General features: G+C 40.0%; 2 protein-coding genes across 4 annotated transcripts; both read left to right on the top strand.

The window, feature by feature from the left end:
* Positions 1-25,038: 25,038 nt before the first annotated feature.
* MRLN (myoregulin) lies at positions 25,039-36,276 on the top strand. Of its 3 annotated transcripts, XM_043596387.1 has the most exons (4): positions 25,040-25,147; positions 29,996-30,049; positions 34,390-34,501; positions 36,039-36,276. In XM_043596387.1, exons 3-4 carry the CDS (start codon positions 34,423-34,425, stop codon positions 36,197-36,199), a joined length of 240 nt encoding a protein of 79 aa, XP_043452322.1. In that variant the 5' UTR covers positions 25,040-25,147; positions 29,996-30,049; positions 34,390-34,422; the 3' UTR covers positions 36,200-36,276. The 3 variants fall into 3 exon arrangements, with proteins under 3 accessions (XP_043452323.1, XP_043452322.1, XP_043452324.1); XM_043596388.1 differs by lacking the exon at positions 29,996-30,049 and having other exon boundaries at positions 25,039-25,147; XM_043596389.1 differs by lacking the exons at positions 25,040-25,147; positions 29,996-30,049 and adding an exon at positions 34,810-34,861 and having other exon boundaries at positions 32,852-34,501.
* A 20,536-nt stretch (positions 36,277-56,812) lies between these two features.
* SLC16A9 (solute carrier family 16 member 9) lies at positions 56,813-112,742 on the top strand. Its single transcript, XM_043596386.1, is given in 7 exon segments — positions 56,813-56,960; positions 83,211-83,443; positions 94,623-94,766; positions 106,650-106,745; positions 109,279-109,671; positions 109,674-110,192; positions 110,617-112,742. Coding segments are annotated over 6 exon segments (1,527 nt in total). The 5' UTR covers positions 56,813-56,960; positions 83,211-83,247; the 3' UTR covers positions 110,796-112,742.
* The last annotated feature ends 31,437 nt before the right edge of the window (positions 112,743-144,179 follow it).

Here is a 144,179-nt window from a genome sequence, read left to right as displayed (position 1 = left end):
TTGGGCTGAGCATTAGCTGTACCAGAAAGCAGGGAATGCCAGTCCCTCTTCAGAGCCTTGGGGATCCCTCTGCCCATCATACAAGTTATTACTGTGGGGTCCCCACAGTCTTCTGAGTTTGTACACCCCTGGCGTAAGGTATTTAAGGAATTGAAGTTTGATGTGGCTAAAGGCTATGTCTGTGCAGAAGAAAGAAGGGCAAGGAGTGGGTGAGTGGGAGGTGGACACGGAAGCCCAGTTTGGAAGGAGGCCCACACTGGAAGTTCCTGGCACAAGTCCAACGGATAATGATAAAGTGGTCTAAGGACACCCAGTGGGCTGTGGTGAATCAATCCTTGTGAGGCCCATCGGGAAGTCTGTCCAAGATTGGAGCTAGGATTAAAGTGTTCCTGGATTCTCTTAGCTGTGATACTATCTGAATTGTCCTTTGCTCTCTCTAAATTCAGTACACAGCATGGTCTTAGCAGGCTGAGAAGAGGGTGTGCCCAGGGGTCTAGAATTCTAGCAATGAGTCAGACAGGGCTGTATTGATAAGTGTTTAACATTCTGCTGTCTCAAAACTAAGCCCTTCTTTATATTGCTTGCCAATTTTTGCGGTGTAAATACTCCCCACCAATGTGCTTTCATGCCACCAAGGGGAAAATCACTGAACTTGGAGAGAAGCATGCAGTAGCACACCATTTATGTGGTATTTTCACCACAGAGACATGTTAGTTGTAAATAACCTTAAAAGCATACTAATAGTGAAATGTAGCAAAAAAATTAGGATATAAGATATTTTCAGTGTTTATTAACTGCTTCAATACAGTCTTTTAAGTTATAAATTTGTATACTTTAATTTTTAATAGTGTCTATGTTTAACAGCCAGCTGACAGAATTCCTGGAAATGTGACAGTCGGCTCTTGTGAGCCTGTTGAGGCAGTTGTAGGGCACCCCTGGCTGGGAGCATGGAGGGATGGGGATAGGGGGCAATCAGAGGAGGCTCCAGCTCTGCTGTGTGTGTGTCCTATTGCAAAGGCAGTGGTGACAGTGGGGAAAGTCATTTATTTGGGGGACCCCAAATGCCAAACCCAGCTGCAGGCTTGAGAACAGGCTGGGGTCTGGACTCAGCAGAGGACAAAAGATGGGTGAGAGTCCCTCAGGAGTCTCAAGGCTGTGAGGCATCTGCTCTTGTGGGAAGCATCCCACGTGTCAAGTACAAGACTGTTGCTTAGACCCAGCATACTCACCTCAGGAGCCTGAGCACACGGGTTCTAAGGCACCAAGGGTCTTTTCCACTCAACTCTGCCTTTACCTTCCCTCCCCACCACCCTATCCTGCAGCCAAGACAGGAGGCCAGGACTTTATTCCGCAGAAGCAGACGCATCATGAGGGGGGCTGAGGAGCCCTGCAGGGTGCTCATTTTCCCCTGACTTGTTGGAAGCCAGTCTAGATTAGACAGGCTGCCCTGTATAGTGTTCCCTTTTGTTGGACTATAAACTAAGACACATGTTTAATGAACTTGGGGTGAATCAAGCTGTTAAGTGGCAAGGCCAAGTCATCTGGCTCTAAGACATGTGATCTCTTGATGGAAAAGAAATGTGGGGACAAAGTGGACATATGATTGTGAGGCAGGCCTCACAGACAAGGGATTCTAGAGCCATGGTCATTGGCAGCTGCTACAAAATTTTTGGGAAGTTGTCTAGAGTATAGTAGCAAAACAGGTTGGGGGTGGTTCAGACTGGAAAGAAGGAAAACCTGTGAACTTTATTTACCAAGGCCCCTGACCTATGTGTATGCATATGTGCAAGAGACCAAGGTGCCTGAATCAAAGGGGAAATGAACACTCCCTGGTTAGTTGGTATGAAAGATGTGCTGTTAATTTCTTTTCCAGCTATGATAATGGTATTGTGGCTATTGCCTTTTTTTTTTCTTTCAGGTTTTTATCCTTGTCAGTGGCTATTTCCCTGAGAACTTGGGCCCCAGATCCCTGAGAAATGTCAGGACTCTGGAAGGAAGGTGCCGGGGAAGGCCACAGAAACAGAAATCCATCTGGGGAAGATTCTCCAGGGCTTTAGGCAGATTATGCACCTGGCAGAGCTTTCCACTTAAATATGAGTCCAAAGGCTGACTCGGCAGAGCCATCAGGGCGGTGACAGGGTTGCCAGCGGGGCCCCAGAGTATGGCTGGAAAAGGGAAGACCTTGAAGCAGCAGAAGATGTGGGTTTGAGGTGGGCTAACTCTTACCTGAATCCTGAATTATGGGGTTTCTAAATCCCTCTACTTTTCCTTTGCTATTTTTTTCCTTCTTCTTATTGATGTATATAATATATTTGGCCTATTTCTTTTCTGTAAATAAAAGTAGCATTTCTAAAAGGTCTGCATCTTTTAGATGCATCTTTTAGAGCAGACCTTTTAGAAATACATAAATAAAATATTTACAAATGCAATGATAGGGTATTTGAGGTTTGCTTTAAAATAATTTATGGGGGAGGGTGAGGAAGTGGGTGTGAGTGTAGAGAAAACAAGATGGGCAGTATGTTGATTGCCTAAATTACGAGATAATTATTCCATTATCCACTTTTGTATGTTTAAGATCTTTACAGTAAAATTTTCAGAAATAGAGGCAAGGGGATCAAGAGATTGTAAGGATGGAAAGGAAGAAGGGAGTTTTGAGAAAGTGCTAGAGATGCTACCATAGGAAATTCTAATTTTTGCAATCAAGTGAAAGTATTTCATACACCCCCCCCCCAAAATAAGGAACATGGTGATCCTGGGTTCCTCAGGTGGCCTCCCCAGTGGGCACACACCCAGATGCCACTCCTGCCCTGCACTCCCTCCCTCTGCCTTTCACTTCCTAGCTGCCAAGATCTTAGAAGCTTTGAAGCTCAGCAGAGAAGGAAAATCCATTGAGAACAGTCTGTAAAGCTGCTGTATAAATGCAACTGATGTCTATTGTGTCATGGCTAAAAATGATAAGTGGAGGATGTGCACCTGAGAAGGAAACAGAGGGCTACTTCAATGAACAAATCAAAACACACCTGGTGGAGAGTCCAAAACAAACTATGAGTAGGGAGATAAAGCAACCAGAGTCACAAAAACAGAGAGCAAGTAACACACTCCAAAAAACACCTCCTGAAGGGCCAGGCCCTGGACAGTGTATGACCACTCTTTAATACAGCAGAGCTCTCAGGTGCAGGACATATAACAAACTTTTAAAACACATAAGAGACAGAAAACTAGTGAAAATGACAAAGCGGAAGAATTCTCCTCAAAAGAAATTCCAAGAAGAAATGACAGCTAGAGAATTGCTCAAAACAGATTTAAACAATATATCTGAGTAAGAATTTAGAATAATAGTCATAATATTAATCACTGGGCTTGAAAAAAGCATAGAAGACAGCAAAGAATCTGTTGCTGCAGAGATCAAGGAACAAAAAATAGTCATGATGAATTAAAAAATGTTGTAAATGAGGTGCAAAATAAACTAGAGGTGGTGACAGTGAGGATTGACAGAGGATTGTCACTGGTGACAGTGAGGATTGAAGACGCAGAGGGGAGAATAAGTGAAAAAGAAGATAGAATTATGGAAAAAGATGAAGCTGAGAAAAAGAGAAAAAAATTCTGGACTACGAGGGGAGAATTAGAGAACTAAGTGGTTCCATGAAACATAATAATATTTGTATCATGGGAGTTCCAGAAGAAGAAGAAGAGAGAAAGGGGCAGAAGGTGTACTTAACAAATCATAGCTGAGAACTTCCCCAATCTGGGGAAAGAAACAGACATTGAAATCCAGGAGGCACAGAGAACTCCCTTCAGACGTAACAGGAATCGATCTTCTGCATGACACATCATAGTGAAACTGGAAAAATACAAAGATAAAGAGAACATTCTGAAAGCAGCTAGGGACAAATGGGTCTTAACCTACAAGGGTAGACACATAAGGGTAGTAGAAGACCTATCTACTGAAACTTGGCAGGCCAGAAGAGAGTAGCATGAAATATTCAATGTGCTGAATAGGAAAAATATGCAGCCAAGAATCCTTTATCCAACAAGCCTGTCATTCAGAATAGAAGGAGAGAGAAAGGTTTTCCCAGACAAAAACTGAAGGAGTTCATCACCACTAAAACAGCCCTACAAGAGATCCTAAGGGGAACTCTGTAAGTGGAATGATGCAAAGACCACAAATTACCAGAGACATAACTACAAACATGAAACCTACAGATAACACAATGACTCTAAATCCATATCTTTCAATAATAACACTGAATGTAAATGGACTAAAATGCTCCAATCAAAAGACAAAGCGTATCATAATGGATTAAAAAAACCAAGACCTATCTATTTTCTGTCTTCAAGAGACCCACTTTAGACATGAGAATACCTTCAGATTGAAAGTGAGGGGATGGAGAACCATCTACCATGCTACTGGAAGTCAAAAGAAACCTGGAGTAGCCATACTTAAACTAGATTTTAAACTAAAGGCTGTAACAAGAGATAAAGAAGGGCATTATATCATAATTACAGGGTGTATCCATCAAGAAGAGCTAACAATTATAAATGTCTATGCATCGAATTCGGGAGCACCCAAATATATAAAACAATAAACATAAGCAATCTTATTAGTAAGAATGTGGTAATTGCAGGGGACTTTAATACTCCACTTACAACAATGAACAGATCATCTAGACAGAAAATGAATAAAGAAACAATGGCCTTGAGGGGTGCCTGGGTGGCTCAGTCAGTTGAGCGTCTGACTTCAGCTCAGGTCATGATCTCACAGTTTGTGAGTTCGAGCTCCGCATTGGGCTCTGTGCTGATAGCTCAGGGCCTGGAGCCTGCTTCGGATTCTGTGTCTCCCTCTCTCTCTGCTCCTCCCCTGCTCACACTCTGTCTGTCTCTCAAAAATAAATGAAGATTAAAAAAGAAAGAAAGAAAGAAACAATGGCCCCAAATAATACACTCGACCAGATGGGCTTGATGGATATATTCAGAGCTTTTCATCCTAAAGCAGCAGAATTCTTCTTGAGTGAATGTGGAACATTCTCCAAGATAGATCACATTCTGGGTCACAAAACTGCCCTCAATAGATATAAAAGAATTGAGATCATATCATTCACATTTCCAGATCACCATGCTATGAAACTTGAAATCAACCACAGGAAAAAGTTTGGAAAACCTCCAAATGCATGGAGGTTAAAGAACATCTTACTAAAGAATGAATGGGTCAACAAGGCAATTAAGGAAGAATTAAAAAAATATGCAGAAACAAATGAAAGCAAAACAGTCCAACAGTCCAAACCCTTTGGAAGGCAGAAAAGGCAGTCCTAAGAGGAAAATGCATTGCAATCCAGGCCTATCTCAAGAAACAAGAAAAATCTCAAATACAAAATCTAACAGCACACCTAAAGGAACTCCAAGCAGAACAACAAAGAAACTGCAAGGCCACCAGAAGAAGAGAAACAATAAAGATCAGAGCAGAAATAAACAATATAGTATCCAAAAAAACAGTAGAACAGATCAATGAAACTCAGAGTTGGTTTTTGGAAAAAGTAAACAAAATTGATAACCCCCTAGCCAGATTTCTCAAAAAGAAAAGAGGACCCAAATAGATAAAAATCACAAATGAAAATGGACTTACTATAACCAATCCCTCAGAAATACAAGCAATTATCAGAGAATACTATGAAAACTTATATGCCAACAAACTGGACAACTTGGAAGAAATGGAAAAATTCCTAGACACCCACATACTACAAAAATTCAAATGGGAAGAAATAGAAAATTTGAACAGACCCATAACTAGTGAAGAAATTGAATCAGTTATCAAAAATCTCCCAACAAATAAGAGTCCTGGGTCATATGGCTTTCCAGAAGAATTCTACCATTTAAAACAGAGTTAATAACTATCCTTCTCAAGCTGTTCTAAAAAATAAAAACAGAAGGAAAACTTTCTGACTCATTCTATGAAGCCAGCATTACCTTGATTCCCAAACCAGACAGAGACCCCACAAAGAAGGAGACTTCAGCCCAATATCCCTGATGAACAATTCTCAAATAAGATACAAAAATTCTCAACAAGATACTAGCAAATCAAATTAAGCAGCATATAAAAAGAATTATTCACTATGGTCAAGTGGAATTCATTCCTGGGCTGCAGGGCTGGTTCAATAGTCACAAATCAATCAATGTGATACATCACATTAATAAAAGAAAAAATAAGAACCATATGCTCCTCAATAGATGCAGAAGAAGCATTTGACAAAATACAGCATAGTTTCTTAATAAAAACCCTCAAGAAAATCGGGATAGAAGAAATATACCTAAACGTCATAAAAGCCATATATACAAAGCTCAGTGCTAATATCATCCTTAATAGGGAAGAACTGAGAGCTTTCCCCCTGAGATTAGGAAAACGACAGGGGTGTCCACTCTCACCACTATTGTTTAACATAGTGTTGGAAGTCCTAGCATCAGCAACCAGACAACAAAATAATAAAAGGCATAAAAATTGGCAAGGATGAAGTCAAACTTTCACTTTTCACAGACATGATATTCTACATGGAAAACCTGAAAGATGCCCCCCAAATGCTGCTAGAACTGATGCATGAATTCAGCAAAGTTGCAGGATGCAAAATCAATGAACAGAAATTGGTTGCATTTCTATACACCAATAATGAAGCAACAGAAAGAGAAATCAAGAAATTGATCCCATTTACAACTGCACCAAGAGCCATAAAATACCTAGGAATACACCTAACCAAAGAGGTAACAGATCTGAATGCTGAAAATTATAGAAAGCTTGTGAAGAAAATTGAAGAAGACACAAAGAAATGGAAAAACAGGAGCGCCTGGGTGGCGCAGTCGGTTAAGCGTCCAACTTCAGCCAGGTCACGATCTCGCGGTCCGGGAGTTCGAGCCCCGCGTCAGGCTCTGGGCTGATGGTTCAGAGCCTGGAGCCTGTTTCCGATTCTGTGTCTCCCTCTCTCTCTGCCCCTCCCCCGTTCGTGCTCTGTCTCTCTCTGTCCCAAAAATAAATAAACGTTGAAAAAAAAAATTAAAAAAAAAAAAAAGAAATGGAAAAACATTCCATGTTTATGGATTAGAAGAATAAATATTGTTAAAATGTCAATACTACCCAAAGCAGTCTACACATTCAACGCAATCCCAATCAAAATTGCACTGGCATTCTTCTCAAAGCTAGAACAAATAATCCTAAAATGTGTATGGAACCACAAAAGACCCCAAATACCAAAGTAATATTGAAAAAGAAAACCAAAGCATGATGCATCACAATCCCAGACTTTAGCCTGTACTACAAACCTGTAATCAAGACAGCATGTGTCACAAAAACAGACACATAGACCAATGGAATAGAGAACCCAGAAATGGACCCACAAATGTATGGCCAACTAATCTGACAAAACAGGAAAGAGTATCCTATGGAAAAAAGTCTCTTTAGCAAGTGGTGCTGAGAGAACTGGACAGAACATACAGAGGAATGAAATTAGACCACTTTTTTACACCATACACAAAAAATAAACTCAAAATGAATGAGAGACCTAAATGTGAGACAGGAAACTATCAAAACCCTAGAGGAGAAAACAGGCAACAACCTCTTTGACCTCAGCCACAGCAATTTCTTGCTCAACACATCTTCAAAGGCAAGAGAATTAAAAGCAAAAATGAACTACTGGGACCCCATCAAGATAAAAAGCTTTTGCACTGCAAAGGAAACATCAAGAAAACCAAAAGGAAACCGATGGAATAGGAAAAGATATTTGCAAATGACATATCGGATAAAGGATTAGTATCCAAAATCTATTAAAAACTTACCAAACTCAACATCCAAAAAACAAATAATCCAGTAAAGAAATGGGCGGAAGACATAAATAGATACTTTTCCAAAGAAGACATCCAGATGGCCAAGAGACACATGAAAAGATGCTCAACGTCACTCATCATCAGGGAAATACAAATCAAAAGCCACCATGGTCAGAGAGGCTAAAAGTATTAGTCAGGAAACAACAGATGCTGGTGAGGATGTGGAGAAACAGGAATCCTCTTGCACTGTTGGTGGGAATGCAAACTGGTGCAGCCACTCTAGAGAACCATATGGAGGTTCCTCAAGAAATTAAAAATAGAACTACCCTACAACTCAGCAATAGCACTATTAGGAATTTACTCAAGGGATACAGGAGTGCTGATTCATAGGGGCACATGTTTATAGCAGTGCTTTCAACAATAGCCAAATTATGGAAAGAGCCTAAACATCTATCAACTGATGATAAAAGGATAAAGATGTGGTTTATATATACAATGGAATATTACTTGGCAATGAGAAAGAATGAAATCATGACATTTGCAGCATTATTATGCTAAGTGAGATAAGTCAGGCAGAGAAAGACAGATATCATATGTTTTCACTCATATGTGGAACTGGAGAAACTTAAAAGACCATGGAGAAAGGGAAGGGGAAAAAATAGTTTACAAACAGAGAGGGAGGGAGGCAAACCATGAGAGATTCTTAAATACAGAGAGCAAACTGAAGGTTGATGAGGGGGTGAAGGAGAGGGAAAATGGGTGATAGGCATTGAGGAGGGCACTTGGTGACCACTGGGTGTTGTATGTAAGTGATGAACCACAGGAATCCACCCCAAAAACCAAGAGTACACTTTACACAGTGTACGTTAGCCAATTTGACAATAAATTATATTAAAAAAAAAAGAAAGAAAGAAACATGTTGAGAAGTTGCTCTGCACCGAAAACAAGTTTATGGGTTTGTGAATGTTGGACTCTGAGCAAATGAACTGATATCCTGGTAACGTTAAACACAAGGAAATGTTCTCCCCTTTATTCCTTTCTTGTCCCCATGTACACATTTCCACAGATAATAGGGCTCACATGGTGGGGGCTTCCCTTTTACTTGGGAAAGGCCACTCCTTGCATTTGTCCCAGGGTATTCTAATTTTGTACTAAAGATGTGCTGCTGTTGTCATGTTTCAGGATGACCTTATGTAACTTTTGGACTGTGAGAGGCCTGGGAGTCCTGAATAAGGGACATCAGTAATAAGGCTTCTGAAGAATTAGTCTACTTAGCCAACTATCGAGTGAGACCCCCTTTGGTATGTCTAAGTTTAAGAATGAGATGAAAGAGAAGAAATCACTGGGCTTTATTTCACTTTGGCTTTTCAATCTCTTTGTGGAAATATGAGGCCCTACTTTTTGGTGCTTTAAAAATTCCTTGCCCTTTTCTGTGGTGGGTGTTTGTGACTTATTGGATAGCCTTTAACATTATGCAATGTATAACCCCAGTTTGAGTAGCATGACTGGGCACAAATCAAGGTGGCAAGCAGAATTAAGGGGTCAGTCCTCTGAGGGTCTGACTTCATACCCAGTGGGTTTCATACCCAGTTTAACAATTTCAGACCTTTGCAGAAGCTTCTAAGGTGCTTGTCTCACTAGCCCTAGGTCAGGATTTAAAAGTAGCAATTTAAAAGAATTTTAAATGGCTACATGGATGTGGGCAGCACATTTCTGATACTTTGAGCTCCTTCTGTAAAGGGATCATCACCTATTTAGCCTTGGTTAAACCAAATGGTTTAATAAAACTAAATGTAAAGAGATGTGATGGAACACCTGGGTGGCTCAGTCACTTAAGCGTCTGATTTCAGCTCACATCACGATCTCACACTTGAGTTCAAGCCCTGTGTTGGGCTCTGTGCTGACACTCAGAGCCTGGAGGCTGCTTCAGATTCTGTGTCTCCCTCTCTCTCTGCCCCTCCCCTGCTCATGCCCTGTCTCTCTCTGTCTCAAAAACAAAAATAAAAACATTTAAAAAAATTAAAAAAAAAATAAATGTGAAGTGAAGGAAAACTCTAATTTTCTCTCCTCTCCTAACTTCTCCAGAAAGGTAGACTTTATTAATTTGACTGGATTAGAGTCTAGGACAATGACAACTGAGACATAAACCAGCAAAAGTTGGATTAGACTCTACTGGTACCCAGATTTCCAGTCATTTTCCTAATCTGAGGAACCTTGTCTCCAAACTCCATCCTTTCATTTGAAGAGGTCCTAGATTTCCTTGGTCCTAAAGAAAATACTTGAGAGACCAGTTTGGCTCAGTTATCTAGAGTTGCTTTGCTGAGATGTGAACCATAGCAGCTTGGAGCACAAAAGGAGCGGTTGTATTTGTAAATCACTTAAAAGCCAAGTTCTTTTTTTATTTTACTTACTCTCCGTGTACTTTAGGAAAACAAGTACCTTAAATTGGCATCAAGATGTTCAATTGTTAAGTAAACTTTACCACCATTTAGAAGACAAAGTACAGGTTAGTCATGTTATTGGCCTTTTTTAGGCATTGAGAATCCCTCCAAAGGGGGAAAAATCCTACATTTTAAACCTTGAGCCATGTTGACCTGAGGTATCTATGAGCCCCTACTGAGTTGCATTTTTGTTTGTTTTTGCATGATGCATGGAATTATCTATAAGCTTGGATGAGTCCTTTTAGGTTTCTGAAGGAAAGTTTAGACTACATCTAAAGAGGGTACTAGCAACTCATCCATTTTGACCTCTCCAGGTTAATCAGTTTCTGAGAATTTTCCTTCCCTAGGATTTACTGGCTTGTCAAATCTGGCAACAAGGAGTCCTAAGTAAACAATTCAGTTGATATGAGGTGTGGCTCCTTTCTTTTTTTTTTCATCAGAACATACTTTTGTTTTAGCTACTCATATACATCTTGAGAGCATAAGCAAGAGCATAGATGCGCACCGGGACCTGATCGCCTGAGGTCACACCCTGGCTCTGACACTTCGACCTTGGATGAATTGTGTAACCACTAGGCATCCATTTCCTCACACTTCCCCACGGATTGTGTAGAACAGATGTGTTCCCATAGATGATGCTCTAAAAACAGGGACTTAGAACTTAGGAAAAGGCAAGCCCTCGACATCCGAGAACTGTTATAATATATTCCTCTGTTCCACGGCATTACCACACCAGGATGGCCAGGATACTGAATTCTGGCGATAGATGTCAATTTAGCTTGACATATGTCTAAGTTTTTCTTTTCTGAACCTGCAATTAAAAGAAGACAATTGCTTTCCTCCACATCCACTTATTTTCTGTTGGCAGTAGTGTTTTGTGAATGCTGTAAGATTCCTTTCAGGATTCTTCTGAGTAATTTATAAATTCTCTTAATGAATTGCTTAGATGCTTGGTTCTTATTAAGTTCCCACCTTCAAAATGTGATGATGTATCAGTCCTGAAAACTGAGAACTCTCTACCTCTTGCTGCTGTATCAGCCATGTAACTTTCCCCCAATGTGTCCAGAAAGTGAAACTGGGCCACATGGAGCTGGATGGGAATGAGACAACAGGCAAGGGCTTTTGATTACTGTTCTTTGTCACTTCCTCCCCACCGCTCACCACCATGCCCAGGCCATTCGTATCTCTTTAAAAAAATACTGGGCAGATGAAGTTCAGGAAGTTAGCTTCCTGACAAATATTATCAAGGACCGAAGGGCAGTCCTTCAGTTGCATATTGCCAGTGACCTTCACTCTGGAGGAACCTTCCTGCAAGAAGCCAGTCCCTTCCCCGAACAAAGCTGCCCTCACGTGGGACCAATGTGGGTCCACAGACTCATGTGCGTTCTGCTGCGTAGGGACATGAACAGGCTCTATCTGACTCAAGTGGCATCGTCGAGGGGTGTTTGGAGCCCAGAGTTTGAAGAACACTTCCTTCTGCTGTTCTGTGGGTCCTTGGAGGGGCCATGGACTTGTGAGAATGGAACATTTTGGTTCTTAAATGTTACTGTTTAAGGATTTGCTTAGTTTTCTTACTAACTTCACTGACTCCTTCATTCAACACACATTTATAAAGCCAGGTTCTCCTTAATAAAAAAAATGCAAACCAACTTCTTGAGGTAAAATTGGGGAAAAATACTTGAAAAACAGCTTGAATACATAATTCCAATAGGATTTTTCTTCGCTATTTAACCTCAATGGCAGTTTTAAACTACTCTTTTTGAAATTTAGAAAATAAACAAGAGAGCTCTGTCTGCAAGGATATAAATAGAAATTAGAGGTAAAGTTTCTGTAACATCTTTTGCATCAAAATGAATGGAATGAGGGAAATATGCCAGTAGGGGGTGGCTTGAGGTAAGACACTATTATTATTTTGGTGTGGACCGCCTGAGAAATTCTATGCCTCTCCCACCCCGCACCTCCCTCAGTGCCCGAATTTCCCAGGGTTAAGAACTGTGATGTGTGGGTCAGAAATCTTATCCCTGGGAAGGACCCATTGTTGGATTGCATAGGGATGTGTTGGAAAGTGCATAAACTGGGAGACAGAGTTTCAAGTCTCCTTTGGCCACTGGCTGGCTCACTGTGTCCCAGGACCAATTCCTCAGCATCTCTTGCATCAAAGTCTAGCTCTGGATCTGACACATAGGAAGTGCTCATAGACTCCTTCAATTTCTGTGTCTCCATCACTTCTCAGCCTTTTGGCTAAGATCAAGTGGAATTTCTGTGTCTCATTCACCTAGCTGCCTAAACCAGGAATCTGGGGGGTCCTGGACTTCTTGCAGTCTCTCCCTGCCCAGGCCTAGCCAGGCAGTACATCTTGCCAACTGCACCTGCTGAATGCTATGCAATCCTGTAGGTTCTTTCCACTCCCGCCCAGTCCAGTTCTGTCCTCATCACTGCTTTTCTGGCCTCCAGTCCTGATCCACCACCCCTTCCTCCTCTTTTGTCTTTCTGGACAAAAGTTGACCATGTCTTACCCCTGCTGAGAATAGAAGTGTTAACCTTCTCTTGCCTATGGGATGAAGTCTTTAACACACTATAAAACTAGCAGGCATGTTCATAGTTCTTCTAAGTGTTCCATGCATATTAACTCACTCCTCACAACAACTTTACGTGAGGATGACTGTTATGACCTTCAGTTTATGAGGGGGAAAATTGAGACATGGAGAGGGTAAATCACTTACTTGGAGTTAAACTGCTAGTATGTGATGAAGCAGAACATCAAAGTTTTTACAGACCCCTGATTCAGTCTCAATTTTTAAAAATTTGAGTATAATTTGCACATAATGTTGGTTTAATCTCAGGTGTACAACATTCGACATCTCTGTATGTTATGCTATACTCACTGCAAGTGTCACTACCATCTGTCAGCATACAATGCTATTAAAACACCACAGACTATATTCCCTATGCTGTGCCTTTTATCCCTGTGAATTATTTGTTCCACAACTGGAAGCCTGTCCCTCCCCCTCCCCTTCACCCATTGTGCCAATCCAACCCCTCAAGTCTCAGTTTTATGTCTGGCAGCCTCTGACTTGTTCTTTATCCTCCAGTGATGCAAGCTGCCAGCCATTCTCATCCTACCCATACACACTCCCTGTCCTCCCCAACCTTCGTCTCCTCTTGACAGCTCTGCCCGGAATGCCTTTCCCCATTGACTCCTTGGCAAGTTCCTATTTCTCCTTTAGGACTTGGTCCTGCCCCCGCTCCTCCATCAGTCAAGTCTTTCCACCTCACACCCCTTCTGTGTTGCACAACTCCAAATGTCTGACGGGCTGCTTTGCGTTAGGAAGGAGACAGACAACAGAAACTACATGTAGGGGTGGTCTTCAGGTTCTTATGATTATTTGGGGAAAAGAGGCAAAATACCCTGGAGCAGAGCAGCATGAGCAGTCCAGGAAAGGTAAGCACAGGGCACTTTGTGGGGACATATGTGGGTTGAGGAGTATGGGGTGTGCAGAATTTATTCCTAGAGGTAATGTTGTAACTAGGAACTGAGCAGTGAAAGCTAAGGAATTAAGGAAGGGCAAGGTTTTTAGACAGAAGGAACAGCATTTACAAGATCAGAGCTGAGACAGCGCATGGCAGGTCTGGGGACATGTTTAGTATGTTTACATACTCATCTCACCCACAGGCGGAGGTCCTTGGGGGTGTCTAGTCCCCTCACTTGTCTCAAGGAGGTTTGACTAGAGCCCAAACACTGTAATCTCTGGACCTCTCTCTCCCTTTCTGTTAAATCTAAGGGCCATGCAAGGAGACTGATGAAGTCCTTTGGATTTTCTGAGCTTCTGTGAACCACATAAAGAAGAGAAACCAAGTAGGAGGACCTTAGTCTCTGAATTGTCTGAGAGCCCTGGAAATCCAGAGATGATGCTCAGGCCCTGATTTTCACCTTTTAGAAAAAAAAAATGATTAGTGGAAGGTAGTTGAGGCAAACAGCCGCTACATACTTTCTCTCCTACAGAAGGGAAAAACATCTTGCTGCCATCCCTGGTCTGAATGAGGGGTCATCTGTGGGGCTGGTCAGATGTCTGAAGGCCTCTTATAAGTGAGATTCCTGACAGAATGAATATACAATGGCCAGACTATCTGTAAAAATAGGACTCAGACCTACAACCTGCTCTGGCCAGCAGCCTTGGAAGCCAGCCGGCTAACAACAGTAAGCAGTCCAAGAAGCCAAACCGTAAGCCCTGGGGGGTTCTGTAGAGCTGCCCCATGCCTGCATCTTCCAATCAGGTCCGACTTGAAGCCTTTTTTTCCACTATAAGACTTTCCCAGTCTTCTGCTTGCCTCTGAGTCTCTGCCAAATGTAAGTGATGTTGCTAGAGCAACCTCTGAATAATAGTATGTTTATTGTTTTTATTTGACAGGGATTAGTGAGAAACTGCTGAGAGGTGTACCATTAGATGCGAACTTTGAGGACCATGGGTGTGGTCCCAGCATTTATGCAGACAACAATTTCTGAGTCCCATTTTACAGGTAAAACAAGGGAGATATAAGAAGGCCAAAGGACATGCTGACAGTCACAGAACCAATGACAGAGTGGGAATCCAGTGCTATCTTTGATCTCATACAAAATAGTGCTCTTTCCAGCACAAACATGCCCAATCCTGGTCAATGTTTGTAGATGAAGAAGACATTCTCCAATATTCTAAGAAAAGGAAAATGGATCAAAAGTGAAAAAAAATAAACAGAATACCCAGAGCTTAAAGGAACCTCTTTCAGTCTGTGGAAATGAGGTTAAGTCATGTTAGACAGTAATAATAGACATAATACTAATAATGTTAGACAGTATTTTGTCCAGATTGGTTTGTGGGGACAAACAATTCATATAATCATTTTATGACACAAGGAAGGGGGACTTGGACAGTCTGTGTCTGGTCTGGTCTTAGGTAACCAAGGGGCATCCATGGGTCTTATCTAAGTCACATGAACTGTGGTTCTTCACAGAAAGCCATTTTGAACCCCAAAGGGTAGGCAGATTTCTTGACTACTGTTTTCTAGGAGCATAGGGCTCAGTTAAATTTCAACATTATCATCCACTGATGGGTGAATGGATAAACAACATGTGGTATATGCATTTAATAGAATATTATTCAGCCTTAAAAAGGAAGGAGAAACTCTTGATGTGCTACAATACCCACCCATCAATCTTGAGGACATTGTGGTAAGTAAAATAAGCCAGTTGCAAAAAGACAAATACTTTATGATTCCACTTACATGAGATATCTAGAATAGTCAAAATCATAGGAACAGAAAGTAGCATGGTGGTTACCAGAGTTTGGGAGGAGAGGAGAGTGGGGAATTATTTTTGAATGGGTATGAATTTTCAGTTTTTCAAGATGAAAAGAATTCTGGAGATTGGTTGTACAACAATGTGAATGTACTTAGCATTAACTGTACACTTAACAATGATTAAGATGGTATATTTAATGTTGTGTGTATTTTACTATAATACAAAAAAAGCCTTAAAATTCAACATTGTCAGTTCCTTCTTTTGTTCAAGATAAACAAATATCATTCATCACTGAACAGCTCAGAGATGATCTTAAATCTCCTGAGTGGAAAAATCATCTAAAAAATAATCTCCTGAGACCTCTTGTTGGTGTTGTTTCTGCAAAATCAGTTAAATCATCTATTGACAGGTAGTGGCTATGATCAGTTGATTTAGGATCCTACTGCTCAGACACCTTAAAAGAGGGATGACCAGAATTAAATAGAGAAATATTAATATGAATAGTTATTTTAGGCAGAGAGTCAGGAGTTGCACCCTGGAAGTGTCTAGTCCAGTGGATTCCAAGAGGCAGGTGGTAATACAGCATCGTTCATTGAATTTGTTGAGGCTAAGATGTCAGTGCTCTTGAAAATACTGTTTGTGGCCTTGGTTGTCCCATATATAGGGGCACACCTGACCTGAGCATTTTACCATACTTCTTTGGTAGTCCAGACAGTGCCTTTTCCAGGGGAAATCTGGCCTCTGCTGCTGTGAGGATGAGTCCTTTGAGGTCTACAGAGGCTTTAGATTGCAATACTTTCTTAGATGCTGGGGGGCAGGAAGCCAACTACAGGGCAACCTAAAGTCCCCGGAAGGATCTGGTCAGTCATATTTTAGATCTTGGTGATGCCAAGGCAAGAGAGAAGGAGAAGAATTGGAAATGTTAGTTTGGATGGTTGTAGACAGATACTGAAGGAAGATAAAAGAATAAAAAATTTAATAAAGTTTGACAGTATGTGCAGGATGATAGGCTCTAGTCCAGTTTATAGGTGTTCATATCCATCAGTTACCTGAAGTTTGCAAAGAGGCTCAAACTAGCTCAGGAACAATGAACAGGGCCAGAGGCTGATAGCTCACAGGTTGTGCTACTGTTTTCCACCGTAACACAAAAATTGTCTCAACAGTTATCCCTTTTTTGATCAAAGATAATCACAAAAAAGATGATTCTTGATCATAAAATAAAACTAGTCTTATTAGATGACCTGATTATTTACACAGGAGCAGTAAGAATGATGATTTAACGTATAGGCCTTTTTAAATTTGCTTGGCTGGAAGTTTTCATAAGAAATCTCAGAATGGACTTTTAAAAGCTTCTTAAGTTTAGGAAGTCTAGCCCAGAACTTATCATCAGATTTCACCTTCATTATTCATAGGTTTGGGTGAATTCCTCTCTTCTTGAGGTCCTTCAAATAGCCCTTATCCTGGGCCTGCCAGGAAAAGAACATTTTACTCCCTTGTAAGTCTGGGAACCCTGTAAGCTACATACCATGCTGGTTTTCTCAAGAAAGCATTGGCTCAAGAAACTCAACCTTATTTCCTTAAAAACTAACTGGCCACACCTAATTCATTCTCAAATAGAACATTCTGGACAAAGCCTTTGTTGTATAATCCATATTTTCTATTATAGCCTATTAAAAAGGAGGTCATATTCTTGTTGAACTTATATTGCTATGAAAATACGAATATTCAATATGAATTTCCAAAGTCTGGAGGAATCAGGGAAGGTAAAAAAGATAAATGTTTTATTTCTATTTTTTCAAAAACATAGCTTTCAAAAATGGTTATAGATAGCTTAAGAGAAAAGGGAAAGGAGTTGCTTACATCCAGAGAACAGACTATTAAGGGATTAGTAAAATTCCCCCCCAAACCTCAAATCATCCCTCAACAGCTCACTCGGTTCTATGTAATTCCTATTCTGCTCCATCTTGGGATAGCAGTCCCATGAACCCATTAGCTTCTTCATTAGTGCTGAAAATGCTGACTCAGTCCAGTGGTATTGTCTCAAAATTGTTTAAGGCATGACCTTAGAAGCCTGTGCTCAAGGGTACTTGGCTGAGCCTTTTCCTGTGTGGCTCTGAGACCATCTGTTGTCAGAGCCAAAGCACTCTAGGAGTGCTCAGTCATTTAAGTGTCAGACTCTTGATTCTGGCTCTGGTAATGATCTCATGGTTCATGAAATCAAAACTGTGTGAGGCTCTGAGCAGACGATGTGGACCCTGCTTGGGATTCTCTCTCTCCCTCTCTCTCTCTCTCTCTCTCTTTCTGCCCCTTCCCTACTCATGGGTATGCTACCTCTCTCTCTGTCTCAAAATAAAGAGATAAACTTAAAAAAAAAAAAGAAAAAGAAAAGGCACTCTGGCCTGTAGATGATTTGCAACTTGCAAACATGTTCAGAGAAGCATCAGAGTAAAACAACGAACTATCTGTAGATCACAAGACTTAAAATGGTTGTGGTTAGCTTATTGATAACTTTCAAAAGCAGAACATCTGATAAGAGTTCATTAAAAAAAAGTAATGCAAATTGACAAGGAAATTTGGTAGTTCCAGTGACAGGCAAAACAAGACAAAATCAGTCTAAAATCAAAGTGATAAAAAAAGGATTAAAAAATAATAAAGGGAGGTAATATGATCATAAAGAAACTTGGCTATTCCTAAAATAGGAAGACCTTGTTCATTTAACAGAGACAAAATAAAAGTTCAGTTTTGCATCAGTATAATATTTTTAAAAATGCTTATTTATTTACTTTGAGAAAGAGCATGCAGTGTGTGAGTTGGGAGGTGTGCAGAGAGAGAGAGGGAGAGACAAAACCTCAAGCAGGCTCCATGCTGTCAGCGCAGAGCCTGATGCAGGGCTCAATCTCACAAGCAGTGAGATCATGACCTGAGTCAAAATCAAGAGTCAGAGGCTTAACTGACTGAGCCACTCAGGCACCCCATCAACAGTATAAATAATTGATGCTAAATCTCTTTTAAAGAAAAACTTATAAATAAACCCATTAAACTTTAGCCAACATTTACCATGACAAATAAAATTCCCTTTCCGTGAAACTTCTACAACATTCTGTATTCATTCAGATTTTGTCCTACACATTCTTCTTCCTCATTCTTAAACGACCAGTCATTACTTTAGGACAAATCTCCTTTCCCTTAACAAATGCACATCCTGAATACCTTGCATATAAATTTATTTCTCTCTGCAATTGTTCCTCCCAGAGACTCACTCACATATATTGACCCAAACTCTCAACCACAGGTACTCCTATTTCACAGAGATAACTGTGAGGTAGATAATTGTGAACTGTCTGTCATTCACTAACATTTACATTTTTTTTTCTTTTTTAAATAATTTATTGTGAAGTTAGCTAACATAAAGTGTATAGAGTGTAGTCTTGGCTTCAGGAATCGATCCCCAAGATTCATCATTTACATGTAAGACCTAGTGCTGATCCCAACAAGTGCCCTCCTCAATGCCCATCACCCATTTTCCCTGCCCCCCCCCACCCCCATCAACCCTCAGTTTTTTCTCTGTATTTAAGAGTCTCTTATGGTTTGCCTCCCTCCCTCTCTGTTTGTAACTATTTTTTCCCCTTCCCTTTCCCCATGGTCTTCTGTTAAGTTTCTCAAGATCCACATATGATTGAAAACATATGATATCTGTCTTTCTCTGACTGACTTATTTCACTTAGCATAATACCCTCCAGTTCTATCCATGTTGTTGCAAATGACAAGATTTTATTGTTTTTCATCACTGAATAGTATTCTATCATATATATATATATACACATATGTATACATATATATATATATATATACACCACATCTTCTGTATCCATTCATCAGTTGATGGACATTTGGGACCTTTCCATAATTTGGCTATTGTTGATAGTGCTGCTATAAACATTGGGTTACATGTGTCCCTATGAATCAGCATTCTATACACCAACATTTTGTAGCAAAGCTTATGAACATATACCTCATAACCTTTTATAGCCATATACAACCTTACAGTACAACTTCTCAATGTGGGCAAAAATTAACATATTCATTAACAGACCAAAATATAGAGAACCTTAAAATTATGCTTAATAATGAAGATCTTAGAGATTCTCTTCAAGCTAACCCATACTAGAAAACATAGTTACTGTTGAAATCAAGTTTGTCTGAATGATGTAATTTGGTTAAACATAAATCTATAGTTTTTATAATCCTGAACATCTAGTAGATATAATGCAATTTATTTGATCAGTAAACCTGTATATGTTCAGGAAGAATATGCCCAAATAGAATAAGATGTGTGCTTGTATTATACTTAGCTCTAATAACTCAGAGGATGGCTCTTTTTTATTAAACCAACATTATTAAACTAGTCTTATTTTCCAAATATTTACCTAAATTTTGTAAACTTGAATTCTTAAAACATTTTGTCTTGTTTTTATTAGAATACTTTTTAAAGTATTAGAAATACAAGGGACAGGATCCTGGATGGCTCAGTCAGTTAAGCATCCAATTTTGGCTCAGGTCATGATCTCACAGTATGAGTTTGAGCTCCACATTGGGCTCTGTGCTGTCAGCATGGAGCCTGCTTCGCATTCTCTGTTCCCCTCTCTCTGCTCTTCCCCTACTCTCTCTCAAAAATAAATAAACATGAAAAAAACAAAGTATCATAAATACAATTTTCTTAATTTCTGGAAATTTTAGGAATATTTACTTTATGTAAGGGCTTATTTAGTTTTAAACCAATCAAAATAAAGCTCCTTTAAAGGATTTTAGAATCTAATTTGATAATATCATCTGGAAGTAGGAAAACATTACACCTACATAACATACATACATATATACAGATAGGTACAAAAATAGAAGGCTTAGAGCTTCAATTATAAAATTTCAACTCACTGGTTCACATAAGAGAGCTGGCTTTTATCTTTATCCCACTGTTACATTTTTATGGGGATTGAGTTTCTGGCAGATGTGGCAAGTTGAGATTATCTGCTCAACATGAAGGAGGAAGCGTACCCACCAATATTTGTGGAGGAGATCTTTTAAGATTTCCTTTACCCTGATAAGTGATCTTCTGTGCTGTGGACTAAATTTGGGCAAAGGGCATCCAAGTGGCCCTCTGGATGTCTTCAAAGCCCATTAAAGTGGATTAAATATCTAATCGGTTTCCAATTAGTTTTTTTCAGACTCAGGTGTTGCTTTTGGGGTTGTTGAGTCCCTTGAGAACCCTGACAAGGGGAGACCCACCTAAGGCTCCAGTGACTACAGGGGTTAAGGGGCCAGAGTGGGAAGGGGGAGGTGAGGCAGGGTAGACAGAGGGGTGGAGGAGGGAAAGGTTTTGAAGGGGAATGGGTCAAACAACTCAAGGGAGTTTAAGGGAAGGTCAGACTTAGTAAAAAGGTGAAAGAAGGAGCTGTGAGGGACAGGAAATGATAGGAAGGAAGAATCTAGGTGAGAGCCAGACTGAGGACTTGTCTCATTTCCCCAACAGGCTACTGAAGTTCCAAGTGGTCTTTAGGAGAATGTGGCCATTACTGAAGAAATTGAACTGAATTATTTCCATAGTGGCAAAGCATATAGAGAGAGGGAGAAGAGGAGGGGAGTGCCAGATAGAGAATTGTTGTTCTGGATCAAATTGTGTCCCCTCTAAAGGTATGTTGATGTCCTGACCCCAGGACCTGTGAATGTGGCCTTATGTAGATTACAGGAACAGGTGTAATCAAGTTAAGATGAGGTCATTGGGGTGGGCCCTAATCCAATGACTGGGGTCCTTATAAGAGGAGAAGATAGAGACACACAGGCAGAAGGTGACCATGTGGTGACAGAGGCAGAGATTGATGTGTTGCAGCTACAAGCCAGGAAATGCCAAGGATCACCAGCAATCACGCCATGCCAGGATGGGACAAGGAGGAATCTTCTTTTAGAGCCACAGACAGCTTGATTTCAGACTTCCAGCCTCCATGTCTGAGACAAAGAAGGCAGAAAAGACACTACTCCTTGTGTTATTCCTCCAATTCTCCTTGTGCAATCCCAATCCTCCCTCATTCAATTTTCAGTGGAAGAACAGAGGGAACTGCCTTGCAAAATAAACCACCAGAGAAACAGGAAAAACAGAAGCCGTGAAGAAAAGCCAGAAAGCTCTCTTTGCCTGAAATAATCAGTGTGATGCCTTAACGTGTTACAACAGACACGGATCTAGAGCACAGGATCCACTCACTATCGTGGATCCCATATCCCCAGCACACAAAGGGTCTGAGAAGTCAGCACAAGTAGTGGGGTGAAGACAGTTGGTCCAAGAGGGATTGTCAGCACTCCATATGAGATATGGCACCAGAAAACTATCAAAGAAGAACAAATCCAGATTCAGGTAAGGAGAGACTATATTTGAAAAGACTGTTGTAAGTGGTTGCCAGAGGCTGGGGCTGGGGGAAAGGGAGAGTGGAGAGTTGCTGTTTAAGGGGTATGGAGTTTCAGTTTTACAAGATGAAAACTTTCTGGATGTCTGTTGCCCAATAATGTAAATATACTTAACATTGCTGAACTGCACACTTAAAATAATTAAGATGGTGAAGTTTATGATGTACAGATTTGACCACAATTTTAAAAATTCTGAAAATTGTTAAAAAGAAGAGGAAAGGCGTAAATGGGGAGGGGCCCTGTTGCAATTCAGAAAACACTCTGACCACAAGATCTACAAGCATCTCAAAGGTCAGGCGGAAAATGGCGTTCTTTTATAAAGAGGAGTAAACAAAGCTAAAAGGACTGCATGTCCACAATTGGGTGAGAGGGTGTGTCATTGGACAATTGATCAGAGAAAGTCTGTGGTCAGCTCATTTTCGGAAGAATTCATGAAGGAAGGGCTTGTGTTCTCATTCAGATGGGTCAAAGTTCAGGGGCTTGTCTGGAGAGGAGAAGCCTGAATAGAGTTTGGTTAAGACACATTGGTATTTTCTCCAGATTAATCAGTGGTAACAAACAGTTCAGCTGACCATTTATGAGACACGGAATGGGAATTTAGATGGTCTGCGTCTGGCCCTGTTGTAGGTGAACAAGGGAGTTACCCAACAGTCTCATCTAAGTCTTGTTTGAACAAGCTGGTTTTTTTGCAGTAAACCTTTTCCTGGAGCACAGAATGGTGAGGAATTTCTGTTTTCCAGGAGCACAGGATTCAGGTGGAACTCAACATTATCACGCCCTGCACCTGCTCTCGCTCCTCCACCTGACACAAGTTTCTGAGTTGTGAGTGTTTAAAGAAGTGCTCCACCAAAGCTGGCTAGCCCCATCGTCATTCATAAAGCTTCGATAAGTGTGAGCTATTGTTTGCATGTTCCTGGCACCACGCTGAGGACACGATATGCCTTATGTCACTTATTTCTCAAAATAACTTGATTGCGTGAGCAGAGGTTTTAGTTACCATTTCAAAGATGAAGAAACTGAGGCACAAGAAGAGTAAATGACACTACTAATGTCACATTGCTAATAGCACATAATTAATATATTTGTTTCCTAGGGCTGCAGAGCAAATGACCACAAACTTGGGGGCTTAAAACAACAGAAATTTATGTCTCAGTTTTGTCCAAAATCCAGGTGTCTGCAAGGCTATCCTTTCTCTGAAGTCGCTAGGGGAGGATCCTTCCTTGTTTTTTCATAGTTTCTAGTGGTCATCAGCCATTCCTGGTGTTCTGCTGCTTGCAAACAGATCATTCCAGTGCCTGCTTCCTTTGTCACACGGTGTTATCACTGTGTGTCTGTGTCTGAATTTCCCTTTCTGCCTAGGACACCAGTCATTGGGTTAGGGCCCAGTATTATCAACCTTAATCCAGTACGACCTCATCTTAAATTGATTATATGAGGGGCGCCTGGGTGGCTCAGTCGGTTAAGCGCCCGACTTCGGCTCAGTCATGATCTCATGGCTCATAAGTTCGAGCCCTACATCAGGCTCTGTGCTGACAGCTCAGAACCTGGATCCTGCTTCAGATTCTGTGTCTCTGTCTCTCTCTGCACCTCCCCCACTCACTCTCTGTCTCTCTCTCAAAAATAAACATTAGAAAAAACTTAAAAAAATAAATTGATTATATGAGCAAGGTCCTATTTCTGAATAAGGCCACATTCACAGATGCTGAGAGTTAGGACTTGAACGTATCTTTTTGAGGGACACAATTCAACCCACACCAGTTAATAAGCAGTGAAGTTGGGGCTCTGTACCACTCCCTAGTCATCTGCAGAGGGGGATCTTCATGCCCCAGGGATCAGTAAAAGTGACCCTTTAGGTGTGTTAAGGGAATATTAGAATGTCTATTTCAAAATTTCATCTTTTAAAGATTGCCATTTGTGTTTTATGATGTGCATAACGTATTTACAATAGTACATGAATGTGTTCTATAAAGATACATATATTCAGTGGGCACTCCAGAATTGTAACTGATCAGTACAGGAAAAAAAATTAAGGCCCTGTACTTGCTGTACTCCCTTTACCCATATACTACTTCTTCTCTCAGCAATTACCTCAGCAAAATAACACTCCACTAATTGTAGTGAGGTATTTTGATTTCCCATCCCCAGAATTTAGTTGAGAAAGGTTTAGTTTGAAAAAAGAACAGTTACCAGGCTTGAGCCAAGATGACAGGCCCCTAGAACACTTATAAGGCAATTTGACAAGATTTTTTCCCTTTAATTTGTATTCTTCAATATTTCAATAACTTTGTCCAATGATGAGTTTTCTTTTAAAACTTCAGACAGGCAGAGCCAGTGTTTAATATATTTTAGGTCTGAAGGCATGCTGTTAATGATCCCGAGAATTTAACACCATTGCTAGGGGTGGGGGAGACATATCTTTTTTGGCCTTTTTTGAAATACAGTTTTTCAAGAGGAGAACCCCTACAAACCAGTGACCAGGTTGTGACTGTGCTTTCATTCTTCAGACTCTCAATCTATGAGTTCACTTTTATGATACTATTCCAAGATCCATTTCGCCCCTCCCCCACAAGGCACACACATACATACACTTTTCCAGGAATTGTTTTGGGTTCCTAAGGGGGAGAGACTGATATGCTTACAGGTAAGCAAATCTCATAATGATAATGTGCACTTGAAAATCCATTTGTTTATGTATTTTCAAAACAGGGGGAAGTCAAAGTAAACAAGGCAAAATGTAGAAATTTAAAAGGGCATTCAGATATCCATGGAAAAGAATAGCTCAGAAGAACAAAGGACAGCGTAACATTAAATGAGTCATTGTGCTTTCCAAGAGAGTAAGATGTTATTTTTGTTAGTTATTGTTTAATTCTTAGAACATTTGACATAAGGGTCTATTGATTGCTGGGGTCGGGGAGCCGCTGCCCTCTCATGGTTTGTTCCGGCTCTTATGTGGGCCTAAGTGTATTTTTGTTATAAGTTATCCACCTGTGCCTGTCAGTTCCTTCCCATTTGCCTCCTCCCGTGACAGTTTGGCTCATGTTTCTTCATAAAGCTCTAAGCCAGTTATTAATAACAGCCCAGTGAGCCTTCTGATCCACCTAAGAGCATATGGTGTTTTTCACAAAAGAGAGATCATCTCCTTGACTTTGGACTTCACCTATTGAGACCCTGTACAGTAAGTTTTACGGCATTGGAAAATGTTGATGTAGGAGGGAAGTTTAGTGTAACCCCTGTTTGCTTCTCATAGGGGGACAATACAGAAAGCTAAAACTGGGACTCCTAAAGACCATTTCCCCTCACTATGTTTCAACAGCTCTCCAATTTTTGGACAGCTTGTTGTAGATTAATGAATTAGAATTGTATTCCTCTCATTTCCTTCTGGCTAAAAAAAGGCAGGGCGAGAAGCAAGGGATTAATAATTCCTAAATTATTCGACCACACCTTGTGATATGTTTGGTATTCCTATAGCTCCAGTGGTTTTGAAGAGGAACCTCACATATGGGAAGTGTGTGCAAGGGAGAGCTGGACCGGAGACATGGGTCTTGTCATTTTCCCATGTTTCAGATTTGGTTCAGACACGGCACCTGTCTTGTTCCAGCGATTCATTGCCTTCTTGTTTTAGCCAAATGCTTTGTCTTTGCAGCCTCCTTTATAATGGTTGCTTCTGAGAGTCCTGAAAATTAGGTCACGGTGTTTTCTGTCTGGAAAAGGAGGACCTTGAAGCTCAGAAAGGCCAATGCCCTTCTCAGTCCTTGTGTGCTGACCTGAAACCGGACAATCCAGTCATTCTTCAGGACCACGGACTAATATAGTTTCTTGTTTTGGTTACATATTTTCAGTGTCCTTGAACATGTGTATCAGGCTTCTAAATAAAATGTGTAAAGAAGACATAAGAGTGAATTGGAAGGAGGCAGATGATGGCCTGGTGTTGAACCCTGGCTTGGATCGCTGACAAATTGTGTGAGCTTAAGCAAGTACTCAACCTCTCTGAGCCTCAGTTTCCTCATTCATAAAATGAGAGTCATAACTTCTTTTATAAGGGAGTGGGGTTTACTCATAATGTATATAAATGGCCGAGTATTATAACATTATTTATGAAATCCCTCATTTGAATTTGTCCTGAGTCTTCTTTATATCTCTTGTTTGTTTCAAATTCAGGTCTAGGGCCCCCAGTGTGGTCTTTGGTGGGAAATACTAATCTAAATGGTAGAGACAATAATTTGTTTTTACTGCTTTTAAGAACTTCATCTTTAGGATGGATAAGCCATGTGAATGTTGAAGATGGCATATGGTTAGCTGTTAGGGACATTAGGCTCTAGCTAAGATCAATGATGGCAACAAACCTCCCCAAACAACCTCACAGTGTAGGCTATTATTTCCATAAACTTACCTGCTCTACGTTAACCAGCATTCTAAAATTTTTCCTTTGGTGATGTACTTCTGTGGTCTGAAGGGACCAGTCCTTCCCCATTGCTAGATCGATTCTGTGACTAGATGAGACAGAAAGAAAGGTTGTCTCAAAGAGTACCTGCTTCCCAAAGTGTTCCCCTGTAACTCAGGATATGAGGTTTCTTCTTTCCTCTATGGACTTTCATTATGCACAAGTTTATTTCATTCCTATTGTGTGCAAGACATAGAGCCAGGTTACAATGCTTCAATGACCTCTGACGGTACTAGAAGAAAGAAGTCATTTCACGAGTGATTCTGCTACCAGTCAGAATGGGCTTGTTTCATGGGACATGAGAAGTACAGGCAGAATACAGACAGGGCCCAGACTCCACAGGGCCTTCACATGCAAAACTGATTCACCAAAAACAGGCATTATTGGTTGTACATCCCCTTGGAAGGCTGTATATTCTTGGAAAGCGATTCAGAGGCTTTCAGGGCTCCTCCTTGGGTTCAACTTCTAAGTAATGAGCTGGAAAGGCATAGAAGAGTCGCACCTTAAAGTTGCATTTCATCCTCACCCCTCTACCCCCCACCTCCCTGATCATTTCTTAACTCAGCACCTATTTTGCTCTCAGGTCTGTGCTAAATGCTGGAAATATAATTCTGCCTTAAAAAAGGCCACAGACTTTCATTTAACTTGAAATTCTGTTCTCCAACTTAGCCATCTACCTTCTCAGCTAAACTGGACTCTGAAAAGCACTTAGCTGGTTTCTGAAATCAAATCTGTACCTTAATGAATAAAAAATTGCCACCAGTGAATTTATGCAGAGTGTGTGTTGCAGGCCAAGAAAGTAGTTTGAAAGGTTTTGCCAGATGCTTTTTAGAACTCCCACAGGCGCAGACATTCTCCACTCTCCTCCACTTGCCAGCCCCCGACTTGGAGCGGCACTGCTTTGGCTCTATGAATTCTGCAGGTGAAAAACACAGACCTAACAAACAGACATCCCCGGTCTCACTCCTGCTTCCTCACATCATGGCAGGACACACATTGGATGCACTGCTGTGCTGGGGCTTCCTGCTGAAACGGTGCAGGGCTGACCCCCAGCCAGGCTCTGAGCAGTTCATCGGGCCTGGTAAGTGTGCTCTACAGCAGTGATTAATGCAGAGGGTTGGGGAACTTGGCAGGGAGAAGGTTGATAACATTTTGATTATTTTGGTTCCAGAAGATTTCTTCATATTAAATGCCTGTAACTGGGCAATTTATGTCTTCTTAGGGGCCATGCACAATCTCCTATTTGGGGCAGGAATGTGGCAGTGGGAAATCTCAACCTTCAGAAGTCTTGTAATGGATGATTAGCAAGAGATGTTGGTTCGTGTGTAGAAAAATAACTCATTTTAGGGCCAAGATACGTACTTAAAACATTTGACGAATGGTCATGGATTGCCCAGGAAGGCCCAAACCTCACAGATCTGGGAATCCCACCTGCCCCCACCCCACTGGGGATCAGGTGGACCATCGTGAGTGCTGCCAGGCAAGCCAGCACCCTGCTGCCCACATGTCTGCACACCTGCCTCAACTTCCTGGGCCTTTCCTGTCTAGGTCCTTTGGTTTCCTCTCATTCATCTGAGTCACTCTTCTCTGTTCCCTGTAGTTGGGCTGCGGGGAAGTGGCCATTTTTCTGATTCTGCTGCTTCACTGTAATAACCTCTACTGTATCAAGTGCGAGGTGGCATGCTGGGCTCTTGGCTTACCTTTTTACCAGTCCTGAGATACTGCAGTGGCTAAAGCTTTGGAGCCAGACAAACCTTTATCCAAATATCTGGTTGTCCCTGGTGTGTGATCTTGAGTAGTTTATTTAACCTCTCTGCTCTTCAGTTTCCCTAAGGTAATAGGAGTGCTAATTACTCACGATATAAGGTTTTATGAGATTTAAATCAAAGCATTTGCAGGCCCTTCCTAACAATAGTTAGATAGTTACAAATAAAATCCTTTCAACTCCCTGCAAGACAGATGTTATCTCTGCTCTCCAGATAAGGTAGCAGATGAGGTTAATGCCACGTCCAAGGCTACAGGGTAATACTAGCCTGAACCAGGATCTAAAACCAGTTCCGTCTGGCTCTAAAACCTATGCTCTCTCTTCGCTCTCCTCTGTTGACTGACCATCTGTGACAAAATGTACTTTTTTTTTTTTCAATCGAAGTCCACTTTGTCAAGTTCTGGCCTCATGAGTCTGACCTGCAAGTGTTCCAGTTTTCACTTGTGACTTACTTTGTTTTAGACTCTCTGGTCTTACCTTGGCCTGTATCAAAGAATTTTGGAGGTAATGAAGGTAGAACCTCTCTAAGTGGCCAAGTCTGGTGAAATGCAGAATCCAATTTATCTCAAATGTCAGAAAACTGCTGAGACAATTATGATAGTACTTCTTAACAAAAGTATCTGTGGAGCCACAGGCAAGCTGCTGTACTCCCTGTACTTCTCTGGGCCTCGTTTGTCCGAGGGGAAGTTTACGAAATTTCAGAAATCTCTTCCAATGCCAACATTTCCACGCATATTTCAGGCCTTTATCTACTATTGTTTTTCTTAGCTGGAAAGAGAAAAATCTGTCGGAAATCCTGTCTTAATCAGGAAACAAGGAACAACAATCGTGTCTGCAAACATTTAAGTGTAAATCCATATGCCGCTTATTATGATTCTCATTCAACAAGCTTTGTCACATACAAGACTCATCATTGCTGAATTAATTTTTCAGATTTGTGTTCAATTTCCTTTCTTACATGATTCAGCTTTGGGCAGAATCTAATTGAGCCTTACCTAGTTCAGAAAATGCAACTTGAACACAAATTTTAGAAACTTACCTAACACACAAAATCCATTTGACTAGGCCTGAGTTTTTAGTTAACTTCTGAATGACTCAAATTTGAAGAGTTGCTTGCCACACCAGCATCCATTTCTGGAGTCTTAAAGGGGCAAATCTCCATTATGCTGTAGAAACGGTAGCCATCCCAACAAGTCATTCCTATCCTAAAATCCCATATTGCTGGTGCCACATTTTTGTTGCCTTCCAACAACTTGACTTGGTTCCCTAATTACAAGCAAAAAACAAATACAGAAGCAAAAACACTAGCAAGACATAGCTCCCATATGACTTATCAAGTTTCTAAAAGATAATTTTATTGAACATAAGTTTTATGAGAAAGATATTTTCCATTTAGAGACAAACAGAAGGCACCCAACTTTGAGATTTTATTTTTAAAATATTTTCTGGAAAGGTACACTTAATATATGTGTTTTTCTTATTGTAATTGTCATTTAAACAAAGTGAATTTTCAGTCTTCTGAAAAAGCCTCTACTTTACGTGCAGTTATTAAATCGTTATTTGTTGAAAATGAATTGGTGTCATATCCTACAAGGCACTGGGATCCAGGGTGGGTAACGTCATCTTCACTTGCTAGGAAGCCAGCAACAGCCTATGGGGTGGTCTATGCAAACAAATGAATATAATACGGGGTAGTGAAGTGCAATGTCATAGACGACCTGTCTTAAATTCTGCTTGAGGAAGTCAGGATGGATCACAGAGGGCGTTATGCTGGGTTTCAAAGGATGAGTAAACGTGTCATGGTTTTGTGTGTTTAGGTGTTTAAGGAGAACCTGAGAAGAATGATTCATTCAAGGGATACCATCTAGGAGGTAATATGCTAGAATATAATTAGTAATAGTTATCGCTGCTTGTTATGTGTACTTGCCAGGCATAAGTATCATCTCATTTCATTCTCATACTGCCCTAAGAAATAGGTACTATTATTTTCATCCTCTTTTTATAGAAGGGCTAACTAAAGCACAGAGTTCATATAATTTGTCCAAGGTCTCATGGTAAGTAACAGATTTGAGTGAAACCCCATCAGTCTGATTTCAGACCCATCTCTCAACCACTATGGCCTGAAAACATTCTTGTTATTTCTTTGTATAGCTAATGTTAAGAAGGTCATGGGGAAATGCTTGTCAGTCACAAGTTGATCAGTGTGTAGATATAGCAAAGTAATAATAAATAAGAATAAAATTGCAAATAAGAGAGCTAATAAAATAGGTTTAAAAACCTCTGCTTTCAGCAAACCTGGTTGCTAGACAGTAAGCTCACATTGGTAGTCTGTGAGTGTCCCGCTTACAAAGACCAGATTATTTTGATGTGAATAAATGAACAACTGTCTGTTGTATAGATATCCTGGCAAGTTCAGGGTTCTCATTCTCAGAATTGCAAGACTGTCCAGCCCATTATTCGACCAGCAGTTCACATACACAGAAAGGAGCCAGGACCAAAGAGGAAGAGTAGTCATTAATAATTACGTGTGCGTATTTCCGTTTCAGTATGGTCAATTTCCATTGTAATACATATCTTTTCGAAAGTAACTGTTCTTTCTTTTTTATTTTTTAGTGTTTATTTATTTATTTATTTATTTTGAAAGAGAGAGACAAAGAGAGTATGAGCAGGAGGGGGGCAGGGAGAGAGAGGGGGAGAGAGAGAATCCCAGGCAGGCTCCAAGCTGTCAGCACAGAGCCTGGATGCAGGGCTCAAACCCACGATCTGTGAGATTGTGACCTGAGCTGAAATGAAAAGTTGGCTGCTCAACTGACTGAGCCACCTTGTGCCCCTCAAAAGAAACTTTTCATTTGAAAACACTAACAAATCTATGTAGTTGAAAGATAGTGCCATCTGGGGACTAGAGTCCTGGCTTAGTAGAATCTAGGATCCAGCACAGAATACTGCGTGGCCTTGGATAGTCGCTACATCTCCTAATAGCACATAATCACAGCCTGGCACATGCTAGACCCTCAATAAATAGTAATTATTGTATTTTACTTAAGTGACCTTTTAAATAAAAATGGACAGATTTCCATTATTTGTCATTTTTCAACATGTATCTCCAGGGAACTTTGGTCAATATTGACCATTAGATACTGATGGAAACATGAGTAGGATTAGCAAATTCTTGTCAAAAAAGGAAATATTTTTGAAACATGACTCAAGAGTTTAAGACTATAAACTTTAATCCAATGAAAAGTGTTTTTCTTTTGATTGAAAATGAGACTTTCCAAAGTATGTTCTGTTCTTTGTCTTAACCAAGAATCCATGCCTAATAAGGGGAAATAGTAGAGGTTGAAAGAAGTTGAAAAAATGGTGAGCCTTACTGGAGGGCCAAGCCATTTAGCAAATGCATTCTTCTTGTGGTCATAGAAGTCAGAGTTGATTTGGGAAGCCCCATTTTATTTAAAAACAAGACTATAAAGGTTTTAAAGGCAAGAGCGTACAAGCTGATGGCAGGGTGAAGAACAAGGAATACAGTGAAATTCAACTTCCAGAGACCAAAGTTTGTTGTTACTCTTCATTTGTCTAACTTACTTTGTGGGATACCACTTTTCAACCATTCAGTAAACAATGAACAGGCCAATTTGAATTAGATTATTTGAACTATTAGTGGGGTCAGAAGATAAAATAAATACAATTTTAAAAAACTAGATAACAGAGTATTTTCAGTACAACATTCTATAAAATAATAAATTGATTCCCACTTCCTTCTGGAAATAGGGAAAAGAAAGGTAGGTAGAGGCATTCAAATGGGACGATAAATAATTTGGAGTCATCTGAAATTTCAACATGAAATATATTTGGCCCAGAATAATCTTGGATGTCTTACATCAGAAATTGGAGGTGATATTATTTTAATTATGATTTTTAAATATCACGTTCAAGATAAGACCATGGTCTTGAGATAGTCACATTCAATATGTTATAGCATACTTCTAGAAGTGTCCTAATTTGTTTGAAATTTGTATTTTGGGTGCATGTTATAGCCAATAAAAAACACTAGCAATCACTTTTTTCCTCCTGAAAGTTGCTGCTGTTAAATAGTTTTTCCCCCAGAAGGAATGTCCCTCCAATCCTGGAGAAAAAAACATCTGATTATGAAGCTTCTAGGTAAGTAAGAACCAATTAGGCAAAATGTAAATCAAAGAGTAGTTACACTCATAGTTTTAATCCACAGTAAAATCTGAGTGCATCAGTAAACTTGCGATGTTACAAATCTGCATCCTTCCTCTGATTTAGATCTTGAAACAGATCTATCATCAAGCAGAAGAACCAAACAGGAAATGCCCATATTCCTGTTTATCATGAGCACTTTGAGACAAGAACATGTTCTTTAGCCACAGACTTAGAATGAACTCAAGGAAAATTAAATTTGTCAGTGAAGCATTTTAATTAAAAATATGTTATTTGTACTTTTTCACATAAGTTGCATATTGTCATTAAAATATGCACTGATCTAATTTTCCCAAGTTCATACTTGTTTAAGTGATTGTTTTGACAAAAAATCAGTATACATTACTTTTCATTATATAGACAAGGAAGAAGACTGGCAGTTTTGAAACTACTTTCCTTATTTTCTAAGGGAAGCAACATCCTTGTAAAGGAAAATGTGAGAAATGGAAAAAGCACGGATAAAAAATCAGAGTCCTTCCTTCCAAACTCAGGCTCTGTGATCATTTATAGATCTTTCTCGGTTTTCTTTTCTTTTCTTTTTAAATATTTCACTTGTGAAGTCTAACATACATATAGAAAAGCACATAAAACTTACATGTACTGTTTGTCAAGTGGTTAAAAAGTGATTGCCAGTGTAACCGCCACACAGGGCAAGAAATGAAATGGTGCTGGATGTGTCTCATCCGGCCACAACTCCCCCCCCCCCCTCCCCCGTCACTGACCACTATCCTGATTTATGCTAGCCAATCCCTTGCTTTTCTTGATAAATTTACCTCCAACACTGTTGCCATCTGCATATGCACCCCTAAACTGTGAACTTTTAGCTGTTTCTTTGCTTTATGTAAGTATCTGTACACTGTGTATTTCTTTGGTGCCTTGCTTTTTAAAACTTCAATATTGTGATTGTAAAATTACCCCTGCTGTTGTATTAGTTGTAGCTTAATTTTCATTATTGAATAATATTCCATTATATGAATTTATCTATTTATGTACTAATGGGCGTTTGGGTTATTTCTAAGTGGAGAATATTATGAACAATATTTGGATCTGTGTCCCGGTGCAGGATATCCATGTCTAGGGTATATGTCTAGGAGTGTCATGGGTGGTCATAAGGTATGGCTTTTAATGTTATTTAAATATTTAAACATAATCTTCTAAGTAGCATTTTTATTATCTCATAGTTGCAATAACCATCATTTCATTGGATACATAATCTTTCATTTGTGCCTAAATTTTACAGCCTGGTCTTTTGTAATAAATGTACTCCTCCACTTTCTAACTTGTTCATAAAAGTAATACAAAGTCTGAAAACTTATAGAATTTATAGCAGACACACAAGTGCATGGGTTATGGTCTTACATAAACAGTTGTCATAGAAGATACTGAAACAAATATATTTAAAATAATTTTTAGGGAAGTTTTTAATTGAGTGGTGTTTGACTTATAACACTGCATAAGTTTGAGGTGTACAACATATTGATTCGATACATTTAAATTGCAGTATGATTGCCGTAGTAGTAATAGCTAACACCTTTATCACATCACATAATTATCATTTCTTCTAGTATTGAAAACAATTAAAACCTGGTCTCTTAGCAAGTTTAATGTTTATAATATAGTTTTATTGTCCATAATCACTGTACTGTGTTTTAGGTTTCCGAACTTACTTAGTAGTTCCAAGTATGTATCTTTAAACATCTCTCCCATTCTGCCACCCCCTGAGAATTGTTGTTTAAAAAGTATGGTGAATGTTTGCCCTTCCAGGAAAATCCTAGAATTCGCTTAACCTTTTTGTTAAAGGTTCAGTTGTTAGCTGTACAATTCTGTGATAAATTAGATTTTAACTGTCATATTTTCCAAAGTCCACTCTTTGAGCTCTCCTTCCTGACTTCTTTGAGAGTAATTTTAGAGTTTCTCCAAGTAGGCTCCCTGGTCCTCCACTTCATACACAACCTCACTATCCAATAAAACCTTTTAATGTGCTTTGACACAGGAACCAAGGTTGCTAAGAGACCACCTGTGCTGAATGCACTTTGTTCTAGCAAAAGCTTACGGAGAGAAAACCAAGGAGCCGTGTTATCTACCACTACCCGGGATTAAGTCAGGTGAGAAAGGGTTTCTACTCACTCTTCAGTCCCCACCAGCTGTCTGGTCTTTCTCTCACTTCCTATTTTGGTCTCTTGCTGTTGTTGAAGGAAATTCAAGGTGCCCCTAAGAACACAGATTAAAGAAATACAAGCTTGGGGCCATGGCTGTAGGAGGGAAGGAAAGGCATTTTGTAAATCCATATATTATTCTCACCCTTTGTTTCTGAAACATAGGCAAAAGGAATTGTTGAATGTCAGGGAAATTCTAGGTGTTTACTTTGCTAGTGACTGCTGTGTAATTTGGAGCATGCCATTCCCTCCTCCAGGAATGGGGCTGGTTACTACAGAAACTAACCAAGACTGCTACGATGGAAGAAGGTAACACTGCACAAACCTCATTTATCCACCGTCCCCTCTCATTCTCTCTTGCAACTCAACCTGCCTTTTGTTTTTTTAGTAAAAATAGCAAAAAATATTTTCCTACCCCAATATTGCCACTTTAAAAAATTTTTTTAAAGTTTATTTATTTATTTTGAGAGAGACAGAGACAGCATGAGTTAGGGAGGAGAGAAGAGAGAGGGAGAGAGAAGTCCCAAGCAGGCTCCACGCTTTCAGCATAGAGCCGGATGCAGGGCTTGAACTCACGAACAGTGAGAACATGACCTGAGCAGATACCAAGAGTGGGATGCTTAACCAACTGAACCACCCAGGCGCCTCCCCAATATTGCCACTTTTAAAAAGTACTGATGCTCATTTTAAGTTGAGTATATAAAAGGAACTTTGATGCAAGGCTTTGAAAATTACTTCATTTATTTGACCTTGCATTCCTGAGAAAGGAGTTCAGAATGGTTCTAAACTCCCTACCTGACAGGCATTTGGTAAGATGTTCCAACAGTGTGCTAAGCAGAGAGCATGTTAATACCTTTTAAAATTCCATAATACTTTTTGGAAAGCATTTTAAAGTAAAATACTTTATTTTTAAAAATTATTTGGTTAACACAGAAATGTAGAGGAAATTAAATGTTTGATGTTTTATTAAGTGACCAAAATAATGAGAGAGAGGAAAGATCAAGAAAATTAAAAAGACCTTTTGCTGTTTAATTAAAAAAAATTTTATCATCTACCTTTTTGCATGTGTCCAAATTCTCATTTCCCTTTAATACTGTCCATACAAGTTGGAAGAATGGTAATTTCACCAATGCCAGTATAAATGATTGTAAATAACTTTGCAGAGAAGATTTCATGACTAGACTACTGATAACATGACAAGAGAGTGGTCATTCTGATAGCTCCTTGAGCTGTTTCTTTTTAGAAAGAAAGGCATGTTTGCCATGTAGAAAAATGTATGAATATGATATAAAATGGCCAAAATGAGTGGATGGAAAATATTTTAATTCATTAGGGAGCAAAGTATTTTAATTTATTAGTGGGTTACAGATGTGTATGGATGTTTCCTCATTACTATTTTTTTACAGTGCAAATATTCAATTGACTTTAAAGGATCAAGATTATAAATATATTTATTGGAGGATATTTTTCTCTTTCTTTCCCCTAGGGAGCAAGAGCAGCCTGGATATGATGTGTAAAAACTGGATATTAATGTCTACTACTCCTCCCACAAGTCTGGAGGATGAAATTGTTGGAAGACTCCTAAAAATTTTATTTGTTATCTTTGTTGACTTTATGTCTATTATATATGTTGTTATAACTTCCTAGAGAGTCTACTTTCCTTACTTTACACGTAAATTTCACATTAATTTTGGTGAATAAAAATTTGGAGTTTAATATGTTGAGTGATTTTGATCTCCAATTGTTTTAGAAGCCAATAGGACATTACAATAAAAATAATACTGTGTATTTTTTACTACCTTAAGGTTTATAAAACATCATAAAAATTGACATGGAGGTATTTTTTTTCTAAAAACCTATATTACTGAGTCATAAAACTTCTTGATTTTTTTAAATATGAAATTTATTGTCAAATTGGTTTCCATACAACACCCAGTGCTCATCCCAAAAGGTGACCTCCTCAATACCCATCACCTACCCTCCTCTCCCTCCCACCCCCCATCAACCCTCAGATTGTCCTCAGTTTTTAATAGTCTCTTATGGTTTGGCTCCCTCCCTCTCTAACCTTTTTTTTTTCCTTCCCCTCCCACATGGTCTTCTGTTAAGTTTCTCAGGATCCACGTAAGAGTGAAAACATATGGTATCTGTCTTTCTCTGTATGCCTTATTTCACTTAGTATAACACCTTCCAGTTCCATCCATGTTGCTACAAAAGGCCATATTTCATTCTTTCTCATTGCCACGTAGTACTCCATTGTGTATATAAACCACAATTTCCTCATTCATCAGTTGATGGACATTTAGGCTCTTTCCATAATTTGACTATTGTTGAAAGCGCTGCTATAAACATTGGAGTACAAGTGCCCCTATGCATCAGCACTCCTGTATCCCTTGGGTAAATTCCTAGCAGTGCTATTGCTGGGTCATAGAGTAGGTCTATTTTTAATTTTTTGAGGAACCTCCATACTGTTTTCCAGAGCGGCTGCAACAGTTTGCATTCCCACCAACAGTGCAAGAGGGTTCCCGTTTCTCCACATCCTCACCAGCATCTATAGTCTCCTGATTTGTTCATTTTAGCCACTCTGACTGGAGTGAGGTGTGGTATCTCAGTGTGGTTTTGATTTGTATTTCCCTGATGAGGAGCGACGTTGAGCATCTTTTCATGTGCCTGTTGGCCATCTGGATGACTTCTTTAGAGAAGTGTTTATTCATGTCTTCTGCCATTTCTTTACTGAATTATTTGTTTTTAGGGTGTGCAGTTTGGTGAGCTCTTTATAGATTTTGAATATTAGCCCTTTGTCCAATATGTCATTTGCAAATATCTTTTCCCATTCCATTGGTTGCCTTTTAGTTTTGTTGATTGTTTCCTTTGCAGTGCAGAAGATTTTATTTTGATGAGGTCCCAATAGTTCATTTTTGCTTTTAATTCCCTTGCCTTTGGAGATGTGTCAAGTAAGAAATTGCTGCAGCTGAGGTCAGAGAGGTTTTTGTCCTGCTTTCTCCTCTAGGGTTTTTTTGTTTTTTTTTGTTTTTTTGTTTTTTTTTTTTAGCTTCATTATCTTTTTTCTCCTTTAATTTTTTTTTAATGAAATTTATTGACAAATTGGTTTCCATACAACACCCAGTGCTCATCCCAAAAGGTGCCCTCCTCAATACCCATCACCCACCCTCTCCTCCCTCCCACCCCCCATCAACCCTCAGTTTGTTCTCAGTTTTTAACAGTCTCTTATGCTTTGGCTCTCTCCCATTCTAACCTCTTTTTTTTTTTTTCCTTCCCCTCCCCCATGGGTTCCTGTTAAGTTTCTCAGGATCCACATAAGAGTGAAACCATATGGTATCTGTCTTTCTCTGTATGGCTTATTTTACTTAGCATCACACTCTCCAGTTCCATCCACGTTGCTACAAAAGGCCATATTTCATTCTTTCTCATTGCCACGTAGCACTCCATTGTGTATATAAACCACAATTTCTTTATCCACTCATCAGTTGATGGACATTTAGGCTCTTTCCATAATTTGGCTATTGTTGAGAGTGCTGCTATGAACATTGGGGTACAAGTGGCCCTATGCATCAGTACTCCTGTATCCCTTGGATAAATTCCTAGCAGTGCTATTGCTGGGTCATAGGGTAGGTCTATTTTTAATTTTCTGAGAAACCTCCACACTGCTTTCCAGAGCGGCTGCACCAATTTGCATTCCCACCAACAGTGCAAGAGGGTTCCCGTTTCTCCACATCCTCTCCAGCATCTATAGTCTCCTGATTTGTTCATTTTGGCCACTCTGACTGGCGTGAGGTGATACCTGAGTGTGGTTTTGATTTGTATTTCCCTGATAAGGAGCGACGCTGAACATCTTTTCATGTGCCTGTTGGCCATCCGGATGTCTTCTTTAGAGAAGTGTCTATTCATGTTTTCTGCCCATTTCTTCACTGGGTTATTTGTTTTTCTGGTGTGGAGTTTGGTGAGCTCTTTATAGATTTTGGATACTAGCCCTTTGTCCGATATGTCATTTGCGAATATCTTTTCCCATTGCGTTGGTTGCCTTTTAGTTTTGTTGGTTGTTTCCTTGGCTGTGCAGAAGCTTTTTATCTTCATAAGGTCCCAGTAATTCACTTTTGCTTTTAATTCCCTTGCCTTTGGGGATGTGTCGAGTAAGAGATTGCTACGGCTGAGGTCAGAGAGGTCTTTTCCTGCTTTCTCCTCTAAGGTTTTGATGGTTTCCTGTCTCACATTTAGGTCCTTTATCCATTTTGAGTTTATTTTTGTGAATGGTGTGAGAAAGTGGTCTAGTTTCAACCTTCTGCATGTTGCTGTCCAGTTCTCCCAGCACCATTTGTTAAAGAGGCTGTCTTTTTTCCATTGGATGTTCTTTCCTGCTTTGTCAAAGATGAGTTGGCCATACGTTTGTGGGTCTAGTTCTGGGGTTTCTATTCTATTCCATTGGTCTATGTGTCTGTTTTTGTGCCATCCTCTAGGGTTTTGATGGTTTCCTGTCTCACAGTCAGGTCCTTTATCCATTTTGAGTTTATTTTTGTGAATGGTGTAAGAAAGAGGTCAGTTTCATTCTTCTGTATGTTGCTGTCCTGTTCTCCCAGCACCATTTGTTAAAAAGACTGTCTTTATTCCATTGGATATTCTTTTCTGCTTTGTCAAAGATTAGTTGGCCATACTTTTGTGGGTCTAATTCTGGGGCTTCTATTCTATTCCATTGGTCTATGTGTCTGTTTTTGTGCCAATACCATGCTGTCTTGATGATTACAGCTTTGTAGTAGAGGCTAAAGTCTGGGGTTGTGATGCCTCCTGCTTTGGTCTTCTTCTTCAAAATTACTTCGGCTATTGGGGGTCTTTTGCGGTTCCATACAAGTTAAAACTTCTTGATTTTTTAACATGTATAATCATGTTAAAGATTGACCAAAATTTGTAGGTGTAATTACAAGTGATCTTTTTCAGGATGCATGCCTATGTGGAATTTTATATGGTCCTATTTTTAACACACCAAGCTTAACATATGATAAGCTTTCCATACGATATCCCAACACTTTATACTCATTTTCTTATACACATATTCCATCTGCGTGGAGGTGTAGATATGGTATTATTAACCCTGGACAATTTTATGTTTCTATAAACAAAAACTTAGGAATAAAAATATTTAAAGGAGATTGTTTTAAGAAAATAGAACTCATAAGGGAGGAGAGAAAACAGGTGCAATGTACGTTGATTTTCTATTTGGGTCTAAACTCTCCCAGTGTGTCATTCAACATAAGCTCACAACAATCCTAGGAGGCAGGTTGGTTGCCCTTATTTTACAGAAGAGAAAAGAGAATCTTGGGAGAAATATGCTGGCTTGAGGCCAAAACCAGGAAGCAGCAGAACCAGGTCTTGGACCTTGGCAATCCATGTCATGTTGCCATCCCAAGGTCAATAAGACAAGTGTGGTTAAAAAGCAATCTGTAAGGCTCCACTTTTTTTCATGGTAATGTTTTATTCAAGACCCTAGGGCTGTATTTTAGCGTTGCCCCTGTTTGTTTTCTTATTCCACATTTAAAAATCTTTGATGAAAAAAGAGACAGCTCATTTAGCCTGTTTGACAATGCATTCTCTTCACTTGTTTCTTTGATTTCCTCATTTTCTGACAGTGTTAAAATATAACTGTTGGATTTCTGCTTCCTAAGCTTCTGAAACGCAAAGGTCACTCTGTCCTTTAGACTTTCTGACTTTTTACATTGGACACAGATGCTTCACAAAATTCTGATTTCTTTCATGTGATGACAATTTTCTCAGATTTGGCCCCATCATTAATGCAAGATTTCATAAGAGGCCTAATGAAGTGTGAAAGGAATCTGGGACCTCTGAGACTTATTACTTAACTGACTCTTACTTAACCTTTCAGTGGAGTTGTATATTTAACCATAAGCCAAATAGAGTCAAACTATTTGAACATTTGCTGTAACAGAAAATCCTGGGTTTTTTTTGTTTCTACATTATATTCACACCCTTCCTTTTGGATATAAGGGTCACGTCCTGTTGATGTGATGTGTTTCTCCCCATTTCTACTTGGGATTTGTTGGGGTCTATTATCAGGTTTCTGGCAGGAAAGTAAAGTCACTCCATCTTCTGAAAATTGGTCCCCGCCTCCTGCCGTTTGGTTCCAGCCAGTAGAGGACATGGTTGGAAGCACTGACTCTGAAGCCAGACTGACTTGGTCCAAATCTTGGCTTCACCTCTTACAGTTCAATAATCCTATGTGTCCCCTTCCTTACCTACAAAGTAAGTGCCTATGTCATAGGTTTGTAGAGAGGATGAAAGATGACTGCTACAAAGTGCTAAGCACAGTGCTTGCCATATGGAAAACCTGCAACCGTAAATTGGTGTTATCAGCATCCTTAGTTGGGATCACAGATGACATGGCTTCCTCAAGCTGAAGGCTAGCGGATCTCAGTCACCTGCCTGTACTACACTTCCCCCTCGCCCTTGGAATGACCTGACATGGACCCATTCCCTTAGCCAGAAACTGTGATGGTTTTCCACTGGACTCTAGCATAGTTCTGCCCGAGGTGTAGGTCTAACTGGTAGACACTGCAGGGCTCCTTCTGGTTATGTTATTTGGGACCTGGCAAATACAGTTAGATATAATACAACTGGAGACAATGAAGGAAATTGATAAGTATCTTTTTGCAATAAGTAATCACAGCCTTAATATGCAAGTGTTGGGGCTTTTTAATTGGAAATACAACACATTCTTTTTCACTCTTCAAAAATATTCATTCATTTCCTTTTTGCCAGGCGTGGTCCTGAACAGTCATGTCAAAATAACGCCCAAAACATAGTTCCTGCTCTGAGGGAGTTCATAGTCCAGTGGTGGTGGTGGAGGGGGGAATGAGTAGATACCCAGATGATGGGACTCCAAATTGGAGGAAGCAGGAGGACATGCCTGGGGTGTTATGAAAGGTGTGGCAGAGGATGTTCTGGGGGACTGCCAGGAACAGCAAGTCCTGGGGTCCTGTTAGACATGCAGAACCCTAGCTTCCCCCAGACCTACTGAATTCAGAAGCTGCATTGTAATCAGATCCCCAGTGATTCACATGCACACTACAGGTTGACAAGCACTTATGTGGAGGGAGGCCCACTGGACTAAGTGTTCCTACTGTTTGGCTACTGGAAAGACATGTGACCTCTGGGCAAGTTGCTTAAACTCTCTGGGTCTCATACTCCTCCTGCATTAAAATAGAACAGAATGAAGAAAACCCAAAAATGGCATTAACACTACGGCTTTACATATCACATAGAAATTTTGTGAACTTTAAGTGAGCTGAACTGAAACACGTAGAAATGCATAACTGAAAATAGTTATATAAATCTAAGATGTTGTTATAAGCACCCAGAAGACAGGAGGCGCTCTGTGAGGTAAGGGATCTGTAACTGCCTTCAGGAAAACTGGAAAAGGATGGTTCTCATCAATGGCAACAGTATCCACAGCATGGATGTGTTCTGTAGCCTGGATTAGGTAACATGCTTTTTTCTGGATGCATTTCTGTGGAGTTTCATAGAACTTAAGGTCCACAAGCACTGTTATAATCAACCCTCCAGCTGAACTGGATTTTTTTTTTAACTTGCCATTAACACATACGAATTTTCTGGCCATATGTGAACTCAGGTGCCTCCATGCTGTTAATTTTATAATCTCTCTTGATATCAATGCAAATGGCCTTGCATCCTTCCCAGTTTTGTGGCCCTTGAAGAATTTGAGTGGAGAGTTCAGAAGTTGCCTGCTGGGGTCCTCATAATTTATAAATGCCAGTACCTGGAGTTGGAATGCACTGTGCTGAGTGTTTTGCATACATTACATAATTTTGTCTGCACTAACAGATCAATGAGGTATTTCCATTTTGCAGATGAGGAGATACATACTCAGAGGAATTAAAGGCCCAAGTTCGCATAGGATATCATGATTGTGGTGATAGAGCTAAAAGTGAAAGAAACACGACCCTCCACTGAAAACTATCTGCCTCTAGAACCCTGTTTTGACCATTTGGTTATATGCCTCAGGTCAAACAAAAGAATTTAATTACCTCACTGGCACTTCATTTGGAAGGGCAAGAGGTGTGCACTAAATGAAGCGTCCCAATCCTACAAGTAAAATATGACCTGTTGCATGTAAGCTATTGTGTTGCAATGACTATCCATCTTACAGGTAACTCTCTTTCCTAAGGCTTCTGTAGTAAAATGGCACACGTGCTCACTCTCCAGTGGTTGAGCTCCACTGTTTGATGGTACCAAATATGAAGTCAGCCTTTATAAAAGGGAGTCTCGGATCATTGTTCTGCATTCAACATACAAAGAAATTTAAGTTGTGTCCATAAAATCACTTAATGTGAATTTTGTAATGACTGACAAGTCTCAAATACCATTTTGAGCAATTTGCTCCCAAAGAACTCACAAAAGTGACATCTTGATAAATGTGCCATTTTCTGGGGCTTAATAATAGCATCTTTTGAGTAACAAGCAGTCTACAGTGTATGCAGCACTTAAATGTTCACTTGAATGATGGCTCACACACACACACAAAATAAGCCACATGGCCATTCTGAATTTGAGTGGACAGTTGCTAACTCTGAGGTAGGATTGGGCTGATCTGCTTCTGTAGAGCCTGGAGTGAAGATTTGAGAAATGTGTGGTGTTTGTGGGGCGTCTGGGTTGCTCAGTCGATTAGTTGTCTGACTTTGGCTCAGGTCACGATCTCACGGTTTGCGGGTTCAGGCCCCACATCAGGCTCTATGCTGACAGCTTGTAGCCTGGAGCCTGCTTTAGATTCTGTGTATCCCTCTCTCTCTCTTCCCTCCCTCACTCATGCTCTGTCTCTTTCTCTCTGTCAAAAATAAACATTAAAAATTTTTTTTCTAACTGTGTGGTGTTTGTGTGACCACATAGACCAGGTTTTTGTTCTGGGCTGCTCTCTGCATGACTGTTATTTGCTAAGCTTCCTGGGAGCAGTCCTACTAACTGAGCTGAGCAGGCGGAAGGCAAGTTGCCATGTAGGTCAGTCTAGGATCAGCAACGAGCCCAGACTTATTTATAAACCCACAGGAAAGGCCCTTTGAGTGTGCTCCTGTCTTCTGACCTGGGACCATGGCGAGAGAAGATTAGTGAAAGAGCACGGGAAGTCCTTGATGGCCAACTGGGTTTCCAGCCTGAACCATTTGCTGTTTCAGCCAAGAGCTTGTTACAGACTGTTTTCTGGATGGTCAGTGTCCCTGGACTCGTATGACCTCAAGGTACAGGGACTGACCTTTTGGGTGTTGTTTACAAAGTTGGTTATGACTTGCACCATGGAGAGCATCTGCTCAATAAAAATTTAGCAAGCACTTATTGCCTATCTGGTGGTGGTGTAGGCACGGGGAAAGACTGTGGGCCGTGTCCTCATGGAGCATGCCTTCTGGTGGGTGGGGGAGGGAGACAACAATCTGATAAAGTCATGAGAATCTCAGGTAGTACTAAGTGTTGTGAAGAAAACAAAGCAATGAGAAAGAGGGTTTATGTGGGGTAAAAGTACTTTAGCTACGAGGATCTAAGAAATGTTTCCTGAGAAAGCAACATTGGAGGGGCACCTGGGTGACTCAGTTAAGTAACCCACTCCTGATTTCAGCTCAGGTCATGATCTCACAGGTTCATGAGTTTGAGCCCTGCATCAGGCTATGCACTGACAGTGTGGAGCCTGCTTCAGATTCTCTCTCTCCCTTTCTCTCTGCCCCTCCCTACTGGCTCTGTCTCTCTCAAAATTAACAAATAAAACTTAAAAAAAAAGCAACATTGGGGAAGAGTCTTGGTTAATGAGAAACAAGCTAGATGGAGAGCTGGGAGTAAAGACTTCAGGTATAGACAACAGTAGGTACAAAGGCCCTGAGGTAGGTAGAAGTCAGGAAGGCCAGTGTGACTACAGATTAGAGACCAAGTAGGGAGTTAGTTTTCCAGCATTGATAAAAATCAGCTTCTACCTAAATTCTCTGATATTTGTCACACAACCTAGATGGTTAGTGAAACTTTCTAATGGCAAACTATAGAAAGAATGTGAGCATATGTCATATTCTGCATTCTTTGTACTGGTACACATCACAGTGTATGTTAAACAATAATCCTTCCTTCTGTGGGGATTGCCATTTTTCCATGGTTATTCTAGGCTGATTGTGTCTGCTCTTAACTTGTCACAACATTAAGCAGCTTCATCGCTCTACTCATTAATTTTAAAAGCTGTGCTTTTAGGACGGCTTTTTTTTTTAAGTTTATTTATTTATTTTGAGAGAGAGAGAGAGAGAGAGAGCATGCACAAGCAGTGGGAGGAGGGGCAGAGACCGAATCCCAAGCAGGCTTCCTGCTATCAGTGCAGAGCCCTACAAGGTGCTTAAACTCACAAGATCACGACTTGAGCCAAAATCAAGAGGCAGACAACCAACTGAGCCACCTAGGTGCCCCAGACAGCTTTTAAAAACTATAAGCAGGGGCATCTGTGTGGCTTAGTGGGTTGAGTGTCCAAGGTCACAATCTTGTGGTTCATGGGTTCAAGCCCAGAACTGGGCTCTGTGCTGACAGTGCAGAGCCTGCTTCAGATGCTTTGTCCCCCTCTCTCGGACCCTCCCCCACTCACTCTCTCTCTCCCTCTGTCTCAAAAATAAAATAAACATTAAAAAAAACATAAGCAGAGCAAAAATTGCATCTGCTGTAGTTTTTTTAATAACAGCTTAATTCTAATCGACTTTCTTTTTAAATTTTGTTTGACGTTTATTTTTGAGAGCTAGAGAGAGAGAGAGAGAGAGGGAGGGAGGGGCAGAGAGAGAAAGAGACACAGAATCTGAAGCAGGCTCCAGGCTCTGAGCTGTCAGCACAGAGCCCGATGCGGGGGTGGAACCCATGAACCCTGAGATCATGACCTAAGCCAAAGTCAGGGGCTTAACCGACTGAGCCACCCAGGTGCCCCTCTAATAGACTTTCTATTTCTGTAGATCTCTTATTCTGGGCATTTAATATAAATAGAATCATAAAATATATAGTATTTTTGTATTTGGCTTCTTTATTGGCCAGATAATACTCCATAATATGGATACATCACAGTTTATTCATCAGTTGATGGATGTTTGGATTGTTTCCACTTTTTGGCAATTATAATTGTATACATTTATTGTGAGGGCATATGTTTTTAGTTATCTTGGGTATATATCAGTTAGTGGAATTATTGGGTTATATGATAACTCTACTTTCAATTTTTTCTTACTTTTAATTTTTCTCATTTCTTTTAATTTTCTTTACTTTTCTTACTTTCTTACTTTTTTTAAACTTTTGAGGAACTGCCAGACTATTTAACAAAGCACCTGCCCCACATCTACCATTTTTGAAAAAGTTTCGTCTTGATATGTAGGGGGGAAAAGAACATTTTTGTCACCTTAATAATCCTCAGGATTTCAAATATGAACTAGGTAGATTACAAAATAAAGGCTAAAGATGAAACCATTTTCCCCTTCCTCTTAATTTGAGTTTCAAAACCCTCAAGTATTTTCTTTAAATCTCTATTTTATCTCTCTGGCAATTACAGCTTATTGTTTGGGTTCTTTATTACTCATTTCATCTCAAGAAGTTAATTATGTAAAAAATTCCTCACATTTCCTTTGAGTATGTTAGGTCTGATAAAAAAATATCCAAGTTAACATGAGACACTTTTTCACTGATGGAGATTAGATTTATTTGACTACTATTCCTTGGACACTTACTTCAAGCCAGGCACGTTCAAGGTACTGGATATTTTCCTTGCTGTTTTCTATTTCAGAAGCCTCACTTTATTAGTTGTGTGGCTGGAGGAATACTGTGTAGTACAAATGATTCTTATCGTTCATTTTCCATAAGCAGACCCTTTGCAGACTGAATTCTTGGCTTTCAGTATTCATTAGCTGCACGCTTTTTATAAAATATACTATTTGGGCTGCACTTAGTGAGTCAAACTGACTGCAGATTATAGTTTCCAGCGTGACAAGAGTTCTAATAGGTGTTTCTTTATCCACCCCATGGCAATCTTCATTTCTTTTGGTGGTATATTGTAACACTATTGGCTAAAGAATCTGTTGAAAAGCAATCTTGACCTTCCAAAGAAAAGTTGAGCTAACAGCCTTTCCAAGAATTACACCTAAGCCAGAATCCAACCCTTGAGTTCATTAAGACCACAGTTGACAGAGAATGGACCCGTCTTGACACCTGAGGAATGACTCAAGTCTTCTTGGTTAAAAGGCTAATTTTCAGACTTAGTCACTGGACTTTGTTGATTCCCTGGAGTGGTTATCATACCTGACTCCCACTAGAGAAACTCTTCTTAAATGAATTTCAAGAGCTTAGATGCAGGTTTTTTGATGAGGCACCTTAAAAGATATTATATATGACATCCATTCATAACCATTGTAAATTTGTTAATGGATGGAAGTTTCCTCTTCTAACTCTGTGCAGGAGACGTGGGATCTGAACTCTTGTTGGGTTTCTTTGGTGTACCCATGAGAACAAGTACTCAAATAGCACTTACTATGTACTAGGCTTATTCTAAGCATTTAATTTGGTTTCATTCACTGAACCTTCACAACTACCATATGAAATTATTCTCTTCATTTTGTAGATGAGGAAACAAGCACGAAAGGATAAGGAGTGTCATCAAGGTTACAAAGTAACAGGGAGTCTTGGCTCGTGCTCTTACCCTCTATTCCCTCTGCCTTCCATCATTCAACCCCTTGGAGATTCTGTTTCTTCATCTGAAAAATTAGTAGATTAAGTGTTACATTGAGTGTGAGGTTGTACCTGCTAATCTCCAAGGTCCATTCCAGTTCTAAGACTCTTGTTCAGATCCAGCAGTCCCAAAAGGAGCATTCATGACCATGGGTGCCTAAGAGAAATTATCAAGCCATGAAGTAGCCTGGGAATGCTAAAATACTCAAAAGCAGCCACTTCAAGCCTCCAAGGATGTTTGAAGGACCAGGTTCAGGGGAAGGAAATGCCCATCATTATCATTGTACATAGTGTTGAGAGGTAATTCAGCTTTTCCTTGGTGGGTGCCAGAGTCTATGTGATGAATCCAAGTATTTGTACTGTGGGTCATACCACTCTCAGGTTAGAGATGTAATGACTTTTCTCTAAGTACAGAATTCTGGATTTGTGGGTAATGGGGCTGTTGGCATGCCTCTGTCTGAGCCAGCTGTACACCTGGCGTTTGGTTGATGTTTGCCTGTTACTGCCAAAGGATCTGGCTTGCCACTATGGTTTCTTTAGCCTAATAATCAACCCTGACTCTTCTTGCTCAAGTCAGTTCTATTTCTAGTGAAACTTTAGTATTTACTTTGCAGACACCACTACTCACGGTACTGGTACTGAATAGACTCCTCAGTTTCTGTTTCTGTTGCATATGCTCACTCATTTGTTGCCATGTTATCCAGACCACGAATCTGAAAATTTGAATCTGACAAAAGAATTTTGTACCGTTTCAAATTGTGAAATAAATCTTGGAGATCTACTTTAGATTTGGAGGGTTTTTTTGGAATTTTGGGGGTCTTATTGGAACAATGAATAAAGTATTTGAAATTTGGACTATTGTGGAGGATCCTGCAGTGTAGAGGCACACTTCCCTAATTTTCCCACCATTCTCTATAAGGCCGTTATGGGAAACCTGGATGCCATCACAAACCTTTCTTTTTACCAATCCTTGTATGGTACTTTGTAATCTCTCAAATTGGTCCCCCTAATTTTTAAATAATTTTAGAGGTTTTACATTTTCATAAGTTTTTTCCTTGGCTATTTGATCAGCCTTCTAACTAGTTTTCCTCGCAGTGTACCCTCCAATGTGGTTTTGAAGAGTGATCATTGTGACAAATCCTACCATGTCATCCTGCTGTTTGGAATCCTTCAATGCTTCCTTCAACATTTCAGTGCTTCATTGCTAAAGCCTTCATACAGAGATAAGAACTCACATGGTCTAACCCACTGGAGAAGACATTTTGTGTGTGTGTGTTTTGGCTAGTTAGCATCCCAATTTGCTTTTGGAGAATTACCACTCCTTCATTGAGTGCTCTCAAAGTGGCCCTTGTTCCCTTGGGAAATGGTTTAGTGCCCAAGCCAGATCACTAACTCTTTCCTTTGGGACTCTGAATCTTGAACAAAAGCCTGTAAGAATGGAGAAAATAGAGCCCATTCATTTGCTGATAAGACTACGAGTCCCTGCCAACTTGATCTCTAAGTGGACCCATGTCCTCTTGGGTTGTCCATTTATGCAATCCTGTCCAAAGATGGGAACCATTGCTTGCAATCAAAAGCCCTATTCTTGTTTACTTTCTATTTCTCACAAATACTCTTATCTTTAATCCTGTGTAGTTATCCATTGTAGTTCCCTAGCCTAACATAAGAAGCTTTCATGACATTAAAGCTTTGCAAATGTTCTTTACTCTGTCTTGGGATGCCTCCTTCTCAACCCAAGCTGTTTCTATTTCTGTGTTCTGTTAAAGTGGCATGAGTACCTTGACTAAGGTACTTGGCACATTCCAGTAACTATTTACCTGTCAGTATTCCTTTATAGATGGCGAGACCCTTTGTTTTCATATAATGTCTGGCTCAAAATAAATGACTAAGAAATATTAGATGAATTAGAATAAATAACAACTGACAGTATATTTTGTAGTTCATGCATGGGGATTTATGTTATAGACAACAGATTTCAAGAAATGGGTTGCAAATTGTAGATCATAAAATCAACATAAATTGCGTGAGACTAACCATAAGATAAATTGCTGATGAGATTAAGGCAAATTTATGAGACGAAGGGTTGTGGTGATCACTAAGTTTTGTGACAAACACAGGACATTTGTTTAACTAGTGAAGATTTTTTTTTTTTAACTAAGTAAGTAATTTTAAAACATCATTTTAAATACAGCTTGGTTAAATAGTGTGTACTTAAGAGCACAGACTCCAGAATCAGGCTGGATTTGAATTCGATATCTTTGTTTTTTTCATCTGTAAAACGGTATCTACTTCTTAAGTGCTTAGCACAGTGCCTAGAGGTTCTGGTCATCTCCGTTTGCCACTCTCTCCAACCCAATTCAATTTCTGCCCATCTTTGTCCTGCACTGTGCCTGGGAGGCTGACCACTTGTGGGCAACACCTCTTGGGCTCCCTCAGTGCCTGGATTCTGCTTGGCCTTGGCCAATGGTAAGCACCATCAAAAGACTGGAGAACAGAACGAGAGGCAGGAGACTTCTCTCCACACTCACTTTGGCACTTTGTGTCTGGCAATTAAACTGTATCTCTTCCCAATCCCATCTCCCCTCAGGGGGTCCCTCCTTTGCACGTTCTGCTGTCCTAGGTGCTGGTAATACTACGTCTTCCCTTATTAAAGCCCAGAGGTAGTAATCACTTCCCACTGTCTAGTCTCTGGTTGCTTCTTGTTTATTCCTTTAATCCTGCCCACATTGCTATAATTATTTTTTTCCCTTAAGACTATCTTGGACCTATTCTGTTTCCTGCCTGGACCTTGACTAATACACTATATATATAAATTGCTTAAAAATGAGAGCTATTGGGGTGCTTGAGTGGCTCAGTCAGTTAAGCATCTGACTCTTGACTTCGGCTCAGGTCATGATCTCATGGTTCATGAGTTTGAGCCCTGTATTGGGCTCTGTGCTGACAGTGAAGACCCTGTTTGGGATTCTCTCTCTGCCCCTTCCCTACTTGTGCACTCTCTCTCAAAATAAATAAATAAACTTAAAACAATCCAAAGAAATGTGAGCCATTATTATAGTAAATTATAAATATTAAATGTTTAATTAGTATTATTTTTTAACTTTTTTAATCCTTATTTATTTTTGAGAGAGAGAGAGATGGGGGGCAGGGGCAGAAAGAGAGGGAGACACAGAATCTGAAGCAGGCTCCTGGCTCTGTTAAATGTTTAATTATTAAATTAAAAAATTAATATTAAATTTTATTAATGGAAATATTTAAATTAAATAAAATAGATAATTATTGCTACTGAATATTGTTATGATATGAAAACACTTATGGCTATTGAGTCAAAGCAGGGTTCACATACATCTTTAAAGGAAAGCAGAGGACCTCCAACACATTTCAATTCTATAGCTGGTTGTTTTGCTTGTGGTTTGGAATTACTGTTGAGTACTTGGATGGAAAATTAAAGAAGTTGTACAGTGTGCAGGGGGGAGGGAGAGAGCTGAGCACCTTTTTATGTGAGCACAGCCTGGGGTTGGTCGATGGGGGAAAATATACTAGCACTGTTGGGCTTATTCTGTCTGCAGTGGCCCCAGTCCATGTCCAAACTGGATTTTTTTTCTTTATAACTTCTAGTTTCATGGGTTAGGTATCATCTTCGAAATTGTGCTCAATAAGCCAAAGTTGCAGCATGCTGATTAGTTCTAAGGTGACCATGTTTTTTTTAAAAAAAGAAAGAAAAACAAAAATGTTTACTCGCTGAAACCATGGGACAAACTATTTGGACTGTCCACAGATTTTGGACTGTATAGATCCTGTGCACAATGTAGAAGTCAGGCTTTTTCCACTTACATCATGTAACAGAGAAGAGAAGAAGACTAAAACTTAACATTTGGAATTGAAATATTGTTTGGGGCTGTCTGAAATGTTGTTATATACTGCACATAAGTCAGACACTCAGGCAGAGGCACATTAAAAAAAATGGCACTGTCTCACAAAAAATATTCAATTCAATGGTCTTATGTTTATTTTAAAATAATAATCAATTCCACCTGTATTAAAAAAAAGAAATTGAATTCACTGGTACCTTTGAACTTGATAGCCTGCCTTTGGGATTAAACCCTTCTCTGGTGATCTATTATCCAATTTGATTACATCCTAGATGATATGAGCTGAATTTGCAACATAAACAATTCCATGAGTGGATTAAAATGTGAGAAATGGTCTGAAACTGTCCTGGACACAGGAGGGGATTTTCTCTTCCCTCCTTCAATACACTATAGGCAGACGTATGGCCTAGTCTCATAAGCATGGCCCCTGCACTCATGCTGCCTGTTTGCTTCCATCTTTGCTGCTTTGTTGCCCTCCGGCTTTGGGCAGCTCACTGAACCTCATGGGGCCTTAGTTTACCATCTATAAAATGGAAACTCTAATTTGAAAAGGCAGATATATACACACCCCTGTGTTCATCACAGCATTATTTACAACGTATAGAAGTAAACTAAATGTCTATCGATAGATGAATGGGTCAAGATGTGGCATATATACATAATGGAATATTACCGAGCCATAAAAAAGAATGAGATCTTGTCATTTGTGACAACATGGATGAACCTAGAGGGTATTATGCTAAAGAAAATAGGTCAGACGGAAAAATACAAATACTAAATGATTTCATTTATATGTGGAATCTAAAAAAACAGCAGACAGAAAAGCCAAAATAGCAACAGACTCATAGATTCAGAGAACAAACCAGTGGTTGGCAGAGGGGAAAAGGGTGGAAGATAGATGACATAGGTGAAGGGGATTAAGAGGTACAATCTTCCAGTTATAAAATAATAAGACACGAGGGATGTTGTATACAGCACAGTTATTACAATATTGTAACAACTTTGTATAGTGACAGAGGGTAACTAGACTTATTGTGTGGCAATTACATAATGTATATAAATATTGAATCACTATGTTGTACACCTGAAACTAATACAATATTATACATCAATTGTCTCCAGTTAAAAAAATAGAATAAAATAAAGCTTGGCAGAGTAAGGCAATTGAAGAGTATTAATGGTCTGATGCAGCAAAAAAGTCACTTACTTTTCACAAAAAAACATTTGAACATGCATTCATGCATTCATTGCTCCTTTGGTGACTTATTCATTCAACAAAAGTTCATTAAACAAACTTCTACTCTATTGTTGCCACTGTACTCTAGGGAGTAGTGATGAACAGGATAGGCCAACCAAGTACCTGCTATCAAGATTTTATAGTTTCTCTGTGCAAACAAATGAGTACATTATAGACATTGGGAGTCCTACATGTGGATATATGCTCGGTGCTTTGGAAATTGGTACATATAAAAATGCAAGTTATTTTTGGTTATGGCCTTGGAACTGTGCAATGCTAGCCAGAAGGATACAAGGTGGAAAGTATATATATGTGTGTACACACACACACACACACACACACACCACAGAAGGACACACACATTCCGTGTAGTTTTATGTTTCTTATTTCCACTTTCTTAAGAATATAAAATGCTAGTTCAGAGCATGGTTCTCTGTACCCTGGATGTCTGGATTTGAACTCTAGCCTACCTGTTGTGAACTGTGTGACTGGGGGCAAGTTATTTAATTTCTCTCTAGTTCATTTTCATCAGCAGCCAATGTGGATGATAATCATAGCACCTGCTTCTTAGGTTTATTATGGGTCATAGTGAGCTTAGTGAGCTGGTAGTGTTAGCTCTTACCAGCCTTGAATCCTTTTTCTAAGGTAGAGTGGGAAGGGCACAGACTTAGCAATCAGTCAGACCAGAGCCTGAGCCCTACTCCATCACTTACCCACTAAGCAAGTAACTGAATTCCAGTTTTCTGATCTGTGAAATGAAGATAACAATACCAAACGCCAGGAGATAGCATAGTTCTTGGCAATTACCAGACACTCAGAGAACAGCATTTATCCCTCTTAACCCTAAGAGGGTTAAATAATCTCCTAAGATTAAAAACATCTCAGCCCAATAATATGACAAAAGTAAAGGGAAGAAAAAGATGAAACAACATTCTGGAGAATTACAAGCAAAAATATGACATAGTATGTCTTTAAGTTCATGTCTAACATTTGAAAATTTATCTCTTTAAACATATCTCTGTAAGTATGAGAGAGAATGATTTATCCACTTCTAGTATTTTTTGGTCTTTTATCTGTTAGAGTATAAATGAATGAAATGGAATTAATGGCTTTAGATCTGAACCAACTGCTATAAAAACTCTAATGTCTATTTTCTTTATTTTTATTTTAAAATGTAGTGTCCATGTAGCTATGCTGTCACTCATAAAGAGGGGAAGGACAGCATGTGGAAAGGAAAGAAATCTGTCCTGGTGTAGTAAGTCAGGGAGGAAAGTCTGCTCAGCTGGGCAGGCACTGGACTGGTGACTCAGGTGCTGTGGAAATGTCTCACCCTCCCCTGACCAACTGATGCCTTCACCTGCCCTCTGCATTTCTGGCCTCCTGGCTAGATGAGGTCCTCAGAGCAATTTTAGGTTAATTTCTCTGTCTTTTCTCTAAAGGATTGAGTCAGCAAATGGCCTAAGAAGGGGTGGACCTTAAGCTATTTCACAAATCACAAAGTTCTTAACAAATGCTCCATAACAATAATAATAATAATACAAGGCAAGGAATGAACTTCTTTGGCCAAGGCATCACTTCTGTATCAATTTTCCTTTAAATGCACATTCAGTTTTCTTTCTTCCCAAGGGAGTTTCATTAAATCCAGCTTAATTAAAAAAAAAATTAACGGTTGTTTGTTTATTTAGAGAGACAGAGACAGAGCACACGCAGGGAAAGAGCAGAGAGTGAGGGAGACACAGAATCCTAAGCAGGCTCCAGGCTCTGACCCCCTATGTGGGGTTTGTACCCATGGACACAAGATCATGACCTGAGCTGAAGTCGGATGTTCAACTGACCGAGCCACCCAGGGACCCCTAAATCCAGCTTATTTAATGACTTTTTTCTTTCTCTCTTGAAAGTACATATACTTTTGGGCCCAAGAGAGACCCAAAGGGCACGGGTTGCACAGAGCTATAAGGCCAGCAATATGGAACTATCTGATCCTCACCTTGCTAGCAAATCTTGCTTCTTCCTGTCATTGGGGATGAAAACTCTGGATGGTAGCAAGGTGGTTTTAATACTGCCTCTGTCAACCTGCTCTCTACCCCATTCTGTGCTGTGGGCTGGGTGGTGTGGGAGCCAGGTGATCAGAACATCCCTAGCTTCTCTAGGTCAAATTCCATTCATAGGTAAAGTGTCAGAGCTGGATTAGATTTCTGAGTTCTCTCGCATGTCTAATTTCTCTGCTGAGGTGTGACTGAAAAATGAAACTTTACAAGGGGTAGGGGCAATTCTCACATTCTAGCAAGGAAGCAATTCCCTAAGCCAGGTGGCCACTGCTCCCAGAGTCACCTTACACACTCCTTAAGTTCTCCAGGCTGCCTTCTGCCCACTTCATTCATTACACTATGAGTCTGGACCCCTAGCCATTTGAGTTTTTGACCCCTGGGCTCTAGTCCTACACTAAAATTGGGACCATACCCTAGTGTTTAAGAATGAACTCATGTTGTTCTTAACTGATAGGCGTGAACTGGCCTGAGCAGACACGGGAGTGTTGGTCATATACCGTCTGTAAAGGAAATCTGGGGAAACTTGGTGGAGACGAGAACAGGAACAAGGCACCTTCAGAAACCAGCTCGTGAACACAAATAGTTTTCAAGCAGGGATTCCTTGTCCTCAAAATATAATTTTACATACATGGATTGGTTTGACCAAACTAACTGACAAGATGACACTTGCTTTGGTGGTTAGAGAGTATTTGAATCAAAGAAAAAACTTTCTAAAATATCTCTTATCAAACACAAGTTATCCGTGTACAGGTCAATGAATCATTATAAAGCGAATACACTCGAGTAACCACAAACTAGCTCAAAAATAGAACATAATGAGAACCTCCTTTTTTATCTTCTGTCCTTCTCAGAAGTAAATTTTTGATGGCGTGGACAGCATCACCTCTCCATTTTTCCTTCCAGAAACTGTTTCTGGGAACACCTCCCTCTCATTCTTACTGTACCTTCATCCCCACCACCCTCCCACCCCGAAATCTTTCTTCCTCTTAACATAAAACAAAATATGTAATATCAACTAGCTCTGGCCATTCCCTTTCCCATAACCTGAAAGTCAGTAAATTGAGTAGAAGGGGATGAACCACAGTTTTCATATCTGTAAGAAAACTTGACATGCGTGATCAGGCTCCTTAAGATTTTTGGAACTCTCACTTCACATCGACTCTACCATGCAGGCAAGATGAGAAAACAGAGGTTCAGGAAGGTTAGACAGCTTAATTTGAACTTCAGAAAGCAACTTTATGCAAGGTGTAGAGTCTTTGGCTAGGTCAGCACCAGAGGCCTCAGTTTATAAACGGAATTCTCATTCCAGTGTTGGATGGCCTTACGCCTGTTTGAAAAGTTAGTACCAGCTACGGTGCCCCTTCCCAGAAACATGTACAGACATGGGAACACCAAAAGTGCATATCACTTTAAGGGTCCCCTCACCCAGTGAGCCTCTGGTACCTACAAACTGTCCCCAGTCTGTTGCGGTGACCCTCTGTGGGGTTACAGCACACGTCCAGTTCAGCTCCCATGCCCGACAGTGTGAACTTGTGTTTAGATGCGCCCTCCCTCTCGGCCCGCTGTGTTGCACTGCGGAGCGCCCTCCTTTCCCATGGAGCTGTCACAAAGGACAGCACTTGGCATCCTCACTCCTGTAGCCCAGGAGCACCGGCTACACAAAGTTCTGGTGCCTGTTTCTCTGGGACCATTGCCAGCTGGGTATACAGCTCCGGCCAGGAGGGCGCCCGGCGGCCCCAGGAGCCTGGGAGACCGGGGGCGACTCGCACTCATCTCTACACCCCGGCTCCCAACCAAGTGCGCTGGGTCTTTGGCGAGCTGGTGCGGGCACGCGGTGGGCGGCAGGGGCGCGGCGGCGCCGGGGGACGCGCGCGTGTGCGCACCAACAGGGCGCCTGGCCGGCGGTGCCGAGCTCTCCTGAGGCCTCGGTGGCCCCGGGCCGGGCGGGGACCGCGGCCCCGGCAGTGCCCTCCCTTCGCCCCGCCGGCCGGAGCCCGGCCCGAGCCTCGAGAGCGGGAGCAGCGCCCCTACCGCTCGCTTTTCCGCCTCCATCTCCTCCGCCTCCTCCTCCTTCCCCCCAGCCACCCGCGCAGTCACAACCGGTTCAGACTGGCCAGGGTGCCCCGCAAAGGAGTGAGAGAGAGGGGCCAGACCGCGGGGAAGAACTTCCCGGGAAGGAGGAGGAGGGAGAGAAGGTGGAGCCCAGAGGAAGGGGCCGGATCCCCCTCTCCCTGCACGCGGCAGCCGCCGCCGCCGCCGCCGCCGCGGGGCTCGGCGGGGGCAGAGGGCGGCGGCTCCCGGGGTCGCGCGTAGCGGGACCGATTGCCCAATACTCCGGCAGGGGCCGGGGCCAGGTCCGGGCCCCGGATAAATACAGCCCGGCGGGCCCCGAGGAGCAGGGGAGAGCTGCGGCCGCGGTCCTCCCCGCACCACCCGCCCGGCTTTGCCCGGGGCACTGCGCCCGGTGCTGCGCCCTGGAGCCCCCAGCCGAGGCCGCTACCCAGGTAAAGGGCTGGAGCTCGCGGGAGGGCGCCGACGCTGGGCGGCCACCCGCGCTGCCTCGCCTCCCGGAGGCGAGAAGTGACTCCTCGGGCTCGGAGCAGCGGGAGGCGGCGGCGGCGACGACGCTGTCACTGGCGGCCAGCACTTTGGAACAGGTTTCTGGTTTGGGCTGTGTACCGGGAGCTGAGAGCGTCCTCGGTGCGCCCATCCCTGGACACCCCCCCTCCCCTTTTGATGGGGTGCCTCTCCGCGGTGGGCAAGTTTCCCCAGGAATCCGAGGGAGGCATTTTGCACGGAGCGCAAAGAGAGACACAGATACAAAGAGAGAAAGGGGGTCCTGGAGGGCGGACGGTACCCACGGGCTGGGCTCGGGGCCGTGGTCTGTCCTGGAACTCCCAAGACAGCTTCTGGGGCTGCTGGTAGCAGAGCGGGGCTGTGGGGAGTGCGACCAGGTGGGCCCCTGTTCCTCAGAGGGCGGCGAGGCCTCCAGGTGCCCGGGTGGGGAGCCGGTGCGCGCAGCTGCCCTAGGAGAGTCGCGGCTGGGGCGCCCCGCTGCTGCAGGGCTGGGAGGAAGGCGGCGCGCGGAGCTGGAGGCCTCTGAGCCGCGGCGCCAGGTTCAGCACCACCGGGTCAGTCCGGGCGACCGCCGCTGGAGGCACGGGCACCTGGGCCGCCTGGACGCCGAGCGGGACCTCTGGAGAACTTTGTGCTTAATGCTGCAGCTGTGGCTCGTCCCAGGTAGCCGACTCTGGCTTCAGCAGCACCCAGAGACTTTGGAAAGAGCTGACAACTATTTAAAAGCTCGGCCATCAAAAAAACAAAGCAATGCTTCTCCGGGTCCCATGTCTAATTCAGCACAGGTCAATCCATCCTGCAGGTTTAGCCAGGCTTTACACTAAATATATTACTTACACAGTAAGTTATTTGATATAACAGGTTTTTGGGCCAATTTCCTGGCTTACAACTTGTTTGGGTGTATTTTTTAACATCTTGGATTATCTGGATAGTAGTGTATTTTTTTTTTCTGTTATCAGATAGATTACCTGGATAGTAGTTTATTTTGTTTAAATCTTGGATTATCTGGATAGTAGTTCAGACTGTAGATGGATTTTTACTCCTGGAGTAGGATATTTAGTTGTCCCATCACACTGTGTTCAGGTGGTAGTCCTAACAGTTTCTTTGATTCTGGTTGGCTTTAGCTCTGGGAAATTGTTCTGGCCAGAGAAGATTCTGAGGTGAGAGTACTCATATTTATTGACCGATCACACCTTCTTTTAATTAACATGTGAATGCAGATAACAGGGTTAGTATCCATACCATCGCTAAAAAAAGTTTTTTGTTTCAAGACCCTAGAAAATGGAAATTACATGATAAAATAGTTTAACCTGCCACTTTGCAACAACTCATAATTTTGGCACCACTGACTGAGAACATCCTTCTCTGTTGCTTCCCTTTTGTGTTTAAGGGGAACCAGGACCTTTCCTATGTATAGGATGAATACAGGGAAGGACAGGTGACATGGGGAAGTGCATCAGGACACTAGAAAACCTCTTGCAGCTCCTGGCTGTGACTCTAAAGAGATGGAGGTGATGGTGTGTGTTGGGTGGTGCCTGAATCTGTGTCAGAGCAGACTGATACAGTGCTTTTGGGTTGGATCTGGTCATGAAACTGGAGCTAGAGGATGACAGTTAGAAACATGTGGTCAGATTTTCTTGTTTTTTTTTTTTTTTAATGTTTGTTTATTTTGAGAGAGAGAGGAAGAGAGAGCATGGGAGTGGCAGAGAGAGAGAGAGAGAGAGAGAGAGAGAGAGAGAATCACAAGCAGGTGTGCTGATGTCAGGGCAGAGCCCCAGGAGGAGCCTGATCTCCTGAATCATGACCTGAGCCAAAATCCAGAGTTGGAGGCTTAACAGACTGAACACCCCCCTCCCCGGGTGCTCCCAGATTTTCAAGTTTTATTTCCTCACTCCAATCTTTTGACCCCTAGTTTTTGTGGTCTTTTTCTCAAGTGAGATATCTCTTCAATTTAATTTATAGAAAGAAATTGAGTATAAAAAACCGTGGGAAGTGCAAAAAGCCACAATGACTTGCTTGTATAACTATAGTTTTTCAAGAAAGTTTGCCTAGTGACTTCATTTTTAATTGAAGATTGAAAGAATGCATATATTTTGAGCTAGTTGGCTTTTTCTTTGGGGGGTTCTTTGCAGATACCGAAGTATTCCTCGTAGATAATGAGATTGAACTAGAATTTACAAGTGAGTTCAAGCAAAGAACACATGGTCCCCACCTTTAAAGAGTTTAGTCTAGTTAGGGGCGCCTGAGTAGCTCAGTTGGTTAAGCATCTGACTTCGGCTCAGGTCATGATCTTGCAGTCCGTGAGTTTGGGCCCCGCGTCAGGCTCTTGTGGACAGCTCAGAGCCTGGAGCCTGTTACATTCTGTATCTCCCTCTGTCTCCCTGCCCCTCCCCTGCTCATGCTCTGTCTCTCTCTGTCTCTGAAAAATGAATAAACCTTAAACATTTTTTTAAAGTTTAGTCTGGTGGGAAAGATAGGTATGTTTACAAATATCTACAGTACAAGATAGTATATATAGATGGAGTCATATGGCAGTAACATCAATAGCGTGCTATTGAATGGCAGAGAAAAGGAGAGGTTCATTCAAGGTTAAGAACTAAAAAGAGTTATGTGGCAGGTGGAGCATTTGAGCTGGGATCTGAAGAAGGAAGAGATTTCCTCCGTGGAAAGGATCCTCACTGGGAGAAGCAAATAGCACAGAGTCCTGGAAGTCTGATGTGTCCAAAGGAAGCAAAATAGTTTGGAGTGGCTAGAGCCTGGAATTTAAGATAGATAAGGCTGGGAGGTAGGATGGGGCTAGATTGTGGAGAATATAACAAGCCACGTGAAGAAATTAAAAATGTGCTTGAACGTTATTATTGTATTTATACTACCAATGTTACAGCATCTTTAACTGTAGTTTATACCTTAAAGTTCAATTTTGTTTTTACACTAAAATAAAAAAAAATAATATTTTTTTTGAGAGAGAGAGACAGAGTGTGAGTGGGGGAAGGGCAGGGAGAGAGGGAGACACAGAATCCAAAGCAGGCTCCAGGCTCTGAACTGTAAGCACAGAGCCTGACACGGGGCTCAAACTCACAGACAGTGAGATTATGACCTGAGCCGAAGTCAGATGCTTAACCAACTGAGCCACCCAGATGCCCCTGTTTATATCCTAGAATAAATAAATGGATAAAATCTCAATGGTATTTGCTTCCTGTAAACATTACTGTAAAAGAGTAATGTATTTCAAATAGCCTTTAATGCTTTAAGTCCAACAGTTTTTTTCCCCCCAAGTCTGCAGTGTTATGGACTTAAGGTATACTAGTCTTATGGTATACCAACTCTTAGTTTGACGAAAACTTTGTATAGGAAAACACCTCCACATTCCTGGGCAAAATGCAGAGTAGAGCCACTGTCTTCTGTTTCAATTTCCAATAATAATAATGACTATTATTATTGTTTATTAAATGTGATATGTCATATAAGCCGCATGCCTTATTTCATCTAGGGGAGGCATCATTTTGATCTTAGGCTGATGATTTTAATGAGGTCACTCAGCTGAGTAAATGATGGGACCAGGATGTGAAGCCAAGAAGTGTCTCTCTAAAGCTTATTCTTTGAACTATTGTGCTATCATGTAACAAGGGCATAATACATGACAACTTATTAAAAGAACTTAGAGGGGCTGGGTGCCTGGGTGGCTCAGTTTAAGTGTCCAACCTTGGCTCAGGTCATGATCTCATGGCTCCTGAGTTCCAGCCCTGCATCAGGCTCTGTGCTGAAGCTTGGAGCCTGGAGCCTGCTTAGGATTCTGTGTCTCCCTCTGTCTCTGCCCCTGCCCTGCTTGTGCTCTCTCTCTCTCTCTCTCAAAAATAAATAAACATTAAAAAAAATTAAAAGAAGTTATAGGGGCACCTGGCTCAGTTGGTTAAGCATCTGACTTCGACTCAGGTCATGATCTTACAGTTTGTGAGTTTGAGTCTTACATTGGGCTTGGGATTCTCTCTCTCTCCATCTCTCTCTGCCCCTCTCCCACTCCTGCTTTCTCTCTCTCTCAAAATAAATAAATAAACTTTAAAAAAGTAAAAGAAGTTAGAAATTGAGACTGCTAACTGTAGAAGTGTTTCTCTGTTTTTAAATTTTCACCTTCATTCCCATTATTCTGATTCTGTTTGTTTGTTTCTTTATTTAGAGAGGGTGCAAGCAGGGGAGGGGCAGAGAGAGGGAGAGAGAGAATCCTAAGCAGGCTCCATGCCCAGCTAGGAGGCTGACATGGGGCTAGATCTTAAGACCATGAAATCATGACCTGAGCTGAAATCAAGAGTCTGATGTTTAACTCAGTGAGCCACCCAGGTGCCCCAGTTTTATTTTATTTTTTTTTATTGAGTTAATATTGACATATAGCTTTGTATTACCTTTACATGTACAATGTAATGATTTGATATATGTATATATTGTGCAGTGATTACCACAATAAGTTTAGTTAATATCCATCACTACACAGGTTTTTGTTTGTTTGTTTGTTTGTTTGTTTTTTAGTGTTGAGAACTTTTAAGGTCTACTTTCTCAGCAACTTTCAAATATAAGATATGATATGTTAACTATAGTCCTCATATTGTACATTGCCCATCATTCTGATTAATTTCACACTACAAATCAACAATGAGACGTGTAAATGTTTTAACACATCTTTAAACTATTGTATGATCTTGTGCTTTTAGGATCCACTCAAAAGAAACTCTTCAGCTTTTTGAGAAGAGATGGGATATGGATGAGAAAAACTCTAGCGAGAGTGACAGCATCAAATACAAAGGCTAGATCTTCCAGATTCTCTGGAAGGGTGTCAATTTCAAATATTCTTGTCATTATTCCCAGTAACCCTCACCCCCAAATGCATTAGATCTTTTTGTATTCCAGCATCCTGGAAATGTTGCCTTGTGTCTCAAGTTTTTATTCTGAAAGTAATATAGCAATATACTAGCTTGGACACAATATACTCGTGTGTGTTCAGACAACAAACTAGACTCCACATAATCATGTACAAATTATGCAAAACATATACAAAGCAAAAGAACACACCAGTGTAGATGGCATCATCATAGATTTCTTTCAGAACACTACTACTTGGGCCAGGCTGTGAGTGATATGGTTTGTGTGGAAGAGAGAATAGCTGAAGCAAGAGCCCAGCAGCATAGGCAACATGGCAAGAGTATGGGATGGATGTAGGGAAATGATTATACCAACTTGTATTGAAGTGTCTGGCCCTCATTTTGCCTATATTTAATTGTTAAGTCTAGATGTTTTCATCTTTTTTCAGGCTCTGAGTGGTTTACAAATTCTGCTATTTTTCTCTTCTGAGCCTGAGAACAGGACTAGAAATAAATGACCTTTCACTGGATTGGTCAGTGAGGGACCTTGGTACTGGTCTTTCCTCTAGAGTGACATCTCTAAACCTCAGTGTCTTCATATAGATGAAGCAACTGAGTCATTGATGAGATCAGTGGTGCAAGTTCACAGGGTTCACCCGGGGGAGACAGGCATCATAAATAAGTAAATAAGGGGTGGTGGGAAGGGAGAGCACAGGTGAAACTCTAAATGCAGGTCAACCTTGGTCCTGTGTCAGGGAGATCTTAGGGAGTGGAAGGAACTGGAGAGAACATGTCCATTCGATGAGGGTGAATGTTACTCAGTTCCAGCCAATTGTTGTGTAAGAACAAGAGCCCAGTGTCACCAGATCTTCTGATTTTTTTAAAAGAATCAAAAAATTCAGATTTTTATGTGAAATCTTCCAGTGTTAAATCAGTGGCAATTCATTCAAAATTGCCAAAAGTAAAATAAAATAAAATAAAATAAAATAAAATAAAATAAAATAAAATAAAATAACATAAAATAAAATAAAAATTGTGCAGGCCAAACAGAATACTACTGATCTAAAGATCAGATCTGGCCTGAGAGCTGTCAATTTGCTGAATGATTTCCAAGCCTCCTTCTGGCTTCAGGTTTCTATGATCCTACACTGAATCCATTTTATCTCTAACCTATTTCTTCTACTATGCTAAACCATAGCCTGGTACTCACCATATCTAAGTTACGCTTTGGGGATAACTTAGCTTTGGAGGAGTTCTTTGGCAAGTGCTGAACTATGATAGATCTGTAAGGCCTTAAAAGGTCAAAGGATGTCCTTTTTTGATGGCCATGCTGGTTTCATAATTCATAGGCTCTAGCAATTAAGTACTTGTGTTAATTATCCCTTTCAGGGACAATTAATGTGATTCAATTCCAGGGCCCAGAATTATTTCTCTAAACACTTTCCTTCCTGCTCTTCCTTCTCACCCCAGTAGGAGATAATAACTAGTTGGGAAATCGATCCTGGTTCCCAATTGGACAAGGTATATTTGTAGCCTGACTTATGGTGCTCAAAGAAATCTTCATCGTCTTTACCCTGCCAAGATTTCACCATGGAGTCTGTCTCTCTTTTTAAACTTGGAAGTGTCTGGGAAAAACATTCTTGAACTGCAAACTGAATTAAGGGTTTGGCTTTTGAGTTGTGTTAATACAGGACTTTAGGTTTCTTTTTAAGAAAGCATATTTATATGGGCCCCAAAGTAACAGATTTGCATATGATCCCAACCCCAAATTGTTTTTAATAACACTGGTTCTTTCGCAGTGAAATTCTTTAGTATAATTTTTTTTTAAAAGCTCCATTTGTTGAATTTGACTTGCTAAGATGTGTTCCTCACTTTACGTCAATGAGCTGTTTTACAAACAAGTGAAAAGTTCAGAACAGATGTTGACAATGAGAAGGAAGTGTCTGAATAAATAAAACAAGAATGTCATGTTTAGAGAAAACACATATCTTCTTGAGACTGAGCTGATTTCAAGAGAATGAACAGCAGGCTCTGGATGACAATTCTCAGCCACAGTTTGTCCTTGTTCTGGCTCCAGTAGTGAGTCAACCTCCTGCTTCCCCCCACCTCGCCGCATTTCAGAGAGTGTGTGAAGCATCTCTGGATGTTTAACATTTAGAACCAAATCTGAGAGAGCCAGGTTACTGTCTGACCGTTAAAGACATACCATTTGATGTTATATTGGTAAAAAATTTGAATAAAAAAACTCTACTTCTGTATTTTTACCCATGTATTTGGCTAGTCCTTCCGATTCAATGATGAAAACAGGCTCTAAGCTCTGCGAATGCAGGGACCACATTGTCTTCTAAGTGCATTCCATTCATTTTCTTCTAAACAAATGCACGATGCCTTCTAAATGCACTTAATTCATTTTGTTGAATGAGAGATGTTTGATTAATCATTTTAATATACAGGAGAGTTAGGTAAGTAGCTTTTCCAATATTCATTAATTTCATAAAGATTTATTGAGCTTTTATTATGCACCAAACACAATCCTTAGTGTTAGGGATGTGAGATGGGCTTGGAGGTTAGATACCTTAACAAGGAGTAGCAATATATTGTGATGAATGTTATAATAGCAAGATTGCCCAAACTGATGTGAGATCTTAGAGGAGGAATGACTGACCATTGGAGAGTCAGGATGGCATCAAGTAAGAGGAGACATTTTAGGCTAAGTCTTAAAGGAAAAGCAGGAGTTTGTCGGTAGGCAAGTTGGAGACAGGCATTACAACCTCTCCCTAGGCTCACGTGTTGACTTGCAGCAGTGGCTTGGGGACCACAGGTTTGTGGGACATCCTACAGAGGTGTACTTGTGGGCTGGATTGTTGCAGATCTTTAGAGAAAAAAACAGAATTCAATAACTTGCTGGGTATTTAAAGATCTAAATATTGAATATATAGACAAAACATGGTTGTGTAAAACCAATTTTTCATTTTCATTTATAATTTTTGAATAACATTATTTATTGATGGGGAACTATAAGCTTCATGAGGCAGGAAAAATTATCTTTGGTTTTCTTATATGCTTATAATAATGAATTAAACTTCCCCTCTGCTAGTGGATACACTGTGGGTGGTGAGGAACCACTGAGAGATTTGAAAAGTGGAGGTGGAATTGGAGAAGATGAGAAGCATGGTTTGGTAGCAGCCTACCAGATGAATGGCAGCAGGAAGAGAGCATAAGCAGAGGGGTCCATGAGTAGGTGGCTGTGATAGTGCAAAGATTTGCAAAGAAGAGGTAGAGGAAGAGTCAGACTGCAGAGCTCATTGTCAGGACCCTGGTCCTGGCTGACATGGGTGTTGGGAAGAAGGAACAGGGAGGGGATGGAGAGGGGGGCTTTCTGCTTGGGCAATTGCAGGTCTGGTTGTGTTTGTTCTCCAGATGAAATTTAGGAGGAGGAATTATGGATGTGTTAATTGTGAGGGTCTTGAGCACAGCCAGGTGGGATCTTGACATAAAAACTAGTAAGAAATTGGTTGGACATATGGGTCTGGAGTTTTGAGGGGAGGTCAGGCCTGCGGATGGAGACTTGGGACTCGTTCCTTTGCATGCATGCAATCACTTGGTGAGGCTAGAGACAGCTGGTGGGGTCCTGTGGAGGTGGGCTCAGGAATGTCACGGGGGGCATTGGTTTGCAGAGAAGAGAGAGGTTAACAGTGTCAAGATGGCGGTTGAGGGGCGCCTGGGTGGCTCAGTTGGCTAAGCGTCCGACTTCGGCTCAGGTCACGATCTCACAGCCCGTGAGTTCGAGCCCCGCGTCAGGCTCTGGGCTGATGGCTCAGAGCCTGGAGCCTGCTTCCGATTCTGTGTCTCCCTCTCTCTCTGCCCTTCCCCCGTTCATGCTCTGTCTCTCTGTGTCTCAAAAATAAATAAACGTTAAAAAAAAATTAAAAAAAAAAAAAAAAAGATGGCGGTTGAATGCAGGCCTGAACTGACTCAGTGATAAGGCAGTGGGGGCTCCACAATAAGAACATTTCTCTTGTTGGATGCATGGAAACCAGAGAACAGTTGAGGAATCGTCAGGATGTGAGAAAACAGAGGCAGGGAGAGTGTTCTTTTAAGTTTTTCTAAGACCTTTGAAAGATGCAACAACAGTAACAGCAGCTGCAAGCATTTACTCGAGGCTGAGCACCATGCCCAGTGTTTCATACAGATGATTTCCTATATTCCTCCTAAAAATCCTAAGAGGAAGGAGTTCTTACTATTTCCATTCTATAGATGAAGAAACTGAGAAGGTTTTAACTCACTGAAAGGCACACGGCTGATGGCAGAGTTCGATCATGAACCCAGGAGAAATGACTCCAGGGTTCATGTTGTAGACCAGGGACTTTCAGTGTTTTAGAATATGACGTGCAGTAATATGTGTTTGTGAACCTGGCCCTGCACACACACACAGGCACACATACAAACACTGAAGCACAGATTCACACAATGGTACTGAAGCCTTATGACCATGCAGGAAGTATTCTTATATTTTTGGTGCTTATCTAATTTATTCTATTCTAAATTCCAATTTTAAAAAATGTTACTCATAATGCACAGTTGATTTCATGACCCATGATACATTGGAGTTTGAACAACACTGCTCTAGCCCACTGCTTTGCATTGCTTCCCAAACTAGAGCTTAATACTCTTTTCTATTACATTCAACAAAACATTTATCGAGTGCCCACTATATGCATAGATGTGGAAAGAACATAAAGAATGTAAGATGTGCCTGATCCCAGGAATTTTCTGTTAGTGAAGAGGATGGGAAGAAAGCAAGTAAATCCCTAATTATAATGCATACTAGAATGAAATAAGAAGAAAAGAGAGGTATAAGCAACATATCATGGGTGCATAGAGTGATTAATGCTGGCTCTAAATGTATATTGATTTGACTAGTAGTGTTTAGTGTTTTTGTGCTTTGACAACATTAATAAACTTTTATGAAATTAATAGAAGTGTATTTGGCAAAGACTTTTAAGAATAAAGGCCTCAAACTATAGAGAGAGTGCAAATGTCCATCAACTGATGAATGGATATATATATACAATGTGGTGTGTGTTTATGTGTGTTGTGTCACACAGACACACACAATGGAGTATTACTCAGCCATAAAAAAGAATGAAATCTTGACATTTGCAACTGTGTGGATGAAGCTAGAATGTATTATGCTAAGTGAAATAAGTCAATCGGAGAAGGACAAACACCATATGATTTCACTCATATATGGCACTTATGAAACAAAGAGATGAACGTATGGGAATAGGGGAAGAGGAGAGAGGGAAACACACCACAAGACGCTCTTAATGATAGAGAACAAACCAAAGGTTGATGGAGGGAGGTGGGTGGAAGATGGGCTAGATGGGTGATGGATATTAAGGAGGGCACTTGTGATGAGCATTTGGTGTTGTATTTAAGTGATGAATCACTGAATTTTACTGCTGAAACCAATATTGCACTGGATGTTAATTAACTAAAATTTAAATAAATTAAAAAAAGAATAAAGGTCAAAGGAGATTTAAGACCATGATATTCTGTGTATTTTTCTCAAAGGTCCTGAGGTGATCAAAATATTATTACTTAGATATCAGTTTGTTTAGTATAAGCCCTTGGGTGACGTCAGCAAGTTCAGTCATTTTAAAGTATATCCATTAAAAAGTTTTAAAATGGGGGTGCCTGGGTGGCTCAGTCGGTTGAGTGTCTGACTTCGGCTCAGGTCATGATCTCACAGTCCGTGAGTTCGAGCCCCGTGTTGGGCTCTGTGCTGACAGCTTGGAGCCTGGAGCCTGGAGCCTGGTTTGGATTCTGTGTCTCCCTCTCTCTCTGCCCCTCCCCTGCTCATGCTGTGTCTCTCTCTGTCTCAAAAATAAATAAAAACATTTTAAAAAAATTTTTAAATGAAAGGGTATCCATTAAAAAAATTTACCATCAACTTCCCAAAGTAAAGCAATGCAACTATACAGACCACTTAAGAAAGAACCTGCATTAGGTGGTCACTCCTTGGGTTACATGGAGAGAGTTTGAAGTAGAATCTAACAAAAAGCCTAGGGACACAAGGATAGAATGAGAATTATCAATACCTACCTAGGTTTTATGTAGAGTTGTACATAGATTAAAAAGATAACATTTGAAAGTCCTTGGCATTGTGTCTGATGTACATAAAGTGTTCATAAAAAATGGTAATTAGAAGTTATTCATGATATGGCTAAATAACAGTACATTTAAACCTTAGAAAATTTTCTTAATTCTACTGTTTAGGGAGTTCCTAAGAAAACATGACATCATTATTGGGGTTTAAGGACACTTGAAATATTTTTCTATAGCCATGATTGGAGTGGGTAAAAAAAAAAGAGATTTAATTTAAATAACTAAGGGCAGCCAAGTCTTTCAATTTATGACTGTATATTAGGACGTGAAGTTGTTTAAGATGACCTGTAGTGCTGTTGTCCCCTTCTGCTCAGTAACCACATGTTAAAATCATCTGGAGTGCTCTAACAGCCTGGCCTCCCCTCCAAACATCCTGCTTTCATTGCTGTTGGGTAGACCCAGACATCAGGGATTTTTAACCTCCCAAGGTGATTGATTCTACTGTGTAATCCACTTTACAATCCCCTGCAAGTCTTAGTGTGCTAAGTGCTTAGTATAGAAGTATGTGCTTAGGAAGCGTGCTTAATATGCTCTGATGATTAGAAACAGGCTCATGTGGAGATACAACCTTAAAACAGGGTTTTCATTTGCCCTTCTGATGCACATTGAGTTACCACCTTTTCTTGAGAAGTGGTTTAGAAAGGAAGATCTTCGGGGACTTTGGAAAAAGAAAGGGGTTCTTTGAACTGGGAAGATTAGAAAACTGGGGTGTGAAAAATACAAAGAGAAAGAAGCTTGAGTTCATGTAGCACTTTAAGAGACAAAGTAGTTGATTTCTAAGGACACTTGTAGCCCTTGTTAACTCTGATGATCAATGCTCACCACCGTTCTACCCACAGCCACCCTATGAACCATCCGGTGGCTAGGAAGGTGCTGGAAAGCTGTGTGGTTTCCTGAGTTGGGAAGAAAAGGAAGGATGGAAATAAAGGGAGAAAGAGAACAAAAGGAGATGAAAGCAACCCTCGTTTGGATTTGTCTTCTCTTGACTGTTGGTGACCTAAGAGTAGACTGTCCTTGTCCTTATGTTCTTTCCTCACTGAGACTTCCCTCTTCCCATTTACTTTTTCTTACTATCAGGAAATTATCTGAGATTTGAAAAATGTCACTTCCATATCACCCCTTTTTTTTGGAGGGAGGAATTTCATAGCAGAGTATGTGTGTGTGTAGGTGTGTGTGCGTGTGCACACTGTTGTGGCAGGGAGGGAGGGGGGTTGTGGATGTTCTGGCCAGCTGTATTTGTAGGGAGGGTAGTTTGAGATTTTGAGAGGATCTCTGCCAATATAAAAAGAGTATTTTTATGACAAACAATTATGTTTAAAAGGATAAGAAATAATTTACACTGAAATTACTGTGTGCCAGGCACTGTACTAATAGCACAATAGTCTGATGAGGTAAGTAATATCATTTCCCTCACTTTTTGGATGAAGAAAGTGAGGCCCAGAGATATTGCAGTAATTTGCTGAAGGTCACATGCTTGGCTAGTATCAGAAGTGGGACGTGTACTCAGGTTATCTAGGACCCAAGCTCATACTGTTATTCCTTATGCTCAGTTTTTTAGAACAGATATCTTCACGTATTTATAGATATAAATATCTGTGTATGTACTTGTATGAAACTATAGCTTTTGACATAACAAAAAAGTGGAAACCCTACCAACCATTCTTTGGGACCACATAATACCATTACTAGAAGATCCTGACTTCTCTTTCACTACCTTTCCCAAACTCAGAGATTGTTTGGCTAATTTGAACAAATTAATAGGTGGCTCCATCATTATATTGACAGCTTTATTATAATTATCACCATCAGCAGCAGCATTATCATGATCATGAGAATTTTCTTAGAGTTTTACCTGCCAGCTGCATGCCTGCTCCACTGGGGACTATGGAGGCTGGCTGGGGCATGTGACCTAGATCTGGAGAGGTGAAGTGACCATTTTAGCATTGACTATCTGGAGATTTTTGAAGCTGCTTCTCCCCAGGTTTTTCCTGGGCTGCTGTACAGCAGAAGGATGACATTATGGGCGATTGGATGATTCTCTAGAAGTAGAGCGCCTAGGCTTGGCCATTTGGGACAATGGAAAAGAGAGGGAAAGATTTTTCTCTCCTCTGGCTGGCAATGGTGTGTACTTGCTCTCTCTGGAGCCACAAGGGTGGAACTGGGCTCCTTCTCCAGCTGGAAACCAGCCAACAGATTCTGGGGGGTTGCCACATCAAAGTGTGGGGTTAATAGCATTGCCACCACCAGTGGGGATATAGCCAAATGTCACAAATGAAGAGGGAGCAGGCAACCGTCCATTCCTTTGTTTTCTGTCTGCGCTCCAGGGTGCTTAGAAAAATAAAAGTCATGCTCTCCTGAGAAGGTCCATTTATTCTGCCCTCTTGTTTTGTAAAGTTAGGATTCTTTGGAGAGAGATGCTTACTTTTCTATAGGCTTCCAATTCACTAGGGCACATTATCATGTTGCAAGTTGTTTTTTGAGTTGATACACTTTCTGACACCATTTTCTCCTATTTGCATTAAAAACAACTTTTGCAAATCTTCAGATAAATTGATGTAATAATCATCTTTTAAATTTTGTATCACAGGCAATGATCCCCTTTGCATTTTCTCATTTTATAGAAGATCAAGAAAATAGCTTTTGTCACGGTCATCACTCCTATAGGAATTTTTGCTTTGATCAGTGGAGATTTAGGGGTAATAAGCTTTGTCCTTGACCATATTATAGATGACAGGGTTGAGTTAAAAGAACAGCACAGTGCTGGCAGCTGCACTGGGGTGGGTGGGCTCAGGGCGATGAGTTCCCACATGCTCCAGTCCCCACTTCGTCCCCAACTCTTAGCTTCTTCCTTTCCTCACCTGTGTCCCTTCTCCACTGGGAAAGAGGATGTGACAGTTGGTCAGAGGTGGTCCTTCTCTCCTGTAGGACAGTGATTCTCAGCCTTGGCTGCACATTCGAGTGACAGGAAGGGTCAGGCTGTACCCCAGAGCAGTCTGGGGTGGGACCTCAATCAGAGATGTTTTAAGCTCCCCAGAGCGCATTCAGGCTGGAGAACCATTGTGGTTGGGCAACCATTTTGAGTGTATCTGTGGATGACCTTGGTCAGAATCACAGGGTGATTCTTAAAAAATCCAATTTCTGTGATTCCTAACACACTAAAAATACTTAAGCCTTGAACCCAAAATAAAAGGAAACCAAATCTAGCAGTAAACATGAGTTTTGAATTATTCCAAACTAGAATCTGGAAATATCCAGATCTTGGTTTACATTTTCTAAATATTAAGAAATAACTAAAGATTAAAAGGTTTTAGAAACCCTAGGTTTATATATAATTCAGTAACTAGTTGCTGTAGAACTCTGGTGTGAGTAGTAACTACTTCTTAAAGAGGCTATCAAGTTACCAGAAATCCTTTATGGTTTTTAAAATAATAACTAACATTTATTTTTTAAAACCAGTTTTTGTTTTAGAGAGAGAGTGTGTGCACACAGCATGGGAGGGACAGAGGGAAAGAGAGTCTTAAGCAGGCTTCATGCCCAGCATGGAGCCAATCTCACAACTGTGAGATCATGACCTCAGCTGAAATCAAGAGTCCAACGCTTAACCAGCTGAGCCACCCAGGTGCCCCACTAACATTTATTAAAGCTTTTTACTGTGTGCTAGGCACTGAGCTTTGCACTTGAAATTCACTGTTATCCCATATTAGGACAAGAAAAGTGTGGTTTAGAGACATTAAGTAATTGGCTCAAAATCACATGGTAATTAGCATGGACTGGATTGGAACCCAAATATATGTATTTAATAACAAAGCTCACAATTGGGGCACCTGGGTGGCTCAGTTGGTTAAGTGTCCGACTCTTGATTTTGGCTCAGGTCATGATCTCATGGTTCATGAGTTTGAGCCCCACATCAGGCTCCATGCTGACAGCAGGAGCTTGCTTGGGATTCTCTCTCCCTCTCTCTCTGTCCCTCCCCTGTGTGTGTGCTCTCCCCTCTTTCTCTCTCAAAATAAATAAATAAACTTAAAAAAAAATAAATCTCATGGTCTTAACCATTACTGAATTCCTAAAATTCTGGAACCTGATACTAGAAAAACTTCCTTCTCCTCCCTACCCCATCTTTATAGTAAAATTCAGATGAATAAGAGAAGCTATCAAGCAGTTGAAAATGTTAACTTGCTTCATATCCTTTTCTTTACATTCTTCGTGTGTGTTTGTGTATATATATATATATATATATATAATGCATCCAAACATCACTGATGTACTTCAGAAACCCTTAATTTATGTTTCATTTTCATTACTTAGATTCTTTTATGATGTGTGATCATTCCTGCACCTGAACAGAAAGAAGCTTTGCTTTCTGTTACTCCTTTGTTCAGAGAGCTACCATATACAAAGGAAGTAAGCAACACATCATCTCCTGATTTCATTGCCTTACTATAAACCTGTTTCTAGGTTAAAAATCTGGGCATATGCGTTGGGGGTGTGTGTGGACATGGGTGGGGAGAAGGAATATTGACCTGGGGGAAAGGCCTCACACGGATGAAAGACCTCATACAAATATTGTTGATTTTGTCTCCAAATCAGGCCATGTATCTGGTCATTGTAACTGTGTGTGTGTTTATAGAATTAATATTTTCCTTTGTAAAGTCAGCTTTGTTGATGTAAAATTTATATCCAGTAAAATTTAATAGTTTTAAGTGTATAATATGATGAATTTTGACAAATGTATACAGTTGGGGCTTACACTAGTTTTTTTTTAATTTTTTTTAACGTTTATTTATTTTTGAGACAGACAAAGAGAGACAGAGCATGAACAGGGGAGGGGCAGAGAGAGAGGGAGACACAGAATCTGAAACAGGCTCCAGGCTCTGAGCTGTCAGCACAGAGCCCGACGCGGGGCTCGAACTCGTGGACTGTGAGATCATGACCTGAGCCGAAGTCGGACGCTAAACCGACCAAGCCACCCAGGCGCCCTACACTAGTTTTTTAATAAAGGTTTTATTAAAATGTAATTCACATACCCTATAATGCATCTATTTAAAGTTTGTTTTAAGTATACTCACAGACTTGTGCAATCATCATCATAATTCTAAAACATTTTCATCATCCCCAAAAGAAACCAAATACCTATTAGTAGTCACTTTCCATTTCCTCCCAAACCTCCTAGCCCTAGGCAACCACTGATCTACTTCCTGTCTCTATAGATGATCTATTCTGGAAATTTCATATAAATGAGAATCATATAATATGTAGTCTTTTGTGTTTGACCACTTTAATTTAGCATAATGTTTTTAAGGTTCATCATGTTGTAACATGTATTTGTATTTCATTCCTTTTTTTTAATGCTTACTTATTTTGAGAGAGACTGAGTGGGGGAGGAGGGAGAAAGAGAGGGAGAGAGAGAATCCCAAGAAGGCTCCACACTGTCAGCACAGAGCCTGACGTGGGACTCAATCTCACAAAGTGGGAGACCATGACCTGAGCCAAAATCAAGAGTTGGACACTTAGCCGACTGAGCCACCCAGGCACCCCAGTACTTCATTCTTTTTATTGCTGACTAATATTCCATTGTGTGGATAGACCACATCTTATTTGTCCATTCATCACTTAGTTGATGGATATTTGGGTTGTTTCCACTTTTTTGGCTGATAGCCTTAATTTTTAAAAATATATTTATTTATTTTGGGGAGAGAGCAAGCAGGGGAGGGGCAGAAGAAAGGAGGACCTAGGATCCAAAGTGGGCTCTGCACTGACAGGCTGACAGCAGTGAACCTGATACTGGGCTCGAACTCACCAACTGCAAGATCATGACCTGAGCTGAAGTCAGATGCTCAACCAACTGAGCCCCTGATAGCCTTAATTTTTAAACTTCAAACAGATATCTTTACTTATCTAATCTCATTTTGGCTTTCTTTTCCTCAATATTTAATATACCAGAAGTCTGAAATGACTTCTGAGACAGTCTGATTAAGGTCACCACGCCTGGATTCACAGTCGTACTAAAATTATTATTTGGAGTTCACTTCCTGTTATAGCAATGTCATATTGTGGAAAATGCTTACAGAATTGTAGATATAGAGATATGCATGCATATGTGTGTATATATATATATATACACACGTATATGTGTATACGTATATATATGTGTGTGTGTGTGTATATATATATATATACATATAAAACAAGGATTTCTTTGTGTGATTTTATGAAGAGTTTTAATAGTTTATAAGGAGGACAGGGACTGGGTTCTTCTTTTCCTTTAAAAATGACATTGATCTATACCAAAATTTATTTTGCTTCAGAAGAGAAATCATAAACTCTACTCATTATGAAATAATATCACTGGAAAAGGACAAAATTAATCCAGTGTCTATAAATTTTAAAGGAGTAACACTGGTGTTCATGTGAGTGTGTTTTCCAATATCCGAAACAACAAATGGAGCAGATTCACTTGGAAGTTTGTATCTTTGACCCAGAGGGAACTGACACTGTTATAAAGCTTTAAGCTACCCGTAAATGGTCAACAAACAGCCATGGTGACTCTTTGGCAAGTGATGACCACACGTGTTGCACTTTTTACTTGGTGCGCGCTGTGGAACGCAGCTCCTCGAGACATAGGAAAGTGAAAGTACCAGCTGAGTGGTAGCGTGGTAGAGGCGGACTCCAGCCCCCGCAACAGCTGTGGTTACTTGTACATCAGAACGGCCTCTATGCTGCTTGTCTCCCATTAAATGGAATCTAATTAACTTATATTTGAATCATGAGTCTCTGTGTGTATTAAAGGGTATTTTTTTACCCGTATTTTATTAGAATTCCCAAATAATTATTTGCTTATTTTTTATTTTCATAAAGAATGATTTGTTTACCTTCATTTTTAAATGAGAATTCCTCCCAGTTTTTTCTCAATTCCTAGCATCCCTTGACCCAAACCGCAGTCAGCGGTGGAGGATGCATGATACATGTTTGGAAGGGCAAGTGTCACAGGAGGGAAAGAGCAGTATCAGTGCTAGAACTGCTTCTGGCAGAATGGATCTGCTCTATAGTTTATAAAACTTGTTACCCATGTTAGAGTCAGAACCAAAACATAATTTCCAGTAGCTTTTGAATGCATTTTACTTTAACAACTTTGTGGAGATATAAATCAGATGTGGTGAAGTTCACCTATTTACTTTTATTAAAAAACTTTTTTTTAAGTCTATTTATTGTTGAGAGAAAGAGAGACAGAACACAAGCAGGGGGAGGGCAGAGAGAGAGGGAGACACAGAATCCAAAGCAGGGTCCAGGCTCTGGGTTGTCAGCACAGAGCCTGACACGGGCCTTGAAACCACGAACCAGGAGATCATGACCTGAGCTGAAGTCCAACGCTTGACCGACTGAACCACCCAGGTACCCCTGGAGTTCACCTATTTAATCTGAACGGTTTAGTGGAATTTTTTTTTTCATGAGTTGTGCAAACTGTACCATAAAAAATAACTTAAAAACCTTTTTGTTACCTCAACAAAAACCTTGTGGGTATTCATGCCCACCTATCAAACTGTTTTCCAGAGTGGCTGCCATGTTTTCATCCCCACCAGCAGCGCACAAGCGTTCCAGCTTTCTTCAGCTTGGCCTCTGGTTTGGAACCTTCCATTTAACAGGATAGCATAAATGTAACTGAAGGAAGTTCACAAAGCCCAGGATGATTTTGACTTTTGACACACCTGATGGATGACCAGGTCAAGACAAAATCAACATAGAATCAACCATTTCCTGCCCCCACCTCCCCAGGATGTAATCACATGATCCTAGGCCCTTAGTTAAAATAAAGTGCTTTGATGGGATATTGCTCAGAAGAAAAAAAAAGAATGGAATCTTGGGGCACCTGGGTGGTTCAGTCGGCTGAGCGTCCAACTTCAGCTCAGGTCATGATCTCACAGTTTGTGGGTTCAAGCCCCACATCGGGCTCTGTGCTGACAGCTTAGAGCCTGGAACCTGCTTTGAGTTCTGTGTCTCCCTCTCTCTCTGCCCCTTCCCTGCTCATACTCTGTTTCTATCTCTCAAAAATAAATAAACTTTAAAAAAAATTAAGAAAAAAGAATGGAATCTTGCATTTACAATGACATGGATGGAACTAGAGAGTATTATGCTAAGTGAAATAAGTCAATCAGAGAAAGACAAATACCAGATGATTTCACTTATATGTGAAATTTAAGAAACAAGTGAGCAAAGGTTAAAAAAAAAAAGAGACAAACTTAGAAGCTGACTCTTCACTATACAGAACAAACTGATGGTCACCAGAGGGGCAGTGGGTGGGGGGAGGGTTTAAATAGGTGATGGGGATGAAGGAGGGCACTTGTAATGAGCACGGGGTGGTGTATGGAAGTGTTGAATCACTATATTATACACTGGAAACTAATATTACACTGTATGTTAACTAATTAGAGTTTCAATAAAAACACAAAAAAAGAGAAGACATAAAAATAAAGTGCTTAAGCACCAGGTAATTTGGCAGTGACTGAGATTCAAAAAAAAAAAAAGAGTTCTGTTTTTACCTCCTATGATTCAAGTGAAAAATGCACCTAGGAATCTTTAGTGAGATATAGGTAACAGTCAAAAAGGGTTATTGGAGAATGGTTATTGTTGGGGGGGGAATGGCAAGAGGGACCATCAACTGAAAGGAAGGTAAACTGTAAATCACTCCCAATTTGGCAAAAAATAGTGTAATATGTATGTATACACCTCAGAGACAGAAAACTGTGTCAACACTGAATGTTCATAAACGTCAAATATGCAATTCTAGCATTCTATGTGTGGAGAATAGACATTTTTAGCCAGTGTAGATTTGAGAAAATAACAGAGGATTGGCATTATTTGAGCAGAAGTAAATGCATAGACTATTGGAGTCTAATCACTTTGTAAATCAACAGTAAAATGTAGACTTCTATCAACATTTCCAAAGAAAGTGTCTTGTAATTTGTGCTTTCACAAAACAAATGCTAGCTTTAAGAGATCTGCTATCCTTCATACTATGATAATCTCATTTGCTTGAGTAATGATATCTCTCCCCACTCCAAGGGAGGTTTATAATATGTAGAACATATTTAATGTTTAGGTTAAAAATAAGATATGCACTTAAATTATAAGCTAATTTTGTAATGTTCCATTAGATCCTGTACTGTGACAGAACTGCCCTTAAACTATAGGGCTCTTCAAATGGTCTCTCAAAATGGCTTGCAATTTTGAGTTTGATAAGATGTCTCATCATGCAAAGTCTGGGTTTGTGAACACTGATTAAAAAAGATTCCAGGGTGCCTGGGTGGCTCAGTTGGTTGAGCAGCTAGCTTCAGCTCAGGTCACGATCTCGCAGTTCATGAGTTCAAGCCCTGCATCAGGCTCTGTGCTGACAGCTTAAAGCCTGACCTGCTTTAGGTTCTGTGACTCTCTCTCTGCCCCTTCCCTGCTCATGCTCTGTCTCTCTTTCTCTCTCAAAAATAAATAAACGTTAAAATTCTTTTTTTAAGTTTCCAAAATTTCAAAGAATGTACCAGAATATACCAGAATGTGTGTTTCCTAGAAGCATATTTTTATACAGTTATATGATTAAGAGCCCCCAATTTTGAGTATACTCATGGAACACTAGTCCAAACAAAACAACACTTTCTGATACAGATTTTGTTATTTTTTAGGACAAGAAAAATCTATCACTTAGATAATACATCTTGACATTGTAAGTATAGGCTTCTTGAGACATTTTCTTCTTAAATTTCAACTGAGAGTACCATCTTTCCAATCTTGTTTTCCTCTGTGATCCCTCTAAGACTTGCCTTCTTTACTTTCACCAAATTTAGCAGGCCTATCCTGATTCCACACCCATGTTCATGTTGTTTCTCTTACTAGAGCCATGCTTTCCTGAATCTCTCCATTGTTCATTAGGACCAGCCTACTTCACAGGGCCTTCCACTCCTGCTTTCCTTTCCTTCTGACTCTCAAACGTTTCACATCCAGCCACCTCTTTGGCACTCACTCGCATGCTATCTTACATCTTAACTGGGTTATAAGCTCCTAGGGAGCAAAAGCCATGCTTTCTATTTTTTCTGCTATTTCTTCTTCTTCTTGGTATCTAGTCAATATATTTTAATTTGTAGATGATCATAAAAGTTGAATAAAGATCACTTTTATAATGCTGTATTTCTCTAAATATTAGTATAAGTGGACTTAGTGGAAATTTCAGTTAATTTGAAGTTTTTAGTTAAAAGAATGCCAGAGAAGAGATTTTATCATATTGAATCATAAGATGTGAAGAAGGAGGGATAACAAGAAATTTCAAGAAAAAGAGATATGGCATATTCTATATTTCCCATATTGTGCGGTCATAGACTGTGTTCCTAAACCTACCCTTTGGCCCAAATGGGACCAAGTGGGGTATAGAAAGGTAAAATAATCAACTTGAAATTACTTCACACTCAAATTTTATTCTGTTCCAAGTACAAGAAGCAAAAACAAATTAACAAAATAATTTCCTGGGTTTGTTCACAGGGTGAAATGAAAGGCTGGAGAAACCCATCTTGGGTATACCCCAAGGTAGTCAAGGTGGTCTCTTCAATGTACTACCATTGAGATCAGTAAACTTCAAATATATATTTCCTTATAGCATTTCAGTCAAAATTCAGAGTCCTGGGAAAGAGGTCCTGCTGGCTTTGCTTGGATCACATACTACTCTATGGGTCAAGATCAAAGAACCTTGATCAACAGTCCTACCAACTATCCACTCATAGAGAAGACCCAAGTCCCCCAAAGGAAATTGGGTACCATTATAAAAGGGGGAAAATAAAGATTAGTCTATTTGTGAAATTACCTTGGAGAATATATAATGTCAGAGAAATAGCAGGTGAGAAACACTTAAGGAATAGAAGAAACTGTAGGGGAAAGGTATTAGTTACCCTGACAGAAAACAAGACATCACTAAATGGTATTTTCCACCATATTCTATGCATACTACATGTACATCAAACTGTGAGACAATTAAAAGTTAGAAGCTATTAGCCAACTCTTTATAAAAACTTGTCTTTCTAGTCAGAGTTGATATACATGAGAACTTTGCATTTCAAAGGTTTGTTCTCCCAAATATTTACTGTGAGAAGAATTTCTCTGGCTCCTGTCCTGTGTGTTGAAATGTCACCCAAGGCAAGGCAAAGTGAAGCAAGGCCAAGGTATTTTGTGTATAAAATCACTTCTGTCTACTTAGGTCTGCAAACTGGTGAGGAGATACTCCTCACCCTTTTCCTCCCCTGACCCTTCAGAAAATACTGGCTTTCCTCATGATTCTGGTGCTTTGCCTATGTAAATGTGTACTTTTCCTGAAGTGTGATAATTTGAAGATTTAATTGAAGGGCAATCTTATATGCATTTGTTCTTATACAGCCTTTTAGTCTCTTTAGATGTTTGGCTGTTGCTATCATATAGTAATCTAGTTTAGGGAATTAAGACTATATTTTCTTTAAAAGGGATTTTGAACAAGAAATTTGCAAAGGACTAAATTGTCATTCGAAGGACCAAAATGATATTGTTTACTTTTACATTAGAGCAGGTACTGGAGAGAGTTGACTTCTAAAGAAGAGACAGCTGATTATTTCAAAGGACTTAGATATTTGGAAATTTGGAGTATTCTGTCTGCTAACACAATCATTTGGTCTGAAAGACTGGCTTTTAGACTCCACAGTTCTGTGTACAAATTGTAACCTCTTTCAATTGTCAGTTATGAAATACTGAAAGCTAATTTATACACTTTAAAGGCCTGTGGCAGGTCATGACGTGATTTTGCCTTAGCGTTCTGAATGTCAAAGTGAAGAAATTCAGTGAAGCCCATATAAATCGATGGGTGTAACTATGACTCTCTTAAGGTAGCCAAGTGCTCCGTCATCTAATTAGAGATGTGCATGAACGGATGAATGACATTTTCTACTGTCTTTACCTATTATTTGATAAAACCACAGCCAAGGGAATGGCTTGGAAAAATCTGAGGTCAAAGAAGACTCAGTTAAAACTGATTGTAAACCTGACATGGTGTAGTGACATAAAAAGCATACATTAAGTGGATGGCCCTGTTGGGGGCAGGAAGGTCAAGGCTTGGGCCTCTAAATCTATTGCCATGTAAACTGTTTCAGCTCTTCAAAAAAAGTAATATTTTCAAATTCTTTTAAAATATTATTTTGATACCAAAACCTAGTAAAAATTAAAAACAAAAAAGACAGATCTTACTTATCAATTTAAAAATCCTTCCTCTATGGGGCTTCTGGGTGGCTCAGTTGATTAAGCATCAGACTCTTGATTTCAGCTTAGATCATGATCTCACAGTTTGTGAGTTTAAGACCTGCATCAGGTTCCACACTGACAGTGCAGAACCTGCTTGGGATTCTGTCTCACCCTCTCTTTCTGCCCTTTTCCTGCATGCACATGTGCATACACACACTTTTTCTCTCTCAAAATAAATATATAAACTTAAAAAATCCTTCCTTTGTCCCCCAAATAAGCTGACATAATCAAAATAGTGCATGAACCCAGGAAGATTTAATCTAGTAATTCAAAGATAGTTCAATAGTAAAAAATACAGATTTTGTTACATTAAAAGTTATATGGAGAAAATCATAATCATCTCCCTGTGCATCAGAAATGTGTTTGATAAAATGTAGTAAGCATTTTTTTTATGGTAACACTCAAGATAGAGTAATGTGAAAGTTTTCTTTGTGAAAGAAATCTATCTAAGCTCCAGAGGCAGCACGTTGGCATTTGAAGGTATTCTAAGTTAGGAACTAAAGGCATATACTCTTATTATTTGACATTATTCTGTATGCCCTGTTAGATGCAAAGACAAAAGAAGGCATTTTGAAGTATAAAAACTCAAAATAAGAATGTAAAATTATCCCTGTTTGTAGATGATTGTGTAACTTTATTGTATTATATATTTTATATACTCAAGAGAATCATCCAAAAATCTACTGCAAACAAGAGAATGTAGTAGGGTAATTGGATACAAAATTAACTTATAGACATCAATAACTTTTACACATACAAACAAAACAAAGAAATAACCCTGATTTTAATATTAACAAAAAGGATAGAATACTTAAAATAAAAAGAAATGTTAGGGAAAACTTTAAACATAAAGAACACTTAATATCTTCTATTAAGAATAGTAGACTTGAACAAATAGAAGCACACCATGTTCTTCGATGGCAAGACTCAACATCACAAAAGGATCAATTTTCCTTAAGTCAACTTACAAATGTAATTCAGGCTTAGTAATTAAGCTATTGTAATGTTGAGTGAAAGGCAGATCAATGGAAACAGAATGGAAATTACAGAAATACACACATATATACCCAAGAATTAGATGGGAATTACAAATGGCTTTTTATCTATGTAATGACACACAACTTTCAGGGAAAGCTGAGAAATGCAAGTTAAATCTATAATGAAATACTGTTTTACCGTTACCAAATTGGCAAAAATGCAAAAGCTTTATGACACACCCCAAATTGCTGGGGATAATATGAATTGGTTTAATCCTTTGATGCCAATTTTGTAATACTAGTTACAGATACAATGTGCTTACCTTTTGACTCAGCAATTCCTCGTTTGGTTTTATCTAACAGATATGCATATGTGCAAAAAGGTGTATGGATATGTAAGATTATTCATCGCAGCGTTGTTTTTCACTGTAAGTCACAGGGAACTGGTTGAATTAAGAGAAAGCCCTATAATGAAACACAATGCAGCACAAACAAGAGAATGAGGAAGGTCTCTATGCATTCAGAATATTTTTCTGTGTAAAAAATAGAGGAAATCTATATTTGAGTGAACAATGTATACATAAACCAACTCTAGAAAGATATAAAAGAAACAAGAAGTATTGGTTTCCTGTGGAGGATATGGGAGTTAGGTGGGAGATAGGTATGGACTATATACCTTTGGTCCTTCTTTTTCAGTTTTGACCCATATAAATATTTTGCCTATTTAATAAATGAATAAACGAACATGTGTGCAGCCATATGGTGAGCTACTTTGTGCTTATTGAGAAAAAAAAAGACTAAGGAAGCTGTGTATTGACAGGGAAAAATCTTGGGGGTATTAAATGCATGAGACAAGGTTTGGAATAGATTGTACAATATGCTACTTTCTGTCTAAAAAGAGGGAAATCTAGGGGCGCCTGGGTGGCTTAGTCGGTTAAGTGACTGACTTCAGCTCAGGTCACTATCTCATGGTTCGTGGGTTCGAGCCCCATGTTGGGCTCTGTGTTGAACGCTTGCTTGGAGCCTGGAGCCTACTTCAGATTCTGTGTCTCCTTCTCTCTCTGCCCCTCCCCCACTTGTGCTCTGTCTCACTCTGTCAAAAATAAATAAATGTAAAAAAAAATTTTTTTTTTAAGAAAGAGGGAAATCTAAGACTATTTGCTTGGTTTTGCTTGTACCTTCATGAACAAAGTCTGGGAGGATACTTAAGTTGGTGGACATGGTGATGTGCTGCCAATTCCCCCCCAGACCCCCTTTGGGAATGAAAGATTCCTTGCCCCAGCTGTTGAGAGTGCTGGCCAAGGCAGGCGGTGGGGTGGGGGGTGCTGGGGCTTCAGCTGACTGTCCTACGGGAATGACAGCCTCACCTAAGGTCATGCACTCTTCTTGGATGGTCCAAATCCAGCGAAAGAGCAACTTGGGGGAAGACAGGGCAACTCTTCATGCCCAACTCAGGGCAACTCTGAAGGGCCATCCCAGCTTTAGAAGTCCCCTTCCTTAACACCACGTGGCAGCTTATTTTTTCTCTCCCCTATTACCTTCCATAGGAAGAGAACAGTCCTAATAAACCTCCTTCTTACTAATAGTCTGCCTCCCGGGGAACCCAACATGTGACAAGAAACCAGACCTGGTGAATGGGGACAAGGTTTTCACTCTGTGCCTTTTTATAATAAAAAAAAAAAATTTTGATCCATGTGGAAATATTACTTACTCAAATCATCAGCACAAAATTTAAAGTTAACTTGATATGTCAGTGATTTTTATGCTTCTCCATGTATATTTTTAGAGAAGATTTTTGATTTAATTTAGAAGATATTTTTAATCCAAAATAATGTGCCCCACCACACTCTAAATATGCTTTTCTTTTCCTTTTGTTTTTGCTTAGGCCTGACAGAGGAACACCTCCTTGATCTCACCTTACGATGGAATTTAAAAAGTCACCTGATGGTGGATGGGGCTGGGTGATCGTGCTTGTCTCCTTTTTCACTCAGTTTTTGTGTTACGGGTCACCGTTGGCTGTTGGAGTCTTGTACATAGAATGGCTGGATGCCTTTGGTGAAGGAAAAGGAAAAACAGCCTGGGTCGGATCCCTTGCAAGTGGAGTTGGCTTGCTTGCAAGTAAGTGGATAAATCTATGCTTCTCCTAATTCCTTTATCATTTAATTAGATTTGTTGCATTGCTAACACTGTGCAAGGCATAGGAGGCTATTGTTTTTTTTTTTTTTAACTAGCACATATTTTCCTGCCTTCCTTGAGATTATAATAAATCTATGTGAAAATACAGGGTTCCATAAGATACACATTCATTTCTTGATGCATTTATTTGCCATTGTGTGCCAGGCAGTGTGCTAGATGCTAGATATAAAAAGATGAGCAGTAAACACGTTGTACCTGCCTTAAGAGACTCACAGTCTAGTGAGAGACACCCATGCTTCCATGAGTAAGATTGATACAGGGAGATGAAGGCATCCAACCAGGCATGTCCAATGTATGCTGGTGAGCAAAGGACCACACGATGTTCACTGTGCTGTAAGCAGTTCCTATACGATTCGAAATTACTCCTCTTTGATTCAAGTCCACTGTGATCAAATTGCATGAACTACATTTGTGTCACCTTCATGAGGAAAATTTGACATGGCAAAGGTAGTCCCATCTCACAATGATGACACTATTCAGAATTTTAATGCAGTGTTATGTATGGTATAGATGTGATGAATTTTGTGTGGCCTTTGTATAATATCTCCATAAGTAATATTCTTGATAAATGTTTACATATGATGGAGTAGGGATTCTTTCTTTAGAAAGAATCTTTAGAATGAATCTAGAATGAAATCTTAGATTCATCTTTAGAAAGAAGAGTAGAGGGGTTTTCATTTACCTTTAAAGGATGAAAGTCATTATGGCACTTCAATTTCTGGAGTAATAGTTTGAAATCTGCAGTAATATTTAGTGACCATCAATCTGATTTACTTGAAACTATTTAAGCACAGGTGTGCTAAGATGGTGACTTCTTAGGGTCAGTATCCCTGGGGTCTTTTCCTGTGTGCTATGAGGTTGGCCTGCTTCATTGAGAAAATCACAGTCTCTATTCTGTGGGGATATACAGACATCGTAGGAACATAAGGAGAAAATAAGGACATTGAATGTGGTGATTTGAAAGGTAATTTTCAGCTCTGAAATGATTTCATGAACACAAAATGCATTAGCTGTTCCTTCTTTTAAGTATGCTGTCTTTTCTTGATATCTAAAGGGGACTTCTTAAGACAAAACAAAATCATTTGTTTCCAATTGATGTATTATCTTGTTGAATTAAAAGCAAGACTTGAAAACACAATAGTGGATATTGTGGCCATGTCAGATAAGATAACTAAACATAACTAAACAAATGAAAATAATACTGTCATTAGGAACTCAGGAGAAACAGGAAAAGTTTGCTCAAGACTTATTTCAAAGAGTGTTTCAAAATGTGGATTGTTTCCAAAGCTGTCAAAGTACAAATGGATAATTGATATGTTAATATAGGAGTTTGCAAGCATTGATTTCTACAAAATGATGTGGTACAAAGAAGACAGAATCTTTTTAAATGTCCTCCAATTAGTCACCATTTCTATTAGCAAATACTTAAACAGAAAGGTAATTACCCTGTCTTCCAGCAAGGGTCAAAGGACAATTGAAATGATAGCACATATTCAGAGAACAAATTTTGTCAATAAGTCATTCCAGGTGGGCATTGAGGGTTCAGAGAAGCTGAGAGCTCCTTCGGGATGGATGGGACATTGGTGGTCTGAACAGCAGCTTGCACTTTCTCCAAGTTCCCACTGCTTCAAGGACCAGGAGCTTCCCCCTTAACTTGTAGCAGGACCAGTTACATAATTTGCAGGTCCCAGTGCAAAATAAAAATGCAAGGACCCTTGTTAAAACTTAAGAATTTTAAGACAGAGACAGCAGAGCAGTAAATCAAGTGTGTGGCACTCAAGCCTTGAAACCGGCTCTGGTTGCAGGGGCTGGGGAAATAGAGCATCTCACCAAAGTTCAGGGGGGAGAACAAGTACTGGGGGGGGGGAGCATTGGGTTGAAGTTAGAGGCTAATTTAAGTCCTGGCACCAAGATTAGTTAGCTGAGTTACCTTGTATAAGTCACTTAACTTCAGTTTCATCTGCTAGACGAGGAGGCACTTGCACCCAGCTAATGAAACCCTTTGTGAAGATGACGATAGAATAAAGAGACAGAGGGCTAAACAAGGAGGAAGTGATAGGAAAGAAATGATGGCTGAACAGCTACCACTTACAGGTGTTTGTGTGTGTGTGTGTGTGCGCGCATGTGTGTGCTGAACACGTGTGATGTTGGCTTCCCATATGCTATGCTCTTCATAGCATAAATTAAAAGACAGATCCTGAAAACAACGGTAATGAAGTATTCGCAAGATGTGTCTAGCATGTGTGAGCCACATCAGCCCTTTGTTGACAACTTTGTTCTGCAGAGAAATAAACAGATTAATATTACCTTGGAAATGGGAAAAGTAGGTCTCATGTTGGTGACCCAAATGGTTATCAGCAATTCTTTAAATTTTTTTTTCAACGTTTATTTATTTTTTTGGGACAGAGAGAGACAGAGCATGAACGGGGGAGGGGCAGAGAGAGAGGGAGACACAGAATCGGAAACAGGCTCCAGGCTCTGAGCCATCAGCCCAGAGCCTGACGTGGGGCTCGAACTCGCCGATCGTGAGATCGTGACCTGGCTGAAGTCGGACGCTTAACCGACTGCGCCACCCAGGCGCCCCATGTTATCAGCAATTCTTAACTGGGAAGATAGTTAGAATCATCTATAGAAACAGTTCAGCATCTAAAGGCCTCTATTTGACCCCAGACATTCTAATTCAGTTGGTCTATGAAGAGGCCCACATATATAAATTTTTTTAAAGCCCAAAAAGTGATTTTCAGTTGGGAACCACCATTGGCTTACCTCTTGACTTAGATTTTAATCTTGCACTTGTCGATAATTCTCCAATGTGTGATTTGCTTTGACTCACTTGTAAAAGGGACTGCTGTAGGTTTTTTTGGCTTGGTTGTAGCACTGCTCTTGCCATGTAAAACATGAAAAATAGTGTCCAGTGACTCTGATTCTGGTGAAAAAAACCACATAAGTGTACATCTTTGCATCTTTTTGATAAAATATAGTTTATACATATGTGTATATATATCTATATTCATACATCTTTTTGATAAAGATGAGCTTTATATGTATACATACATACATACATATATAAATATATACATATGTATATACCCATATACATACATATATACACATATAGATGTATATGTGCATGTGTGTGTGCATGTGTGTATTTGCTCTTACATTCAGGACTATATACGAATTACTCAAGGTTGTCTAAAAAGACAATTTCCTACCTATCAGTGCAGTGGGGTGGGGATGGGGGGGTCTTCATTTTAACTGGCTGCCCAGATGACTATGATGCAGGTAGGCCGTATTATATCTGAGAAACATGAGTTATTGTCTTTACCCAGTTTTGTTCACAGAAGACGTAGTAGGAGTCTCAGTTCTGTGATCCAAACTCTGGAGCTTTATAACTGAGCAAGGCATGGAAGAGTAAGTCTGTTTGCCAAGCAGCATACAGATTGTATGGTCCTTACAACAGTGCACTGAGGTAGGCATTACTGTCCTCAAGTTTAGTGCCCAGGATGCCCACATGAAGACGCAGCCCAAGATAAAGCACATTCTCTAAGAGGAGAAGTGGCACCCAAGCTCCAGTTTCTCTAACCTGAGAAGCCTGTTTCTTCATCTTTAAATTGGAGACAATAAAAGTACTACCTTATATGATTGTTGTATAAAGTAATTGAGATGGTGTTTGCTATATGGTAGGTGCTCAACAAACCTTAGCTATTAAAGAACAAGAATCACCCACAAATAAAATTACTTTCCCAAGCAGTTGCAACCAAACTGTGGAATCCACAAAAAAATGAGACCTTTCAGAATGAAAGACAAAGATACTTCTAGGGGGATGGGCTGGAGGGAAAACTAGAACTTTACTGAGATTGTGCCTAAGCATCTCGAATTTAAAGGCACACCCCTGGTCTCTGGCAAACTGAGATTTGAATGGTAGCTCACAGTAACATGCAAACAATGCAAGACATGCATATGTTCACTTTATACTCTTCATAATCTTAATTCTTCATTCCTTCTCTCTGAAACTGGAATAATTGAAGAGAAAATACTTCTTCCTCTGTCTGAATTATTTGCTTATACAGCTGATCTTTGGGATGGATAAAGCTGGGAATTTGGGTTATACAAGCTCACTATCATTATATAAGTTAACATTACATACATCCATAGAGTGTCCTTTGTGCTTGGGATTCCAACACAGAAGACATCATCTGTGCTTACAAGGGATTTTAGTTTCAGGGAAGAGACAGAAAGAAGACTTACTGATAATTTGAGACTTCACAAAGGCAAGGGGAAAGCAATGTCTGGAGTTTTATAAAGATAGGTTGTGAGGTGGGCTAGATGGGAGGATGGGCTGTGCAAGGTAGACCATCAGGGAACAGGCACAATGCAAAGGTCTGGAGCTTGTACCACATGGTTGTATTCTGGAAGAGTATATCCGGCTGGAGAAGGAGGCATTGCTTTGGGAGATGTGATGGTCAGTGTCAACCTGGCTAGGCTATGTTCCCCAGTTAGTCAAACACTAGTGTAGGTGTTGCTGTAAAGATATTTTATAGATGTGCTCAAGGTCCATAATCAACTGACTTTAAATAAGGGAGATTATCCTAGACAATTTGGGTGAACTTAATTCAATCCTTTAAAATGCCTTAAGAGCGGAACTGAGCTTTCCCAGAAGAAATTCCATGTTTTGGCTGTAAGGTCAGCCTGTGCCAGAGAGTTTCAACCTGCCCTTCCTGATAGGCTGCACTGTGGGTTTTATACTTGCCTAGCCAGGTCTCATAATCGCAGAAGCCAATTCCTTGCAATAAATCTTTTAACACAAAACTTCTGGCTCTGTTTCTCTGGTTGAAATGTGACTGATACAGGAGGGATGGAACTTAAGTGAACTCACGGGCTGTCGTGGCCTTGCATTGTTTTCAGCTGAGCTAAAGCACAGTTAGATGTCATTCTTCAAATTCAAGAAAGGTGGGGCTGTTTTTTCAGATAACAGAGTTGCTGAAACAGGCAGACCTTTTGTTCTATATTTTTGTGCTATAAGCAGACTTAACAGTGCCCCCCTTCTCCTTAATTCCTCTAAAGTTCTTCAAATTGATAATGAATCAATAAATCTATCCCCAGGCTGATGGAGTAGGTCACTATAGCCAGCTGGGCTTGCTGGGTGAGTTGTGAGTGCTGGCAGAATTGTATTTGAGGATATCTGTACAATTTTACTCTCAAGTCCTGTTAACTCCTGCAAGTAGGACTGAATTTCTGCCTCCTACAAGGATTCTGTTGCATATTGGCCAGTTCCCAGTGTGGTAGGCTTTTCCAGGATTGGTGAGAATAACTCTGGGTTTTGGTTAAGCTTTCCCTACTCTCTATATCTCACCAAACCAACCAACAAGCAAGCTAGTCAATATTCATGAGATCAAGGACTGAGTAGGTGTGGCCTTTCTCTTCCCGTAGGGAGATGAACTTAAAATTCTGGTCTCAGCAAGAGCAAGGAGTGAGGAATCTACAAGGGTTCGCTGGGCTCCATGCATTTTGGGTAGAGAGTTAAGACTCTCATGGGCCCCATCATCTGCTCTATTAGGAAATTCTTGCTGTGCTGCAGGCATACAACCTGGTTACTGCTATATTTTATTTCTCACTGTACTGTCAGCCTATTTATGGCTTCAGTGCAGTAGGCCTGGCCATCCTACCACTCTTGGGATTCTGAAACTTTTTAGGGGAAATAAGTGCATGAAGGGGCATGCCCCTTCCATGATTTCTTACCCAAAGCTATCTTATAATAATTATAAATTGGGGAAAACCACATTATGTTTCTGTTTCCATTTAGAATGTATTTCCATTCCTTTCGCTGATATAACCACCCTTTATGGTCCATCAGGTCAAGGTGCAGTTTCTTGACCCATGGTGCTCTCCCTTTTCTGAAATCAAAACATATGATTTAAACCTTTCTTTTTGTGCCTATTGCCCATGACCTTGGGTTTTAATTTAACTCTTGTGTGTTTATTTTGCCTTATGATTTAGGTATTGAATTGTGTGCCCTCTGTCTTCTACCATGATATGAGTGCTGTGCCACCAGCAGCCACCAGTCACATGTGGTTATTGAGCACTTGAAGTGTGGCTAGTTCAAGTTCAGGCATGCTAGAAGTGCAACAAATTCATACTGGATTCATTCACAAAAGAATGTAAAATATCTCATTAGTGATATTGAAATGATAATGTTTGGGCTTATTGAGTCAGATAAAATGTATCACTGAAATTAATTTTACCTGTTTTATTCTTCTAATGTGCCTACTAGAGAGTTTAGAATTCCATACGTGGATCACATGTGTAACTCCATATATTTCTATTGTGGAGTGTTGCTTTACTGGACACTTGGTCAATAGTGAAGGAATGACAGTGATCAAATATTTTGTTTTTTTGTTTGATTAATGCAGACCTAAAGAGAACGTTACTAACATACTTCTAAATTTTAAGAAGTATATTCTTCCTCCATGCTAATTTTAAGAGCCAGCAACAATTTAGTTCTGTTGTTTCTTCCTACAGTACCCTGAGGGCTCAAGGAAACAATTTCATCACTTACTTGTGGATCATTCTGACTTCCTTGTAACAACTCATTCTCATTTTTTAAATTTACCCATGATCATAACAAAACACTTTTTCAGTTAGAATGTTCATTTTCATTTCCCTTTTTATTCCTTTCATTGGATGAAAATTACCCCAATCAGTCTGATGTGCAGATGATTATTAAGAAATTATTTCATATTTTTGTTTCATTTTGTATTTAAGAGGTTGCAGTTCTCAAAATCGTATTCTTATCTTCCTTTCTTTCTTTGCTCCTTCTTTTGGTTTGTAGGGTTATTCCCTAACACACAGGTTCTTACATTTTTTGAGTGAATGTGTCCCCATTGTGCCAAAAATGTTGCCAGGGCCCCCATGCAAGAGAACAGAATATCTCTTAAGAGCTCTGCATACCATAACCTGGAAAGGGTAGAGCTGTTCAGCAATTAGTGCCCCACATTGCCATCTAACCATCCTTAGAGCTTTCTTCTGTGCTTATTGCAAGCTTTGCTACTTAACACTCAGCCGAGGACTTTCAGTTCAACCAACCAGTCAATATTAATCTCTCAACAGAATGTAGTAATAGTAATAATGGCTCCCAAACACCAATATACTTACAACTGTAATTTCAAGAAAAGTTTTCACTGAAGGCAAAATTAATATAAAGGCAATGATACTGTGTGTGTGTGTGTGTGTGTGTGTATAACGTTCCCACTATCTTCTTACTATCTTACATTTTATTCTGAAATTATATCCTGCTCATTACTTCCTTATTAAAATATTCCTTCTTGCTCTTTAATGAAATGGCAGTGATATTGTAGAGTTGTTACATTCAAAGAATGACCTTACTTGTTAAAACAAAAACCTGGCAACCAGATGGTGAAGCTTTCTCTCTGCTTTTTTTTTTTCCAAAATTTTACAGCTTTCAAGAAGTGGAATCACTGGCTTATTATGAGTTAACTAATGTTTGTTCCAAAAGCCCCTTCTGCAAAGCATAAGACCTGAAGCATTATATGAAGTCTCCTCTGAGAGCAGTCTTTTTATTGAATTTATCTCTTGAAACTAGTCCAGTACTCCATGGTTTATCATCTTGGAAAACTTGCCTGTTATTACAAAGAGCTAAACATGTGAATGTGTCATGTTTTACGGATGTGACTTAATGGTCAATTCCAGTTATACTTTGCCGTAATTGTTATTGATGAAATATGGGGCTAATGTGGTTTAAATCTATGTAAATAGAATCTGGAAATACTCTGGTTCCGAGGATGGGAAAAAAATTATTTGCCCTAAACTTTTAAACACCAAGATGAGCTTGAATGTTATACTTTCATTTGCTATCAATTCATAAAACTGCTTAAGTTGTAACATATTAACAAAAGTACATTGGTGTTCTTTACTAATATTTTGATTTTTAGGAAAAAATTAAGGCATCAATTGAAATAGTTCTTATTGGGAAGAATGCTAAGCTGACTTTGGCCTTAGCCCTGTCATTGATTGGCTATGAATGTTTGGTCAAATAACAGGATCTTTCTGACTTCCAGTTTTATCATTTTAAAATGAGGTGTTTGGACCCTCTCCAAGGCCTCTTTCCTCTAAAATTCTTTGTTTTCAATCTCTGACATCAAGATATTTTTTCTCTAAGTAAGCAGCAGATGGCAGTATGAAAGTAGAGAATTTTTTAAAAAGAGTTTTCAATTTACTGTTTTTATTGGTCAAAGAATTTCTGCTCATTTCTTCTTTAAGCTTGATTGTTTTCTGTGAATTGTGTATTACACAAAATAATTTATGAACTTATCATGTAATTGACAATAATTATGTACTTTTTAGCATGTAATAGTTACAGTGTTATTGTACATGCTGTGAAAATTATGACCCTCCATCCCTGCCCCTAGCTTCCCAAACTCTGCGTCTCCTTGTGGAATTATTATACATTTAGGAGCATAAATTTAAAGTCCTACTTTGAGAGTGAAACTTGAAACTTTTCAGGTATGCCAGCAATAATTTCTGTTTTAATTTTATTGTGCCTGTTGAATTTGTTGATGCTGATTCTCTATCAGTGCAGTTTGGTAAACAACACAGAAGGGTCATGCCTTTTTGATGTCAGATATCCATTTATGAAATTTGGCCCTTAATCACTTCTATTTTTGAAGTATCTAAGTATTTCTAATTGGGTATACAGGCAGCTCAACTCTTGGATTATAAGTTTGGTCTTTCAAATTTATTTTCCTTTTAAAACACTGGCACAGAATATTCCCCTCTGTTTATCGTGTAAATATATCAGCCTGCTCTTCTGTACTGGCTCACATAGAAGGCCTGAAATGTCAGGGGCCAGTTCATGACCAGGGAGAAATGTGGGAGAGCTGTGCATGTTGAGAGCTATGTAGTATCTTAGTGGTCATAACCTGGTCTTAAGAATGCACTTGAGAGTTTCTCTGGTCCTGGCAGGAATGTTGGACTTGGGTGGTTAGATCCTGGTTCTATCACTTACTAACTAATTTCTCAGTTTGAGGTTACTTAAAATGTTTTAAAATCTAAATAAAAGATATATACAGTAGTGCCTGGGTGGCTCAGTCAGTTGAGCTTCTGGTTTCAGCTCAGGACATGATCTCATGGTTCATGAGTTTGAGCCCTACTTTGGGATCCTCTTCCCCCTCACCCCGCCCCTGTCCACCCCCACTCACGCATGTGTGCTCATGCCCTCACTCTCAAAAATAAACATTAAAAAAGATATATACATAAAACTGTACATATCATGAGTATTACTTGATGAATTTTTCACAAACCAGATTATACCCATGTACTAAGCACACTCACATCAAGAAACAGAACATTGGCACTACCTAGGAAGTTGGGCTGTGCTTCCTCTGGTTACAACTCCCTACCCATTACTAAAGATAACCATTATTCTGACTTCTAATCATAGATTAATTTTGCATGTTTTTTTTTACTTTTTATAATTGCAATTATGTAATGTATACTTTCTCATGTTGTCTTTCACTCCACGTAGGTTTATGAGACACTTCTATATGTGTAGCAATAGATCCTTCATTCTCAATGGTCCACTGTGTGACTACACCAGAATTCACTTACACATTGTATTGCTGATGAACGTCTGGGGTTCTAGGCTACCATGAGTAGTTCTGCTGCGAACATTTATGTACTTTTGGTACAGGTATTTCTATTGAGTGTATACATGGAAGCAGAATTTCTGAACCATGTGCTGTGTTCAGCTTTAGGAGAAAACACCAGCAGTTTAGGAGACTTCTGATTGCTCCATATCCTTGCTAACACTCACTGTTGTCTGCCTTTAGCCATCTTGGTGATTATACTTTTTAAAAATTGGGAATAATAATCTGTACCTTGAAAGGTTGTTGTCAACTTAAGGTTGTCAACTTAACTAGGGTTTCTCTTTGCTTTTGAAACCTGGGCTCTTCCTTCTACCATGGGCATGGACAACCTCTGTGAGCTTCAGTTTCCTTCGTGTAAATGAGACTAATGTGCTGAATAATCCCCAATGTCCTTTTGTTTCTGATATGCATGCTTTGTAGTTACATGCTTCGTAGGTACACTGCTAGTGGAAGAGAATTTCACTATGACTTAAATCCCATTACATGGGCGGTTGCCCACGTATGCATAGAACAGATCCAGGTAGTGGTCACTGTAGCCTGCCACTCAACAGTGCACTTCACCCCCCAAATTCCAGATTACATGCAGAATGTAGGACAGTGGTACTGACAGACCCGTGCTGGAATGGGTAGGGTGCTTCTCCATTGGTCCCACCTCCATTGGTCCCATCCCACCCCCACATCATCACTCTACAGGGTGGCGACTGGTTGTGGTCATTCAGTCATCAAGTTTATTTTCCTCATCAATTACCTGACCGGCTCCATGCTGAGAAGGAGCGCTGGGGAGGAAATATGCATGGAACATGCAGGAGGAAAAGTCCTCAGAATAGTATGGTGGTTAAGACGCTGGGCTCAGGAGTCAGACTGCCTGGGTTGTTTCTTCTCTCTCTGTTACCACTCTGGTGGCTGCTGTTGCTGCTCTTGTCACTGAGGAGCTGGCCCCGATCAGAGACTTCCTTGTCCCAGGCCTTGTGATCAGCTTGACACCTGTGCTCTCATTTGTCTTGCCTGTAGCACCACAAGGTAGTATGATTATTATTCCAATCTGCAGATGAGGAAACTGAAGCCCAGAGACATCAGATAAGCTGCCTAAGATCGAACTGCCAGCAAGTGGTAGAACTTGAATTTGAATAAGGCCTGACTCCAGAATGCCTGTTTCTTACCTACATGGCCTTACCATCCTGAAACCTTGATTTCCTTATCAAAAAGTGAGGTTAATAGCCCTTTCAGGGCTGCAGGGAGATTAAAATGAAATGAGATTGTTTCTATGAAGTATCTCGTAGAGTGTCCAGCACATAGTAAATACACAGTAGATGTTTACTGTTAGTGTTGTTATTGTATGATGGAAAGAATCATTTTAAATTTATGATGGGATGGATCCTAGGACTGTGGGAAGGAGGTTACTGTTAAATAAGTGAAGGTTTCATTTATTATTTTAGGTCCTGTCTGCAGCCTCTGTGTCTCCTCTTTTGGAGCAAGACCTGTGACAATCTTCAGTGGCTTCATGGTAGCTGGAGGCCTGATGTTGAGCAGTTTTGCCCCCAATATCTACTTTCTGTTTTTTTCCTATGGCATTGTTGTAGGTAAGAAATCTGGTCACTATAATTCTTCTAAGGTTCAAGAGTTAAACATCATTTTATCAATGTCAGGTTTATTATTCAGTTAATATAAGGTGTGAAAATGATAAAAAATAATTTACTTTCAATGACCACTTCACCAAGAATTATTGCCTTAGTAACATGTCTGCCCAGCGAATTAACATATTTGAAAGGATAAACATGTTTTATCAACACACACTGAGTTCTCTGACAAGGCATAAGAAGGGTTTTCATTTCAGTGCTGGTCTCTAATGCACACAAAGGAAAAGAAAGAGGAGGGAGTCTGAGGCTGATGTCACTTCTCTCTGACTTAAGAAGTGGTCCTTTTCATTCTGGCTGGCTAAGCAGGGCTCTGTTGGGTTGTTTGTGTTCTAAACATCCTGTGCTTCTAGGGCCCACATCACAAAGTTACAGCAGAATTAAAAAGTAGATTTTAAAACACACAATCATTTTTTTTTTTTTTAAGATAAGGCACAGGTGAAGAAAACTGAGTGGTGGCGATAATTGATGGTGATCCTGGTTACATGAGAGGAAAAGTAGAGGGTGACTGACAGCACCGACGGCTCTGGGTAGATGCCTTTGTGGCCTTTGTGATGTGTTGTACTAATTGTGTTCGGTGTTCAACATGATCAGACTATTCCTAGGGGCGGTTGGAGGGGAATTTGAAACAGATGATTCCAGATTTCCAAGTTTTTCTTAGTGTCTGGAAGAACCTAATTTTGTTGTCTATTAATATTCCTCTTTTTCGCTTGGGACTATTTCCAGAATAATACCTAATGGAAATAATAGTGGCTAATATGCACTGAATACTTAACCATGTGCTTGGTTCTATGCTAAATGCTTTATCTGACCTTATTTGATCTTCACAAGAACCCATATTACAGAGGGGGAAAGTGAAGCTCAGAGAATTGAAGCTACAAAGGAGATTTGGGGTTGAATGCACTCAGTCTGACACCAGATCCTGAGTCAGAGCAGTCTGAACTGACCTGAGTCAGATCCCGACCTGTTTCACATTTTTGTAGTTATTTTTGGTGCTTTTAGAACCCTTAAAGTGTATTGTTAAATGCAACTACATACCCTAATACTGCTGAGACCTGAATCTAAATAAGCAAGCCCCATGTTAGTTCTTTGAGAGCATGTAGTGTATGTTTGATATTTTATATTCCCTGTGGTGCTTAATACAGTTTTGGACCTGTGGGTACAAACACATTAATCTCTGGTGTAAACTTGAGAGTTTTCATTTGATAATCATTTTGCATTCTTGTCTAAAATCATAAAAATAAAAATGTAGATATCTGTGTTTATGCATGAATATTGGATTATTCCCTTTAGGACAAATCCCTTTTTACATAGAAAATTGAATCATTATGCCATTGATATGATCTAGTTCAAACTCTGGACTACATGTTTAAAATTGCATAAGATTTTACTGCTTCACCTGGTTTGAAGGTTAATCTAGGCATACAAAATTTTTACCGACTTAAAAATTGATGAGCAGTGAGTGATATATAGCATTTGCATTACCTATATATAAAAATGAATTTTTAGGAAGAAAAATTTGGCTTGTATAGGATTTATATACAATTGACTGTGTTGGAAGAATAAGGATGTATAGAAAAAAAAGACAATATTAACTAACTCCCAAAACTAAGTTTCAAAATTTCTGTATCAATGGAGGGAGCTTTATCAACTTGTGAAGTTAATTTTGATTTGATTTATGTTGTTGGAACCTTTTGATAACTAACCATGACTCCTGACCTCCTGAATCCATGATCTTTAATTAATCAGATAGGATTTGAGGTTGGTCTGACTTACCCTTTTGGCTCGTGGTGGTGGTGGTGACGGTGGTGGTGTTACAGGCCTTCCACTTGGCTTTTCCCCACTATGATAACTCTCACCCTGGCCAAGGAACAATGTAGGGAGTTATACCAACCACCATGTATGTGTGAGCCAATGAAATATCAGGAACTTGGATGCATCCATGGACTCAGTGGATCCATTGTAAGCCAGACCTGAGGCATGATCCTATATATTACCTGGCCCCCATATGACCACTCTAAGGGAAGGGCATGTAAATGCTTCAGGCCCCTAGTTAACAATGCCAGCTCATGTTCTGTGTCCAATAGTGCTCTAAAGGTATCCCACTTTCCCTAAATAAGTGGCCATAGTTGTCTTTGGGGAAATGTTTAGGGTACTGTTATCCATATACTTGTCATAGAGTTTGTTACAATGTCCTTCCTCCTGGTATCCCAGCCTCTCCTTCACTTAGTGGATTGTAGGTCAGAAAACAGGCTCAGCTCTTGAACACTCTGATTTGGTCATAGGTTCTGAATCCCTGCAGCTGAGAAGAAATTGTGAGCTCAAAGAGAGAGTGCTGGGCTTACGGTCAGAAGACAGATTCTGTGAGCCTGAGTACACTTGATCACGAATGGCGTTCCTTCGTCTATGAAAGCAGGCTGGGAAACCTACCTCACACAGGTTTTGTGAGGACAAAATGAAGTCAAGCAAAATTAAAAAAAATAAGTAAAAAGAGTTGAGTTGGATTTCAGTTAATAAAAAAATCACTCTCTCTGGTATCTATTGGGGCCCCATGAGCTACTCCTAGCCAGCAGACAATTAATACTTATTACCATGGTTGACGTCTTCTTTCTTTCTTTCTTTCTTTCTTTCTTTCTTTCTTTCTTCTTTCATCTTTCTTTTGGCTTATAATACAGGGCTCACAATATCTGTGGGATCAATAAGTGAGATAATAGTGAACAATGATATTTCCATTCTGTCACCATTTAGAGTATCCAGTTGAAAAGGAAGTGACAGGAAATTATTACTGTCTAAACTCATTTTCCTTTTTAGTATTGAATTTCTTAGAAATAGCAAGAAAGATTCAGTCTGATGATAACATTCACTGAGCACCACTTCTTTTTTTTAAAAAAAATTTTTTTTTTCAACATGTATTTATTTTTGGGACAGAGAGAGACAGAGCATGAACGGGGGAGGGGCAGAGAGAGAGGGAGACACAGAATCGGAAACAGGCTCCAGGCTCCGAGCCATCAGCCCAGAGCCCGACGCGGGGCTCGAACTCGCGGACCGCAAGATCGTGACCTGGCTGAAGTCGGACGCTTAACCGACTGCGCCACCCAGGTGCCCCTCACTGAGCACCACTTCTGTGCTGAATTGTATACTAAGCATTTTCATTTGTCTAGAATGAACTAGATGGTGTCTTAAGATAGACAATATGCAGAGGGACAAGTTATTTAACTTCTGTTTCCCTTTTTTTTAAAGTTTATTTATTTATTTTGAGAGAGAGAGAAAAAGCGCGAGTGGGGGAGGGGGAGAGAGGGAGAGAGAGAATCCCAAGCAGGCTCCGCACTTTCATTGTGGAGCCCGATGCTGGGCTCAAACTCACAAACGGTGAGATCATCACCTGAGCTGAAATCAAGAGCCCGTAGCTTACCTCACTGAGCCGCCCAGGTGCCCCTCTGCTTTCTCATTTTTAAAACTACATATAATAATGACATCCACCTTAGGATTTTGTGAATTGATTAAGTAATGCAATAATATTATCTAGCATTACCATTATTATTAGTTTTGTGACCTTGGAAATTATTTATTCTCTCTGAGCTTCTGTTTTTATTTTTTATCAAATGGGACTAATATGACTTCACAGAGCTATCATGCCCATTCATGAGCAAATGTATCTACAGAGGCACAAAGAGGTGTTTCACACATGTTTTTCCCTTCCCTTAAATTCCTTGCTGACCACTTAGTTCAAGACCACAGCAGCAGTTTTTTGCTAATGAGGAAACTTTATTGAATCAGCAATATTTGTATAACAGATTGGGAAGATAGAAAGAGAAATTAAAGCTTTTTAGTATGTTTAGTTATAATACACAATATCAAAAAGAATACTAAAGTTTATTAATTGGCTAATACTAAAGTTTATTAATTAATTCTGTTTTACCCCTTAATTGATATTTTAAAAAGTATCATCTTGAAAATACGATGTTATCTTGTTCAGTTTTTGTAGCTAACATAAAATGGAAGTTTTCCCTTTTTCAAGGGACTGTAAGCCACACTGCCAATCCTGGTAATTCAGGCTTCTATTTTCTCAACTACTTTACCAAATCAGGAAAAAGAAAGTATGATGTGGGAGGCTGGAGTGCAGGGGGGCCAGCAGGAAATCAGTGCTTAATGAGCTCAGGCTTCTCCCCAATAATTTCCTTTTGCTTTTCTGGAAAGCACAACTCAAGATCAATGTCTTACATTCTCTTTTCTTCAGACTTTATTGTTCTTTAGCTACCTGGTTAGTGTTTGCTTGCTATTCCCTTTTGGATTTTGGAAAAGTTCAATTTTCTCTAACTTTGTTTTCATGGTAATATCTGCCTATGGACTGAATCTGCACAGTGTATTGAGACTGGGAGGAAAAAAAAACCACATTTGCAGAGTCTGATTCTCCTACTGCAATTATGGCAAATGAGATAAAGGTCATTTCCTGGCATTCATTTTAGCAGTTAGAGTTTTATAAGCCTTTTTGTTTTGTTTTGTTTTTAATGGTTATATCATTAAAGAAAGTCTTTTTTCTCTCATAGATGTTCAATTGTAATAAGGAAGTATGATTTTCTAATTAGTCTGAAGCTATTATCGACATAATGTCATAATACTCAGGTGATAAGTGAAAACATATATCAATATAATGGTTATTTTTTTTTAGTACTTATTATATTCCAGGCACAGATACTAAATCTTTTACATTTCTTAGGTCTCTTAATCTTTTTTTTTTTTTTTTTCTGAGAGGGAGAGGGAGGGAGAGTGAGTGGGGGAGAGGGAGAGGGAGAGAATTCCAAGCAGACTCCACACTCAGCATGGAGCCTCTGCCAGGGCTTGATCCAACGACTTTGGGATCATGACCTGAGCCAAAATCAAGACTTGGACGTTTAGCCGACTGAGCCACCCAGGCACCCTTATGTCTCTTAATCTTTACAATTGTCTTGTGAGATTGTTTTAAAGATAAAGAAACTAAGAATTAGAGACTTTCAGTAAACTCTCTAATCCCCAAAGTCACCTAGCCACTAACTGATAGAGCTGGGATTTGAATCCAAGTCTGGTTTCCAAGCCTGTGCTCTTAACTAGTCAATGTCATGTTCAGAGTACTCATGAGTACTCATGCTAAGCATACAAAAGTCAGAGCCAGTTTATTAAAAAAGCTAGCCAATTGCTTGTACTTCTTAACTCTCCATGCAGATGTTTGAAGCTAGAAACATAAAAGTAACTGCATTTGGATATGCTAAAGTTACTTATCTTCTTTTGGCATCCTAAGTTACCTTCCCACAATTTCATTTCTAGAAGTAGATATTTCTGGAATACTATATGTAATTGCTTATCCTAACCCAAGTTTAGGTTAGGTTTAAAGGTGATTTGCTTTAAAACATACATAAGGGATGGGGCGCCTGGGTGGCGCAGTCGGTTGAGCGTCCGACTGCGGCCAGGTCATGATCTCGCACTCCGTGAGTTCGAGCCCCGCGTGGGGCTCTGTGCTGACAGCTAAGAGCCTGGAGCCTGTTTCCGATTCTGTGTCTCCCTCTCTCTCTGCCCCTCCCCTGTTCATGCTCTGTCTCTCTCTGTCCCAAAATAAATAAACGTTGAAAAAAAAATTAAAAAAAAAACATACATAAGGGGAATTCTCCCAAATGACTGACAGACAGGTCCCCACACTACAGTGACCACTGTCTTCGTTTTCCCAGGGCTAACAGGTTTCCCAGGATCTGATACTTTTAGTGGCCAAACCGGGAATGTCCTGGGCAGTACCCTATCCCCACCCCACACAGAATCTGGATTCTATAGCTTCACCCATATTGCTTTTTAACATTGCCATGCTAAAATGCACTGTTACTAAATGTTTCCTTTTCCTAAAAATAATATTCAGGGAGAAGTTTCATATACAGATGTAGGAGCTTGATAGATATCTATTCACTTACACACAAATATATGTATATAATAAAGGATATTTTAAAAGAATTCATAGACATCTAAAAATATGTATACGATTTCAAATGTTTTAATGCTTGTCTTCCTAAAATAAATCAAAGTTCCACTTTGCATGCTTTTATTCACATGCTAGTTCTTTAGAGATGCTTGCTTTATGTATTCTAAATTAGAAGCATTTTTTAATAGCAGAGTGTTTTACTTCAGTTACATTTTCTCCTTATAACTGTCTTACCAGTTTAATTGATCTACGCATTTTTGATTTATCGGTAAAGATTGAGAAAAATGAGAAAATGAGGAAGTTTAGTGTGATTTGCCCAAAGCATCCTCCTATAATGCATAGAATTTGTAAATTAGTTGTATCTTTTTTCAAACCATATAATTCTAATTCTGTCTTTCTAATGATGTTATCTTTGTAAATTAATTATTACAAAATTAAAAAATCTTTAATATTTTTAAAGCTAAGATTTAGTTTCTGGCTAAAGTAAAAAGTAAAAAAATTAGCATCATTTAAGTGGGGAGTAGGTATAAAGATATTATTAAAAATATATATACACACACGCATACATACATATAAGTGTGTTTGTGTTTGTTATATGAATAGAGACATAGACAGGAAGAGAAAAATGCAAGAACTCAAATGAGATTTATGGGGAATGGCAGTAGGATAACTTCTGTGGGGAGGTTCATTCAACAGATTTTAAGAACACTCACTCTGTGCCAGGCTCAGACCTGGAACCAGGATACTTGGATGAATAAGACACCACCTGCCCTCAGAGCTCGCTGTTTAGTTGGAGGAATAAACGTGTAAATTTATAACACGTAACACAGCAAAATAAATGCGTTGATAAAATGAAACCAACATCCCGTGCTGATATACCACATACCTGTGGGAAGAGGGGTGCTGAAGCAGGCTTCATGCTCCAGGAACTCATGCTTGAGCTGAGTCTGGAAGGACAGGTAGGATGCGGTCAGATGGGCATGGGTTTTGAAGGGGAGTTGAATGGATGGGAGGGGGACATTGCGGGAGCTCAAATGCTCTGAGGTGTGAGGTGCCATGGATAACAGTGCTGTCAGCATGGGCTCAGGTCATGATCTCACGGTTCATGAGACGGAGCTCAAACTCATGAACCGTGAGATCATGACCTGAGCCAAAACCAAGAGTTGGACACTAACTCACTGAACACGCAGATGCCCTGATAACAGTGTTTTTATAGGTATTTGTTTAAGGACTGAGGAAGTCATGTGAGTAGGTGCAAATACATCAAAGATTGGCATGCAACAGAGGCCAGATGACAAAATATTTTCATATGGACTTTAGGAGCATGATGTGATGAGAATTGTATGGCAGCAGCTTAGAAGATAGATTTCTTGAAAAAGTACTGGAAGCTGAGAAAGTGATCAGGAAGCCAGAGTTCAGCTCAGAAAACATGAGATGAACTGAGGCAGTGGTGGTGCAAAGACGGAGGGAGGTTGATAACTTAGGCAGTGGGTATGATAAAGAGCTTCTTGATGGGCAGAGATGAGGGAATAGTGGCCTCTGAAGTTGTGATCTTGCCCAGAGATGTGTGAAATGGAACATAAGATGTAGAAAGGAAATGTTAGAACATGTAAAAATATTTAGTTTTTACCTATTTAAGTAAAGGGAAACAATAATATTATACTAATGTTTATGCTTTGAATTGTTAGTAATGTAGGTATTTAGTTTAAAAATCATTACGCTTATACTGCAGGCTGATGGTCAGAATTTTTTTCACTGATAGGTGTTTGATAAAAAGTGATTGGTCAAAAAAATGGTCAAAAATGATTGGTCAAATCCCTTGGTCAAGGGATGCTTTAAGATAGTGGTTTCCAACTTTACAGCCTTGGGACCCTTTACACTCTTTTGTTTAGGACCCCGAGGAGCTTTTGAATATATGGATTATACTTACTGATATTTGTTCTGTTAACTATTAAAAGCTAAGAAATTTGAAAATATTTGAGTAATTCATTTAAAGATAATAACAAACCTAATATATGTTAACATAAATAATGTACTTATTATGAAAAATAGCTCTACTTTCCAAAAGAAAAACAAACTTTTGTGAGAAGAGTTGCACTATTTTACAGTTTTGCTAATCTCTTTAATGTTTGGCTTCATAGAAGACATCTGGATTCTCATATCTGCTCTGTACACAATCTGTTGCAATCTGTTTTTTTTTTTAATTGAAATGTATGAAGTAAATCTTGTCACACATAAAGATGTAGCTGGAAAAGAAAGGAGTTTTAATAGCCTTTTCAGGTAATTGTAGATACTCTTCTTCGATACTTTACAAAAACTTGATGAGTGATGATTTTCCAAAGTTAATTGTAATATGGAACTTGGTACTACATCAATATACTTTTCATACTCTTATATTTGTTTATTCTGCACTTTGAATGGATCTTCATTCAAACCTAATTTTGTAATATCATGAATTGGTTATTTGAAAAATACTGGTTCACTAAGTTATGAAATAATTCTAAATGTTGACAAATTTCATTATACAACATCAAAACATCACTTTTGTTACTACCGAAGTGTCTACCAAATACCCAAGTCTGGGTAACCCTAGTTTGTCTGTCAGATATTCTTTCAAATAAAAATAAGGTCACAAGATTAAAAGGGGGCTCTTTTAGCTGGCTACTAAAATAATTGTGTAAAGGGTTTTCCTTGCAGCAATTGTTGTAATCCAAATGAATTTTTAAAATATTTTTGTTTGTTTTTATTATGAGTGTATGATTATGTAGCATAATTTGATACCAAAGTTTGGTACCAATACCTTGATTTGTGCTAAGGTACTTCTGGTTTTATCACCATCTCTTTTGCTCCATCAGCATAATTGTAAACACAGTGAAAAAAGCAGAGAACATATTAGTATCCATGGGATACTTATCCACAGGAGATACCATTCAAGACCACCAATGAATGTCTGAAAGCATTCATAATAGTGAGCCCTATGTATATGTACACCCCCTATGTATATGTACACACTTGTGATAAAGTTTAATTTATAAATTAGGCACAATAATAAATCAGCAACAATAACAAATAATCAAATAGAACAGTAATAACATACTATAATAAAAGTTATGTGAAAGTAGTCTCTCTCTTTCAAAATATCTTATTGTGCTGTACGCACCCTTCTTCTGTGATGATGTGAGATGGTAGAATGCCTGAGTGATAAGATGAAGCAAAATGGATGACATAGGCATGTGACATAGCATTAGGCTACTACTGACCTTCTGATGATATGTCAGGAGGAGGATCATCTGAGCATTCTGGACTGTGGTTGATTGCAGGTAACTGAAACCATGGAAAGCAAAACTGCAGAAAAGTGGGGGACTAGTGTATTATGAAAATAGTTTTGAATTTACAGACTCTGTGAGAGATCGTGGGGATTCAAGGGACCCCTCTCTAATAACTTCCAGTTTAAGGTTGTCCTGATGCAGATGTAGGAAGGCATCATGGTACCTTTTTGAAAAGTTTAAGGAGAAAGCATTTCAAATTTCTGCTACATTAAAAAAAAAAAAAGTGAAATAGCATTAACTATTAAACCCAGGGCCTTGAAATAATTTTTTAAAATGCCTTTTTTTTTTTTTTTGGTTTCAAGCTAAAAATTTAAAAGTTGCTGTTTCAACTTTTCTGACGTTGACATTTAGTAATCAGAAATGTCTTTTTCCCCTTTGTCTCTCATGCCTAACGTTTTACAGAGTCCTGACAACCAAATCACAGAAAAGTAAATTCATTCTGCCTCCAAAGGCTTTCTGAGGTATATAGTCTTAGTCAAGGGTGACATTTTTTGGTTTCAAAATTGATTATTCAGAAAATTTAAAGATTTAAAGAAAATTTAAAAAAAATTTTTTAATGTTCATTTATTTTTGAGAGAGAGAAAGAGCATGAAGAGGGACAGAGAGAGAGGGAGACACAGAATCTGAAGCAGGCTCCAGGCTCTGCGCCGTCAGCACAGTCCCTCATGCCGGGCTTGAACCCATGAGATTGTGACCTGAGCTGAAATTGGACACTGAACCAACTGAGCCACCCAGGCGCCCCAGAAACAGTTTTGTTTCATATCTTGAAGAGTCGTATATATGAATAGTAATGACAACTGTATAAATCAGTGCAACTCATGTTTTAGTTCATGAGATAATATTTTTTCCCTTAAATCAAACAAGAAGGGCATTTTATTTAGGGGTGCCTGAGTGGCTCAGTAAGTTGAATATCCAAGTCTTGATTTTGGTTCAGGTCATGATCCCAGAGTTGTGGGATTGAGCCCTGGGTTGAGTTCCATGCTGAGCATGGAGCTTGCTTAGAATTCTCTCTCTTTCTCTTACTCTGCCCCTCTCCCCTGTTCATCCTCTCTCTCTCTAAAATTAAAAAATATTTTTTTTAAAGGAGAAAAAAATCTTTTTACTTAAAATATAATTGTTTTAGTCTATCTCATTTCTTGAAGAAGACTTTTTATGGAATCACACATAATCCTCAGAGTCTTAGGTTGTTTAAATTATTAATTTCCTAAAACACTTATGTAATATATTTGTTAAGCCCATGGATTCTTTCTAATTATAGTTTAGGTGCCAATGAAAGGCAATGACAATGATCTTAACTCATTTAATGGGCCGTGGTTTCAAATCCAGTTTTTAGACTATGGCTTATGTGTTGTTTATAGAATGATCCTCAAGAACAGATGATATTGCAGAAGAAAGGCAAAAAGTCATGAGTTAGAAGCTAGAGGAAAATTTTATGAAAAACCAACTGGCTTTAATAGGTGCTAAATAGGGAAGAAAAGATTAAGCTAACAAACAAAAGCCTTGGAGAAGATCTGGAGATAAATATAGTCCTTGGGTCTCAAGAAAGGTAAATTTAGGGGCGCCTGGGTGGCTCAGTCGGTTAAGCGTCCAACTTCGGCTCAGGTCATGATCTCTCAGTCCATGAGTTCTAGCCCCATGTCGGGCTCTGTGCTGACAGCTCAAAGCATGGAGCCTGCTTCAGATTCTGTGTCTCCCTCTCTCTGCTCCTCCCCTACTCATGGTCTATCTCTCTGTGTCTCTCAAAAATAAATAAATGTTAAAAAATTAAAAAAAAACAAAATTTAGTAAGGTATTCTTTTAGGTTATAGAAGAATTTCAAATCTACAGAAAAGTAGAGGATAGTATAGCAAACAACTGTATGCTCACCACTTAAATTTAACAGTTGTTAATATTTTAGTGTATTTGCTTCCTTTTTTTGCAAACATATTTCAAACTAAATCAAATACATTTTACTGTGAATAAGGTAGTTTGCATCTCTGAAGGAGGAAACTTACAAATATATATTTTACTGTGATGGGATGACCTGAGAACCCCAGAGGCCTTTGTTTTGCAGACTGGGGGTGTGCAAGCTATAAGCTCTCACTAAATAGCATGGAATAATGAAGGGAACTTTCTAAAATTATTTAGAGCACTTTGAGGAGGAAGGACACTGAACTGAGGGCAAGAACTTGGAAGTGAGACTGAATGGGAAAGTTTGATTAAATTTTACTATGTGGTGTTATTTGGTGACTTAACCATTATCTCTATTTCCCTGTAATGTCGCGATTTAAATTTGCATTATTCATTCATGCTTCAGAAATTGGACTTTTTTTTTTTTTTCACTTGATTTCAACCCTATGGGTGTGGAGTGAAAACTGAGCCTGCACAGATATGTCCATTGGAGCTGTACGAGTGACATCAAAGAAACTACGAGTCCATACTCTGAAGAGTTATAGCCAATCAGTAACAGAACAACTTACTGGAGATGTTATTTTTTCTTTTTCTTTCTTTCTTTTTTTTTTTTTTTGCATTGAAGTAGTATAATCTGTCTTGATTTATGTAATGTCTTCTTATGTTTAGGACTCGGATGTGGTTTATTATATACTGCAACAGTGACCATTACGTGCCAGTATTTTGACAGTCACCGAGGCCTTGCTCTTGGCCTAATTTCAACAGGTACATTTTCAAAATAAGTACAGCATTGTCACTATGCAGTTTTCTAATTAAAGTTAAAAGTTACTGAACACAGATATGTTTAACCAACCACTTCCCAGCTACCACTTAGGTAGCATATTTTTTTACTCTAGCCTGAGAAGGAAATTTTATTTTCCACAGTAAATAAGAGTAGTGCTTCCAGAAAACCTAGGGTGCATACATAAAAAGTCTGGGGCATTCAATGGCCAATATACTAAAGGAAAGAAAAGCTTATGGGACCCGTACATTGAGAGTCACAAGTTGGTGAGAGCTTCAGTAAAAGAAGCAGCCTGTACTTATGTAAGGCACCTTCTCCCTGAGAAAGGTAGGAGAAATGCCAGGAAAATGGAGACTCCAGGGCTCTGTTGAAAAGCCTGCTGTTGGCATCTTGCCATCTCCATTTACTGTGGAATGTACAATTTTTCTAAAGTACTTATTTATGAATGCATTCCCCTGGCCATGTGCATATCTAAACGACAGACTCTTCACTCTTGTTCTTCCTTTAATAATCAAGAGATGATCACTGAGGGAAATGTAAATATAAAAGCCTTCTGGACTTCCTCTGATGTTTTAAAGTGTCATTTTACTTTTCAGATGGATTTGTTTCCTAAGAGAACTTATCAAACTTATCAAACTTTTCATTAGAGAACTTATCAAAATTTTCTGTGGCCAATATTTTACCAGTTTGCTTAGGAAATAGAGCTGCCAAGTTTAGTGACAGTGGCACATTTACATATGCTACTTGTTAATGAGCGGGTGTTCCTGGGAGGTCAGACTTTGAGGTAAATGGAGTAAATACAATGATTTGTCTGGCAGCAGGAGCCAAACTAATGTTTATTCCTGAGATCAATCTGGTGGCAACAAAGTGATTCCAGATTGAATTAAGTTGAGCTGGATATTTCCCAAAGGTGGTTTAAGGAAGTATTGGCAGGGGGAGAATAGGAATCATGATCTAAGAGGAGATGGGGCCAGAGTCTTGAGGACACAGTTGGGCTAAGGCAGAACTGAAGAAGAAATAGCAAAAACAGGAGATAGAGAATCCAAAGCAGTTGGAATGTAGTTCAAAGAACCTTACAGGATCTCCCACAGGTGTGTGAGTGTGATGGAGTGTGAAGGTAGGCATTAGTGTGAAGGTAGGCATGAGCTTGAAGGACAATAGGTCTTGCCTACACTACATTTTTGTAGAGGCATTGTAATGTGGCAACAAGCACAGACGCCAGAGCCAGACCACCTAGGTCTGAATCCTGCCTGTGTCACTCACTTGCTGTCTGGAAATAGACAGACTTTCTAACAGTCCTGTTAACTATTGAGTTAAGCCTCAGTTTTCTGAACTGTAAAATGGGGATAATAATAGTACTCATCACATCAAGTTATTGGGAATCTTAAAGAAGCATACATGTAAGGCACATAGCAGGCAGGGTACTAAAAGCATGAGATATTATCATTATGAACTAGGGTTTCCCTTAATGTCCAAATTTGTATGTGTGCCAAAGATGCCAGAAGTTGTATGCTACATGCTTTCACTCTGCCTAGAAAGGAGGGCATAAGAGACTGGGTCATGGCACACTGAAATAAAAATGGATCGATTCTGGACAGTTAAGATTTGGCAGAATTAAGGAATTTTCAGTTTCAACTCACAGGAATCTAGGTGAAGCAAAATTAAGGAGAATTGTGGATCTACTTAGTCCTTCTGGGTTGCTGTAACAAGATACCATAGACTAGGTGACTTCCACAAAACATAAATGTATTTCTCAGTTCTGGAGGCTGGAAGTCTGATATCAGGATGCCAGCATGCTTGGGTTCTGGTGACAGACTTCTTCTGAGCTGCAGACTGCCATTTTCTTGCTGTGTGGCATGTGTGCATGGTGAAAGGGGAAAGGAAGCTCTCAGGGGTCTCTTTGATATGGGTGCTAATCTCATTTACGAGTGCTCAGTGGGCTCATGACCTAATTGCCTCTCAAAGGCCCCACTTCCTCATGCCATCATATTGGGGGTTAGGATTTCAACCTGTGAATTTGGGAGGACATGAACATTCAGCCTATAGCATCCACCTTCAGTGAAAAAGATGACAAGCAAAAAAAAAAAAAACCTCACAGTAGAATTTTTTAAAAATTGAAAAGAAACAACAAAAAAAAAACCCACATGAAATATTCTGACATTGCTGGAAAAAAAAAAGGAACGTGAGCATGAAACAAAGGTTTTTGGGGAAGCAATTTTGTTCCATGGTTAACAGGGGTTGGTAAACTAATGTCCATGGGTCTACTGCCTGTTTTTAGAGAGCTCATGAGCTAAGGATGATTTTTACATTTTTGTACAGTTAAAAAAATCAAAAGGATATTTCAGGGCATCTGAAAATTATGTGAAATAAAAATTTCTATGTCCATAAATAAAAGTTAATTGGAATATAACCATGCTCCTTCCTTTACAATTCTTCTTTGGCTGATATCAATAATGGTTGTTCTGAGAACCCTGAATTATAAGAGATTAAGATTGAACATCTCCCATTTCTTTTTAGGTTCAAGTGTTGGACTTTTTATATATGCTGCTCTGCAGAGGTTGCTGATTGAGTTCTATGGGCTGGATGGATGCCTGCTGATTGTGGGCGCCTTAGCTTTAAATATATTAGCCTGTGGCAGCCTGATGAGACCCCTCCAGCCCTCTGATTGCCCTCTGCCTGAAAAAACAGCTCTGGAAAGTGCACCAGATAGATACTGTATTTACAGTGAAAAAGAGAAGGACCTGGAAGAAAACACGAACATTCTTGGAAAGAGCTACAGTGCTGAGGAAACATGCAAGAGCACCTTTGGCAGTGGTGGCCGGAAACAGGAGAGCCTACTTCATAAAAGCCCAACAATGGCACATTCAAAAGAGACTGAAACGTACAAAAAGAAAGTTGCAGAACAGACATATTTTGCAAACAGCTTGCCAAGAGGAAGTGGCAATTATATAAAAACTACTGTGGAGAGACTGTGGCTCTTTTTAAAAACAAAGTATTTTTAGCACTTTTCATTGCTATCTTTCTTTTTGACATTGGAGGATTTCCACCTTCATTACTTATGGAAGATGTGGCAAGAAGTTCAAATGTGAAAGAAGAAGAGCTCATTATGCCTCTTATTTCCATTATTGGCATTATGACAGCAGTTGGTAAACTCCTTCTAGGGATACTGGCTGACTTCAAGTGGATTAATACCTTATATCTTTACGTAGCTACCTTAATAATCATGGGCCTGGCCTTGTGTGCAATTCCATTTGCCAAAAGTTATGTCACATTGGCAATACTTTCTGGGATTCTAGGGTTTCTTACTGGTAACTGGTCCATCTTCCCATATGTGACCACAAAGACTGTGGGAATTGAAAAATTGGCCCATGCCTATGGGATATTAATGTTCTTTGCTGGACTTGGGAATAGCCTTGGACCACCAATTGTTGGTAAGATATTTCTTAAAGCAACCCATTTTTACTGTTCTTCTTTGTAACATCTCCAGGTATAGAAATTACAGATTTCTATTTCTATTGAAATCCAGATTACAATAGTAGCACAGATTAGCACAACGTAAATCTGCATAGATGTCTGATGGTAATGATTTACTCATAATCAGTTTGATAAAAAGGCCAGTATACTTGCTCAGGGATTTGTGTTCATTTTGTGTTCAGGAGAAACTCAAAATGCCTGCTTATTCTTGTCCAGATTATTTGGGAGAGTCTCCTCTGCTAACTCCTAAGAGTCTGCTATAGAGTACATGGGGTTTTATCTATCCTAATCCTTACTGTATATAAAATTGGTAAAATTAGAGGATGGCTTCCAAGTCTTACTATTTCTATCAAATTCACCTTTTTCTTTCTCTCTTTTCAGGTTGGTTTTATGACTGGACCCAGACCTATGACATTGCGTTTTATTTCAGTGGCTTCTGTGTCCTGCTGGGAGGTTTTATCTTGCTTCTGGCCGCCTTACCCTCCTGGCATACATGCAGCAGGCTGCTGCCCAAGCCAGCTCCAACAACCTTTCTGTACAAAGTTACCTCTAATGTTTAGAGGATACTGGAAGGAACTACAGACTGTTTTCTCATAGCGAAATTTCACTGTGGCTGACTCTGAATGAATTTTTTGTTTGTTACAAATCCTATTCTCTTTGTACTGTATATGTAGCTTCTATCGCCTGTATTTACCACCCCTCCTTTTTTTCTTTTTCCAAGAAGTGGGACTATTCTGTTTTACCCTTATTCGTGAGTTCCTGACATTGTAAACATTTTGGCCAGCCTCGAAAGGCTTTCTCTGTGTAAAGAAATATAATTTCTCTGTAGGATCCATTAGTTCCACTGAAAGGCACCCAGAGGGAGCTCTTCTATTTTAAACCTGATGTAGGCAGCATGATGAGATATATGTGAAGGCCACCAGGGGCGAAATCACTCTCTTCTCTATGTTAGGCTAGCTAGTATGTTGAAGACTTCAGGCCAGTCAGGAGATGAAAGTGGTTACTAAAATGGCGTTAAGAATTGCAGTGGAGCAAGCTGATCTTTTTTTTTTTTCCTCAAAGATATTTTAAATTACAGTCACTGTTTTTCACTATTTGATTTTATTTACCTTGAGGCAGCACCCCATATTTGGTATCCACTGCGCTTAAATCGTTTCAATTCCTAAGGTGTTTGCCTAGAGGCAGGCAGTCTCCAAACTGGAGCACTCACCACAGACTTGCTTCACGGTTGGCTGCCAAAAGCACCCTCACTCTTCTCTGTCAGCATCCACTCAGCTGATGTTTCCCAGGAAGTGCTGATTTTACCTGTTTCCAAATTGGAAATGCGTAAACCATTCCGTTCTGGCAAATGGGAAACATCCATTTGCATTGGGCACAGTGGGGATGAATTGCAAGTCCCTGCGTGTCTTCTTGATGAAGCATTTATTTGTTACTATGAGATTTTACCACTATCAGATTTTAATTCAAGGGCAGAACTAAAATGTGTGTGTGTGCGCGTGCGTGCGTGCGTGTGTGTGTGATGAACTCTGAGTCTGTGTGGGACATGGGAAGACAAAAAAGCAATAAGAAATTGATACCCTGATCCAACTGTATTCAATCTTAAGAAAAATGTTTTGAAAGAAAATCACTGTTTAATAAATGGGCATCTTTCTGAAGAAATATATTTTGAATTTTGCTGTGTGTCAGAATCCTCTAGATCCCTCTAAAAATATGGTTGCCTGAGTACTACTCTTAGAGATTTTAATTCTGTAGGTTTGGCTATGGGCCAAGCATCTGTATTTTTAGTGAACTCTTCAAGGAATTCTGACGACACAGCCAGGTCGAAAATGAGGGTTATAAGACTGGCAACAGAAAACATTCATTCTCTTAAATAAAAAACAAAAAAACAGTAAACCATTGAGGTGAGGGGTTTTTATAAATAGCCAACTGTGGTTCTTTAAATAGGACGCACTCTTCCTATTGTGCCAAAATTGTCTCTTCATTTCTTTTGAAATATGTGATTTTATACTTGTATGTTGCCTTTCTTCAAAGGCGCCTGAAGCACTTTATAAGCATGAAGCCCCACAACACCTCAGTGAGGTCCGTAAATAGATCTTTTGTATGCAATAAACCTGGACTGTGGGGGAATTTCATAACTGAGTTAATCCTACTTAATAATGCAATAATGGGGCTTCAAAGTGCCTTGGACTTCTCCATACTCAGACTTCTGGAAAGTTTTCTGTACCTCATTCTTCAGTCACTGTCAAGGTTAATAAATATAAGAAGTGACATTTTAAAAAGTTAAACTAAGTGTTTTTATGTTGTAAGTTCCTTTTTGCCAACATTATATTCAGGAAGTCCAATAACCTGAAAAAGTAACTTTCCTGACACCCCCATGTTCATCAACGTTGATAATTGTCCAAATGCATCTTCACCATGTCTACTAATACCATCCAGCGTGTGCATTTTCAATTGTCTAGGGAATGAATTTTAAGTTGCAATAAAATATTTTTTTTGTTTGTTTTGCATTGGTTTGGCTGCTTTTTCTCTTAACGAGTCCTCCTTCTCTGAATTACAGTGATATTTCACTTGAATGTAAAAAAAATGATCACATGTTCACTTCAGACCCCCGAATTGGTGATTGGACCTCAGCGTATTCAAAAGTCAAATTTGCTAAACTATTTTGACCATTGGCTCCCAAAAAGCTAACATGTCAATCCTACAGAATCCTTTTGAGGAAAAAGGGGACAGATTCCTCTTTGCAACTCTTAATGATGATCTTGTCAATCATTGGTGGAATTCTTACTATGCTCTTAGGCACATTATATTATTTATCCTTCATAATAGCTCTGTGAGGTGAGGATGCTAATCTTCATTGTATGGTACAAAACATAATTGTCATGATATGGACAAAATATATAAGCAACTTCCAAAAGCAAAATGAAAAAGTGTCTAGTGAATGCTTTGGTTTCTAACATGGCTAGGAAATGGGGCTCAGGAGGATGTGTTGCTATAGAGTCAATACTTTAGTGAATAGAGAAGTCATGTGTATGTGAATAATTATTCAAGGCTTGCCCATTTCCTAAGAATTAGCATTTTTTAAGCTTTCTTTCTTTCTTTATTTATTTATTTATTTACATACGGGGCCGAACTCATGATCCCAGCATCAAGAGACACAGGTTCTTCCCACTGAGCCTGTCAGGTGCCCCAAGAATTAGCATTTTTTTTTATGAAATTTATTGACAAATTGGTTTCCATACAACACCCAGTGCTCATCCCAAAAGGTGCCCTCCTCAATACCCATCACCCACCCTCTCCTCCCTCCCACCCCCCATCAACCCTCAGTTTGTTCTCAGTTTTTAAGTCTCTTATGCTTTGGCTCTCTCCCATTCTAACCTCTTTTTTTTTTTTTTCCTTCCCCTCCCCCATGGGTTCCTGTTAAGTTTCTAGGATCCACATAAGAGTGAAACCATATGGTACCTGTCTTTCTCTGTATGGCTTATTTTACTTAGCATCACACTCTCCAGTTCCATCCACGTTGCTACAAAAGGCCATATTTCATTTTTTCTCATTGCCACGTAATATTCCATTGTGTATATAAACCACAATTTCTTTATCCATTCATCAGTTGATGGACATTTAGGCTCTTTCCATAATTTGGCTATTGTTGAGAGTGCTGCTATGAACATTGGGGTAAAAGTGGCCCTATGCATCAGTGCTCCTGTATCCCTTGGATAAATTCCTAGCAGTGCTATTGCTGGGTCATAGGGTAGGTCTATTTTTAATTTTCTGAGGAACCTCCACACTGCTTTCCAGAGCGGCTGCACCAATTTGCATTCCCACCAACAGTGCAAGAGGGTTCCTGTTTCTCCACATCCTCTCCAGCATCTATAGTCTCCTGATTTGTTCATTTTGGCCACTCTGACTGGTGTGAGGTGATACCTGAGTGTGGTTTTGATTTGTATTTCCCTGATAAGGAGCGACGCTGAACATCTTTTCATGTGCCTATTGGCCATCCGGATGTCTTCTTTAGAGAAGTGTCTATTCATGTTTTCTGCCCATTTCTTCACTGGGTTATTCGTTTTTTGGGTGTGGAGTTTGGTGAGCTCTTTATAGATTTTGGATACTAGCCCTTTGTCCGATATGTCATTTGCGAATATCTTTTCCCATTCCGTTGGTTGCCTTTTAGTTTTGTTGGTTGTTTCCTTTGCTGTGCAGAAGCTTTTTATCTTCATAAGGTCCCAGTAATTCACTTTTGCTTTTAATTCCCTTGCCTTTGGGGATGTGTCGAGTAAGAGATTGCTACGGCTGAGGTCAGAGAGGTCTTTTCCTGCTTTCTCCTCTAAGGTTTTGATGGTTTCCTGTCTCACATTTAGGTCCTTTATCCATTTTGAGTTTATTTTTGTGAATGGTGTGAGAAAGTGGTCTAGTTTCAACCTTCTGCATGTTGCTGTCCAGTTCTCCCAGCACCATTTGTTAAAGAGGCTGTCTTTTTTCCATTGGATGTTCTTTCCTGCTTTGTCAAAGATGAGTTGGCCATACGTTTGTGGGTCTAGTTCTGGGGTTTCTATTCTATTCCATTGGTCTATGTGTCTGTTTTGGTGCCAATACCATGCTGTCTTGATGATGACAGCTTTGTAGTAGAGGCTAAAGTCTGGGATTGTGATGCCTCCTGCTTTGGTCTTCTTCTTCAAAATTCCTTTGGCTATTCGGGGCCTTTTGTGGTTCCATATGAATTTTAGGATTGCTTGTTCTAGTTTCGAGAAGAATGCTGGTGCAATTTTGATTGGGATTGCATTGAATGTGTAGATAGCTTTGGGTAGTATTGACATTTTGACAATATTTATTTTTCCAATCCATGAGCAGGGAATGTCTTTCCATTTCTTTAAATCTTCTTCAATTTCCTTCAGAAGCTTTCTATAGTTTTCAGCATACAGATCCTTTACATCTTTGGTTAGATTTATTCCTAGGTATTTTATGCTTCTTGGTGCCATTGTGAATGGGATCAGTTTCTTTATTTGTCTTTCTGTTGCTTCATTGTTAGTGTATAAGAATGCAACTGATTTCTGTACATTGATTTTGTATCCTGCAACTTTGCTGAATTCATGTATCAGTTCTAGCAGACTTTTGGTGGAGTCTATCGGATTTTCCATGTATAATATCATGTCATCTGCAAAAAGCGAAAGCTTGACTTCATCTTTGCCAATTTTGATGCCTTTGATTTCCTTTTGTTGTCTGATTGCTGATGCTAGAACTTCCAGCACTATGTTAAACAGCAGCGGTGAGAGTGGGCATCCTTGTCGTGTTCCTGATCTCAGGGAAAAAGCTCTCAGTTTTTCCCCGTTGAGGATGATGTTAGCTGTGGGCTTTTCATAAATGGCTTTTATGATCTTTAAGTATGTTCCTTCTATCCCGACTTTCTCAAGGGTTTTTATTAAGAAAGGGTGCTGGATTTTGTCGAAGGCCTTTTCTGCATCGATTGACAGGATCATATGGTTCTTCTCTCTTTTTTTGTTAATGTGATGTATCACGTTGATTGATTTGCGAATGTTGAACCAGCCCTGCATCCCAGGAATGAATCCCACTTGATCATGGTGAATAATTCTTTTTATATGCCGTTGAATTCGATTTGCTAGTACCTTATTGAGAATTTTTGCATCCATATTCATCAGGGATATTGGCCTGTAGTTCTCTTTTTTTACTGGGTCTCTGTCTGGTTTAGGAATCAAAGTAATACTGGCTTCATAGAATGAGTCTGGAAGTTTTCCTTCCCTTTCTATTTCTTGGAATAGCTTGAGAAGGATAGGTATGATCTCTGCTTTAAACGTCTGGTAGAACTCCCCTGGGAAGCCATCTGGTCCTGGACTCTTATTTGTTGGGAGATTTTTGATAACCGATTCAATTTCTTCGCTGGTTATGGGTCTGTTCAAGCTTTCTATTTCCTCCTGATTGAGTTTTGGAAGAGTGTGGGTGTTCAGGAATTTGTCCATTTCTTCCAGGTTGTCCAATTTGTTGGCATATAAGTTTTCATAGTATTCCCTGATAATTGTTTGTATCTCTGAGGGATTGGTTGTAATAATTCCATTTTCATTCATGATTTTATCTATTTGGGTCATCTCCCTTTTCTTTTTGAGAAGCCTGGCTAGAGGTTTGTCAATTTTGTTTATTTTTTCAAAAAACCAACTCTTGGTTTCGTTGATCTGCTCTACAGTTTTTTTAGTTTCTATATTGTTTATTTCTGCTCTGATCTTTATTATTTCTCTTCTTCTGCTGGGCTTAGGCTGCCTTTGCTGTTCTGCTTCTAGTTCCTTTAGGTGTGCTGTTAGATTTTGTATTTGGGATTTTTCTTGTTTCTTGAGATAGGCCTGGATTGCAATGTATTTTCCTCTCAGGACTGCCTTTGCTGCGTCCCAAAGCGTTTGGATTGTTGTATTTTCATTTTCCTTTGTTTCCATGTATTTTTAAATTTCTTCTCTAATTGCCTGGTTGACCCACTCATTCGTTAGTAGGGTGTTCTTTAACCTCCATGCTTTTGGAGGTTTTCCAGACTTTTTTCTGTGGTTGATTTCAAGCTTCATAGCATTGTGGTCTGAAAGTAAGCATGGTATAATTTCAATTCTTGTAAACTTATGAAGGGCTGTTTTGTGACCCAGTATATGATCTATCTTGGAGAATGTTCCATGTGCACTCGAGAAGAAAGTATATTCTGTTGCTTTGGGATGCAGAGTTCTAAATATATCTGTCAAGTCCATCTGATCCAATGTCTCATTCAGGGCCCTTGTGTCTTTACTGACCGTGTGTCTAGATGATCTATCCATTTCTGTAAGTGGGGTGTTAAAGTCCCCTGCAATTACCACATTCTTATCAATAAGGTTGCTTATGTTTATGAGTAATTGTTTTATATATTTGGGGGCTCCGGTATTCGGCGCATAGACATTTATAATTGTTAGCTCTTCCTGATGGATAGACCCTGTAACTATTATATAATGTCCTTCTTCATCTCTTGTTACAGCCTTTAATTTAAAGTCTAGTTTGTCTGATATAAGTATGGCTACTCCAGCTTTCTTTTGGCTTCCAGTAGCATGATAAATAGTTCTCCATCCCCTCACTCTCAATCTAAAGGTGTCCTCAGGTCTAAAATGAGTCTCTTGTAGACAGCAAATAGATGGGCCTTGTTTTTTTATCCATTCTGATACCCTATGTCTTTTGGTTGGCGCATTTAATCCATTTACATTCAGTGTTATTATAGAAAGATACGGGTTTAGAGTCATTGTGATGTCTGTATGTTTTATGCTTATAGTGATGTCTCTGGGACTTTGTCTCACAGGGTCCCCCTTAGGATCTCTTGTAGGGCTGGTTTAGTGGTGACAAATTCCTTCAGTTTTTGTTTGTTTGGGAAGACCTTTATCTCTCCTTCTATTCTAAATGACAGACTTGCTGGATAAAGGATTCTCGGCTGCATATTTTTTCTGTCTAGCACCCTGAAAATCTCGTGCCAATTCTTTCTGGCCTGCCAAGTTTCAAAAGAGAGATCAGTCACGAGTCTTATAGGTCTCCCTTTATATGTGAGGGCACGTTTACCCCTTGCTGCTTTCAGAATTTTCTCTTTATCCTTGTATTTTGCCAGTTTCACTATGATATGTCGTGCAGAAGATCGATTCAAGTTCCGTCTGAAGGGAGTTCTCTGTGCCTCTTGGATTTCAATGCCTTTTTCCTTCCCCAGTTCAGGGAAGTTCTCAGCTATTATTTCTTCAAGTACCCCTTCAGCACCTTTCCCTCTCTCTTCCTCCTCTGGGATACCAATTATGCGTATATTATTTCTTTTCAGTGTATCACTTAATTCTCTAATTTTCCCCTCATACTCCTGGATTTTTTTATCTCTCTTTTTCTCAGCTTCCTCTTTTTCCATAACTTTATCTTCTAGTTCACCTATTCTCTCCTCTGCCTCTTCAAGCCAAGCTGTGGTGGTTTCCATTTTGTTATGCATTTCGTTTAAAGCGTTTTTCAGCTCCTCGTGACTGTTCCTTAGTCCCTTGATCTCTGTAGCAAGAGATTCTCTGCTGTCCTGTATACTGTTTTCAAGCCCAGCAATTAATTTTATGACTATTATTCTAAATTCACTTTCTGTTATGTTATTTAAGTCCTTTTTGATCAGCTCATTAGCTGTTGTTATTTCCTGGAGATTCTTCTGAGGGGAATTCTTCCGCTTGGTCATTTTGGACAGTCCCTGGCGTGGTGAGGACCTGCAGGGCACTTCCCCTGTGCTGTGGTGTATACCTGGAGTTGGTGGGTGGGGCCGCAGTCAGACCTGATGTCTGCCCCCAGCCCACCGCTGGGGCCACAGTCAGACTGGTGTGTGCCTTCTCCTCCCCTCTCCTAGGGGCGGGATTCACTGTGGGGTGGTGTGGCTCGTCTGGGCTACTTGCACCCTGCCAGGCTTGTGATGCTGGGGATCTGGTGTATTAGCTGGGGTGGGTAGGCAAGGTGCACGGGGGCAGGAGGGGCAGGCTTAGATCGCTTCTCCTTAGGTGATCCACTTCAGGAGGGGCCCTGTGGCAGCGGGAGGGAGTCAGATCCGCTGCCGGAGGTTTGGCTCCGCAGAAGCACAGAGTTGGGTGTTTGCGCGGAGCCAGCAAGTTCCCTGGCAGGAACCAGTTCCCTTTGGGATTTCGGCTGGGGGATGGGCGGGGGAGATGGCGCTGACGAGCGCCTTTGTTCCCCACCAAACTGAGCTCTGTTGTCAGGGGGCTCAGCAGCTCTCCCTCCCTTTGTCCTCCAGCCTTCCCGCTTTCCGAGCAGAGCTGTTAACTTATGACCTCCCAGACGGTAAGTCGCGCTTGTTGTGGGAACACAGTCCGTCAGGCCCCTCCGCTTTTGCAAGCCAGACTCGAGGGCTCTGCTTGGCCGGCGAGCCGCCCCTCCGCCCTGGCTCCCTCCCGCCAGTCCGTGGAGCGCGCACCGCCTCGCCGCCCTTCCTACCCTCTTCCGTGGGCCTCTCGTCTGCGTTTGGCTCTGGCGACTCCGTTCTGCTAATCCTCTGGCGGTTTTCTGGGTTATTTAGGCAGGTGTAGATGGAATCTAAGTGATCAGCAGGACGTGCGGTGAGCCCAGCGTCCTCCTAAGCCGCCATCTTGCCGCAACTCCAAGAATTAGCATTTTAAAAGCATCCTTAATAATGAAATTATACTGATTAGGACATAATCTTTCTTTTGTGACTCAAAAGACATTTCTTGACCCTCCAAGCAGCTGGAGCTGAGTTGGGGAAAGAAACTTTGTTAGGGACCCTCTTTCTTCCTTTCAGCCCTCGCGCCTCATTCTCTCTCTCTTTCTCTGATGAGCCTCCTAGGAGCCAGTTGGTAAACTCATTTTCTCGAGGGTGACTATGTCATCAAGAGAGAAGTTTCAGCCACCAGCTTTTAAAGGCCCCATGAAGAACAATTTCCAAGAACCTGCAGCTGCAGCACTGGGAGGTCATGACCACATGGTAGGTCAGTTGTGTTGTGCTGGCTGGAAAGTCCTCTGATCTCAGATAGCCTCAACTTCTAGCAATCAATCTAAGATTATCTTAACTCAGGACGTTCTGGAAAATAAAGGAGAGCTCTGTTTTGAAGGAAAGAATGTCTCATTTTTTTCTTTTACTTAGGAGTATTATTTTAAACACATAAAATACACAGTTTACATTAGCAGTGCCACACAATTTCTCCTTCATTAATAACAATCCTGGGACCTTTTGCTCTGCTGTCAGTTGTGGCTGAAGGATGCTGGTAAATAAAATGCCCCTTTGCACAATCAGTAAAGGTGATCGGAGATGTACGAATACATGGATAATATTCAGAGATGCAGTATATATACTTGTTAAGGTTATGGTTTCTGGGTTCAAATCCTAGCTCAGTTCCTGTGGCTAGGTGATTGTGAACATGTCATTTAGCCTCTCAAAGCCTTAGTTTCCTCATTTGTCAAACATGTCATAGGGCTGTTATGGGAATTAAATAAGATAACCCCATACACGTTACTGGCACCTGTTCAGTAAATATTAACTATTATGATTTTTGTTGTTATCATTATTCCTTAGTGTGTGACACCTCCCTCTCAGTATCCAAAGGACGTGTCAAGTGTTCCTGGACACAGGTGTGGGGTAAATGTTTGTGTTGAAGGGCCTTATTTAGAAGAAGAATGAGCTTTCTGTTATCCCTAACTTGTACAGCTGTCACAGCTATTACCCTCCCCCAGGCATGTTCTTGTCAAAATCTTTTATCCTTAGGGATTCATGACTCAGCACATTTTTTCTGGAATTGCCATTCAGAGGCTCTGACACAAAACAAAACACAAGCTGTTCCTCCACAAATCAAATAGAACTCACTTTGTAAATTGAATTGCTATGGGAATTTGGACTTTTTTTTATTTCCTTAAGAACTCATCACCCGAGCTGTTTGGAAGGTGGGCCTAAAATTAGGCAGAAAGCAAAGTGCTCTCATTTGTTTACTGAGCGCTAATTGGCCTCGGCTCAGGGCCCTTATATCCCTCTGCCTTCCCGGGACATCCTTCAGACTTACTCTTGGGAGAGTGTGATTCCAGTTCTTCTGGGATTCTGTTCCTAGTAGGTCTGTCACATTAGTTGCTTCTTACTGTATGGATTCCTTGTTTTAAGGAGTCATTTACTTTTATTCTCTCTCCTTGCAAAAATAAAAAAATATATAATTTTTATAGTTTTTTTCTAAGTGATAGTCTACAAACATTGGTAAATGGCATATTCTCAATAAAGAATAATTAACTGTGGTCAAGGTGCTGTCCTGCTGTAGGTCACATTAAAACTACAAAGTCACAGGGACATGACTGTTTTTCCTTCCTGGAAAATGCGTAATGTGCTAAGGCAAGTTGTTTTTCCTCCAGCTTAGATCTGAAAACCCCTCACCACCTACAGCTTTAGTAGCTCAAATGATTCTAGGACCATAACAACAAAGAACAGATGCGACTGGCTGTTATCAACCTCTAAAAGATGACAGGTCAGGCTCAACAGTCCATTTTCATATAGTCTCTATGGCTGCTGGGAGGATGCCATTTTGAGAACTCCTGGGCAGGATCCCCTCCTGAAGGAAATTTTCCCTGAAGGTCAAGTATGAACAAGGGCTGCACTGAGACTGAGCTGCACAGTTGAGACTGCCAGTGAGACACAGAGTCAGGATGAGCTCAGGTCCCTGGACGGAACTATAGACTGTCAGATAAAATGGGATAATATATGGGACTTTCCTCTGCTCAAGACTGGAAACAGTTCTAATTTCCAAGGGGCATTTTAGCAGTCACTAGCTGAGAGGCATTAGCAGGGACAAGAGCTGGGCCTGGGCTTTGTTCTCAAAGCCCTGGGAAGTGGTGTGAACCAAGGAAAGGTGACAGCAGAAGCATCAAGGAACCCGAGGAGGCAGCTCTGATGGAACTGGGAATGGATGCCCAAGAGAAACCTGAGAGAAACTGTGTGCATTTGTGTGTGTGTGTGTGTGTGTGTGTGTGTGAGAGAGAGAGAGAGAGACAGAGACAGAGACAGAGACAAAGAGAGACACAGAGAGAGAGAGAGAGTTCTAAAACTGTGGGTGTTCCAGAGAGAGAGAGAGAGAGAGAGAGAAAGAGAGAGAGAGAGAGAGAGAGAGAGAGAGAGAGAGATTCTCCTATTACCTCAACCTACAACCCATTGATGCAACAGCTATGAAACATCTCAGGAAGACCTGTTTCAGGACGTGAAGCATCCGAGTCTTTCCAGAAAATTGAAAATCTTCAGGTTGGTTTTAGGCAAGAGGAAGCCTCCTTTCAGCTGGGCTTCATCAGGAAGCTAGAGGTAAACTTCCTTTGTGGGTTCTTGACTTTGGCTTAGGGGAACTTGCCCAACTCCACCCTCCTTGAGAAATCTTCAGGAAGGGTTGGGACTCAGTGATGGAGGAGACAGCAGTTCAGTGCTTAGTCAGCTAGAACAGTTCTGGGAGAAGGAGCATACCCCCAGGAAATCTGTGGAGAACCAAGGGTTGTTGTAACTACCTGGGGCCTGGTAAGCTGAACATCAGGGATGGATGTTAACAAGAAAATAGCCCAGCACAGAGGAGAAAGCATGGGATCTGGAGTCCAACAGAGCAGGCTTGGCTTCCTAGATTCTCTAGCTACTGTCTTACTAGGTGAGTAAACTTAGTTTTATTTGTTAAATTCTCTGAGCTTCAATTTTTTTATTGGTGAACTATATTGCTGGAAGGTTTAGAAATAATAGATGCAAAATGTCCAGTGTTTCTAAAAAAAAATGGAAATTATTTTTAACCTCTGCTCGCATAAAGTGAATCCCATATGGTAAAATAGTAGATACACAACATATATGGTAGATTGGATTCTAATCTCACTGGTATATATTGTGGGCATGTTGTCAAACTTTTCTGCAAATAATTTGTGTGCATGGTGGTGGTGTGGTAGGCAACAGTGTATCACTCCTAGGAGCTGTCCTAAATTCCAGAAATACAAGAATAAATAAGAAAGTCTCTTACCCTGAGAAGCTCACAGTTCAGTAGGACCAACTGATATTGAAGTAAGTATAAATGCAGAACTCACTTTTAAATATTTGCTTGTTAATTTATGTATTCATTCAACAAATTTTCATTTAGCACACACCATGTGGCAGATACACAGGTATTGAGGTAATGGTGATAAGCAAGACAAATGTGGTCCTTTTGTTCACAATGATTTCTTTTTTTTTTTAATTTCTTTTTTTATTTTACAGAGAGGGTATGAGCAGAGGAGAGGAGCAGAGAGAGAGAGAGAGAGAGAGAGAGAGAGAATCTCAAGCAGGCTCCATACTCAACACAGAGCCCAGTGTGGGGCTTGATCCCATAAGCCTGGGATCATGACCTTAGCTGAAATCAAGAGTCAGATGATCAACCAAGTGAGCCACTCAGGTGTTCCCACAATGATTTCTTAAAGCAAAAAATAGATCCCATGGTACTCTAGTATTTGTGCTTTAAGGTCAGTTCTGTCTATGAGATTGTCCTAGGGGAGGAAAAGGTATACATGTATGCTTGCTGTTATAGTAGATACTGTAGCGTGCCACCCAGATGCCCTTCAGGACCTGGGTACTCTGTCCTCCATGGGCTGGGATTGGCTGCTGAGGGCTCACAGCTGAGTCCCGCTCTGGGAACTGCCTTCAGGCGAAGGTATTATTCTACCCCCTCTAGGAAAGCTAGACTTCAGTGACTCTGGCCTCATTGGCTGATGAATGGCTTCTTTGACTCAATGGGGACAACTCCAGAGTGCCATCCCAGCTCTAGAACTTCCTGTAGGATCTCAATTTTTCCCTCTGTCCCATGCTACTTCCACTACTTCCTTACAGGTGTTTTTCTGGAAAATACTCCCCAGTAAACTTGCTGCATGCAAGCTCCATTGCATAGCTTTGTTTTTTTTTAATCGGGAAACTTGACTGAAAACACCTGTAATTTCAATACAGTGGGATAATGCCCTGCACATGGGGGCCTCAGAGACATGTTTCTTGAGGGCTTGTATATACCTGGTATTCTTTCAGGTACTTCGCAACTATATATTGTCCTATTTAACTTCCAGACTCTGTCAAAGATTGGATGTCATCAGGTGAGGCTGGCTGCTTGACTATCAAAAAATGGCACAAAGCTGTATTTTATCTTGGGACATTTCAGGTATGGCTCTCCTGTGGGAAGTCCAGGTACTTCATTTCTTATTCATCCATCATACATTAACCAAGCACCTAGTATGTGTTGGGCACTCTCTCAGGCACCAAATATGTAACTGTGTATAAGATAGACAAGGTTCCTGTCCTCCTGGAGCTTGTTGGGGCTCGAAGCTAGTTGCAACAGAAACCTCAGCTCCTATAGGAAGCTCTGGAGCTGGGATGGCCCTTCAGCGTTGTCACAATTGAGTTGTTACCTCTGACTCATGCTAAAATTCCCAAAAGAATGAATATAGAAGCCAAAATGCCAATTATTTTGATTTATATGAGCAATACAATAGCCAGGAGGACCGGACTTTCCAGTTCACCTGGTCATATCCCTTTCCCTGTAGGTAAGGTCACAGGAAGCCAAATACCACTAATTGGAAGGTGTTTGAGGTTCCTGGGATGAGGCTGTGGTCGCTCACTCAGTGGTATGAGTTTTTAACAGCATCATGAGAAGACAGCTTCGTTCAAACTTTGCCATTCTAAGGAACTGCCTCTAGACAGTGCATAGTTGGGTACAGACAATATTTGCCTCCATGGCAATCCTCATACAAATGCACTGTGGCTGACCACAGTGACCCTGTTCTTTCCCCAATATGTTACTAAATTTAATCAGGCTACAGCTACATGCTACTGGTCAGAGCCACTGGCAAACGTCTGCTCAGAGGCTTGTTGCAAATGACATTGCTAAGAAGGCAGTCTACACGGGCAGGTTTTTGCTGAGGGAGTCACCATCACCATGAGACAGATGAGGAAACCAAGGAATCAAACACACTAAGCAATATGCTCAAGGTGACCCAGCCAGTGTCTCAGGCCCAGGCCCAGATCCTGTCTATTTATGGAGATGGGGAAGTGACTGTGCATATGGAAATCATCCGATCCAACCCCATGACCTCACAGAAGAAAACACTGTGGGCCAGGGTCCAGAACAGAGCTCTTCTACATCACTATTTATACCCAGAAATTCATGACACCACTCCTGTCCCTTTAGAACATTCATTTCATATGTAACCAGAACTTTATTATTAGCAAGAACCTTCTTTTTTTTCTACCAGTGGGGTAGGCACTAGAAACGTATGGGGCTACTGAGTACTTGAACTGTGATTTGTCTGAATTGAGGTGTGTTTTAAGTATAAAATACACAGTACACTGGATTTCAGCCTTAGTACAAAGAAAGTAAAATAACTGAATAATTTTAAATATTGATTATATATTTAATGATTATTTTATGATTAGATGATAATAGGGATATATTAGGTCAAATATATTAATGAAATTAACTTTCTCTGTTTCTTTTACTTTTTTAATGTGGCTATAAGAAAATTTAAGATTATATATCATATTATATATTTATTGGTCAGTGCAATTGTAGATATTCCTATCCAAAAACACATTTAAACATTTTTACACACATTATACTTAGTTGATATAAATATTGAGTCTCTTTTAAAGATTTTCTTTTGGTTTATTTGTTGAAAAAAAAATCAGATTATTTGTCCTGCAGAGTTATTCTGGTTTATTACAACCACCTGGTATCATTTAATATATTTACCCTGTATTACCTGGAAAGTAGTAGTTATATCTAGAGCTTGATCACATTTAGGTTTTATTGTTTTGGAAAGAAAAAGTAATTGGTGGATGTGTAATTCCATCAAGACACACTAAATGTCTGGTTGTCTTTCTTTCTTTTTTTTTTTTTTTTGGTGTTAAGATTGAGCAGAGTGATTATCTATTATAAATTTCCCCATGTTTTCTTCATTTAATGGCTTTTGTAGCTAGTTATTAGCATTACCTATGTCCATTATTACTTAGAGGTTGCAAATGGTGATATTCTAATTCCATCATTCCTTCACTCACTAACTGACCTACTTCTATAAAGACAAGGTTCCTCTTGTCACCTATCACTTTCCCCAAGGAATAGTGGATACAAGAAAAGCAAGATACTTATTTTACTTATTTAATTCTTTCTCTTTATTAGTTTCAGAAAAATAAGTTTTTTTTTTCTGGCATCCCCCAAATGTCACCAATGAGTCCCCTCCCTGCTTTGGGAGAATATATCATTATGAACTTATGGATTTTAAATTTTGGGGTGTCAGGGGGAGGTTTCAGCAATTACAGAGGTTTTTTGATGCCTAGATTTTCCCATCAAGTTGACAAACACTAACAACACAAGCTCAGTAGTCTTTGCCAGTTTCTTTACCCTCTGATATGACAAAATGTTTTAGGCTCACTCATACATTTTCTACCCCAGATCTGGAATTAGCCATTCCTCCAAGGACAGCAAGGGGATGGTTTTTAGACCACAATCTGGGCACTTGGGATTCTCATCGCTAGTGGGTTGGGGATTGTTCCTACAAAATAGATTTTTTTTGTTGTTTTTTCAACAGAAATGTATCATGTGTTAATACTGATAATTCTAATTTAAATTGAGGATCACTTTTTTTTTTTTTTACCTAACTTCATTGATTTTATACTTAAACTCTTTTCTTTGATGTTGACAACCCTGATTTTCTAATGATAATATTTGCTCTATCCTATCATGTGTATAACATTTTCAAAATAATGATGTTACTATTATTACTAGTAACATGATTACTGAAACACTTTAAAATTGCTTTTCAGTTCATTTCATCCTAAAGTAACCTATTCAAGATGTGTGCTCAGATTATTATATTTTAGTCCTTTGAAATAGTTCCTCGGGGTGCCTGGGTGGCTCAGTTGGTTAAGTGTCCAACTTTGGCTCAGGTCATGATCTCACAGTTTGTGAGTTCGAGCCCCATGAGGGGCTCTGTGCTGACAGTTCAGAGCTTGGAGCTTGCTTAAGATTCTGTGTCTCCCTTTCTCTCTCTGCCCCTCTCCAGCTTGTGCTCTCTCTCTCAAAAATAAATAAATGTTAAAAAAAAAAAAGAAAGAAATAGTTCCTCTCTGTGTGAAGTCACCAACTTGCTACTCAGTTAGGTTTATTTCTGCCATTCTAATTTTCATCCTTCCTATTATGAGTGAGGTTAAACATCTTTTCATGTATTTAAGGGACATTTAAATTTCTTTTTTGTAAACTGTTTTTCTATAGGGTTATTGGTGTTTTTATTCTCTATTTTTTAGAAACTCTTTATATATTAGGGATATTTGCCCTTTGTACTATAAGTTTAAAGTGATTTTTCCCAGTTTGTCATTTGCCTTTGTACTTTATGATATCTTTTGCCCTGTTGAAAGTTTTTTTATGTTTGTATTTGACAGATTTTTTTATCGAATGTTTTCAAATTGATTTTTAAAATTTTTTAGATGTTTATTTATTTTTGAAAGAGACAGAAAGACAAAGCACGAGCAGGGGAGGGGCAGAGAGAGAATTTGAAGAAGGCTCCAGGCTCCGAGCTGTCAGCACAGAACCCGACACAGGGCTCAAAGTCATAAACTGCGATCATGACCTTAACTGAAATTGGACACCTTACCAACTAAACCACCCAGATGCCCCAAACTTATTTTAAATACAAATTTGTACATTTTAGATATTAGCTATGTGCATGCTTTTAAACATGTATTAACTTCTTATAATTATAATATAAAGTTTTATGTTATGGAGTGAACTTAATGAATACTTTGATTTGTGAGTTTTGTGTCATGCTTAGGAAGGCTTTCACAACTCCAAGAGGATAGAAAAATGCATCAGGATGTTTTTGGCTATAAGCTATCAAACTAAAAGTTGTGAGTATATTAAGAATATTTATTATTTTGCATAGCAAAAAATCTGGAGGTATGAAAATCCCAGCATTCATTAATTTTGTGGCTCGAGAATGTCATCAAAAACACAGAATCTTTTTACCATTTTTGTTTCACAATCATACAGTTGACCTTTCAGGCTGGCCTCAGAGGGTCGCCCCTGTTTCAGGTATCACATTCAAACAACTACAGATGTAGGCATTGGAGGCCCCTCCTCACACTTCAGGTTTTGAGAATATGGAAAATCCTTCTCAGAAGTCCCAGGGTGAGTCTCAAGTCTGAACAGTCTCTTACACTCATTTCCAATGCAATGACTGGCCCTGGAGATCGAATCTGCAGGAGTGACTAATGAAGATTTAACCCTGGGACTTGGGAAGGGCCTGAAGCAAATGATTACAACATATCTGAGCATCCTCTGGATTTTGTGAGCAAGAGAGAAAGAAGAAATCACTAGTGTGTAATTTTGCAGTTTCTTTTCTTTTTTTTTACACATAAATCTTTGATCCCCCTAAAATTTATGTTGATGTAAGCAGTGAGCTAGGGATCAAGCTTATTATTTTTTTCCTAAATAACTAGCTACATGTCCTATTTATTAAATAATATATCTTTTTAATCAGCTCTCTTATGAGAGTTCCTAAAAGGAAACACTGAGGAAAAAAGTCTGCTGATCTCATGGGAATTTTTGATCAAGTCTTTAAAATTCATGATCTCATGTAAACTCCTGCGAGGTGGCACTTTGAAATTGGATTGCTCACACCTACCAAGTCCACATGTGAGGGCCTGAGATGTGATTTCTCTTTCCATCTGAAGCCTAGACAAACACTATGGAATACAACTTAAAAATCATGAATCTAATGCTGAGAAGTCGTGTGAAATGCTAGCAGTTTTTTTGTGTGTTGAAAATTGAATGCTTAAATATACTTGTGTCTTATTTGTTATAAAAATAACCAAATGCCAACTATCTTCCAGGCACATAGTATCCTTTAGAAGCATAGATTTTAAGTAAGGATGAGAGACAAAAGCAAATATCTTGTGTGTATATATGTGTGTATATGTATATGTGTACATACGTGTACACATGCGTATGTCTACCTGCATATGTGTGTATGTGTGTGTGCACATGTACATATATACATGCGTACAATGGATGAAAGGCAGTTAAGAGGGATGCAAGTGCCAGGGTATGAGGAGTTTTTAAAATGATTGTTTGGGTTGCCTGGGTGGCTCAGTCGGTCAAGCATCTAGCTCTTGATCTTCGCTCAGGTCATGATCTTGCAAGTTTGTGAGTTTGAGCCCCACGTAGGCTCTGCACTGACAATGCGAACCTGCTTGGGATTCTCTGTCTCCTTTCTCTCTGTCACTCCCCCACTTGTGCTTGCTCACTCTCTCTCAAAAATAAATAAACTTTAAAATATGATTGTTGGAAAGTATTCCCTGATTAGGTGACTTGTGAATAGAGTCATAGTGAGAACAAGAGAGGGAGCTATGTGACTAAGAGAAATCAGTCCAGGCAGGGAACAAAGTGCCAAGACCCTTAGGCAGGAGTGTGCTTGGCACTGGTGGATGGAGTGGAGTGTGTGAGGACATGAGACCAGAAAGCAGAGAGTGAAGGTGCTTATAGGCTTTCATATGGGACTTTATATGCCATTGCAAGGATGTTGGCTCTTCTCTAAATGAGGTTGACAGCACCTAGTGATGAGGCAGAGAGAAGGAGAGAGGATGAGGGAGGGAGGGAGGAAGGAAGGAAGGAACAAAGGAAAGAAGGAGGAAAGAAAGGAAGGAGTGAAGGAAAGAAGGAGTGTAGCAAGTAAGGAGTATCTGATTAATGTTTTAAGAGGATTATTCTGGGTTTTGTGTTGAGCATGGACTATAGGAAGACTAGAGGAACAGCAGAGAGACAAGGCAGGAAGCTATTGTAGTAATTTAGTTGGGAAATGAGGGTGACCTGGAACTGATCAAGGGTGGTGACAAGTAACCATACTCTGGATATACTTTGAAGGTAGAGCAGGGAGATCTGTTGACAGGTTTGACATGGGGAATTAAAGAGAGAGGCAGGGATGATTCCAAGGTTTTTGATTTCAGCAACTGAAAGGATGGATTTGCCATTTGCTGAAATCAGCGAAATTTTGCAGGTTGTAAGATCAAAGTTCTGCTACGGAATGTTGTTTGAGATATCTATTCCACATCCAAGTGGAGATATTGGGCAGACGGTTGATACACAGGAATGGAGTTCAGGGTCGCTCTCCATGCATTTAGGAATTGTCAGTCCTATAGAAAGTAAAACCTCAAGTCTGGTGAGATCACTAGGAAGTCATTGTAGAGAGAGAGAAGAGAAGAGGAGCAGAGACTGGGTCTGGGCATTCCATCATTTAGGAATTTGGAAGATAAGATGGAACCAAGAAAAAAGGCCAAAAAGGAACAAGCAAGTGAATAAGTAGGAGGAAAAAGAATGGCATCTCTGAAGCCCAGTGGAGAAAGTGATTCAGGAAAGAAGGACAGTCACCTGTGCTAACTGATGGTAACAGGTAAGGGGAGGTAACAAGTAAGGGGAGGGCCACAAATGTTATCGTCTTCCCCAGTGTGGACACCATCTGGTGATCTTGATAAGTGGTCTGGAGGAGCAGTCAGTACATGAGTGTCTTGCTCAAGTGGGTTCAACAGGGAATGGGGAAACATGAGGGGGATCAGGAATGCAAATCACTCCTGAGGAGTTTTATTCTTATGTGTGATGAAAATATTGTTAACTGTGTTGACAGACTTGGGACGGTGCTAATTAGCCCCAAATCACTATTTATGTTACTATGGGAAGTTTAAATACAGGGACAATTAGTTTTGCTTTGTCTCCTGGCCAAAAATGAAATACTGACTTCGATTATCTAGGATAATCACCCCTGAGGATGGCCTGAGAGAGTGTGGACAGATCATTACAAACTCATCCACAGTCCTGGAAAAACAACTTGAAATATTTGTCTAACAGATGATCCCTGGCTTTATTTCCTATAAAAGTTATTTCTACTGCATTGAGCAAATTGGGACAAGCCATTCCCATTGGGTCTGTAGGGTGGCAGGTGCTATAGGTGAGTGTGGAACAGAATAACCCCCTTTTGATTCTACAGCACTGCTAGGCTTACAAAGTGATTTTTATCCACTATCTCATCTGATCCTCATAACAACCATATGCTGTAGGCCAGACAATGATGCTATCACCATTTTACAGAGGAGGAAACTGAGGATTCCATTGGCTGAGGGACTGCTTCAGGGGATAGCGCTGGGATGGACATATAAAACTTCTGACCACCTATCTCCTATTCAGTTAGAATCTGCTGCTAACTCAGCCCTACCGCACTTGGCTCCAGTGAACAGCAGCTGGTCTGCTGCCCTGGGTCATGTCTTCCTGGTAACAGGAAGGGAAAGAAGGATGGCATGTAGCCCTCATCATGGTACTTCTACAGCCAGAGGCGCCCAGCCCCACCTCAGTTTCTGGAAGTTGACTCTGGCCTGACTTCTGCTCTCCTCTCTTGGGCCCTTTTGGACTGTCTGTTTTTCACAGGTTGTGACTCAGTTTGATGGGAGGTGACAAGCCTAGAAGATTGTGCTGGATGGCCTCCACTTCTATTAAAATCAAATGCAGCTCCTTTTAAAACCAAGAGATTAAAGCATTAGATGAAATGACAGGTGTGCCTTCATTTTATGTTCTTGAAATTATATAACTTCTCTTCCATTTCCAAGAATGTTCCAGAACTAATTTTAGAAAGTGTGGTCCACATACTAATGTTCTTAGTCAAAACAAATGAAATATATCTATATGTTATGCTTGGATGGGAGGGCATTAAAGGGGAAATTTGGAACCGAGGTGGCAGAATTGAGGAAGCTGAGTTTTGTCTGAAAGCTGATTGGTCCTCCTTTGAGATGTTGTAATTGCTTTAAAAAGGTGTCAAGGTGAAATTGCTAGTATCCTCAAGCAGCAAACACATAATGAGTGTCTGAACATCTGCAGAATGGGGGGCACTGGCCTGATTACTGATTACGCAGTAAGGAACATTCACATACAACAGGTTTAACTTCTAGTTTTCTAGTTCTAGACACTTCATGGAATTACTTAGGATATCCTGAACTCAGGAGGGAGAGAGAACAGATAGAAAATCCCCCACTAATCACAACTGCCACTGTAGCCCTGAGGGCCAAGTATCATAAGACAATCTACGTGAAGGAAAGGCAAAAAGACCAGGAGGAAAATAAGATGGTGAAGCCACACATTGTCTAAGAGAGGTCTTCCTCCAGTCCAGCAATAAATTTGTATCCAGAAAGGCATGTGTATGTATGTGTGTGTGTGTGTGTGTGTGCGCGCGCGCGCGCGCGCATGCACATGGGATGGGGTGGGGGGAGGTGGAAGAGAAGGGTAGGAGAACTGCATGTGCTAGGGAGACCTTAAATCAAACAGGCTGCTTTGAAAGTACTAAACATGCATCCAGTTAACAGGCATAAATGCCTAAGTGCTGATGCATAGGGGCACTTGTACCCCAATGTTTATAGCAGAACTTTCAACAATAGCCAAATTATGGAAAGAGCCTAAATGTCCATCAAATGATGAATGTATAAAGAAATTGTGGTTTATATACACAATGGAATACTACTTGGCAATGAGAAAGAATGAAATATGGCCTTTTGTAGCAATGTGGATGGAACTGGAGAGTGTTATGCTAAGTGAAATAAATCATACAGAGAAAGACAGATACCATTTGTTTTCACTCTTATGTGGATCCTGAGAAAGTTAACAGAAGACCATGGGGGAGGGGAAGGGGAAAAAAAAGTTAGAGAGGGAGGGAGCCAAACCATAAGAGACTCTTAAAAACTAAGAACAATCTGAGGGTTGATAGGGGGTGGGAGGGAGGGGAAAGTGGGTGATGGCCATTGAGGAGGGCACCTGTTGGGATGAGCACTGAATGTTGCATGGAAACCAATTTGACAATAAATTTCATATTAAAAAAAAAAGGAAAAAAATGCCTAAGTGCTGATATAGCACTCTCACATACTCACCATGACAGATATTCATAGATAATTTGGCAACATCCATCAAAATTAAAATGTACATACTCTTTGATCCAGCAATTTCCCTATTAACAATTTATCCTTGTCTTGTAGATGTGTGCAAAAATGTACACAAATGCTCATTGCAGTATTGTTTGTAAGAGCAAAGCAGGAAACTACCTCAGTGTCTAAGAAGGGAACTTGATAATTACATTATATTATATTGATATAGTGATTTACTCTGCAGCCAATAAAGACAATAACCGACTGAGATGGAATGTATTTCAGAACACATTAAGTGTGGGGATAAGGGTGTGTGTCTGTGTGTGTGGTATGTATATACTGTATATGTGTTAGGATCCCATCAAGGAACAGAATTTGTCCCAGATGGGGCAAATGAATGGGTCATGTACAGAAGTGTGGTCAGAGGCATTTAGACACTAGTACCAGTGGGAAATCACTACCATCCTACAGTGGAAACTGAGGTTCTCCACCCAGGTCTCCTTTTAGGGCTGATGCGCCCATTCACAGAGACTGAAAATATCAGCTGTTGTTGGCTTACAAATGGTCCTTCACTTGGCTGCCCTCACCCTCTATATGGGATGGGTTCATTCAGGTTATATTCCCTCTTGGGAGTGGCCATGGCCAATGACTATCTAACATACGGACATGAAAGCCCAGCCTCTCTTCTCAATTTGGAACAATTCTGGAGGGCCATCCCAGCTCCAGAGCTCTTTGTAGCATCATCTGGGATCTCACTGAACTGCATTTCATGTTAGCTTCTCCTAGCCATTCCTGCTTTCCTCCGTTCCTTATAGGTGTGTATCCAAAGAGCATTCCTCAATAAGCCATCTGCATTCATCTCTCCATCTCAGTTTGTTTCCAGGAAACCTAGTCGAAGGTACATCTCTAGAGCTGAAGAAGCTGAAGGTGCTGGAGCCTGGAGTAGGGGCTGCACACAGGAGCTGTAGGTGTTGAAGAGTGCAGCTACCACCAGAGGTATGGGGCCAAAGCAGAGGAAGAAGAGATACCCAAACTTCTCTCCCACCCTCCAACCCCTTCCATTGTTTCTCACTGGATAAACCCAGTTGGAAACCAGTCAGCAAGGGAATCTAGATAATGAGGTATACAGGGACCACCTCTTGGTGGGCAAAGAATAGGACAAAAAATAGGGAATGGGAGTACCAAATGGGGAATAAGTGACACAGTATCTTCCACTTATATAAATGGGAGGAATATATACATATATGCACAAGTAATATACATTTGCTTATGCATAGAACATTTATGGAATGATTTAGAATAAAACCTGTGGTTGCTTCTGGTTAGGGAAACTGCCCTTCATTCTCTTTTGACCATTTGAATATTTTTATATGCGCATATGCATTTAATATTGTGTTTGAAAAAAAATGTTGACATGAAAATACTGTGCTTCTAGGTAGGTACTTAAGGAGAGAGGTTAGACGGGATGATAGATTCTTTCACTTATGGTTGGTACTAAATGCTTCACCTTGTGCCACATAAATGCAAAGAGGAAAGGTCCCTGCCTTCAAGGAGTTCACAGGTTAGTGTGGTGTAGACAATGACAATAATGCAATGGGGCAGTGGTATCATGGAGGCAGATCGCAAAGTATAATGTACCAGAGAAGAATATTGGTCTACAGCTCTTGCAAGTCTTCAGCTTCTAGGAGACAGAGTCAAAACAGCGGGTGAAATAATGAGTAAAAGTTTCATCACATTTGGCCTGTAGAACTCATTAAGGATAATGGAAAGATAACGGGTAAATAATGGCAAGAGAAGGAAGGACCTCGCATACTATTATCAGGAGTTTAGGTATTGGAAATCCAGAGAAGACAGTTGTTTTCTTCATTGAGATAAAATGAAATATACCAAGTGATGAGTTCTGCTAAAGGTATGCATCTGTGTCATTACTAGCCCAATCAACATTTCTAGTACCCTAGAAATATCCCTGAGGCTTCACTCCACTCGATTTCCACTACCCAGAGAAAACCACTGTTCTAATTTCTATTAACGAATTCGTTTTTAAATTTTTTTAATGTTTATTTATTTTTGAGAGAGAGAGAGAGACAGAGCATGAGCAGGGGAGGGGCAGAGAGAGAGGGAGACACAGAATGCAAAGCAGGCTCCAGGCTCTGACCTGTCAGCACACAGCCCAATGTGGAGTTTAGACTCACAAACCTGAGATCATGACCTGAGCTGCAGCCAAATGCTTAACCGACTGAGCCACCCAGGTGCTCCCCATGAGCAAATATTAATTTTGCCTGTTTATGAATTTCATATAAGGAATCATTTAGGATCCACTCTTTTGTATCTGACTTCATTTGCTTAACATTATGTTTTTGGGATTAAGTCATGTTAACTTGGCCAGAAAAAGTATAGGATGCCCAGCTAAATTTGAATTTCAGAAGAACAAGTAATTTTTAACAAAATTGTGCCCCATGCAATATTTGTATTTTTATTTGCTAAATCTGGTAACTTTGATCCATATTGTGTTTTTAATAGTTCTTTTTTTTTTAATGCTGAGTAGTACTCAGTAGTATGAATGTAGCACAGTTTGGTGATATTTAGCTTGTTTTTTGTTATTATGGATAAAGCCCTTATGGGTATTCTTGTACAAGTCTTTTGGAGAGTACATGTTTTTATTTCTCTTGGGAAAAATACCTAGAAGTAGAATAGCTGGGTTGTGAGGTGGAAATGCATTTTTTTGTTATAAGAAACTCCCAGGTTTTCATTTTACATTCCATGGAAGAATTTTGAGTAGTGGAGTGATGGATGTTGGGCACCACAGAGCCTCAGCAGGGACTGAGTGGCCAGGGCAGTGGGGACACAGGAAGGGCAGGGGACTCAGACAGTGTTATCATCCCACTGCTATGGAAGGATTGCAGCATTTTAAAAGTGATATGGTTGTGCCAGTGCCTTGCTCCTAGAGCAGCAATATCCAATATAAAAATAATGTGAGCCACGTATATGGTTTATCTTTTTTTAAAAAATGTTCATTTATTTATTTTTGAGAGGGAGAGCAGGAGTGAGCAAGCGAGTGGGGGAGGGGCAGAGATAGAGGGAGACCTAGAATCCCAAGCAGCCTCTGTGTGCTGTCAGCACACAGCCCAACAAACCATGAGATTACCACCTGAGCTTAAATCAAGAGTCAAACGCTTAACCGACTGAGCCACCCAGGCACCCCCACATATATAGTTAAAACATTTCTAGGAACCAAATAAAAAAGTAAAAAGAAACAGGGGAAACTGATTTTAATATTTCATGTCACTCAGTAGATCCAAAACGTTATCTTTTCAACATATAATCACTTTATAAAGCCATTAATGAGACTGATTAGATTTTTTTGGAAATCCCATGTGTATTTTCAACTTGCAGCCCATCTCTCTTCAGGAAGTACCTAACAGCCACAAGTGGACAATGCAGTTCTAGAAAGACTGTGGGGATGGCTTTCTCTCTCTCTCTCTGCTCCCTGGCTTTGTGGGGAGGTGAATAGCTGTTTACAATTCCCTCAGGATCTTCCTGAGGTTTCCTTCACTGCTTAGCTCACCTGCAAACACACATCATCCTCAATAGCTATGGAATTTACAACACAGACTTGGTGGCTTTTTCAGCTCTGAGCTCAATTATATTAATTACCTGGCCCATTGTTTAGTGCTGGCTTCATTACCAAACCAAAATGTAACTTAATCACTCTTTAAGCTCTTTTGAATTTTCAGACCTGTTTTACCAGCAGCTTCGAGCTCCTGAACCTTGGGCATCTGTGGGTTTACAAGAAATAAGTAGGAATTCACTGTACACTGAGGCCTTCCTTGCAGGGGCCTTCCTAGGCCTGTGTTTTTCTTTCTTACGCAGCCACCGGAGATAAAGGATCTTTGCCTTCTCTTTTTGCCTCCTCACAGCAGGCACTACGGGCCAGCTTGAGAATCATTTCCTGGGCTTTAGCCCCACCGTGTGGTTTAGAAGAAAAAGTCCAGAAGTAGGCTGCATCCATCTTGAGATCATGAGCATAATTATCAGCCTGGAAAGGCCATCTGGCATTTGCTGTCTTCTTCAGGTCGAGAGGAAATGAGATTTGTTGCTGGATATGGAATGTCTCCCACAGGCTAAACTGTCTGCTAAGAAATCAGGCGGTGTAGTGGTTCCAGTGTGAACTAAGCAAAGAGTCATGCAGAAACACAAATCCAGGCAGCTACTGTTCTATTATTTAAATTGTATTGTGTCCACATTTCACAGATGACTTGGCTCAGCCAGAGAGCTTGGCATCTCTGTCAGCTGTTGCTGTAAAATGTTGAGTTAATGCCTTCAGTTACTCCAAGTTAGGAATTAGCTTCTGGCCATCAGTGATATACCCTGGAAATTGCACTCACTTCATGGATCTGCAACCCAACCCTCAGCTGAATTTCATCAATAGACATGTTGGCTTGGCCAGCATAGGGTGAAAACAAGTGACAACTGATAGATGGGGCAGAAATTTTACTGATACCCATAACCTCACTCGCCTCCCTATTATCTTGCACCCATACTCCTTAATCCCTTTATCAGCTGCTTCTATTGGAAAGGTGCATGAGTTTGTAATTTCCTTACTGGTTCAGAGAGGCTGTTTGATTTGCTTGCAGCCACACCATTAGTCACTGGCAGAACTTTATTGATTAACTTACCATGTTTAATGATTGCTTCATCCCACAAATTTCCTATTAAAAATAAGTCATCAGATTTTTGCAGATATGTTTCTACTCAGAGTGATGGATAGAGTCAATATCTTAAGGCTTCCAGTCTCCCAACATCAGAAGCTTAGCTTAATTGTGGTAATTATTTCATAATGTCTATGCATATCAAATCATCACATTACATCTTAAATATATATAATTTGGAATTTGTCAATTATATCTCAATAAAGCTGGGGAGGGGACAGAAACTTTAGGGACCCTGTTTATTGTCAACAATCCATATCCAATTATGAATCCAACAATTCATATTTATTAGCTGTGTAGCTTGGGCAGAATGTCTATTGATCATATTTCTGTGACTCATTTTCCCCTTCTGATTCACTAAATTGATAACATATAAAGGTCTTAAACAGGGCCTGCCACCCACTGAGTATTCAGTGATGACAGTAATCAGACCTGGGACTAAGTCATAGTATAAGATGACTCTGAAAGTAAGTGCCTCCCTGGCCTTCCTGATGATAATGATGATGATGAAGCTAGTACGTATATGGTCTTTGCCTTATTCATTTTGGACTACTATACCAAAGTGCCATAGTCTGAGTGAGTGGCTTATAAACACAGAAATCTATTTCTCATGGTTCTGGAGGCCGGAAGTCCAGGATCAGGGTGCCAGCATGCTTGGATTCCAATGAGGACCATCTGGTTTGCAGATGGCTGACTTCTTGTTGTATCCTCTCCTGGCAGAGAGCAGAGAGCAGAGAGGGAAAGCTGGCTTTTCTTCCTCTTCTCATATAGACTCTAATCTTATCATGGAGGCTCCACTCTCATGACCTAATCATTCCCCAAAGACTGCACCTCCTAATGCCCTCACACTGGGGTTAGGATTTAACATATGAATTTTGGGCAGGTGGAGGGGGACACAAACATTCAGCCCATAACAGCATTATTCAGAGTGTTAATGTTGTTGTGTCCAAAATGGACCTAGGAAACATTCTGAGGAGCAGCTGGACAGTCCTGATCCCATCATCTCTGTTCTTACCTTCTGAGATTTCACCCTAAGGACTTCATTCCTAAGGTAAGCATGAGAAGACTTCAGGAGAACAACACATTAAACTCTTATCCTGTCTTAACATTTTCCCAGGATTTAGCTGAAAGGATGTTTTAACAAGGACTACTGGGGAGAAAAACAGTGCAAAAGACTCAAATAGATAGGATTGGAACAGAGAGCAGAGAGGGCAAAAAGGGGTAGAGTGCAGGGTCCTGGGCACAAGCTTCTCTAATTCCTGATGTCTGGCTGAGCACTGCTTTGCTGACCCTATCCTGTCTGACGGGTGAGTTGGGGGTCCCATGACCCCAGGTGGAAATCCTTCCATGTTAAGAAATGCACATCTGCCTATAGGATTCCAACTACCTATTCCAACAAGGGCAAGGGACAATGGTGGTAATTAGCAGGGCCACAAAACATACATGGCCTTCCCCTACCCCTAACCAAACAGGGTCAGAAGGCACTTACAATTCCAGATACTAAATAAAAATAGAAATAGCTCCTGACTTTGAGTGCTCCTGAGTCAGGCAACACCATGGACTCTTGCTCTTGGCTCACTTTAATTTTTTGCTAAAGCATATGGACTGCCAAACCAGTCATAACTGTGTCTGTGGGAGGGATGTAAGTGGCACAGGAAAAGAGCCTCAGAACTAAAAATTCCTTCCCACCAGGTGGCCTCAGCACCTATAGTTCCTGTGTGATTTCTCCTTTGAGTGAAGGCAGTGGAAATCCTTAAAGTACAATTCTTCTATGGGAGTAGATTTAAGCTTTTATCTGCCACTTTAACCTTAGTATAAAAGTACATTACATGGACTTTGTGGAAGGTGAGTTTTGATGGGTAAGTAGTATGCACCTAGAAGGAAAGTGACAAAATGTAATATTGCAGAGGGTAGGAAACTCCTTCTCATCTGATACATATGAAATATTTGTAATTATATAGATAGTGACATACAGATAGAGAATAGATGACAAGTCTATGAGCAGAAAGCATAGCTACATGGCCGACAAACTGAAGACTGAGAGTATTTGCCCAGCATTTATTTGGCTTGGGTTACCAGGCAACAACAAAGCTCCTCTGCTGCTCCTTGCAGTTATGAAGAAGTTTAGTGCTTGAGATGCCTTTCCCATAGCTGGATCCTAAGGGCATGTTCATCTTTGGTGAAGGGGCAGACTTGGAGCCAGTGTTGGCAGTAGGTCACAGACCAAATCATTGGAAAATAAATCCTAGTTTGGGAAGAGACCAAAGTTGTGTGAAGAGCTGAGCATCATGCCACATGTTTGTAGGTAGCTAGGTGGAACTTGTCATGGAAGCAGTCTCTGGGTCTCCTTTGAATTCAAGGGCCTAGAAACAACCAGAAGAACCAGGGAGTTGAAATTTCTATCTTCATAGGAGATAGAATGGGGTTCAAACCTTCACTCCTTGCTTTCTTAGGTGTATGAATAAGATATATGGATGATATTTACTATCTCATGTAACAGGGGACTGGGATCCAGGGTAGTTCCAAGGCTAGTAAGGCAGCTCAAGTGATTCTACCAGATACTCAATTCTGTCTATCTTTCTGCTCTTGCCATCATCACTGTGCTGGCTTTTGTCTTTAGAAATATTCTCTTATGGTAGCAAGGTGACTGCCATAACTCCAGGTATTAACTCACATTATTATAAGTAAAAGGAGAAAAAGGGGAGAGGGGCAGTTTCTTCTTGTGTACTTCTATTTATGAGGCAGGAAAACTTATATCAGAAGCCCCTTAAAGATTGCCTGAGTATCAGTGGGCTGGATAGGTCACATGCCCATTCCTTAGCTGTGACATTTTTAGCCTATAGAATGGATGGCAGACTCTATTAGCAGGGACAAAGTGGGGGTAATGTGGTCAGATAGGCAACTAGATGTCTGAAGCACAGGGCAAGAATCTTAATATCTCTATCCCCAGTTTCTTCATCCATAAATTGGTATTTTAGAATTATGTTCTGCTATACACAGAGTGTTTGTGTTCCCCCAAAATTCATATGTTGAAACTTAAACCCCAATGTGATGGTATTAGGAGGTGGGGCCTTTGCAGGTGATTAGGTCATGAGGACAGAGCCCTTATGAGTGGTATTCCTGCCCTTACAGAAGAAGCCCCAGAGAGCTCCCTTGTTCCTTCCGCTGTGAGAGCACAGTGAGAATTCAGCAGTCTGCAGCTCGGAAGAGGGCCTTCACCAGAAACCAACCACACCAGCATTCTGCTCTCAGACTTCCAGCTTCCAGAACTGAGAAATAAATTTCTGTTGTTTATAAGATATTCAGACTATGGTATTTGGTTGTAGCAACCTAAGCTATGTCGCTAGCAGGATGCCTGGTATACAAGATGAATTCAATAAAACTGTGTTATTGCCTTTCCAGGATCCAAAGTTCAAGAATTTCAGGAGCATGTTGTCCCAACTGTCATGTTTTCTTGGGTCATGGGGGATGGACAGAACAACTGATGGGGACAAGTGAACTTGACTTAGATAGGGTTGGTTCCTTCCTATTAGACCTCACAGAGGAGCCTGACAGGTCAGTGATGAGGAAGAGGGAAGTGGAGAGAGTAAACTTCACAAGGGGAAAACAAAAAACCCAGCTTTTAAATGCTTCCTACTAATATGTACAAATCACTTAAGAGTGCGCTTATTTCCAAGATCTATTTCATGATCCCACTTAGGAAGTCGATGATCCATCCCAACTGCCCTTACGTGAGTATCATTTCAAGTAGTGTTATAAAACAGAGAAGCATCAGGCACTATTTCTTGAAGACATGACTAGGGTTAACCTCCCCCATGCTGAACAGCATGGTGCAGATGTGGACACTTGTACCTTCATGTATGGTCATCATGGCAGGAAGCTTACAGGGACCACTGATGTGGCATCCTGAGAATCTACAAGTGACTGGGACAGTTGTGATGCTCAGAGGGGGATGAACCCTTAATGTATAAAGAAGAAAAGAGCAAAATCTCATTTTGGAAACCATAACGAAAATATTGATACAAGTAGGCATGACCAACATGTTAAAAATCACTAGTCAGATGGTTGAAGGATGACTGAACATCCCTATAGTGCCAGGGTATACCACACAGTCACGCACTCAGATGCAAAGTGAACACTTTCCAGCACAATGTGATATGAGTGCTTCATCATGCTAATCCAGGGGTCAGGCTGAGCATTCCAATGGTGTGCTAAGATATTACGTCTTCTAATGTGATGCAGCTTGAATCCACCAAGACTTTAGACTGAATTTCTGTTCTATGAGAACAGCTGAACAACACTGCAAGGGAGCAACAAATTCAAATCCAGAAGGAGGGGCATTCTTCAGGATCTTTGGGGGCACCTATCTCATAAGTCCGTTGGGGGGGGTAGTGAACAAGGTTAAAAGACACTGAAGGGAAAAAATGAAAAGATGCAATGTCATCATTGTCATGGGTTGGATATTGGTTTGAACAAACCAGCTAAAGGACATTTTGGGGCCAGTTGGGAAAATATGAATATTGTCTGGATAGTAGTAGAGATAATGTAGAGATTACTGGTTGAAAAAATAGATAATAAAAAGTATACAGTCTCATTTCTGTTAAACCCACACACATATGTACATATATACATAGAAAACGGCCCAGAATGACATGCACAGGTGTTCACAATGGAGATCTTAGCATGGTACAAATGTGATGTTTTTATTTTTTAACTGTTATTTATTAGCATTTTATCATTTCTACAATGCCTATGTCCTATTTCTGCAATAACAGGTTATTTTAAAAGACTGTTTTAAAAATTATTAAACCTAACACACAAAGTGGGGAGAGAGTGAAAAAGCACCAAGTGTTTAATTCTCAATTTTGCTGAAATCCGGCTTGATCTAGAGAAATAGCTGTGAAGAATAGGGGTATTGTTTATTCTCACTCCCTTCTCCATCCCAGGAGCAATTGTTGAAGCTGCTGGAAGTGGCTGCCTTAAATATTTTTGTGACTGTCACACAATTGTGATCAATCTGACTACTTCCACCAGCAAAGACATTTTCTCAGTAGGGTTCCTGGAATATATTTTCAAGCCTAAGAACTTCCCGTACAAAGTGTATTGAATGCTTTTGCTTTTTAATAGTTGGAACAAACAGCCCTCCCCTATCCCAGACCGAGAAAAACTGAGGCCCAGAGCAAGGAAGTGATTCCTCAAGGACAGACAACCTGTTAGAGGTCAGGAACACAGGTGTCCTGATTTCCTTCCCCCTGTTCTTTTGTTCATTCATTCATTCATCATATATGTATTTATCACTTACTGTACGTGGTATTAAAGGCACAGGTGCTGTTTCTGCCCACAGTCCTGACCTCCTCTTACAGAAGATCTTTGTTTCTCTGGGAAGGCTGTCCTCTGGGTTCAAGACACCCTTGTCTTTTAGCAATGAACTAAAAATCCAAATGTGCTTATATGAATTTTCATGTGATAGATATGAATTATTAGTTCAACATCAAATTTCAAGTACAGGGGAAAAAGTGTGCCTTTCCCCTCTTTGCTGGGAAGACAATAATCCAATGGTTACATGTGGAAAAATAAAAGAGAAAGAATTCTATGAATCTATGAAGAGTCTGAACCACAGAGAATCCTGGGGAAAATGTCTCTGACACTCAAATAGTCCTCTTAAAAGATTTAGGGGCTCACTCTTTCATTGAATAATCATTTTGCAAGTACTTTTTGAATGAATGTTGTAGGCAGAAGCCGCAAGTCAGGTGTGGCTGGAACAGGAATGGCTGGGCTCAGCATTTCACTTTTAATCCTTTCTATTTTCCATAGCAGGAGAACCATCCCCAGAGGAACAGAGCTGGACCTGGAAATAGATTGTTCCAATAAATAGCATCAATTGTTTGAGCAACACAGGCAGGGCCTGTGTTCTTCTGGAACACTATTTTACAGCTCTCTCAAGTGCATTATCGTATAGCCTCAAATATGAAATGAATATCCATGAGTTCATATGGATATGAGTAAATGATTGAATAAATAAATGGGGCAGAAGAGACAAACCTCCTATGCAGAAGGATTCCAAATAATTTATGTAAATACCCCACTGTCAGTGAGGTGAAACAAAACACCCCATTCCCTAACTCTGGGCGTGCATAGTGACCTCTTTTCAAAGTGAAGTGTATGGAAACGGAGAGGGAAAAAAGAGTAATAATGGAGAAACCTGCCAAAATCTGTGTTAGCCAGTTGATCAAGGTCAACATCAATAGTTATATATCATGTTAATAGTGTATACCCTTGAAGCGATGTGATGAAAAATGCTACTTTACCCCTGTGATCTTCCTCCAAAAAAATTCATAATCCTAATGGAATCATACGAAAAGCATCAGACAAATCCCAGTTGTGTGTGTGTGTGTGTGTGTGTGTGTGTGTGTGGTGGTGGGGAACATCCTACAATGTATTTGACTAGTACTCCTTAAAACCAGCAAGGTCATCAAAACAAGGAAAGACTGAGAAACTGTCATAGGCAAGAAGAGCTAAGGAGATGTAATGTAATGAGATCCTGGAACAGGAAAGGACATTAGGTGAAAACGACAGAAGTCTGAAATACTTTTGACTTTGGTTAATGTATCAATTTTGGTGTATTAATTGTAGCAAATATAAGCATCTGATGTAAGATGTTAGTAGAGGAAACTGTGGGTGGGTTTTTTTTTTTGTAATATAAAATTACTCTAAAAATAAACTATTATTAAAAAAGTCATTCTTTACCAAGGATATCTGGGAGATCTTGTATTTGACCTTATAGGTGAGTCGTGGGGCCA

The sequence above is a fragment of the Prionailurus bengalensis genome, chromosome D2, assembly GCF_016509475.1.
Source record: "Prionailurus bengalensis isolate Pbe53 chromosome D2, Fcat_Pben_1.1_paternal_pri, whole genome shotgun sequence".
In the NCBI taxonomy this organism is placed as follows: domain Eukaryota; kingdom Metazoa; phylum Chordata; class Mammalia; order Carnivora; family Felidae; genus Prionailurus; species Prionailurus bengalensis.
This window is presented reverse-complemented; position numbering and strand designations above follow the sequence as displayed.

What these genes read in the sequence shown, in the direction of transcription:
- MRLN (XM_043596388.1), top strand. Translation starts at nt 34,423, where the DNA reads ATGCACTTTGTTCTAGCAAAAGCTTACGGAGAGAAAACCAAGGAGCCG. An exon ending in ACTACCCGGGATTAAGTCAG is followed by an intron (nt 34,502 to 36,038) that starts GTGAGAAAGGGT and finishes TCTTTCCCCTAG; the next exon opens with GGAGCAAGAGCAGCCTGGAT.